Source organism: Apostichopus japonicus, chromosome 3 (genome assembly GCF_037975245.1).
Source record: "Apostichopus japonicus isolate 1M-3 chromosome 3, ASM3797524v1, whole genome shotgun sequence".
Taxonomy (NCBI): Eukaryota; Metazoa; Echinodermata; class Holothuroidea; order Aspidochirotida; family Stichopodidae; genus Apostichopus; species Apostichopus japonicus.
Window position 1 is genome coordinate 4,474,771 of NC_092563.1, and position 144,179 is coordinate 4,618,949.

A 144,179-nucleotide genomic window follows, 5' to 3' on the forward strand; every position below is an offset into this window, starting at 1 on the left:
AAATAGTCGATTAAAAAAATCTTTTCCCCTTAAAATTAAACAAAAATCCAAAATAACAAATTTATATTTCAACACGAAAGGTCAAAATTTCAAGCTAATACATCTTCTCGAATTTTTTCATACAGCGTCTAAAATTGTGACATGAACAGTTAACATTTCGAGGTGCGAGTAGCACGTAGAATAATTGAGAAAAAGATAGAAATATTGTTACAAAAATCCAAAACTATAGAAGAGCGATTCGAAATTTTTATATTAAAATTCAATTATGAGAAAAAAAGTATTAATTATGAAGAAAAGGTTGAAATTTTTCGTCGCGAGAATGTTTTTTATAAACCTTAGTTAACGAATTATGTATATTTTGAGTATATAGAGCCTAGAGGTCAATTGTTTATTTATATATATATATATATATATATATATATATATATATATATATATATATATATATACCATGTCTATTTCAACATAAACTGTTCGTTTTTCTGTATGTTGTAAGCGCATCGATTTTGGATGTGAGGTATTGGTTTGTCATTTTGCCTTCAGTAACAAATACGAATTTGTTTTATCATCAAATTGTGTTTAAATGTCTTCACATGTTATTGATTTGAAATATATATTTTTAATTTCGGTGGGACAGTTGGTTGATTTAGAAAGTCATTAAATAGTTTACTATATCTGATATCGAATTATGTATTTCTTTTAGTGTTAATGGCTGCCTTCTTTAGAACAAGTGCCCTTAAAATCACTGACCTTCCAGCATAGACGTTTGAGAGCCACGAGAGACTTCCTAGTAATCTTGCATGCACTGTTTTTTCAACCAAACAAATATGTTCTGTTGATAATCTTTATGCACGCCTCTGACTGTCCGAGATATTTACATATAGTTGTATGCACCCGCAGCGCGAAATTCAGTAAGATTGACGGATTTACATCGGCCCTTCGCACCAAAAACGGAAAAGATGTGAATCATGAACAATGTATCCCTTGCGCAATGATGTCGATTTGAGTTTAATTATTAAAAAACTTGGTAAGAAATAGTTATTTTATCCTCACGTCTTCTCATTAATAAAGGGAAAGTGGAATCAATAGCCTAACGTCTTTAGCCTGGCTTTGGACAAGTTATAATTCAACATAAGTACCTGTTTCGCGATTCTGTTCGATGCCGGTTTAATACTAATACTGCAATGCATTAGCCTACCCAACAGTTCGTCCGACAGTTACTTATTTTAACATTTAGGTTAGCGCCTAAATGCGATGAATTGGCTTTTATCATTAGGCCTATTACAGTCACCTTACTGGAATAGTCTACATGTTTTGAAGATAAGGCGAATGGCAGGCACTACTAGTATAGTCAGTATTGCGAAGTTCGCCATACTGCGAAGTTCGGGCACCCTAAGAAATACACGATTTTCACCATGAAAACCTACAGGAAGAGCCAAATTTCACCAAAAAGTACGAAGCTACAGTTATTTTCTCTCCAAAATGACCCGTGTGCAAGAAATTACTTACATATTTGTCAATAAAATGACGAAGATCTATGAAGTCTGTTATAATTACTGAAAGAGCAACAGCGCCACCAATTTTTACCAGCGCCACACTGTAGGTTGCGTGTCCGAACTTCGCAATACTCTAGCAAGAAATACCAGTTCCACAATCACGAAGAATTTTCTTGGAAAACAACGTGAAAACAGTTTGCAGGAAAGAAAGTTTGGCCGTGTATCGTACTAAAACACAATTCTCCCACCATATGAAGTATATTTTCTGGTGATTTAGACCAGAAGATTTAGTTTTGGGGTGTTTTAAGTCTTAAGTGGCCGAACTTCGAAGTCACCATCCTACTAGGTAGCCTAGGCTATAGGCCTAGGGCCTAGTATAGGTAGGCTGCCTAGTTAATGTTATGCCTAGTCAGTTACCTGACCTTTAAGAAATCCACACTTCCACAACCCTTCAAAGCAACAAAACACTTGGCACTTTTAGCAAGGTTTAGATCAACCATAATTCACGATAGCCAACAGTATAGTACTGAGAAGCGACTCTCCTAAATTTTGAGGTGCCATTGCAAGCCGCCATATCTGTAGTGTACTATGTACTATAACTACAATAACGTTTTACCTCTCCCAACAATCCCTTACTTTCCACATGGATATAACAGTTTAATTATAATAATACTATTTGTAACAGTTTGTCATAGACCCATGTTCTTATTTCCCAGAAATAATATGACACATTTTCTTTGTCCAGCTGCCAGGTGAATGTCTTAGGTCAGTGTTTTCTTATTCATGAATTATTTCTTAATTTGCCAGACAAATAGGTGCAACCCTACCACATGAAGGAACATAGTTTAATTAATAGCATAAATACAGTAATTTACCTCTGAGATTTACTAATTCTCATTATTGATACAATATATGTAGTTCACAAGAAAGATGTTATACTTGTCTTAAACAAAATTATGACATGAATAACAAGAAAGGAGAAAAAAAGAAGAATATGGGAGATATTTCTTCATTTGTTTTAATAAAGTTTTACAAATGAAAGAGCTCTTATATTAATATCTAGCACATAAATAGTCACTGGATAATTTTATAAGTTTACACTGAAGGACTTGCGTGTGTCATACAATGCTCCTTGCAATATAACGTTCCAATAATGTTCTACAATTATGTTTTACAAATTTATGGGTATAGGGAGAGTGCTAATATAAAAAAGCTAGACCTCCAGAAATGCACACCATTTTCTGCTTGTAAGAAACTGAAATTGTGGTTTAATGTTAACCTGTCATGTGATTAGAGTGGGGCCCTTTTTTTTTCTTTTCACATCTCCCATAATTTGTACTGAATAAAGAAATTGCAGGAAATGAAAGCATGTACCTTTCTTTAAATTTGTAGCTGACACTTGTTCACGTTGAGGCAATCTCTCCTTCTGTATAGAACTAACCTGTGAATCTAAGCAACCTGGCCATATACCTGGACATTCTATCATGCAAGAATCCAATGCGTTATGTTTTTCTTTATTTATTTAAAGGTCACGATGTTGAAGAGATTAGAGTCAGGACTTTAAAGAATTTGCTGAGCAAACTGGAACTGAAGTTATTATATGAAGAAGATGTTATTCAAGAACAGTCTTTGCTGATAAGACTGTTGGAATGGTTTAACTTCCCATCATGCTCTATGCAGACAGAAGTATTACAACTTATAAAGACATTGAGCAAGGTACGGGATCAGGGATGGGTATTCTACATTCTAACTGGATCACTGATTTATATCAATTTTATTTTAATAATGGTGATACAATTAGCATTAGCAGGGATGTGCTCAAGAATATTTGAGTGCCAGGTGGATTTGTGCGGTAGTGTGATCCAAGTCCAGGGGGAGGGGTCTAGGGGTTAGGGGTATACCCCTTCCTTGTGGAAAATTTTGCAAACGAAGTATACATGCTAAAGGTAACAAATGGTGCTATTTATTTGTGCCAAGTATTCACCCATATTTTGGTAATGGTAAAATTTGTTAAATTAATCATCAGAAAGAGTGCTGGGCGGAAATGTTTCAAATACTGTTTGTGCTGGGTGGCATTCAAAGGAAACTGCCAGGCGCAGCCGCCTGATGTCACCGTCTGGTGTGAGCACATCCCTGCATTGGAATTAACCTACCTCCATTACTGACCTTGAAACTGTATATAAGTTTTGCACAGTGATTTGGCCAGCTCTGATTTTTGACATGTTCATGCTTTTTGCAATTTGTAGGGTTGTGTTAACTGTTTAAAACATATTTTGAAGCTAGCAACCATTACTCATGAAACATCAGCTTGTAGTGGGTAGTAGTGATATGCTAACCCCGATCATGGATATTTACAGGTTTATATTTGAACTTTTGGAATGACCAGATACTTCTTTACTTCTGTTCTATAAAATTTGACATAAAGAGCAACACCACAGAACTACACATTTTTGTAATAATAGATAAATATTGATCTAATTACAATACGGATGGTAAGGGTAAAGAGACAAATGGGTTTTCATTGACAGTATTGGTATATTTAACAGAGCCAAGTTTTAGCTCAGCTATAAAGAGAATAAATAGATACTTTTTGTATGTTTTAAGAATAAGATAAAACATTAAAGCTCTACCTCTCTTTTCATCTATAGCATGCTTCTGCCAGTGAGTTATTTGTTCGCATCGGGGCAGTTGAATTTCTCTCTGAGTTGAGACAAGACCTTGACCCTCACATTCAGAACGAAGTTGACGATATCTTGGAGAATCTGTTTAAGCTTCCTGAATCTGACAAACCGTCTAAGGAAGTGACAATCAGAAGATTCAGTGAAGAATGCCACTACTATCCAAAAACAACAGAATTGTCAGGTATTACATGCTTATGTATCCTAAGGGTGACAGGCCTGACAAGGGCGGGGAGGAGGGTAGGAGGGAGGGGGGGAAGCTAGGGGTTTACAACCATGGGGTTTTCAAAGGTGCTGGGAATCATGGAATGAAGAGTAATGTATTTTAAGTTTCATAATATATATTTGCAAAGAAAAATAAAGACCCTAATTTTTTTTCTTCTCAGATTCTTCACCCGGTGTGATACAAGACCCTATATTTGATTCTCCACTGAGCTACTTCTCTCCAGAAGCCAAACATGGACCTTCTTTCCAAGAACAAACTCAAGGTCTCTCTATATGTAAGTTCAGCAATTTGAAAGAAAAAAGAAATGAAATTCCTTTTGTAATTTCCATCAGAATATTTCCTACATTTGACTACAGGAATACTTTTTCTATTAAGAGAGCAATATGCACTGAATTTGGGATCTCTTTCCTCATAGGAATATTTTTTTTATTTGACTGAGCAATTAAACATTTGCCTGATTCTTTGGAATTGTGAAACTACTAGCTAACTTACTATCATTGAGTGAATGTAGCTTGGAGGATGTCTAATTAAAATTCTACTTTCATTTGTTTGTTGATCCATCCATCCATTGATCCATCCATTCATTCATTGATTGATTCATCCATCCATCCATCCATCCATCCATCCATCCATCCATCCATCCATCCATCCATCCATCCATCCATCCATCCATCCATCCATCCATCCATCCATGAATTAATTAATTAATTAATGCATCCATGAATTAATTAATTCATTAATGCATCCATTCATACATTGATTCATCTAGTCATCCATTTATTCACTTATCCATGAATCTATCCATTCATTCATTTATCTATATATCCATTCATTTATCTATCTAATCCATTCATTTATCTATCTATCCGTGTATTCATTTGTCTATATCCATACATTCATCTATCCATCCATGCATTCATCTATCTATCCATCCATTCATTTTCTCGCTCCATTCATTCATTTGCCCACAGTATGGTTACTGTGTACAGTCTTTACAAGTCAAATAGAGTATGTCACAGCGGTATGTGAACAAGAAAATAAAGGCACAAACAAGTAGTCGAGTTTAATGCAGAGTATATTGTATCTTCCTTGGCTGGATGTATGCTACTAAATACAAATGGTGAAAGTTGCATCTTATATACTCTTTTACAATGGATTACAAGAGGATGGGACAGGATGTTACTCTGTCTACATAAACAGTGGTTAAGCTAGTGTGAAGCTAACCACACATCCTGCTGAAGATTACATAATAAAAGGTGCACAAACAGGTGTAGGGTTTTGGTTGTAGAAAGTTACACTGGAGGTAGAAAGTTACACTGGAGGTTACAGTGTGGATGATCTCCTGTGATAACAGTAAAATGCTCTCTGTTATAATTGCCTCTCCCTTAAAAAGTTTGGTCCCCAAATGTCACAGCGGTATGTGAACAAGAAAATAAAGGCACAAACAAGTAGTCGAGTTTAATGCAGAGTATATTGTATCTTCCTTGGCTGGATGTATGCTACTAAATACAAATGGTGAAAGTTGCATCTTATATACTCTTTTACAATGGATTACAAGAGGATGGGACAGGATGTTACTCTGTCTACATAAACAGTGGTTAAGCTAGTGTGAAGCTAACCACACATCCTGCTGAAGATTACATAATAAAAGGTGCACAAACAGGTGTAGGGTTTTGGTTGTAGAAAGTTACACTGGAGGTAGAAAGTTACACTGGAGGTTACAGTGTGGATGATCTCCTGTGATAACAGTAAAATGCTCTCTGTTATAAGTACAACAGTAAAGTGTTAAGATACAAGCCTGGTTACAATCTTTAAAAATGGTGTAAAAAGAAACCTTAAGGGGCTCATTTAGTTGAGTGCTCCCAAAATAACTAACTACTGCAGAGTGAAAAATTGCCCTCAGTTCTAGGAGTCTGCTTTGGACAACAAGCAAGGAGCATAATGCAAAATGGCTGCTTTTAAGTAGCTTTATTCCTTGATGATCTATGCGATGGTTTCTTCCTTTTTATTAACTAGCACTTGGAGGAATGAGGGGTGTCCTGTTTTCAACATTTCCCTGGCTGATGCTGACACCTACAGATAAACATGTATTGTCATCTACAAATAAGTGAGTTTCCTGTTTTGCTTCTATATTCCTGTCATGAGAACGATACAAGTAAAGCCGGGCCCCGCACCACCAGACTGAAATACTTCTCAGCTTGATCGTTGTGACCTAGTTTATCAATGGTTGGGGGAAGATGCAGGGCCTGTACAATTGAACCCTGCACACTGACAGATAAATGAAGTTTCAAATATTTGACTTTTCCTCAGTTAGAAAGTTGTAAATTTTATTGCCAAAAAAAAAATTGTTTAACCAAATTTGAAGCCTTTTTCCCTTTTTCATTAGTTGTGGTGTAACTTTGATGGACTTTAAATTACAGATTAGGTTTTCAGGTATCTTATCTGTCCTTTAATTATCAGCTATTGGACCATCAGATTTTAGCTGATTTTTGCTCAAACTACAGCTTTCAAATTGACATCAGTTGAATTGGGTACCTCAGTAGTTGAAGCAGCCAGTTGCAAGTCCTTGTTTTCCAATTCCCATTGAGTCCTCTCAAGTATTAACTAATGTAAAGTTCTGGACGACCACAAGGAAGTATGTCATCTTGCTGATTAATTCAGCTGATACAATAAACTTTACCCCTATTAAGAATGATTCATGTATCCAAGTTGGCTAGATATAGTTCCCTCTCCTTTTGAAGCTGCACAGGCCTAGATATAATTGCTGATGCATATTTTCTCATTGTTTCTTATTTCCTCATCAACGTCACTCTCCATCTGTAGTTCTCTGTGCAGCTCTCGCCAGGATGTGGTGAAAACTTCCTGCGACTTCTTATGTGATGTAGTTCTACAAGATTTCCCAGCTGAAATATTCCTACAGAGGCCTCATATTATCAAAGCAAGTCTCTCCATATATTGTGTTATACTAAAATTTTAAGTATTTCTTCATCATAATTATATCCATGGTTTAACCTTTCATCTAAAGAAATGTGGTCATGCTTAGGTATTTGCATTGCAGGAATGAGGCCGCCAAAAAAAAATATCATATTTCTGAGAAGAAGAATGAAATAGAAAATGGTCATGACTGAAATGGTATATGACCCCTCATTCAATCATATTTGACCCCCCTCCTACAACGTACATGAACCCCTCCTACAATTGTAGATAATAATAATAATAATACACAGTTCTTATAAAGCGCAAATACACACTTAAGTCTCAGTGCGCTGATTATTATTAACCCCTGGTCATTGGTAACTTGTCACACCCACACACCAAAGTGTGCACAATTCAATCAATCTCTCCTGGGGCACCACAGTGCACCACAACCACGTGTCCCCCGGGAGACTTCCCATAGGGTGCAGCCACAAACCGGCGCACGCAACTATATTTACAAGTTACCTCGCAAGTCTCCATATATACACCTGGGTGAAGAGAGGCAATGGAGATAAAGTGCTTTGCCCAATGACACAATGCAATGATCTGGCCAGGGCTCGAACCTGTAATCCTTAGATCACAAGTCCACTGCCTTAACCACTTGACCACAACGCCCTCAAGAGATGATCCCCTTCCTATGATCTTATATGACCCCCTCCTAGGATCGTACTGAATGTGTTTATGGGTATCATGTAAGGGTTGGAGTAGTTGGATGTCTTTAAGAATTGTTTATCCTTGAAATTGTTGGTTTCTAATAACATGTTTTGTGATTCCCACTCTTCATTCACAAAAGTAATAGTAAAAGTCAAGTTATAATAAAATATAAGAGGAAACAGATATATCTGATATGAAGTCAAGTTATATTGATCCCCTTACATGACAATCACTCAATAGCGGAGCACTTCCCAGTGGGGAGGGGGTGGGGGTGAGGTCGGGTGGAAACCACAAGGAACGAATAGTAGTCATTATCACAATCTTGCATGAAAACCTAATTTATAGCAGAAATATGCCTCAGAATGCACCATTTTGTGTAAAAAATTTGTTCTGAGGGAGGACCACCAGACTCCTCTACATGGGGCATGGCTTCAGTGACCCCAGGACCACACTCCCCTCCTCCTTAAAACCCTGGATCCACCCTCTGAGTTGTGGAGACTTCACCTGGCCTAACAATTTATGACACACAACATGTGCATCTGGAATGGAGAATTGGCTTATCCTTATCGAGATTTTTTTCTTTCTCTTTAGATTTTATATCTTACTCTTATGTTTTCTGTTTTATCTTGTCACAGTCACTCTTGTCAATTTTAGCTTTAAGACCTCCACAACTAGAAGACCAATCATTGATCTTGAAAGCTATCAGTTGTCTGAGTGACCTTTGTCGTTACCTCTGCGAACGATATCACTTCTACCACGACCCTGACCTCTACTGCCCAAAGCAAGGTAAACTTAAGTAGATAAGATTATTATATGACTGCTAAAGGTCATTGTACTTTAAGGCAGCTGGTTGTTTCAATTACATAGTCATAATTCCACTCATGAACAACATCCACTGAAATATTTGAGCAATATCCTGTATAAAATCTGCAAAGTTTTCGGAAACAGTGGTCTAAACAAGTGTTCTGGCAATCTGTTTCACCAGCGACCTAGAAAGTGAACATTGCTTGTAAAGCCTCACCCACCTTGATTGAAATCGAGAGGAAAAAAATATAGTTGATTATATAGCTTTTATAGACATGTATTTCATTTACTATAATTAGTGTGTGATAAAGGTTTCATTTAATTAATGAAATGAAAATAAATAATTTAGTAATTGTTATGATCTTGTCTAAAGTCCTCAAAACCCACCAATATTTTGTGTGCTTCAACTTTGGGTTCAACCCACATTTTTCTGTCAGTGAAGTGCTTGTAAGAATCCTTACATGTTAAAAAAACAATTTTTTTTAGGAAACATTATTTTACTCCTTTTAATCTGACAGAGTTTGGAGTTTCTCAGACACAGTCAAATGCCTCCTCCAGTCAAGGTCTTCCATCTCAGTCAACCAGCCAATCAAATCTCAGCTCCAATTCAAGGCCTTCCGTGATTGGTCATCAGGGACCCAGAGTAGGTGGCGATGGAAAGGATTGGGACTCTCCGAGTTTAGAGTAATATTATTATCGCTTTTTTTTTATGTCAACCAATGTATCGATGATATTTCATATTTTGATGAAAAACCTCCCACCATATATAAGTATCTCTTACTTCAAATTTGAAACACTTATTTACTTTTTATGTAAACTGCATGGTGTTGTTGATATTCCTGGCTGTATACATATTAAAAAAAAAATTGCGATAAAAGTGAAAATGAATTCAATTCATATTAAGTAATCTGTAGAAGTAAATGGAATACTGCCTGGAAAATTTATAAATAATGGAAAAAAGAGTGACTAAATTCATGGCTAGAATGGGATTGAAAGCAGTGACATTTGGGTTACAAGCCCATGAATTTTCTCTGCTCTCTTTCCATAATTTCATTTCATTCTGTATTTGTTCGAGTTTTCCCAGGGTCAGGGAATAAATTTCCCCTGTATAGTATTTTGAAGCATCATTTAATAATATTTTTTTTCCCTTCGATCACTGCTTCCGTCTTCATCTGAATTCTCATCTTTCCTCAGTTCTCCATCAGCGCATTCAGAGGCAGAGAGCGAGGACCCTGTTAGTCTCCAGTTCTCTCAAGTCACTCTTCCCCAGTTCTGTGTGGACGTCTTACAGAGAACTCTCTCCATTTATCAGGACTTTACCGGTCTTGATGTCTCGTCCAGAGCTCTCCCTCTCGTCTGGCGGGTCGTTCGTTTGATTAAGTTGTCCATTTCATCGGAGATCTGGAGCGAAACTGGTTTATCTGGTAGAGCGTTGGTGAGTTAAATAAGTCACCTCGTCAGTAAAGGAATTTATCGCTGATGTTTCATAGTCTTTCCTATAAAAGTTTTACTCTTACATCATTTTTCAGGACCTGTTTGTTTATTTTAATCTTTTCTTTTTCTGAAATCTAGAAAACATTGGTCCTTTAACTTCAAGTAACGACCATGGCACCCGAGTAGAGTTTGCAATACCATTGGTGGTTCCTGATAACTTTCTCATGCCATGACCACATAAATCATATGATTTTTGCTTTTTGTCTATTGTACGGTTGTGGTAGGATTTGGCTGAACCGGTTTTGGTGCTGGAATATAGTCGTCTCACCAATTTCGTCAATGAGCCGGTGTTGTTCAACTAATCATTTCTAAATTATAAAAAAAGTGATATTGCATTTTATTAACCTGAACTGAAGGTGGTTGTCTATGACCTTGGTATTCAAACAATTTGTTTTTGCTTAGTGTCCCCAAGTTTCACCTTCATCAGCTTGTCAAACCTCCAGTGGCAGATTTTGTTGCCTAGGGAACCGGTTTAAGACGAGCCCCTTTTACAATTTTTATATGATTAAGGTTATTGGGTTGCAAAAATGGTGATATATTCTGCAGCTATGGAAATAATTTATGGTCAAGATTTTTGCCACCACAAATATCGGCAATTACTTTGTCTTCCAAATTTTTTTGACGAACCTGCACAATTTTTTCATTATGACCTAAAAAGGGTTGCGACCCCTACTTTGGATACCAGGGGTCTATTAACATGGTCTTTGAAATTGAGTTGCATACCATGAAGTATCCTCATAGGCCACATTTACCAAAAGTGTAAGAAACAAGCTAATATGTATCAGTAGCGGTTTGGATAGTTTTATAAGCGGCCTTTGTGTTTAGTCCAATGATCAGCCTCCTGCCATTTCAATAGATATGGGATAATTGACAGATTAAATGTCCAAACATCATAGAGTAAATTTTCCCTCCTTCTTATGATGTATTTTTTTGTCTTAGTTTTACAAAACTAAGTTAAACGGTTGTTAATTCTCGTTAATTCTAAGAGACAACAAAGATTTCAATTCAAACTAAAATAAGTTTTTTTTTGTCTTTCAATTAATTCAGATTGAGAAATTGAATGACAGCTTGGAACTGCTGGCAAACATTTTGATTCAGTCCAATCATAACCTTCAACAAACCTCTGAAAGGTCAGAGGTCATCGAGAGGTATCTGTCTTACGTATCATTGATCGCAGTTACAGTAGAATTGACGGTCGGCATCGTTCCTCACTCTATGGTAAGTCTTAGTTTCATGTTAAATGGTTATCAGGTTTGGATAGATTTATTTATATATTCATCACCATATTGCATTTGTTCGTACGGTGATTTATTATGCTAACTATATGTGTACTGACAACAAAATATTTTGTTTTGCCTCATTTTTGCCACTGTTTTAAACTTGGAGTGGGGGTTGGGTTCCCAATTTATCCAAAACGTTTGCAGAATTAACAGAACAGTTATGAATTTGGTGCTTTCATATCTTGAGACATCGCAGTTTTGAAGCAGAAAAATTGGACTGGAATCCTTAAAGCGAACCCAAAGACAATTGAAGGAACAATTGATTTCATGATATCACACCTGTTTGCTTCAAGTTCACATTTGTTACAACCTGTCTTAACTGCATGTTATACAAAGGCATATAGAGATTGATTGCAAATTTTAACGAAGATTCCAAGAATTGTTCCTTTTTCCATAGTTCAGTTTGTTTCTTCTTCTGCAGTATCCTACTAACCATCGTAATTATATGTAGCATTCCCTCTTCCCACTTATTTCATAAAAGCTACTTTTTCCCCCCTTTTCTCTCCCCATTTCTTTAGTCGTCGTCTGTTTTACCGGAGAGTTTACTGTCCTCCTTCTACCAAATTGTTACAAATCCGTTCATATCGGAATGTTTGCCTCGTGTGAGGGCGCTGTTGTTACCCTATCTGAAGGAGGGAAACGTCCAACTTCTTAAAACTTACGAGGATTGTGAGACCGTCTGCGAAGCAACCACAAAGGCAGCCGAGTTTCTCAGATCACATCGAGAAGTAAGTCGATTGATGTGTATTTGACTGCTTCAGCATAAGACAGACTAGAATTGTCAACACTCAATATTCACGGTCACGGTCAGATTGTAATATGATTTAAGCAGATGCTAACAAACTGTTGACTGTTGGAGTCAAGTGATTCTTGATACGAGTGACCTAGTTGTTGACATGATGGGACCCTAGTTAACATGATGGGCTATTTTTAAAAATTTTGCTGAAAAACTGTTCAATACTGCAGTCAGTTGGTGCCTGGTCCCAGTAACTGAAGTGTAGACCCTCGGTATTCAAATCTGGTTTGCTTGGTGACATTAATTTTGCACCTTGATCATGTGGTGACCCTCAAGTGAAGAATGTTGTAGCCTAGGAAAGAGGCCTATAAGGTGGAGGAATTCCCCTCACATTTGAGAGATTAAGAATCTTCAGTTGCAAAAACTGGTGTCATACTGTGTAACTACTGAAATAAAGAAATTGCAAGTTTCTTCCATGAATATCTGCAATGGTATTCTTTCCCTTTGGAAGTTTTGGCAAACCTCTAAAAAAAACATTATTGGCCATGGTTCGCAAGCCCCAGTTTGGATACCAGGCGTGTAGACCACACTCTTTGAAACTTTATTCATCTTAGTTAATGCTCATACACTTCACATCTATGTATGTTTAACAAATGATCATTCTTTATATTCATGACTTTATACCTTTCACACAAATTTTTCAATATTGTTGGTGACATTTCATACCCAGTACCAGTGACTAAGGTATAGACACCTGTTATGCAAATTATATTGTCATCATTTTCATCATTCTGTTATAACCAAATTCTGAAACACCAAACTGCTGTGCAAATTGTAAACATTTAATAACTTCCTGCAATTTCTGTTTTTTTTTTCTCCAAAGGGTGGTGACATCACCAAACTTCTTTCTCTTGGGGAGCTCTCCCTGCCTGCATTGATGTTCCCTGAAACACTTCCAGTCGTCGAAAAATTTGTGTTGCTCTGTTCGACGAGGTAAGTTTTAATACTTTTTTACTTTATCTTTCATTTCATCTTTGCTCTCTGTACAATCTTTCAATCATTTCTTACTTTGCTCTGTTCATTTTTATTTATCGATGAAACAGTTTTATTTCATGTTTGTAGTGTTATTGCAGTTATGTATTACTCAAAATACTATTGGCTAAAGTTTCTTTCTCCTCGTTTCAGAGATGCAGACTTGAACCAACCTGAACAGACTGAAAAACTACTCTTAAAGTTTCTTCTAAATCCTTCAACAGCTCAGCACGCCCTGAACTCATGTCGATCAATCGTTGAGGTAAAGACAAAGATTTGCATGAAATTTACAAAATGTTACATTTCAAATTCATTACTCATCAACATTGGAGATATTCTGACCAAGAGGTTTAATGCTAGGTTTTGAGACAAACGACAAACCAAAATATAACGTTATTCTATCTTAGATGAGCTCTTATCATCTAGGAGATAGCCGATGGACTACTGATCTATGTTCTAATGAATATACATTTAGACTGACCAATCATAGCTCTGCATTTGTTTGTCTGTATATATTGTGATGTAAACATTGACCAGTTGAATTCTCCCCATTCAAAATTGATGACAACTGAGTTTGATTGACTCTATTGATTGATATGTTTGTTCATCTTTATTCAAACTTTTCTCTAATCTCCGTCTGGTACATGATTAACTGTGTTTATTTGCTAATATAACATTTTAACGTTTCTCTAGGAATCTCTGAATGTTTCCCAAGCCAAGGATCCAAGCTGCAAGGCCAGTCATAACGTCAGGTTCTTGCTTCATCCATCTATTCTGAAGTCTTTAGCCGAACAGCTTTCTGGTCACAATGACACGGTATGCTATCTCCTTGGTTAATGTACTGATTCTTATACCTCATCAGTGTCCCCCCCCCCTCTCCAACCCCTAAATTGCAGGGTACAGAAATTGCTAGTAGATATCAAAACTGCTTTTCTGCTTGATCTTATTTGCATATAAGAATTGGGGGGGGGGGGGTGGGCTGCAGTCAATATTGACATTATTACTGTTGAGTGAAAATACTAACCATTAATGGTCACTGTTGTGGATGGGAAGAAACACCTCATATACCTTGGAGAGAATAATTTTTATCAAAAATAGAATCTATTTTATTTTTGTTTTAAGTTAATTATTTAGTTGTTATAAAATTGAAATTGAAACTTTTTATCAGATGAAAGAGGCTGCCCTTAGTATTCTGTTGCATCTACTGACTGGGAAGTTGTTAATGGTGACGGATGTCTGGAACCAATTCATCACCACATGTGGTCCCAGTCTGGCCCTCATTCAGGTAAGACTACAAACGTATACCTGCACGGTTATTTCAAGTTCAAATGCTTAAAGGGATACTCTGGTGGTATTTGTTAACAATGTAAAATTTATATGAAAAGAGAAAAATATTCCACACTGCTAGTTGAAAACCCCATTGCAATATCTTATCCCTAACTGCAAATGTAGTTGATTGAATTTAACCTATTTTGACTGTCTAAACCTTCAACTACTCCAGTAAGTTGGGTCTGTGATGTCATCTGGGTAAATGCTCTTTGAAAGCTTTACTTTAATAATAGGCTATTATAATCTTCTTCTTGATCTTCTTGATGTATTCTTGAAACCTGATACATTTTGGGATTATTGCTAAGCTGTAAAAGTTCTCTGTATTTAGAAATTTCATCAAACTACAACTGTTTTGTAGAAAAATTCTTTATTTTCCTCTATGTAGATGAATGATTGAAATATTATAATGAAAAACAAAGACATTTTTAGCTGATTTGCCCTGATGACATCATTCATTCTGCTCTTGCCAGATGCATTTACACAAAAAAGCACAAAACTTGACAAATTTATGATTTTGCAAAATACAAAATGACATCAGGATAAGGTTTGTCCTAAGATTCAGAAAGAACTTGGTCAGCAATTTTACTAAGCGATCAACTTCAGCCACCAGATAATCCTTTTAAAGCAGTTTTTTGTATTTTCTAAATTAATTCACAAAGGTATCCTGTAAGATATTTAGATGAATGACTGTTAATAAGGATGTCATAAATTGTTACAGTCAATCTCAGAAATTTGGTTGCCTAGCGATGTGTTCATGTAATGCTAAGAAAATTACTAAACACTTTCACTTTTTTCCTTTACAATTTGGACTTTTATATTTGGTCATTATAAGTCGGTATTAATCATTTTCCTAAAGATGGCGGATACTGAAAAAACATAAAATAGTTAAGAGGAAGCATCGATCACACATTGTCGTTTTATGTTTCTGTGAATGAGATGTCATCGTACATTGTCAATAATGTGTCCTTGTAAGAAGAGTACATAATGGTTAGGAGTAACAAACTCTTACTTACAATGTCTCTCTCTCTCATCTAAAGGCGCAAGCTTACAGAGATATTACCTTACAACATGCAGTGAGGGCGCTGTTGATTGATGATATCCGTCAAGAAACGAAGAGTCTTACGCACCTACAGCATTTGAGAGTGTCGTTAAGATTTCTCCTCATGAAGGACAGCAGGTAAGCAAATAGACAAATCTGTCATTATAAGCCAGTACTCTACCAAACTGTGAGATTGCTAAATCTATTGACAACATGAAAGATTCACCATTCATTTTTTTCCCCTTCCCCTTCTTGAGGCAAAGTCGATAAAGTATAACACATATATCAATTGCTATAAAGTCACTTCACATCAGGATAGCATAAAGTTCAACAACCAGAGATTTAGCTTGTGTCAGATATTTATGACCAATTTGGCCTTCCACATGGCCAAGCAAAATTGATTGCGTTTGATCTGCGTCGGCGCGTTTGCAAACCAGGCGGACATTTTACCCTGTGAAGAGTAACAAAGTTAATCAGGATATATCCTTTGCACATTAAAGCAGATTACTTATTGAGGTTGCTATATGATTTCTTATACAGATCATGTTCTAATGTAATAAAAAATACGAAACAAATATGTAATATGATGCAATAAATGAGGGTGCATGCAACAAAATACACAAACATAATCCTAGTCCCAAAATAAAAAGTGGAAATATTCCTATTTCCCAAATTGAACCCACAAACCGAACAGTTTGATGCTTACAATTCTAACCTTTGATTGGTTTCTTAAACAGGGAAAGAACAGACCTGGCAAGGTTTGTAATGAAATACTTGAAGGATGAGAGAGACGGCGAGAATAAGCTTCCTCCCAGGTCACTCATGATCCCAGAACAGATCAGTATGCTCCTACTGATGGAGAAACCTCTGCCTCTGGAGGAAGATGTCGGCCGATCCGTTTTTCAGGTCAGTCAACATCTCGTCTTGAAGGTTTCTAAAGCATGTTTGAAGTCTTCCAAAGATCGTTACTGAAAGCACTGCGAGTGTTAATCTGTTGAAAAAATACCCCAGAATTAGTGGGCATATTTAAGATGTTTCCTTTTTGATTGGTTTCGTACTTATATATCACAACAGCTGTTATTTAGACAAAACAGAATAACTTAACTTTTCTTGGGCTAGTGTCTGTGTTTTCTGTATAAAGTCCCCCCCAAAAAGGTGGAATTTTCCTATTTCCCAATATAAACCAGAAAAGCCTACTAATCCTTGGTTTTTTCAATAGATTAAAATTAGGACTGGTTTCAGTAATAATCTTTCGAAAACTTCAAAGATGCATTAAAAGTGTTCAAGACAAGATGTTTCAAAGTTTCAAGAAATGTTCAAATACAAAGTCTTCATAGTCATTTGACCGGCAGAACTGGACATCAGAGTTTTATTTTGAACAATAACTCTGTCTCCATGTCAGGTCTCAGAGGGAGTTTGGTGCGGAACAAAGAATTCAGTACACATGCGTTATAGAATGTTAGTAGGTGGGCTACACAAATCCTACTTTCAAAAGCTTTGATGATTTCACTTCCTGCAAGAGAAACACTTATTTGTTTTATTCTTAAATTGGGTCAGCTGTGTCTTATTTAGGCTGGGGAGGTCTGAGGTGGGGGGGGGGTGAAGAGGAGAGGGGAGCAATAGTGCATATTGCATATTGCAATTTTTGTTAGAATTTATCTGCAATGCAATGAAGCATCCAAACATTATATTTGGGATTTAAATTCCTTTCTTTGAATAGAATCCTGTTGTATTTTTGTGTAATACTGTTTAATAATGGTTTTGATTGCCAGGTGGAGAGTCTAGTCCAGATGTTCAGTATATTCAAGTCCTCCGATACCGATGAGAGTCTAAGGAAGTCCTCAGCCGACCAGCTTGGCATTATCCTACAGGGTGAGTGCGGCTGGCTTCAACATCCGCAATGGTTGTTTTTACGAACTGTCTCTTTTCTGGTTGCATAACAATGATGAAAGATCTGTGCATGTCCATGGAGACACTGATCCAACTATTTCCTTTAGCTTGTATGTATATGTATATTAGATCCTCCTGCAAGCAGGAACTCGCGAAAAAGCCTTATTGGCTTATCAAAGCTGCAAGCTGACCGAAGTCAGTCTCTTACATTCATATTTAACGTCCATGATTATGAATTGTTAATTGTCAACAACTCTGTAACTGGACGACATACATTAATCTGGGAGTGACTCGAACCGGGGACCTTATGATTGAAAGGCACCGGCGTTAACCACTGAGTTAACAATCCACTTGTATGATTTGTATGATTTGAAAGTCATTTGATTTGAAAGTCAGTATGATTTGAAAGTCAAGAGCTTGTATGATTTGAAAGTCATTTGCCATGAACAACTCTCCGAAACAGATTAACAAAATTCTTGCTTCGTTTGGGAAATATGCTAGTTTAAATATCATAGTCATATTACCAGTAGGATATTGAACCTATTTTCTTTTCTTGTTTATGACTCATAAAGTTAACAGTGTTGATAGTGAAATCAATGCATTGGTATGAAGGAATTCAAGGAATCTAAGATGGAGTGTTCTGAATAGCCCATCTCTAAAACAGTAAACAAACAGCACAAGAAAATAAATAGCAAGATTAAAAGATTTGAGCAAACGTGGATCAATGATGTCATATTTAGACTTGCACAAGTCTCTAGTCTTGAGTGTGATGGATGATTTTTTTCCTTGGCTGTTTGGGGAAGTTTTTCATTGCAGTTATCTCTATCACATAATGAAGATTGGGTTGGGTTTTGTGTAACCGTAAAGATTTACAAGCTTGTGTCTTTAGCCTGATCCACCTTCAGTCAAACATGACATTTTTATCATTCCTCATAAAATGTTTATCCAGCGATTTTGCTTATTTCTTCTACATTTGTGTTGAGACTTTTGTAACCTAATCTAATCAGTCTACTCTCCTTGTCACAGATCGCAGCCTGCACCAAGCATTTCTATCTCAGGATGGACCGGAGATAATCTTAGAAAAGATCAATTTGTTACTTCAAAAGGTTCGTTGTCAGCAGTGAGTGAGGTTGGCAGTCATTTTCTATCAATATACTTTTCATAGTCTTGCACATTTTCACAACGTTTGCTTTCAATTTGAAAGCCAACATTGTCAATAGTTGAATACTATTAAACCCACCTACACGCTTTATAAATTGTGTGTACAATTTCTTTGTTAGTGTACTGGCTATTATTTGTCGGAGTTATGGTGTAAAATCAGTAATTATTTGGTATTTGAAGATATAGCTTAAGATGGTTGTTAACCTTTGACCTTTTTGACCTTTGTATTTAAGAACCAGCTGCATCTTACCATACACTGAGGATGTGTTTACAATCATTATTTATCGAAGCTTCCGTTAACATGTTTTATTTTCCTTGAGGAGTTTATCTTTGCCTTTAAAGTCATAGTGATTTAAAGATTTTGATTATGATATTAGAATTTATATACATGTATTTCATTTTGCTCATGTTATATGTGTTATTCCATATTGTAGTATGCATGACACCATGTGTTACACCCCTTCCAGGTGGCAGGGTAAGGTTTGTCCCTCCAATTTGGAAACTGGAGAAAGGGGGCCAAAATATTGTGTAATGTGAACTATCTATGTGGGTGTTCAGTAGTTTGATTATGCTCAGCCTTATTTCCAACCCCAAGGAGAGCCATACATGCAAAATCTGCAACCATAAACATTTTAAAACCTTGCTCTTCCTAAAACCACATCTCTTCATTTTTTTTCTCATTTGGCTCCTTTTGAAATTAGAAAAGAGACACCCAAGGTGTTCCTGAATTTCTTGGATCTTGTGGTCATATTTTGCGACTTGTTGTCCATCACAACCCTAAACTAAGGCATGAACTCTCTGGTCAGATGTCCATCTACCTGATGTTACTGAGATGTGAGTCGTTATTTTACTTTTAACGGATTCACTTCAATTTTATTGCATTATGTAAAATGTAAGCCATTTCATTACTTCAGCTCATAATTTTCACTATTTATGTATCTACTTAGGTCGATTTATAACAACTATGTTAATTTTTTGTGTGGGGTTGAAAAGGGAGGGTGCACATCCCCCTACCTCCTCCCCCACGTGGGTGATATAATCGTGTCATGGTTCAAATGAACTTCCTTCACTTTTTCACTCATTTTCCATACCCTTCTATAATTGAAACATGGAAGTTATCTGTTTGATATTGCTCACATTTATGCTTCTTAGCTTGACTATTTGCACTGCTAACTACTATTCCTGTTTTAAAGGAGATACAAGCCCAATGACCAAATAATCCTGTTTTTGTCTCCTTACAGTACTGCTGCATATTAAATTAATTGCTACATCTATTTTAAAACAATTCCTTACATTTCTTTTATTCTTTCCTGTTCTGATTCATCATCTTATTTTAGTACCGACCATTTTGTTTTCGTTTTTGATTAACTACATCATTTTGAACTTCATTTTTTTGATAGATTTTTGGTCAATTATTTTCCACTCATATGTGGCTTCCATCGTTTTTGATGTTGGGTCTGTTGGTTTTACATGTTAGTTTACTTTGATTTGATTTTCTCTGCCATCTCAGGTGGTTTGTTATGTCAACGAGATGACAAAGCCAGACGTGACTTTTGTCATCTTCTCAGCCTGCTCTTGTTTGATGAGATTGCTGGAGTCATGTTATCAGACGACGGAGGATCAGAAGATAAGTTCTGTTTACCTGTCTCAGTTAAAACTGGGTGAGTATGATGTTAAAGTTTTAAAACATGAAATATAGAAATATATAATAGATGACGACAAGAAATGAAAGCAATTCAAATCATTAACATTTATGACATGATTGTATTTCAGTTTTCCTTATCCACTAATTATTAATAATAATTATTATACTAATAATTCAATAATGATGATAATTCATGGTACATGACAAGAAATTGGTAGAAACCAAATGTTTTTACAAGTAGCTAGTCCCCCCCCCCCCCTCTTCCTCCTGGAAGGATGAAGACAATATCAAATTAAATCTACAATTGAACATTTTATGTAATAATAATTTTCTGAATTTAGATTGAGATAACTGAGGTAGCAGTTTTCCATCTTTCAAATTTTTATTTAATAAAACTATTCTAGTAGTGGACCCTGTTTTTTATGAACAGACAAATGAAACATTGGGTGATTCATTACAAAGAAAGAAATACTTTGAAAGCATCACCAGTGTACAAAGAGTTATTAAAGTTTATAAGACAGGTATATTTGTTTATCTATATTTCATTAGTCAGGCATGTTGCTATGATTATCACAGGGAATGTATTTCCTAATTTCCACAAGTTTTCCGTGCACTCTCAGGATTAAGTCATGGAATTGTATGCCGATAGATAAAAAAACAAATTTTATACTTCAAAGTAATTATTTGAAAACCTAATATACATAATTGTCAGCTCAACATAAAAGGAGGAAGGGAAAAGATGTGGGCATGACAGAAATTCCACTGTTACTCAGGAATTGTAACTCATCTGTGATCAGTGGCTGTATACCTTCCTATAAATTTGAAATGATTGCTTTTGTTCTGTGTTTATCTCTCTTTATATGTTAAATCTTCATTTCTTTGTGTTATTCCTTCTCCATCTCTCCACAGGTATCAACTTCCGTTCTCTGTTCCTACATGGAGGAGGCTCGATGGATCGTCACCTCGTTACCCACAGCTACCCCAAGATGATCCGTTGGCCCTCCAGGCTGTTAAGGTATCCTGGGCCCTAGGGGTCCATCAGGGATGTGATAAGTTCACCAAGGGCCTGATGGCTGGCCTCGAGATGGACATGAGGTAGATATTCCATAGCTGGTTTAATTGTCTATAAGACAAGGCTTTGCAATTAAATACTATTCCGTTCCTTAATTGTTCTAGGAATGATAATTATATATTTGGTTTTCATGATGTTTGTAAGCTTGTTTATTTAATAGTAAGTTCCCTTTTTGTTTTAATGTGTGTTTAACTCATCAAGAAGACTATTATGATTGTGTTAATATTGATGTGAACTGTCAGACTGTTATTTAAAAGAAAGAAAAAAGTGACAAAAGTGCATTACTTTGTGACTGATGCCGGTGGAACACAATGACATTCTTTGTTACCCTAGTCATTGTTATCTATTGTTCTCTACTATATGGAATATTCTATTTCAGTCCTGAGCTATTTTTGTCTGAAAACGAGAAGCTCCTTCTGTTATACTCACCCCAGTCTTTTGTCGAAATCAGTGAATACATCATTGCAACTTTTCCTTACACAATAAATCATAGTTATCTATTTTTCTTTTAATATATTGAATATTCATATTCTATTTCAGTCCTGAGCTTGGTTTGTCTGAAACCGAGAAGGTCCTTCTGTTATACTCGCACCGATCATCAGCTGTGAAATTAACTCTTAGAGGGATTAGAACAGCTACCTCCCATTATGGAGTAAAACAGTCTCTATGGCAGCTTGCTCATTGGTTGTCTATGGAAGGGTTCACTCTTAATAGGGAAGAAGAAGAAGTCGTTTGCAAAAATGTATGTGAAACTCTGGTGCAAGAAGATTTACTCGGAATACTTCAGAGGTAATTGCTGACAATTATATTTCTCTACTTTTCTATAAGTTTATTTTCTCAAGTTGAAAACATTTTTTTTTTAAACTAATTTAAAAACTTTAGCAACAGATTGGTTGACTACAGGTTTTTAAAACTCTTAAGGTCATTGGTTGAATCTTGTTTTAGACAAAATTCCTTTTCTCATTTCAAATCTTGTTTATAAATTTCAGCTTTCCATGATTCGCTTCATATTTTTTGATCCTAGACTGTATGAGGTTGGTCCTACAGTATTCAAACATCATTAAATTCTCCGTCTCTTCTAAGATTCTTTGAGGTGACTCCAGCCAATCCAGATGACGAGGTGCTCTTACGGGAGATCTTTCACTTTCTAACGGTTTTCTTGGATTGCTGTCCAGACTCCAATCCGACCGATCACTTCATCAATAAACTGAAAGCTCATATGCAGGATAAAACTCCCCTGCTGGAGCTCCTCGGCCAATCTGCCGAAGTCAAACCCCTGATAGAGGGCAGCGCAGAACCTGACAAAAAGAACAGAAAATCTGGCCTTTTGAAACAGGTCTTAGAGTTTGTGTCGGTTTTTGTTCAGAACCTTGAGCAGTCCTATGAAGCCTGGTATGTCTGTCTATCTATTTATCAATTATTTTTGGAATTCACTTAACATGTCAATAATCTTGTTTACTTGGCAGAGTAATTTTGTATAAGTATAGAGATTGTACCCTTAAACACATAGTTTATCAACAATTCTGCCAGGGGATGATGGGGTGGGTTAGTTGGGGATTTGGATGCATTACTTCAACAAATAGAGATAAGGGACTCAAGCTAAGAAGTATTTCTTAAACAATTCAAATTTTGACGTAATAAATTAAAAAATAAAACTGTTTCACATGTCTCTATGCATATATAATTGCCTGCTTTAGGTATATATTTCTTAATGTCTCACAGAACTTTACGATAGGATGGAGGGGGGGGGTGGACAGAGTGACCAGCTGGACCCACCCACTATTCATTATTGTGTCTAAGCTAATGAGCCATTCTCTGTGGTTTCTGTATGAGATTTGACTGATAATGTTATTTTCCCCTGTACAGGATGTCCAGTGGTCAGTTCATTGGCAGTTCTCTGGTCAGCAAGCTTCTTCACGGGTTGCACCTCGCTGACGAGTTTCATTACTACGACCTGCCCTCACTGGAAGCAACTTTAAGATGTCTGATGCACATCACAGCCAGGTCAGAAAATTTGTCAAATAATCTCAGAACTACTCATCAGCCTTCTTGAGGTGGAGCATAATGTCTGTTATACTTGTTGTGTACCCACCTCTCCTCACCCCCCCTCCCCCTTACCCACCCCTGTTGGTTTTCCTTCCATCGTCAGCATAGTCAGCAATTATCTTTTATAGTTCAGACATATTTTTCGATGATAAAGTTTAGTTGACTGTGTCAGGGCTGCAAGGAAACCACTGTCTATATTCAAATCATCAAACTTTTTGAAATTTTAAAGATTTTTATTTCTCTTTCCATGCAATGCTATCAGATGTAACCATCAATTATATGGCTCCATACATGTATAAACCATACTTTATTTGAAAAGATGTTCTTTTTATTTTTACCTCCTAGGTCAGGATGGAGTCTGGATTGGTCGGAAGGGGACAGTTACACTCTGTGCCAGCAAATGTTACGTTCACTTCTTGAGGTACAAGTTATTTTCTTTGCGTGCAGTGTAAACTGGGAGAGAGTTTTTCTCTGTTTAAGAGTGAACGAAATTACGCTGATGTTCTTAATCTTTATCAAAGCCCTTCAAGGTTGCAAATCAAGCTATTGTGATTCCGTCCAAGTTGTATCAAATTTTGCAAAAATTGTAATCGTTGCAAAGATTAATAAGACATTCATTCTGATAAAATGTTACGTAAACAGTTGACTCCAAAGCCTGCACTTGCAGACTATCAGATTCTGAAGAATAAATCAAGTCTAACCCAAGTCTGATAGTTTCAACTTGAAATTATCATTGATAATTATTAAATCATTTTTTAATAAACTCTGTTGTTTAAACATTTCTTTCATGAACCTATAGAAATGTTAATTATTGTGCTTTTCATGCGTTGTGTACTATGAAATCCTTTACTCAATATAATTTATTCAAGATTACCCGGTCGTTTATTTGCTGTTTATTAGTTCTTGGTTTATATAATAGTTTCCCTTCTCCCTTTGTTTCATTTAGGTTGTGTCTGCCTTTCATATCGGCCGAGGGGGTATTGCCATTTCATTCATGGGTAAAGGAGTGACCAGAAATGCATCCATTTGTCTGCTACATCTATCTCACGAGATGAGTATCAGAGCGCCTGATAAGGTACGTATAAATGAAATTTTCTTTGGACGATATTTTAAACAATTATGAATTTATATCTAGCTTCAGCTGGAACTAGTCAAGTCCAGGTGATAAGTCAGAGTTTAAATTTTCACCATAAAAATTTGAGGCATATTGGTTTTGAGTATCATAACATAGTGGAATTCTAGAGTTTCCTGTGTACGGACAATTGTATTTGTCGTTTAGCATTTTGATCGCTTGGTATCGATGTTATCTACGCTATCAGAGTTAACTTTTATCCAGATGTTTTGAGATTTGTCTAAAAATAAAGTATGATATTAAGTTCCTTATTAGTATTAAACTTACCATAAGATTCTATGAAATATTTAATTAATTAGTTACCAAGGACAGGCATGTTGAAAAAGTATTAATTTAGTCTGCAGATTACATCAGATCTGAAAATATGACATATCGCAAATGGTAATGGAAGAAACAGATATTATTATTATTATTTTTATAATTATTATTATTAGTATTATTCAATTCATCTTTCATATAGCATTGATATTTCTAAAGTTATGAAATGAGGAGAAAATACACAATTTAATGGCCGTATGGAAGAGTTCAATGTCGAAATGTCCAACCAAAGGCAAACAGTTTGTGTGCTTGCCATCTCTACCTCTCCTTCATGGTTTTGAAGATATTTGCTCTTGACTTATTAAACTTCCTACGAAATCAAACTTTTTGAGCCGTGAGATCATTTTTTCCTTAAGAGAAAGCCCCGGCAAAGGCTTGACTAATGAAAACAACACTACTGTGTTTCACTCCACCAGAACTGGCCAATAGAATGGGCTCATGAAATTCCTGGATCGACTTCTCCGGGCCTTCAGTGGCTCGTACCGTTGTGGTCTTACAGAGATCCAGAGGTGAGATGTTTTATGAAGTATTATTAAATATTGTTGCTGGATTTGATCAAGAATTACGGCAATTTTACCCACAAAATACCAAAATAGGTCAATAATTGACCAAATGTAAACACCAGGATCCCAGCTATTTTACATCCCGAGATTGTTGTTAAATTAATACTGATCAAGCACTACTACAGTACACAACCTCATTTCCCCAAACTGAAACCTTGGCAATACAGACTGGGATTTTCCTAGAATAACCATAAGCTGGATATTGTTATTATGTCTAACCCACATATTATATACCCTTCCTATGATAATGGATGGTTAACCTGCACAATGACTGGTTTGGTTGTTACTGACTGCACATTAATTAAACGTTAGTAAACAAAAGCAGTACACACACAGTTTTATCAAAACTTGGAAAACAAATCAGTATCACCATGTGAAAGGAAGGAAGGAAGGTTACTGTAAGATTCCATCAGAACATTGTTTACTTACTATTCCCCCCCCCCTCCCCCCTCACTTCCTGGCATGCGACCAACAGTAATAGTTTGGCGAGGCATGTCTAAATCATGACCCTTGTTTTCGGAAAGCACGGCTGCAGAAGAAGGAGTGAGAATTAATTTTACAAAGAGGAATATAACATGGTATTAAAAAATTGTTTTTGCTTTGCTTTCGTTAAGGTGAGAGCTTCTGGTCTAGGGATTGCAGTCAATCTGGCCTCAACGATTCAGGGCTGTTTGTACCTCTCCAGATGTCATGAGGACCTACCAGGGACCCTCTGGACCACCATACTGGCTATTGTTACCGATCATTCTGAGTGCAGCGTAGTCAGGAAGCAGGTAATTCCTAACAAGTATGATTGCAAAATGAAACATGAACAGAAATTCTATCCGGGAAATGGGGAACGCTGTCTTATAGGTTCTAATGTACCATTTACAGAGTCCCAGAATCAATGTACAAGATCGTGTGAAGGCGGTTACAAGCATGTGAACACCCCAGGTGAAATTGTCTACAGATAAACTGGGTGGTTGACTCAAGAGTTCTCTTTTGCGAAAGACAAAACATGTAGTTATCAGCTGATGGTAACCCCCATGATACTGCTGGTAATTCCATCTTGATGGTGCTAAAGCGCATAGCAACAGCTTGTCAAGCTTCACGGAAGTAGGTAGGATTAGAGTTCCTTTCTCTATAAAGGAACTCTAGGTAGGATCATGTGACAGTGCCCTCTATTGATTTTATTCATGGTTGGGCAGCCTTTGCTACTCTTGGACAGTTTTAGTCTTAATGTTTTCAAGATTAATTCTGACAACATAATTATAACTGTAGAAGATTTCTCCAAACTCAACCACAAAAAATCAGTTCTAACTGGATTAAAACGATTGTTATAACCACATATGTCAATTGACCTAGTGGTTGTAGAATCGTGCAAATTTGAGCACATATTATCAATGAAGACGTTGACGATATTCCTACATTGGGGGGGGGGGGAATATCATGCGGTTGTTGGCAGTATTCTGTTTGATTTTATTGTTTTATCTTCAGGCTGTCAATTTATTAATACACCTTCTAAGTCATCCACTGAGCGGTTCTACGGAAGAAAAACCACCCTCAGAGGATGACTGGGTGGGACCAAGACTCGTCAATCAAGAAACTCAGGTAGGTGTCGATAACATGTCGGTAATATCCAGCTGTCAAGTTTATTAAAACATCTATTTAAGTCTTCCAGTGAGCAATTCTTAGGAAAGCCCCCACTCAGAGGATGAGTGTTAGGGGCCCAGACTCATCAATAATACTCAGGTTTCGTGCTTGCAGGTTATCACCCATATTTGTGTGAGGTGAAATTCCGGAAGATATGTACAATGCATTGCCTTCCACAAGGACTGCCGTAAAGACATAACTTCCAACCACCTATTATTTTTACAATTTGTTACATTACATCATGTTTGAGTTGCTGGAATATTTACTCCAGTGATATTACTGTAATCACAAGAGATGCAGATATGTGAATATGAGTGTAAAGATGGTCATTGGGTCTTCTATTTATTGTGTAACTGTTTCTGTTTTTGTGGTTTTCTTTTGAGAGATGAGGAATTTTCTATAGCAATTTTTAATATCATGGGCTTTCAAATGTCCTTCATATGTAGCACTTACTGTTGGCTCTTTTATACTGTAATTTTTTGTGTGCAATCTGAACTCTTTAATTTTTTTTGCTCACTAATCTAGGATTACTATATTTCTGTTTGCAGAAAGGGGAATGATTTTTTATGGCCAAGTGGAGAGGTCTAAGTTCAAAGGTTTCCCTCCTCTACCGTTGTGTGACCAAAAAAAATGATTTGTGAAGGTTTCTTAAATGAAAACGGTACCAGATTTGAAGCTTCAATGCTCCATCTCAATGTAATGTCACAATGATGTAGGAGTCTGTTACTATGAATAATATGCCTTTCTGTACTCAAATTGGAGTAGTTTATAGATGGCCAAGTCACTATCAAGAAAAGTTTATCCAATGTATTTATTACAACTATGTGGGAACAAAACTAAAAATCCGGATTTTTTAAAAACTTTTTGTAAGCCATCCCGGATCTTCCATGTGTAAGATAGGAAAAGAGGACATATCCGGTTACTATACCAGTTCCGGTTCCAGTGTGTACCGGTTCCAGTGTTTTCCGGTACCAGTGTGTACAGGTTCCAGTGTGTACTAGTGTGCACTGGTTCCAGTGTGTACCAGTACCAGTGTGTTCATGACGTAAGATCTATTAATGTATTTACCGACAGGTCTCGGTATCCGGGAAGGCAGCCCTTCTTGCTCTGCTCAACTACTTCCATTTAGTCCCCAACGTCATCACCATTCTGTCGTACTTTTACCCACAATGCACCATCCAACCTGTCAGCGTGGTAGACAATTCATCTACTGGTTCCACACGCTCCACTAGCGGTCCATCTACGGCCACTACACCAGGTAGGTCATCAATATTAACTTCTTGAAGACAGGATTCAAACAGCAGTGTCGTAATGATTCATGACTATTTTAAATCACTATCTTCAAAAGAGAAGTGACACAAACAGTGCTCGTTAAAAGTTTTTGCCCCATGGAGGAGATAATGATGGGACTTGAGGACTCAGAAAACTTAAGGGAGGGCTGAAGTAAACATCGAAGTAAAGTTTCATTTTGCAAAAAGTAGACCAGACGATGTACAATAGTTGTGTATAGCAGTGGGAAAGTGAATAGTTGGCAATAACTAATATTTCCAAGTAGTGCTTTACCCCTAACCAATGGCTCGCTCTTCCATAGTTCCATCTGGTGGCGAGTCATGAGCTTCAGGTGGTATTGCAAAACAAGGATTGATTCACAGACGTAAACGCCAGAATTAACTCATTTTAGTATCACTCTTTCCTATATTTTTATTTTTTAATAGGGTGGTATTAATATTCAGAACATATTCATAAACGTGCAGAACAAAGAATATCACATATTGAGGACACTAGAAACAAAGAAATACATATCTAAATATAGATAAACAAAGACAAAGGATACAAACTGACAAATTAAAGCAATGAATAAAAGAAGTTGCCAAAGTAAAGATAGCCTCTTAAATTTCACTGTGAGCCTAGTTTCGACAAAAGTAAGGGAAAGTTTCAAACCTACCAGATACTGCAGCAGTGATTTGGCAGTAGATGTGTACCCGTGTTTAATGTTTGAATAAGATACTTAAGAGAGAAATTTAAATGTAATTTAAATTATTCCTTCTTCCTCTAAATATCACAGACAATCTCACCTCTGGACAGATCGGTCAGCGATCGGATGGTTACCAGGTGAGTGAGTACACTGGTGTTTAAAGGGAATATAATTAAAAAACTGGACATTATACAGCAGACCAGTGCTTTTAAATACCAAAAGATTTGTTGAGTTTTCCGTGTTTAATAAGAGGAAAAGGTTTTGAATCATAGGTAAGGTACCGCGGTTACTTGTTCCGTTGACCTATACAAACTGAATTTATCACTTTCCTAGGTTGCTAAGAGCATAGATGTATGTTATCTACTGACATGTTTTACCCACCATGTGATAGCTAATAGTTTGGACAATATCATCCGCTTTCAATATAATTTATTCATGGTGACTGTTTGGATTTGAGCCACGAGAGGTCCAAAACAATTTAGCATAATTTTTTCCAACCCATATGCCAGCTCTCATTTCGGAGTCTATGTGATGTTATGTCACAAACAAGAAAATTCTATGCACCTTTCAATCTTCCTGGTTTATAAAACATCAGAAGTTTATTTCACCCTCTTCGATGTACGACCATCGAAACTAATGACGATTGCTGAAAGCATCCCGAAAAGAGTCACCTCGGTAGGCCCCTTCAGGGTTTTTTCCTGATGGTTTTCAGAGAGGCAGGGTTTATTCCTGTTGGTTTTCAGAGAGGCAGGGTTTTTTCCTGATGGTTTTCAGAGAGGCAGGGTTTTTTCCTGATGGTTTTCAGATAGGCAGGGTTTTTTCCTGATGGTTTTCAGAGAGGCAGGGTTTTTTTCCTGATGGTTTTCAGAGAGGCAGGGTTTATTCCTGATGGTATTCAGAGAGGCAGGGTATTTTCCTGATGGTTTTCAGAGAGGCAGGGTTGTTTTCCTGATGGTATTCAGAGAGGCAGGGTATTTTCCTGATGGTTTTCAGAGAGGCAGGGTTTTTTCCTGATGGTTTTCAGAGAGAGGCAGTTTCTTTTCTTAAACTTTCTTTGATATTCTCTTGTCTCAGGTTATCAGTCCAGTCCTCAGCGAGCAATCCTCGACAGTACCTCTGATCGCTGCTTCGTTTCAGAACGGTTGGTCATTTCTTGATTTAAGTTTCTATAAAATATCTAGTAGGTTTGTTTTTAGGCTTCCCTTCTATGTTGACAGGGGAGACAGAAAATTAAAAGGTATTTTGATTAACTTTGTACAATAGGATGTGAAGTGTTGCTCTGCTATATTATGTTATGTTGTGTTATGTATGTTATATTATGTAATGGTGTGTTATGTTGTGTTGTGTTATGTTATATTAAGATATATGTATATGTCAACTGGGGAGACCATTAATCAAGGCAACCTTGCAGATAGTTTGAAATATATCAATCGTACTATAAATACATGATTTTATGATATGTCTTGATACATAGTATCTTTGGCTATGTTATGCTATATTATTATATATGTTATGATCTGCTATTACATTTTATGCTATTTAATGCTATGTTATTTTTATGTTAAGGTAGTTTATGTAGTGCTACTTTATGTCATGTCAAGTCATTTTATATTACGTTATGAAACTGACCAACGGTGTTGATATGATCATAATAAGCGCTAACATGTCCCAATAAGCGCTAACATTGTCCCGGTACTTCTATGATTTTTATGATATTATTTCAGAGGATGGACCGCAGCCCAGCACGTTATCTTCGGAGGGAACAATCGTGGCACCGAGGACAGAGAGGGCACCCTCTTCTGTAGGATACCTGAGTGTTGTTACTCCTTGTCTGGTGGCATCAGTCTGCTCGTTACTGAATCAATTGACCGTCCTCTTACCAGACAACAGCATCCTCTCAAACGGAAAATCTGAAATCATTAAGCTCATTACTGGGTATGATCTGCTGATGTATACTTTTATGTTGTTTTGGAAGTCTTTAATAACGTTGACAATTGACATGATAGATTATTTAATAACATTTATTGTGTGATGTTATTTATGACATGTGGTGGACTGTTTAGACGATTACAATTACTTGGGTAACATTGATAGAAGGGTATTACACTGACCAAATTTATCGCGGTATAATTCGTAGGGGGACCGCTAACAGAGGTTAAGGCTGATAAAGGACTACACTGTAAAGAGGGCCATACGTACGAGGTACAACAACTCTTAAGGGTAACACTTTACACAGGACCACCTGATAGGGTAAATTTACAGTATGATACTGATAGAAATTAAGCCTCATTGGGTTTAACACTAATAGAGCAGAATACTATTACATAGAGCCAGCCGTGCTTGTAAAACGTTTACGTTTATCCTGTTTGAGGGTAAGCATGAGAGAGGACCACCATTGTAAAGGTAATTGTTGTCTGTGAATATTGTCCTGACTCACGAAAAAGAGTGTTAAACACTGATTGAGTATAAGTTAAAAAGGTATGGATACAAATTTTGGTTGACTGAAGTCTGATTAAAATATTTACTCACATGTAAATGTCACTCTTTCTTTTTTCCTGCCTATTTTCTTTTACATTTTTAGTTTTGTACCTGCTTAGGTGTTTCAACATCTTCCTAACTGCTGTCGTAATCTTGGTGTGTTTTGGGGGGCTTTGTTCCTTTTTTCAGTATTCTTGATCCAAACAAAGCTCAGAGTCTGTCACTTGCTACTACTGCACTCCCATCATCATCGTCATCATCATCATCATCATCATCATCGTTAGCCGCAATCCAGTACCTCAGGATGTGTAGCAGGGGGCTAGACCTCGCAATCATCTGGCTGGACAAAGACACAGATGTTACTAAACTACTTAGCAGAACTTTTCAACTTCTACATATCAAATTTGAAAAAGTCAAAGGTAAACTTTTTATTTTTATTTAGTGACATTTTGAAAGACAGTTTTATCGAGTGTTTGGTGCCAAGTCCGATGATAGCTTCATATTTTACAGACAGAAGGTTTTAAGTGATTTAAAATAGACTTTCTATGAGTGGCTGATATGATCTGAATTTGACTCTTGTTCAAGAGACGTTTGTATAAAAAGAAAGCCATTTTTTCTCATTTTATACCTCTTCTGAGGTCTGATAGTCAGCTATATAAAAAATATAGAAAAAGGGACTAAATGTTTAAAAGAATGGCAGGTCAGAAAGAACTTTGTGCCTGGAGATGTAAGAAGGTAAAAGAACACCAAGGCTTGATGAAGGGTGGGGGACCTTGTGAAACTGTTACTGAGAAGAAACTTTATTAATAAGGTGTTTTATTTGAAAGCAAATGCTTTCTACCAAGCATAAAGGACACAATAATAGAGGAGGGGGACCGGGGGGGGGTTTGTTGTCCTTATAACTGTTACAGAGATGCCAACCAGTACGATTTTTCGTATTTAGTACTATAAAACAAGTGAAATACGATAATACGATATTGCTTCTTGAAAATATGATTTTTCATCTTTCAAATTTTTATTTTTTATTTTTTTATTTTTTTTAAAGGAAGCGGAATCGCATAGAAACATGTACAAGTAACCCCCCAAACCCCGACAAACACGTTGAACAAGGAGCCTACACGGGCGGGAAATATGCAGAATCGGCAGCTTTACAATTTTCTCATTAAATGTTCATGAAAAAGCAAACATTTTACTTGCCCGTTCTTACCAGTAAAACATTTTTCTGACATTTTACTGGCCCGGGGACAACGGGTCAGTGGTAGTGTCGAGTTTGCGTGAAAATCTTATTTTTCTCTCCAAAATCTGATTTTTTAGGATATTCAGTCTGTTTTTTTTGTGTCAAAAGGTTGGCATCTCTGCTGTTATGAAAATACTAGCAATCTTTGCCAGCAGATAGTTACCATCGTTGGCATTGTAGATAACACATCTGCAGGTAGATTATTTCCAAACTTGCCATTTAGGGAAAGTACAATATCGTTGCAGAAGCAGTATAAAAAGAGAACTTAATAAAACTGAGTTTTCAAGATTTTATTATTATCATTATTATTATGGAAACATTTTGTAAAAATAAATAGTGTTACACCATGAGTATTGTCTAGAGTCTTTTGAATGAGGATGGCTTCACATTTTTATCCTCCTTCTGTTTATTTCTATCTGTTTTTTTTGTTTTAAATAAAAAATCTTTTTTTTTCCTTCCTTCCTTTAAAGACCAAGGTGTCAAGACGAACTTGCATCGTTTAATTGAGACCTGTTTCAACTTCTTGACTGTCTGTATCCAGAGAGGAAAAGAAGAGGAGGTTTTGGAGATCTCCAGGCTCCATATGACTCATATCACCGGTAAGAACTATTGATATGGTCCCCCCTTTGTTTCTCCCCCACCAGAGTACTTGGGGAGGGGGAGTGGTCTGCTGCTCCAACAAAGAAATTTCCTTTCTTCCTTCTAGAGCTTTTTCAGTAATGCAATTTTATCAAAATTTGAACATTTAACTTGAAAATGTTTTGTGTAACGTCTAAGGGTATCTTGAAGAAGTGGTCAGTGTTGTCAGTTAAACAGTACCCCAAAACCAGGCTTTACAAAGTCTGATTTGCACTCCCCCCCCCCCATGGTCACCAAGCTGTTATGTTGGGTGTGAGCTGGCTAAGTTGCGAAAAATGAAAACAAAACAATCTGAAAACTTTGATCTGCAAAACATGTTTCCTGTGTTATCTGACAGTAAATTTCCTCCCTGGCAGGACAGGATTTGTTTTCCCATGTTTTGTTACATTAATATATATGTGTGTTGTCAATTTGCCATTACCTGTAGTAAAATGTTGCATCTTCTTCTCCAAGACGTAAGGCTCAGAGTATCTTCATTTGTATAGACAGACAAATACCACCCTCCTACCCCCACCCCCTACACCCACTTCTTTTGCTTAACACCAAGTTTATCTAGATGGTCCATCAATTTATATGTCCATTTTTATTGAATAATTCATGGAATGCTCTGCCACAGTATTGTGAATTTTAATTTAGATAATTTTTAATTTTAATTTTAAGTGTTTGATAACAAAGACACTTAGCCAAACAGGGCCGTTCCCTATCATCTCCTCATCTCCCCTTTGAATTTTGCATTTTGCATATTTTTATTTTTCAGCTACGATGGCGTATCTTCTGAAGTTTTCTGTACCTTGTTCATCTCGACTATCATCGTTTACATATCTGGCTCATCTCCTCGCAGTGGATAAAGCAAATGAGCCGTCCGGTCCTATAACGGAGGTGCTAGAAGCAAAACAGGAAGGTAAAGCATTTGTAATAATGACATTTACATTTCCAGATGGAGTGTAATGCAGTGACAATTACAAAGCACCCTATAAATATTCAAGCCATAGTACTCTCACACAGGCCTATAAGATAGGGGTCAGGGGTTACAGTCTCTGGTCGCTGGTCAACATGGGCACCCAGAGTAATAAAGGATGAAGAATAATGTATTCATATATTTTCCATAATATAATTTAGGAAAAAGTAAAATCTTCAGAAAAGGGTCCTGCTTAAAAAATTGTCCCGGGGCCCAATCTGGCCCAGGATGCTTCCTGCTCGTACACAGCCATTTTCATACAATACCCTTGTAATTGATGAAAGAGTTGGACGCACTACTTAACAATCACCATGACAACAAAAACACTAATAGTATTTATAGTGATATCTTATCATTTAGTAACTATTTAAGATTGTGCAGATTTGTAAATATTAGCTTGGTTTCTTCATTTTATAGTTGAGTGGAGGAAACACCTCTATCAATTTCCTTGACTGAAATTTTGTCATCCATGTGGATATAAAATAATAACTATGATTAATTTTAAATTTTTTGCAGTCATTTTCACTTCAAAACATCTTTCAAAGCAAACTTGTTTTTCTCTTAAAAAAATACACTCGAAATTTATATTATCTTTTTTATCATATGTGTATTGTTTCTTTCATGGTTAACTTCAAAGTACATTGTTGCTTGATGTGCTCTACCTTTGTGGCTAACTTCACATTTCACCTTTGCCTTGTAAAATGTTCAATTCTGTTGTTATTCTTTTCCAAAAGATGGTAAAACGCAAGGCGCTGTCCTTTGCGATCTGCTGTTGTCATCATACGATGGAACGGCACCACCGTGCTTGGACCACGTTCAACATGAGAGGACTGCGTTGGTGGCAGCATTTAAAAATCTATCAGCCGTTAGCAAGTCCGCAAAGCAGACTGCTCTCGAAGGTATTATTTTCACTCATTAGACGAAGCGATTTGTCTATTAAGATTAGCAACATATAATAAATGAAAATACAATCTGTTTCCTTTTTGGTGTTCGGGAGGGGGAGGTGTGGGAGGGGGGGGGCGGTGTGGCAGTTTGTGTCTTGTTTTAGTGGCGTCATTATTCTTCAAGCCTACCAAAGTTTATTCGATTTTCCTTCTGTGTTGAGAATTTCACTTCATTCTTTCAAAATCATTTCTGTTTTTATCAGAGCATTGTTAGGAGCTACATTAAAAGTATCTTTTCTATGTCTAGGCACTTTTGTTTTTTCTTAAGGATTTTGTCTCTGTGAAATACAGATATTGTCAAACTATGTGGGTGTAAATGTGACCAGCTGTGTCCCTTCTCCTTCTCCCCCCCCCCCCCATTACCATCACCACTTCATCTGTCCTTTCACACCTCTTTTTTCAAGGTCATTTTTCCTGTGTCTTTTCTTCCAAAGGGTTTTCTTAATTCCAGGAGTGTAAACTTCTTTCCTGATACCATTATATTACAGCTGGTTTTGTGGAGACACTGATCGTAAATATTCCTTCATTCCATGTGTGTAAACATCTTTCCTGATACTTTTATATTTCAGCTGGCTTTGTGGAGACACTGATCGAAGAGATGAAAAGATGTCACGCCAAGCTGGCAGCCGAGAACCTTCTGCCCGTAAAGAAGAGAAATAAGAAAAAGGTATCATTGAAATCAAATGGAAACATTCAAATTTTTGCATTTTACTACAGAATTCACTGATAATGGAATGAAAAAGGGGAAGCTAAAAGGTTATTTTAAGTAACAAAAACCCTAGTGGAAACTCAAATATAGTGAAAATGAGGTGGAGGAAGCTTGAATAAAAAACTCAAAGCTATATGTCATAAGTCAAGGCACCTAAATGTAGAGTCAAATTACAGACAGTGATGTAAGAACAAGCCATGTCCATCCCATTGACCACACACTTATCCCTCCTCCACCCATCCCACCTATCACCCCCTCACACCCATAACCTGTGCACTAAAAAGAATTTGCTGGTAAATTCATTGACATTGGATAATTTTTTTTCATAAGGATTGACGAAATTGAGCAAATTGTGTCGGCCAAGTTTAACCGCCCCTCCCCACAACACCCCTCCAACACACACACACACACACACACACAAAGAAACAGGACAGTGGGCTTGTGGGTAATCCTCATCTTAGGACATTCACTTGGAGTGTTTAAGAGATAGAGGGTTAACCTCGTAAATGAAAATTTTCACCCTTGATTTCATACAAACAATATTTGTTCTCACAGTCGCCTTACTTTCTCGGTAATTATTTAACACTTTACGTAAAAGTATCGAATAATTTCAGTTTTTTCCTTGCTTCTTTTAATCTGTTTATTTTTTCTGCAGGAAGGTAGCCTATTGAAGCAGATCAATACGTGTGTAGTGATCTTACAGAACCTGATGTTTAATAATCAAGATATGAAGGTACGTTGTGAACAATGACCAAAAAAAACATTAACCCTTTGTCAATAGATACTAAGACGTAGAGACATGATCGTGATTTCCCCAATTATGGAACTGGTTTTTTTTTCCATCAATGGCCCCTGTGGAATTGTCTCTCTGTGACAGATGGAATCCTTTGAAATCTTCACCATTTCAGGTGTAGACCCTCCAGCCCACCCTCCCCCTCCCCTTCATGTGGGACCTAGCCTTTCTTGAATGGTGGACCGTTATTTGTACTTTAAGTTATGGACCCCCTGTGAGACCTCCTCAGTTAATGTAGCTGGTTCCCTGTAGAACATTTCTCATATAATAGACCTTCACAGTTCTGTCACTATATGAATGGTAGACCCCTGTAGAAGATATTGTCTATATGGGACACCCCTTTGGACCTTGGACTTAATGAGTGAAGGGCCCCTGTGGGGAAGATTTCTTCTATTATGGAGCCTAGACGTCCAGTGTCCTATAGATCCTTGAGTCATTACAGGCCTTTACTGTTTTATTGATGAATTCCTGCCATGTGGTACATTCTTTGGTTCTTGAATGTTCCTAGAAGTGGATCTCTGTTTGATTACATTAATGTAATGTCTTCATTTGCAGGTGGCAGTGAAGCAAGCTGGCTTTGCTCAAGTTCTCTTCAAACTCTGGGCTTGGATCCAGTCAACGAAATCCTTACAGGCTTCGGTCCTATCGGCTCTGACGGTGTACACCTCTCATTGTATCACAGGTACATATTTATCAAAGTTAGATTAAAGGCATCTTTGGGAAATAACAGGTGCAGAATTGGTGTGGGAGAGGAAGGGGTTAGAACAGAAAGGTGGGGGGCGGGGGGGGCGGGGGGGGCGGGGAAAATCAATGAAGGGTTATTTTATTACATGTCACCCAGGTAAACAGAGCAAGCCTAATATTCTGTTAAAGGTCATAAATAATGGCCCAAACTGCATGGGTTGAAAGCATCTGCTTGCTCCTTGTTCAAATTGTCTCCTTTAACCATTTTTGGGGTTCTTTTAAGACATCAACTCATTAATTCTTAAAGGAGTATTCCAGTGGCTGAATTTGGTTGCTTAATAACAAAATTGCTGGAATTAAAAAGAATAAATAAAAAAAACTTATCCACGGAGAAGTAAATAATTCCACAAAAAAATATGGCACTTGATGAAATTTTGGCTTACATTGACAGCTCAAAACAAATGTACCAGGTTTCAGAGATAGCTCAAAATGAAGATTAGAACGGGAAATTTAAAGCACTCAAAGAACATCTACCCTTATGCCATCACCGACAACCCACTGTGGTCCACTTCCTAGAGAGAGTAAGATAGGGGGGGGGGGTGGGTTTAGCCAAGTCAAGAATCAGTTTACATTCAATCAACTATATCTGGAGTTTAGGGGTGAGATATCGAATAACACAGTGGAGCATTTGCCTTTATTTTATTTTCTCTTCAAGATAAAAATGTTAAATTTGTCTGCCAGCAGTAGATCCTTCTTAACGGCCACAGATCAGTAAATTTTATCACATTTCTCAGTATTAAACAATGGAATAATTATGCAAACCTCCAGACGATGTCTTTCTAGATTCAGGTTCGAGGAGATTTGTTTATTTTTGCAGCTTGCATCTCTTTGACCCGTTCTTCGTCGGGCCAGACCACCGGGATTATCCTGAACTACTTAATCAAATCAGCGGCCCGAAATCCTCCGGATCAAAAAGTGTTTCGGGTGATAACGAACTGCCTCTGGTGTGATGAAAGCAGAAATATCGTTTGGAAGGTGAGAAACCATTTTGATTTCTCATTTTCTGAGTCTCTTTTCATGACTCCTAGAAGATCAATTCCAAGTGATTATTTTGGGATAAATCTGATTGGCTGGATAAGTCCTTTATTATCTGATAATAAACCTCGGATTGAGCTTGTGACGTTTCTTGAGAAATTGCCCGAGGGCGGAGAAAGTCGATAGTGCCAATATTTTTTTTAATAATGAAAAAAGTAGAAACTTGGAAAGGTAATGCAGCCTCTCTGAATATGTAACACCGTTGGCACAATCTGTATGTATGGTTGTCAGTAGCCTGCAAAAAGGGGGGTGGTGGGGGGGGAGTGGAGCACCCCAATCCCCCTCCCTTAAAATGCAGTATGACATTCAACAAACCCACAGTTACATAAAGCATTGTTTTGCCCTACAACAGCCCATCCATATAGGTTCATCCCCAAACAAAATCAGTCAGGAAATTTTGGAAATTGGACACCCCTACCCCCCCTGCCCCTCAACATTTGAAGTCATGTGTACGTCACTGGTGGTTGTTATTCTAACCACACATTAAGTTCTTTAAAGAGGTCAGCTGTTAATCTTCATGAATCCTATGAATTTTTTTTCTCATTTTTTTTTCTCATTTCTTTTCCAGAGTGGATTCCTTTCGAATCTTGGGAAGTTTCAATCTCTGTCGTTTAAGTCGAGTAAATCCCAGCAGTTAATCCATTCAGCGATTCTCTGGCTCAAACTTTTGGCAGTATTCACGTTTTCATCTGATGGTCAACAGATGGCCATGAAGGTCAAAGGTCAGTTGAATATGTCTTTGTAGTCAGCAAGAGAAAACGTAATCGCACAATTTGTATCAAATGTTATCTTTATTCTGTTATAAAGAAATTTTTAATAAGCATTATGGTTTCTTTGAATTACTAAGGCTTCAAAACTGTGAACCGAAATTTTCTGATGAAGTATTAAAAACAAGAATGTTTGTTTTGGTAAGCAGTTTTTCTTTCTTTATTTTAATTTAGATATTCTGGAACTATTAATTGAGTTCAGCAAGTGGCCTCAAAATGAAATTAGTCACCTGGCAATCCTCGTGATCCATAATCTCTGTTTCCTTGGAGCAAACAAGAACAAAATGCTTTCAAACGGTAGGTGTAAAAATTGTTAGACAGATTATTTTTCCCTAAAATCTACAGTAACTTTTATGTTTAATTAAGTCAAATTTAAACGTTGTCCTGGTTTCAAGTTGTTGATGACTGTTCAACTCTGGATAAACTCAGTTTTTTTAGCAGGCATTTGAGACACTTGAGCATTTGCCAAACCTTGAGAGCACTTGAATGTTTTTCTGGGAAAAGTATGTGGACTTTAAGTGATCTTTTCTCACTGAAGTGTTTAAGAAAACATATTCCAGGTTGCAAATATAGGAAAAATGTGTTTCTTGATTGAGAAATAGTATCTGAGGTAAGTCACAAGGGTGAATTTATTTCTCGGTAAAGTGTCATTGTTCTTCTTCTGGTGGGGGGGGGGGGTGGGGCCACACGTCACTTTGTGCATGTTAGTTTAGCAGCATCCGATCCTCGGTCACAAAGTATAAATCATCCTGCCAGTAAATTAAACTCTTTTACCTCCCATCATGCAACACCTCGATGCAGTCATCAAAATATAACATTATATAGTGACGCAGGTTAAAAGTTGGGTAAAATACACGCTTAGCATTCGGGATCGTCCCGTTTTTGCAAAGAAGATGTATCCTCACAACGGCAGGTTCGATTATCCCGATTTTCTAAAGATCTTTGCGTCATTCAAAAGTATCACCTTTTTTTTACGATACGCAAACCAAGACATACATATGTTTGTCTCCTCATTATACCTGACTGTTCGGAAAACTGGATATAATCGTTTTCAAGACATAAGATATGATGGTTGCATATTAGTTTCACACACTTGGTGAGATAAGCTATGTTTGCTCCGTTAAAATCCAACGATTCTCCTTTGCTCTTCGTTCCAGACCAGTCAACAAGACGCAGGCATAGCTCTGTTATTTTCTTCTTTTCGTAGCATTTTAACAAAAGAACAAGAATCATTATTATTACTGTGATCTTTTCAATTTTTGCCTTTTGTTATTAGAAGCTTTACTTCCCGTCCTACTTGCAAAGTTTGACAATGGGGATTTGAGGGAACAATTCCTCGTCACCAGCGCCTTATGGAGTGCCGTTCACGGCAATAGGAAGGTTCGTAACTTTGTTTTAATCCCTCTCAGTGTTAATCCCTCTTAGTGCTTTTAAGATCACCTGGAAATTTCCTTTTTTTCATTGTTTTCCGAAATGACGAATGCTTGGCGACAGTATCGTATCGAAGTTTGTATTTTGAATCACATTTATTCAAGTCAAGTCGGGAAGTATGACAGCATTTGTTACAAGTAGCACGGTGTCTGACGTCGGAGGATTTCAAAAGAAACTCAGGCAATCATGGGTTCTCCCTTCGCAAGAGGATAAAATGAAAAGCGTGAATCCATAGAAACGAGCAAAGACAAAAACTAAAAACGACAAGAGAAAGAGCAAACACAAAAGATAAAACGATTAAAAGAGAAGAGTGGAGACTGTGAGCTGTAGATTGTTATTAATTAACAGATGCATCAGGGTTTTCTTGGAAAGAACATTAATTCATTTTGACACTAAATGTGTAGTGACAGACAATTTTTCAAGCATTTCAACAGAGGGCGCTATCACATTGCTCCTACAAGAGCCTTACCTCTATATACCACTCCGGGTACTTATGCGCATAATCTGTACTGTTTACAAACTTTCCCTTCAGTTAGTTTCTTCTGAGCAATAGATTTAAATAACAATCTGGGGGGGGGGGTAAAATAATTGATAGTACTTTCATAGATTTGTTAGGTCCCCCGCTGCATCACCTCCTAAAATGCCTCATTATGTCACTGGTGGGCATCCCCACGTTATACTATTAATTTCCAGCAGGTTACTTCTGTCCCTTACCCTCTTCCCCCCCCCCCCCCAATACTCAACACTTTTGTCCTGCTTCCACCGCCTTAGTCTTAACCAAAATCCACTGGACAACTTTCTTCATCCAAAGTCTGAAATGTAATACTGACAAAAACAGGCGCATAGCTTTGACGTGAAATATGTAAAAAAAGTTGATATGACCAACCAAAAACTAGAATAAAACAGATAATTTGTTTTTATGTTTGCTGTTCTGAACTGTTTTTCCTGGTAACTGTAAATCTTCTCATGCTCAGAAGGAAATCATGTTCCACATATACTACGTGGTACATTCACTTAACCAACAGGCAAAAGTCATGTAATAATGGTGGACTCTGGGCTGAGTACAGGCTTGATGAGAGGGGTGGGGGGGTTGTTACAGCCATGTGACATCCAAGTGATGTAACTGTAATTATAATCTTGGGTTTCTTGGATAACGAAAGCAGGTCATAAGCATGAATATTAGCAACATTGATTGCATATGATGAACAGAAGTTTAGGTATAGCAAACACAAGAATCATTAGGGTTAATTAACCAGACCCCCCCCCCTTCCCAATCACGGATCTAATTTATACAGGAAGATTGACAATCAAACTTGGAATCCAGTAGCAAAACTCTCCAAAGCATTCTAAAACTAAGATAATTTGCATATTTTCTGATTGGCAATTTGCATGTGATTAATAGTAACATGCAAATATTGTCTGGGGCCCCAAGATGGTCAGAATCGAATGGAATTGTTATTTGCAGCCTACTTAACCTTCATTTGGCACATTTTTACCAATAGATTTGGTAACATGATAGTAAATTGGCTACCACACTCAAACACCACACAAATCAATAGAGAAAGAAACAAGAATCGTAGAAAGAGTTAAGATCATTTGACTGGATTGACCTTTGAACCAACAACTTCAAACAGAACAGATCAAAGCGGCTGTACCAACTGAGCGTATGCCTTTGTTGTTGTTGTTGGGTTTTTTTGTTCTTTATCTTTTCTTTTCTTTAATTACTCTTTACTTATACTAATATTTTATTGCCAAATGACATGTGATAAACTTGAAAAGCAAACAAAAGTCTTGAACAATTATTTCATTCACTCGTCGTCGTGTTTACATATTTCTTGAAAGTCTGTATTTTATATAAAACTTCATAACAAGTAAGAAACTGGTTTTTAATATGTCTAAATTCCAAAGTCAACATTTCACAAAGACGAAAAAAAGGTTAAAAACATAATAGGAAGTGTACAATCGGATGTATTTCCTTCTGTCACTAAAAGTTGTTGATGCAGTGGTTGGGGTAAGACCGTGGCTAACGAGGTAAGCATATTCCATAACAAGTTCATGTTTCCTGTGATCAGGTAAACCTGTCCATCTGCGTAATAGATACTTGCATACGTGCTATACATCAACCTACATTGAAGGATCTGGAATGGGCTTTAACCTTGGGACAGATTAGAAGCAAATTCAACTGCTGTTTATCAATCAACTTTATATCATCCATTTATTGTGAATGAACTGCAAACGGGTAGCTTTATTGTATGAAGCTTTTGCAGTGCAATAAATATATTTCAACTCGTAGGTAACTCCAAACTCCTTGACTCCAACCACACGCTCCCCCCCCAACCCCTAGGTAACCCCAAACCCCTTGACTCCATTCAACATGACCCTAGGTTACCCCAATTACACATCCCCTCCCTCGACCCCAACACCTTAACTTCAACCACGCACACCCTGAACAGATTAGAAGCAAATTCAACTGCTGTTTATCAATCAACTTTATATCCTCCATTTATTGTGAATGAACTGCAAACGGGTAGCTTTATTGTATGAAGCTTTTGCAGTGCAATAAATATATTTCAACTCGTAGGTAACTCCAAACTCCTTGACTCCAACCACACGCTCCCCCCCAACCCCTAGGTAACCCCAAACCCCTTGACTCCATTCAACATGACCCTAGGTTACCCCAATTACACATCCCCTCCCTCGACCCCAACACCTTAACTTCAACCACGCACACCCTGAACCCTATGTAACCCCAACAACACACCTACTCCCTCAACCCCCATGTAATCCAAACTCCTTAACCCCACCTGACTTCCTCCCCCATCCATCTATTCCCTCCCCCATCCATCTACTCCCTCCACCATCCATCTACTCCCTCCCCCATCCATCTACTCCCTCCACCATCCATCTACTCCCTCCCCCATCCATCTTCTCCCTCCCACATCCACTTACTCCCTCCCCCATCCATCTACTCCCTCCCCCATCCATCTACTCCCTCCACCATCCATCTACTCCCTCCCCCATCCATCTACTCCCTCCACCATCCATCTACTCCCTCCCCCATCCATCTTCTCCGTACCACATCCATCTACTCCCTCCCCCATCCATCTACTTACTCCCCCTTCCATCTATTCCCTACCCCATCCATCTACTCCTTCCCCATCCATCTACTCCCTCACCCATCCATCTTCTCTCTCACCCATCCATCTACTCCCTCCCCCATCCATCTACTCCCTCCCCCATCCATCTACTCCCTCCCCCATCCATCTACTCCCTCCCCCATCCATCTTCTCCCTCCCACATCCATCTACTCCCTCCCCCATCCATCTACTCCCTCCCCCATCCATCTACTCCCTCCACCATCCATCTACTCCCTCCCCCATCCATCTACTCCCTCCACCATCCATCTACTCCCTCCCCCATCCATCTTCTCCCTACCACATCCATCTACTCCCTCCACCATCTATCTACTCCCTCCCCCATCCATCTACTCGGTCCACCATCCATCTACTCCCTCCCCCACCCATCTACTCCCTCACCCATCCATCTACTCCCTCCCCCATCCATCTACTCCCTCCCCCATCCATCTACCCCATCCATCTACTTACTCCCCCTTCCATCTATTCCCTACCCCATCCATCTACTCCTTCCCCATCCATCAACTCCCTCACCCATCCATCTTCTCTCTCACCCATCCATCTACTCCCTCCCCCATCCATCTACTCCCTCCCCCATCCATCTACTCCCTCCCCCATCCATCTTCTCCCTCCCACATCCATCTACTCCCTCCCCCATCCATCTACTCCCTCCCCCATCCATCTACTCCCTCCACCATCCATCTACTCCCTCCCCCATCCATCTACTCCCTACCCCATCCATCTACTCCTTCCCCATCCATCTACTCCCTCCACCATCCATCTACTCCCTCCCCATACATCTACTCCCTTCCCCATCCATCTACTCCCTCCCCATCCATGTACTCCCTCCCCCATCCATCTACTCCCTCCCCCATCCATCTACCCATCCATCTTCTCCCTCCCCCATCCATCTACTCCCTACCCCATCCATCTACTCCATCCCCCATCCATCTACTCCCTCCCCCATCCATCTACTCCCTCCACCATCCATCTACTCCCTCCCCCATCCATCTACTCCCTCCCCCATCCATCTACTCCCTCCCCCATCCATCTACTCCCTCCACCATCCATCTACTCCCTCCCCCATCCATCTACTCCCTCCACCATCCATCTACTCCCTCCCCCATCCATCTTCTCCCTACCACATCCATCTACTCCCTCCACCATCTATCTACTCCCTCCCCCATCCATCTACTCCCTCCACCATCCATCTACTCCCTCCCCCACCCATCTACTCCCTCACCCATCCATCTACTCCCTCCCCCATCCATCTACTCCCTCCCCCATCCATCTTCTCCCTACCACATCCATCTACTCCCTCCACCATCTATCTACTCCCTCCCCCATCCATCTACTCCCTCACCCATCCATCTACTCCCTGCCCCATCCATCTACTCCCTCCCCCATCCATCTACCCCATCCATCTACTTACTCCCCCTTCCATCTATTCCCTACCCCATCCATCTACTCATTCCCCATCCATCTACTCCCTCACCCATCCATCTTCTCTCTCACCCATCCATCTACTCCCTCCCCCATCCATCTACTCCCTCCCCCATCCATCTACTCCCTCCCCCATCCATCTACTCCCTCCCCCATCCATCTTCTCCCTCCCACATCCATCTACTCCCTCCCCCATCCATCTACTCCCTCCCCCATCCATCTACTCCCTCCACCATCCATCTACTCCCTCCCCCATCCATCTACTCCCTCCACCATCCATCTACTCCCTCCCCCATCCATCTTCTCCCTACCACATCCATCTACTCCCTCCACCATCTATCTACTCCCTCCCCCATCCATCTACTCGGTCCACCATCCATCTACTCCCTCCCCCACCCATCTACTCCCTCACCCATCCATCTACTCCCTCCCCCATCCATCTACTCCCTCACCCATCCATCTACTCCCTCCCCCATCCATCTACTCCCTCCCCCATCCATCTACTCCCTCCACCATCCATCTACTCCCTCCCCCATCCATCTACTCCCTACCCCATCCATCTACTCCTTCCCCATCCATCTACTCCCTCCACCATCCATCTACTCCCTCCCCATACATCTACTCCCTTCCCCATCCATCTACTCCCTCCCCATCCATGTACTCCCTCCCCCATCCATCTACTCCCTCCCCCATCCATCTACCCATCCATCTTCTCCCTCCCCCATCCATCTACTCCCTACCCCATCCATCTACTCCATCCCCCATCCATCTACTCCCTCCCCCATCCATCTACTCCCTCCACCATCCATCTACTCCCTCCCCCATCCATCTACTCCCTCCCCCATCCATCTACTCCCTCCCCCATCCATCTACTCCCTCCACCATCCATCTACTCCCTCCCCCATCCATCTACTCCCTCCACCATCCATCTACTCCCTCCCCCATCCATCTTCTCCCTACCACATCCATCTACTCCCTCCACCATCTATCTACTCCCTCCCCCATCCATCTACTCCCTCCACCATCCATCTACTCCCTCCCCCACCCATCTACTCCCTCACCCATCCATCTACTCCCTCCCCCATCCATCTACTCCCTCCCCCATCCATCTTCTCCCTACCACATCCATCTACTCCCTCCACCATCATCCATCTACTCCCTCCCCCACCCATCTACTCCCTCACCCATCCATCTACTCCCTGCCCCATCCATCTACTCCCTCCCCCATCCATCTACCCCATCCATCTACTTACTCCCCCTTCCATCTATTCCCTACCCCATCCATCTACTCCTTCCCCATCCATCTACTCCCTCACCCATCCATCTTCTCTCTCACCCATCCATCTACTCCCTCCCCCATCCATCTACTCCCTCCCCCATCCATCTACTCCCTCCCCCATCCATCTACTCCCTCCCCCATCCATCTTCTCCCTCCCACATCCATCTACTCCCTCCCCCATCCATCTACTCCCTCCCCCATCCATCTACTCCCTCCACCATCCATCTACTCCCTCCCCCATCCATCTACTCCCTCCACCATCCATCTACTCCCTCCCCCATCCATCTTCTCCCTACCACATCCATCTACTCCCTCCACCATCTATCTACTCCCTCCCCCATCCATCTACTCGGTCCACCATCCATCTACTCCCTCCCCCACCCATCTACTCCCTCACCCATCCATCTACTCCCTCCCCCATCCATCTACTCCCTCCCCCATCCATCTACCCCATCCATCTACTTACTCCCCCTTCCATCTATTCCCTACCCCATCCATCTACTCCTTCCCCATCCATCTACTCCCTCACCCATCCATCTTCTCTCTCACCCATCCATCTACTCCCTCCCCCATCCATCTACTCCCTCCCCCATCCATCTACTCCCTCCCCCATCCATCTTCTCCCTCCCACATCCATCTACTCCCTCCCCCATCCATCTACTCCCTCCCCCATCCATCTACTCCCTCCACCATCCATCTACTCCCTCCCCCATCCATCTACTCCCTACCCCATCCATCTACTCCTTCCCCATCCATCTACTCCCTCCACCATCCATCTACTCCCTCCCCATACATCTACTCCCTTCCCCATCCATCTACTCCCTCCCCATCCATGTACTCCCTCCCCCATCCATCTACTCCCTCCCCCATCCATCTACCCATCCATCTTCTCCCTCCCCCATCCATCTACTCCCTACCCCATCCATCTACTCCATCCCCCATCCATCTACTCCCTCCCCCATCCATCTACTCCCTCCACCATCCATCTACTCCCTCCCCCATCCATCTACTCCCTCCCCCATCCATCTACTCCCTCCCCCATCCATCTACTCCCTCCACCATCCATCTACTCCCTCCCCCATCCATCTACTCCCTCCACCATCCATCTACTCCCTCCCCCATCCATCTTGTCCCTACCACATCCATCTACTCCCTCCACCATCTATCTACTCCCTCCCCCATCCATCTACTCCCTCCACCATCCATCTACTCCCTCCCCCACCCATCTACTCCCTCACCCATCCATCTACTCCCTCCCCCATCCATCTACTCCCTCCCCCATCCATCTTCTCCCTACCACATCCATCTACTCCCTCCACCATCTATCTACTCCCTCCCCCATCCATCTACTCGGTCCACCATCCATCTACTCCCTCCCCCACCCATCTACTCCCTCACCCATCCATCTACTCCCTCCCCCATCCATCTACTCCCTCCCCCATCCATCTACCCCATCCATCTACTTACTCCCCCTTCCATCTATTCCCTACCCCATCCATCTACTCCTTCCCCATCCATCTACTCCCTCACCCATCCATCTTCTCTCTCACCCATCCATCTACTCCCTCCCCCATCCATCTACTCCCTCCCCCATCCATCTTCTCCCTCCCACATCCATCTACTCCCCCATCCATCTACTCCCTCCCCCATCCATCTACTCCCTCCACCATCCATCTACTCCCTCCCCCATCCATCTACTCCCTACCCCATCCATCTACTCCTTCCCCATCCATCTACTCCCTCCACCATCCATCTACTCCCTCCCCCATCCATCTACTCCCTTCCCCATCCATCTACTCCCTCCCCATCCATGTACTCCCTCCCCCATCCATCTACTCCCTCCCCCATCCATCTACCCATCCATCTTCTCCCTCCCCCATCCATCTACTCCCTACCCCATCCATCTACTCCATCCCCCATCCATCTACTCCCTCCCCCATCCATCTACTCCCTCCACCATCCATCTACTCCCTCCCCCATCCATCTACTCCCTCCCCCATCCATCTACTCCCTCCCCCATCCATCTTCTCCCTCCCACATCCATCTACTCCCTCCCCCATTCATCTACTCCCTCCCCCATCCATCTACTCCCTCCACCATCCATCTACTCCCTCCCCCATCCATCTACTCCCTCCACCATCCATCTACTCCCTCCCCCATCCATCTTCTCCCTACCACATCCATTTACTCCCTCCACCATCTATCTACTCCCTCCCCCATCCATCTACTCCCTCCCCCATCCATCTACTCCCTCCACCATCCATCTACTCCCTCCCCCACCCATCTACTCCCTCACCCATCCATCTACTCCCTCCCCCATCCATCTACTCCCTCCCCCATCCATCTTCTCCCTACCACATCCATCTACTCCCTCCACCATCTATCTACTCCCTCCCCCATCCATCTACTCGGTCCACCATCCATCTACTCCCTCCCCCACCCATCTACTCCCTCACCCATCCATCTACTCCCTCCCCCATCCATCTACTCCCTCCCCCATCCATCTACCCCATCCATCTACTTACTCCCCCTTCCATCTATTCCCTACCCCATCCATCTACTCCTTCCCCATCCATCTACTCCCTCACCCATCCATCTTCTCTCTCACCCATCCATCTACTCCCTCCCCCATCCATTTACTCCCCCCCCATCCATCTACTCCCTCCCCCATCCATCTTCTCCCTCCCACATCCATCTACTCCCTCCCCCATCCATCTACTCCCTCCCCCATCCATCTACTCCCTCCACCATCCATCTACTCCCTCCCCCATCCATCTACTCCCTACCCCATCCATCTACTCCTTCCCCATCCATCTACTCCCTCCACCATCCATCTACTCCCTCCCCCATCCATCTACTCCCTTCCCCATCCATCTACTCCCTCCCCATCCATGTACTCCCTCCCCCATCCATCTACTCCCTCCCCCATCCATCTACCCATCCATCTTCTCCCTCCCCCATCCATCTACTCCCTACCCCATCCATCTACTCCATCCCCCATCCATCTACTCCCTCCCCCATCCATCTACTCCCTCCACCATCCATCTACTCCCTCCCCCATCCATCTACTCCCTCCACATCCATCTACTCCCTCCCCCATCCATCTTCTCCCTCCCACATCCATCTACTCCCTCCCCCATCCATCTACTCCCTCCCCCATCCATCTACTCCCTCCACCATCCATCTACTCCCTCCACCATCCATCTACTCCCTCCACCATCCATCTACTCCCTCCCCCATCCATCTTCTCCCTACCACATCCATCTACTCCCTCCACCATCTATCTACTCCCTCCCCCATCCATCTACTCCCTCCACCATCCATCTACTCCCTCCCCCACCCATCTACTCCCTCACCCATCCATCTACTCCCTCCCCCATCCATCTACTCCCTCCCCCATCCATCTTCTCCCTACCACATCCATCTACTCCCTCCACCATCTATCTACTCCCTCCCCCATCCATGTACTCGGTCCACCATCCATCTACTCCCTCCCCCACCCATCTGCTCCCTCACCCACCCATCTACTCCCTCCCCCGTCCATCTACTCCCTCCCCCATCCATCTACCCCATCCATCTACTCCATCCCCCATCCATCTACTCCCTCCCCCATCCATCTACTCCTTCCACCATCCATCTACTCCCTCCCCCATCCATCTACTCCCTCCCCCATCCATCTACTCCCTCCCCCATCCATCTTCTCCCTCCCACATCCATCTACTCCCTCCCCCATCCATCTACTCCCTCCCCCATCCATCTACTCCCTCCACCATCCATCTACACCCTCCCCCACCCATCTACTCCCTCACCCATTCATCAACCCCCACCCCATCCATCTACTCCCTCCCCACCCATCTATTCCATCCCCCATCCATCTACTCCCTCCCCCATCCATCTGCTCCCTCCTACATCCATCTACCCCCACCCCATCCATCTACTCCCTCCCCACCCATCTATTCCATCCCCCATCCATCTACTCCCTCCCCCATCCATCTACCCCCTCCCCACCCATCTATTCCCTCCCCCATCCATCTACTCCCTCCCCCATCCATCTACTCCCTCCCCACCCATCTATTCCCTCCCCCATCCATCTACTCCCACCTTGCGTCTTCTCACCTTCTTGGTCTTCTTCAACCATAATTTAAAAGGTTCATTGGCTCTGTGGTGATCATGAATTCTCAACCGTATCGTGAAATTTAAACCGTATCGTTAAGTCTGTTCGATGTTCTTCTCGGAGGGTAGTCGCCTACTCGTGATCTACTGCTGAAAGATCGTACATAAGGCGATAGCTGCGTAGATAAATGATGATGATTAGCTACATTGAGTTCCAGGTACCTGTGACGTCAGTGTTGGTAATGCCATACAGGCATATTCACGATATCGATAGAGCTGTGACCTAATTTTGAAAGTAGAGAAAGCTGGTTTTCAATAAACAAACTGTCATTTAATGCAGTCACATGTCAGTTATTGTATAATGTAAAACATTCACACTGTCAGGATAGGATTCCCACTGATGTATTGTAGTTTGTAAATGGAGGATAAAGGCGGGAACGAATGCAAAAATAGAACGGACGGACGGACGAATAATGAATAATTTAATTGGGTGGTGAAATTTCTACATTTAAGTCTCAAAACTTGTTAGTACAGCAAGCAATTATAACGAATCGATATCTTGTGCAGTGTGTGATATTCAATAAGCATTCGTGTAAACAAATTGTTAATGACTTCACAAATGACGTTATAATTAATAATTCAATCAGACGTTTACCATTGGTTTACATTCTTGTCTGTTTTTACTTTGTTAATACTTCGTGTTGTTTACCAAAAAGGCAGATTTTTTAAAAGTTTATTTCGATAAATTGATTGGTGCTGTTTAACATTTAAATCCTATAGCAGTGAATTTCATTTGCTTGACTTTGTGAAGTTTCATCTGAAAGAATGAAAAAGACGTCGGAAATGTTGAGGTTTTAATGTTATAATTGCAGTCTTCCATTTGTAGCAACAGTGTGGAAAAATTGTTGACGAAATGCCTAAAACCGCTTGAAGCGAAGAATCCGACGTTTTGGGTTGGAGGGGGGGAGGCGAAATTTAATGGTCTGACCTTGAAGTTCGTAGAATAATCAAACATCATTGAAAACAACATGTTAGTCTGAACCACTAAAAAGTTCACCTATGGCACCATTGAAAGGTCGAGTGACGTCAGAGGGCTGTATTATGTGCATGTTCGATATACTATGGACAGTTTCACAAATACGATTCATTCTAGGATTTGGTTTGAACATTTAACTGGTATTATGAAGACTTGTGCGCTAACCACTCCCTCTACCCTCTCCTATTCCCATGCGCTCCTTCACACCCCCCCCCCCCCCCCAACAAATAGATCTTTCTCTTCATAAGTTGTACCGATAGCAATCTAACGATAAAACATCCCAAAATGTCTCCACCGGTAAACCGTCCCCAAATGTTAAAAAAAACACGGCATCTTGTCTTTAGCCGTCCCAAGATTGAGCCATATGACCCTTACAAAAATCCATTTCGTGGTATCACCATAGCAACGCTACATTGAATGATTGACTCGTAAGACGACCGTACTTGTTATATGATCAACTTTTTCCAATGCATCACCAATGTGGTGTAACCTCGCATGATAAACTTACTATAGTAATCAATTCGAAGTGATATAAACGAGAACTATATACCATCGGAATGAGACCGGATATCCCCCCTCTCAACCCCATCTAACCCTCCCCCCCCCCCCAATCCTCTCTCTCTATTGTAATTATGGTAAGTGCTGAAGTGTTTAACCTCGGCTCAGAGAGAACGAAACTCTCTAAAGTGGAGATTTTACTTTCATTCTTCAAGAGAAGACCAATTAGTCGAGATGGTGTTATTACACGATAAAAACCTTAGGTGTGTGATTGAAGACATGTTCTATAGAAAATCACTGCTTCAGAAATAACAACTTTACCGATTGACTGAAACGAATTAAGGACAAACTGGTTATCATCATCATTAACATCACCATCAATAATTTAATGGCGTCTTTAAAACTCTTTGTTGGTCGTAAATTGACTGCGATTTATGTAAGGCTACGACAGATGGGACGTTTGAAATACTTGTACGTTTGAAATAGAAACAAGTATAAGCACACGGAAACTATACACGCGGTGCAATATAATGTCAATCTAACCCGGAAGACGAAACAAGACTATATTTATATATATATATATATATATATATATATATATATATATATATATATATATATATATATATATATATATATATATATATATATAACACAATGAGTGCACTTATCTTGCTGTTCATAAAATACGAATAAGAATTCGTGAATAGTCAGGCATTTTTTTCAATGTACACACTAAGACAGACTTAGTCCGATATATATTACATACACATCAGACTCTGAATTAACAAGTCTGGTTTATACCATATACAAATCAGATGCCGAATATAAAAATCCGATTTATGTTACATACAAATCAGACTCAGAAAACACAAGTCTGGTTTATACCATATACAAATCAGATGCCGAATACACAAATCCGATTTATATTACATACAAACCAGTCTCAGAATAAACAAGCCTGATTTATACCATATACAAACCAGACTTAGAATATACAAGTCCAAATTACGATACACATGTATCAGTCTCAGAATAAACAAGCATATGCAAATCAAACTCCGAATATACATGTCCGATTTATAAGTCATACACATCAGTCTCAGAATAAAACAAGTCTGGTTTATACCATATACAAACCAGACTGAGAGTTTATAAACAAGTCTGATTTATACCATATACAAATCAGATGCCGAATATACAAGTCCGATTTATATGTCATACACATCAGTCTCAGAATAAGCACGTCTGGTTTATACCATATGCTAAAAAAAAGTAGTCCGATTCGATTTGTATTACATACAAACCAGACTCATAGTTTATATACAAGTCTGATTTATACTGTATACAGAATTAGATTCAGTATAGCCTCTAGCCTACATGTATTAACAGTCTATGTTGTACAAAGCACACACAAACCCCATTTCACAAGAAGTACCATATCCACGGATGATTCCTATCCATTCCATTCAGTCTGTATAGGTCAAGGTAATCTCGCACCTGGTTAAATTATGGACAGGACAAGTCTAATTGCTGTATCACGCATACACTTCCAACTTAACAATTCCATAACGTTTGCAAGTAAAACCGTGCACCTGTATCCCAAATACAACAGGAAAATGTCTTTAATGTCAGTAATAAACATTTGTTTCTTTCTCGTTTTCTAAATTGGTTTCTAAATCGATTCTTTATCTTTCTGTGATAGGATGTGGTTTCGTTTTAAGTTTTTTTCTTCCATGAGCCTTGAATTAACAAAGCATGTTGGCAGGAACAACAGGAACAGCCTCGTGACATTGAACGAAAACCAAAAAAAACATAAAAATAGTGAAGTTTTTGCTTATAAGCAGTGGATGTTATGATGGAAGCGTTACAGAGAATTTTGACTTAGTTTGAAGTAATTAGCCGTTCCTGTCGATGATATCTTGAACGTGACTCGGAATTAATTAGTTATTTGTAAACACTCATACAGCAGCCCTCACCACTTACTTATACTCGCTCATCCATGTCGTTTTGTGATGCCTTTAGGGCCCAGACCACCACCACCACCATCTCGGAGAGGTTGTTATTCTCCCAACCGGTTAAAGAGATGAGGCCCACGGCTGTATATTCACTTATAGACTGTCAATACACATGGTGCACGCTATAGTAGACCGTGGCCGAAAGAGTTCATCGTTTGGCTAAATTGAGCGGTTGCCCGATTTTGGCAAAGAGGAGCCCGTGCATGCTATAGAAGCAGTTTCTAGCAATGACGCTTTCCAATCATAATATTACATAACAATTTTTTTTATTTTTTAACGTTGCACTTGAAGAAAACGCAAATAGAAAGATTTGAAATAAACATTTGGACGGGAAAAAACCGCATCGCATCGCAAACACTCGAACCTCTGGGCTACGGTAATTTTCAGGGATTCTCTTCCGGAGGTCGAGTGTGTTTTTGTGCATAGTTGGAAGTATCTTCGTAAAAGGATATTTGTCTTTGTATAAACTTTTCAAACAATTCTAAACGATTTGTGTATACAATTTAAAGCAATATTATAATTGCCTGGAAATTGCAAATGTGTCTAGAAGTTTTAATACTCAAGTATACTGTTCTTGCAAACACAGAACTGTTCGCAGAGCACAACGTCAGTGAAATCCTAGAACCTCTTTGCCGGATGCAAATAATAACGTACATTTAGACAAATGTTTTTTTCTTCTTTTTTGTTGTTGTATAGCTTCAATAAAAAATAATTGGTTTCAAGAATTTTCCTTAGACGAGATGACAAGTGTGCCTCATTTGAAACATTCGATATCACTGCAATTTAATGGTAAAATACTCATGAGATTTGGCTGGGATTTTCCCCACTTTTTTCCCCCGACTGTCCGTCCATTTCTAGTTAGGTTTTCATGAACAAGATATGAATGATCCTTATTTTGGATGCCATTTCTTGTGCGTAGAATATAACTGTAAAACAGTGAATGTAAGGTTCATCGTTTCGATCTACAATGCTGCTATACCGTGTTATAAATCCATTTGGATTCTTCGATAATTTCTTTAATAATTTCTTTAATAAACAAAACAACACCAACAGCAACAAATTAAACATGAAGTGTATTCTTCAGCGTTTAATTCTTAAAGTTTACACACACACACACACATATATATATATATATATATACAGTATATATATATATATATATATACAGTATATATATATATATATATATATATATATACACACACACACACACATATATATATATGTATATATATATATATATATACATACATACATATATATATATATATATATATATATATATATATATGTTATTTAATATTGCATGATGGATTGGAATATCTGATTTAGTAATCCGTTACCCATTTATCTGTATATAGTCTGATCTTCCTTTTGGACTTCAGCTTTTCAGTGCCAAACATTATACTTGATCATACATAGAGATCTTCATCGTTGTCGCCTATATCTGTTGAAGTGGAACTCCGAAAAACCAATATTTTAGTTTTATCTCAACAAGCTAATATTAAGGTTACTGTTGTAGTGGCTACTTGAGAATGGTTAACATTTAGCTTCACCAGAGTAGATACTTCTCCGCACTCCACTACTAATATACAACCACAAGTTAATATCTCGCTGGTTGTCTTCGGCATCGTCGATACGGGGGGCGGGGGATGTTAATATCCTCTCAAGATCTCATCCATTCCGCTAAAAGGTTTCTGTTTAATCGCGGTAAAGCATACCTAGAGGTGCCACATAATATTACTTTTGGCCTCTCATTCTGGGCTTTTGTTTTTCGGTAGTTTTTTTTTTATATGTGTTTTTATTTTATTGCAGGTCAAATCCAAATTGAAAGCTCACAATTTACAAGTTCGAAGCCGCGAGAAACTGGTCAATGTAAAGAGAAATATACAGAAACCTATTTCTGACCAAGGAGAAAGAGATTTGATGGTTAAACATGAGAGTGTGCTGACCTGCCTGCTACGACTCTTGGATGACTGAGAGAGAGAGGGAGAGAGAGAGGGGGGTATGACTATTATGATGAAGAAAACAAGAAAAAAGAGAGAGCGAGAGAGAGGATGATTGGTTAAAGCGATATATACGAACACACACACACACACGCACGCACGCATATATATATATATATATATATATATATATATGAAAATCGTAATGAGTTGGAAAATCAAGAACAGTGAAAAAACTTTCAGCCTCCACCGGGATTCGAACCACATATATATATATATATATATATATATATATATATATATAAAGCCTATATATACCGGTTTCGAACCTCTGGACATACAATCAGCGTCCATAGCCTAGTGGTTAGGGTGTCAGCGTACAGAGCGGAGGCCCGGGTTCGAATCCCGGTGGAGGCTGGACATTTTTTCACTATCTTGATTTTCCAACTCATTACGATTTTCAATTTTATATATATATACGGTATATATATATATATATATATATATATATACGGTATATATATATATATATATATATATATATATATATATATATATATATATGCGTGTGTGTATACTGTGTATATGATTTGACCTGTTTTCTCTGTAAATTTCTGTTTTGTTGGATGACTGAAACGCCCGGGATGACAGGAGGGGGAGGTGGTTCCGATAACAGGATATGCATGATATTTTAGTTAAACGGATATCAATCTGCTCCTTATTTTTTTTTTTTTTTGAGGGGGAGGGGGGGGGGGTTTGGAAGAGTGAAAGATGTGCGTGTATGTTTGACCCAGGCAAAGAGAAGGATAATTTGAACGAGATTTGGATGTATCGTATACCTGTCTTCTATGCAGTCATTAGGAACTAGACTACATGAGTATCTGTTTGGTTCCGTGTAAAGTACAACGATTCCATTCATTGTTTCATACCTGCATCCCGCTGTGGTTATTGGAAGACTTAAATGAGGAATGGTTTAATTTGGTTTAATGCGCGGTATAAAAGTTGACTTCGTTAAAGCGATATGGGTCTGTCATCGGCGGATTAATAGAGGACTTAGAATTTTTTTTTATCAAATATATTTATGTTAATAACAAAGAGGGCGACCTCAATAAAGCGATGTCCTTGCCTTCAGTATCAGAAGATCAGGGAGTATATGAACACAGAAGCGATTACGTAATTAAAACGATAACGAGCAGCAGGAAGGGAGTAACCAACTAGAGAAATATCGGAAGTAGGACCTTGAGGAGAACTACTAGGGCCAAGGGTAAAAATAAGAGGGAGACCTGGATGGGCAAATAAACGCCCATGTTGTTGTTCAATGGTCCCTGTCGATTCGGGTGGGGGGGGGGGGGAGATGTGGTGGTACCGCTTCTAAACTCGGTTACTCGCGAGCAAAGTTAAACAAAAGGGTTCAGAACCCATCCAGATCTCTCCCCACCCTTCCAACCCCCGAGCAAATCCCTAATGTCGTCATCTAACTCGAAGCTTTCGATATGCATATTCATAACATCAAATATTGGCTAATCTGTTTACCTCTGGGGAAAAAAAGTGAAAAGAAAAATAAACATTTCCAGACTTTCGCAGAATACCAAGAGACGATATCACTGTATTTGGGAATCTTTAAAACACTCCTCAAAATATTGGACTGAACAATTTTCAGCTTGTAAACGGATGCAATTTATGCTGGAATATCCGGGTTATACTTTAAACTCTTTAAATGATTTCTTTGAAACTGATGACGTGAGAAGGCACACATTTGTTCAGTTTGCCCAGAGAACTGATTTCTTTTCAATAAGCCATTAAAGTATCGAATTCCAAATGCTAACAAATCTGTGGTCTTTGTGTGCAGTCACGTTTTTACGGGGAACCGTTTTGTATACAGCAAGGTTTTGGGAGACCCTGTTAGTGTTGTATGAAACCCTATCGTGGCATCAAAACTCCTCTATGTATTCGGGGAAATACAAAACGGAGGATCTGCACGTATTGATGTGTTTCTTCTTTAATTTCCTTCTAAAGGAAATTTACATGTTTTAACAGGTCTTTCAATAGAAACTTCTTTCGAGTTCTTACTCTTAAGAGATATTCCACATGTTGAAGAATGAAACATATCAACAATGTTTATTGTGCCCTAATATTTCGGGTTGCAAGATAGTGAAGGGTGAAAACGTTTGGGTATTATGTATGTCGCAAATATTTATATATTTTTTTTTATATATTTTTTTGCTTGGACTAAACTGAATCCACACTTTAATTAATACGCGCAAAGGTAACTAGAAGATTTAAAAAAAAACGCTGTATTTGAGGCTGTTTTAATGTGTGGTTTTGTTGGTGTTGTGTTTGACGGTGGTGATTGTGTGGTGTTCATGGTGCACTGTGAATGGTGTTGTTCAAGTTGTGTTTGACGGGAGTGGTGCATGTATGGTGTTTAATGTTGTATTTCGTGTTACTGAAAGTATGACGTCAGTTTTGTATTTGACTGTGTCCGTCGGTATATGGTGTTGCCAGTGATGTGTATAACAGTATACATTATACGTGTGGTGCGTGGTAATTCAAGCCGCAAATTTCATCAGAATGTACATGTAAATAGTCGTGTCGTGCTAGTAAGTGTTTCATTCACCAAATTGTAAATAAAATGTTCTCCTCGTGAAAATTGAATGAGTTTCAATATGAATCATTCCCTGACATAGCCTATACTTCAAATGTTGTTTCTTTTCTTTATAAGTATTTGAATGACTGACACAAAGACAATTTGAAATATAGATGAGGCGTTTTCGTAATATTCATCAAGTGGGTTATATTGTAGACAAACAGATACACACACATAGTTATGATAATTATAATAATAATAATAATTATGATAATAATAATAATAGTAAGAACAATAATAGTCAATTAGTAACATCACTGTCTTTTATGATATGTATTACAGCACAACTTGACACAAAACTAACGACATCAATCCCCCCTCCCCCTAGTTCCTACTATCCCTCCTTGCCGCTCCTCCCTGTCCTTCCTGACACCCCCCCCTCCCCATTCACCTCCCCTATTATCGCATTGTCCTCGCGTACTTGTAAACATACAGATATGAGAGCGTCGAGCGAAATTCCAAGTAACAGATCCATAATGCTCAGTTGTTGTTTTTTGGCAATACAGAAACTTCGTCGATGTTACTATTCCATCCCAACTTGTCTGCTATAGTTAGACGATGGTTACTCCCTGAACTCTTTGTTAACGCGATACAATCTACACATGCGTATAGCGAGTGCTGGGGCTACATGGTAGCTAAGAAAAAAAGTCTCGATAAATAAGATACCCGCTCTGTATTGCTGCATGTGCTCGAACTTAAAAATGCATTCAAGCTACGTAACATGACATTACCATCGTGTTATTTAACATACACGTCGACCGCGTGTTCATATCTATCATAATTGTGTACTTTAACATTATCATAGTAAGTTGTGGTCTTTTTGGCGTTCCATATTACATGTGTAAAACGTGTCATTGTAATGTTTACATGGTGACAATCGTCAGGGGAGTTGTGTGTGGGGTGGGGTGGGGGGGGTGGGGAGTGTATTTGTACAATAAACATCAATTGTTTTTTTTTCCTGCCCTTGATCTATCTTTGCTGATTTTTCAAGTGCAATCGTTTGAACTGAACACATTTTGGGTATATACCATATAGAGGTCTGCATCCAGCACACACACACAGTGTATATAGGGTGTGTTTGTGCGGACCGGGAGGGGGAGGTGGAAGCTATTTGAGGGATGCTGTTCTGCTTCACCGTACAAGTCATACACATACGTCTGCAATAGTAGACATCTCTTAATGCCTTTCGTTACATAGCAATGCAATGGACATCCACGGATGACCATGACACATTCTGCGTCCGGTGGATACTTAAACTCTTAGGTAATATACCTGATTCTAATTCTCCATTTCTAACTCAACGCAAATATCGTCCAACTTCCATCTTTAGATTCGCACGATTAAGTCCCCCCCCCCTCCCCACCCATTATATTTTTAACATATTTTCTTTGTATATGAAATACGTATAATTGAATACACATAAATAAGATGAAGTATATACAAACACATCATATATATATATTTACATTTTCATGTGGCTAACACATATAACATCTACATATATTTGTAAATATATACTGTACATAATTTGTGAGGGAACTTGTTTTTCAATGAGGCGTTTCCGGTCAGTCCTGTACGTTGAATTAATGGCCGTTGTTAGAGGTTGCTTCCATTGGTCGGACAAAAATCGCAAGACACTGGACAGAAATTACGAGCAAAGTCTGGATTAGTCCTACAGAAGGACTTAGACCAACGACAATGGACGAATGCGTCTTCACAAGGCTCTGATGGAATTGAGAGGGGGAAAAATACAGGAGTTTATATAATATCTATGAATTAATAAAGATCAACACACCATATGTAAATATAAATATATACATATATATATATATATATATATATATATATAAATGAAAATCGTAATGAGTTGGAAATCAAGAACAGTGAAAAAACTTCCAGCCTCCACCGGGATTCGAACCCGGGCCTCCCGCTCTGTACGGGGACACCCTAACCACTAGGCTATGGACGCTGATTGTATGTCCAGAGGTTCGAAACCGGTAAGGAAGGTCGTAAGTCCACTGTAGGCGTTTGTCACCTGTATCGAACAATACTAGTTCTGTTTTTGGTGACATATTTTGCCTTGCTCTAGAGATCAAACATGATGCTAGCCAACTCGAAAATCATTTGTGATTCCTAAAGCCGGATCTCGAAAGAGGTACTTTGAACAGACTATATATAAATATATATATATATATATATACCGTATATATATAAAATTGAAAATCGTAATGAGTTGGAAAATCAAGATAGTGAAAAAACGTCCAGCCTCCACCGGGATTCGAACCCGGGCCTCCGCTCTGTACGCTGACACCCTAACCACTAGGCTATGGACGCTGATTGTATGTCCAGAGGTTCGAAACCGGTATATATATATATATATATATATATATATATATATATATATATATATATATATACCGTATATATATATATATATACCGTATATATATATTCCGTATATATATATATATTCCGTATATATATATATATTTTTATATAGATATATATAGATTTTTATATAGATATCTATATATATCTATATTTATATGTAATATATAATATAATATAAATATAAATAGATATATATAAATATAGTTGTATATTATATATAATATATATATATATATTATATAATACATATAGATATATAAATATTGTTGTATATATTAGGTATACTGGGAATAATACATACCATCCGGTTTCATTGTGTCCGTTGCTATATCTGAAAAATGAACAAGAACAAGTGAATTGTCTTTTCAATGACATTCAAACTGACGCCACTGCAGAAGGAACATAGTAATATGAGTAAGATTATCCTGAATTTCTTCCACGATTACTAGAGACGAATTGAAAAGGGAAAAAAACGCAGGATAAATTTCATTGTGATAAGAGGAAAAAGTACGAAAGCATTAGACACCAAGAAAGCTATCAAATATCATGAAATGTCCTGCAAACAGATGTTAGGTTTTTTTAATATATAGAGACTTCATTTAATTGTTGTTCACAAAACTTTGTCTTAATAGTTTAGGTTTTTTCTCTTTCTATTCCGGAGAAGTCGGTCGGAAATTACAAAATAACGATTTGGGGAAAACAATGTAATTCGATATTACCCTTTCGGGTATTAACCTTTTACTTTACAAAGAAAGGGCACTTAGATGACGTCATAGACGTTTATTATTACACGTTAATCTCAACAGTTTTTAAAAGCGAAGTTTGATTTTGAAAAGTGCTCTCGTTTGAACCATGTTTCCTGTAATTAAGCGCTAAAACAGCAGCTTGGGGGAATAAGATGCATTTGTTTATGGTTAGCAATCGAAATATTAAGTGAGAGAAAAGACGGAGAAAGCTTAATGGTTTTCTTAACTAGACAAACAAGGAAACTCGATCTGTTTTCGAAGAAAATAACTTTCCTTTCATAAGCCCACAATTAATAGCATATTAGGGATATTGAATAGTAATTATGATGAGTTTCCCCTCGGAATAAACAAAAGGGTTTGTATAACCTGCCGAGTTTGGGGGAATAATTTGGCTGTTTTATAGTAACTGATGATGTGATATAGGTAATAGTTTTGTACGGTATTAAGTGATATGTAGGGCCGAAAAAAATGATTCAGCGATGATTACTTGTTTTTACTTCATAATATATTTTTAGCGACTTTTCCAGCTTTTCTATATATATATATATATATATATATATATATATATATATATATATATATATATATATATATATATATATATATATAGCATAGGATTAATTGTTTTATTTTAAACACGGGACCATATAAAAGTCAAATGTAGTTGAAAATAACTTTGGACGGAATCTTCACATTTTCTTTTCTCTTGGTGATTTGATTATGTAATAGGTGAGTGCTAGCCCTATAGGCTTATCTAGATATTCTGGTCTGCTTCAATCAGATTGTAAAACCTATAAGCCAATATATATTATCAAAAATTGCATAAATATTTTGATCAGATAGGTTCTAACAATTGGTATAGTTTCAGATTTTGTTTCCTGGAGCGCCAAAATAGACAATTTATGCACCGCTTAAAAAATGAGCTTATAGTATAACAGTACGACAACCTCGATACGTGGCGTAACCATGTGTTTGTTTTGAACAATGTGTACGTCTTACCAATTCCATTTACAAAGCTACATGACGTTATAAACCACTGACAGACATATTATGACCTCCCCCACCCCTCCACACCCCATACTTATAATGTACTGACTACAGAATGAAGCAAAACAATAGCATCACGTGATGGCGGCACTCAAATTCATTGACCAATTTACCCTGCTCGTCGGCAACTTAGTGTCACTTGTTTCAACACGTTTTGAGTACAAAACCTAATTCTTACAGCTATGAATATCTTAGAAATAATTGTTCTCAAAGCAAAAGAAAAAAGACTTGCTCAAAATGTTCTGTAACATATACAAGCTTGCAACCATTTCAGCATATCTATAGCAACTTGTGGTATAACTATATATATAGACCCTTCCAGCATTTTCAATATTTTCAAGGTCGCGGTGTTGTAGTTTACCCTTTTAGCCATTATCCCTCAATAATTCACCACTTGTTTCGAGATTCGAGATTACTTCCGTTTCTTTTTTTGTTTTACTTTGTGCATTTTCTAATCCCCAGCGGTACCGGTCGACCTTTTATCTCAGATAGATTATTAGATCAAAACACTTTTAAACCGCGAATACGTTTATATATACAAAACTCATAAGTTTTGAGAATGGAGACCGGAGTCTTTCAAGCAGTGTTTTTTAATTAACTCGTCGATATTAGCAACTTATACAGGGACTTCAACACCGAGGGGGGGGGGGGCGGGTTGAACATTATTATGACTCCATCACCCCCCCCCCCACCACCTCATTTCTCAAGCCTGTGTCGGGGTCACTACCACAACTCCCTGGTATAACGTGTTATGATTCACAACATTTTGTCGCCCGAAATACATAGCAGTGTTGATCACAGGCAAAGAACAAATCACAAAGCTTAAAACATCAAATTAGGTATTCGTTATTTAAGCAGTCCAGCTAATGAACTACAGTAATGAGATTTTAATAATTAAGTACATCATCATAATCGTAATCAAAAGAAACGCAAAAAAATCATTTGAGTACAAATCTGTTATCAATTTTATATTGAAAAACAGTAGGACTTTATTCTCGGTTTTGAACTATGTTCTTTGAATTCATTATGTATTCACTGCGCATGGCAAATATGTTTTACTGCAGCATTCCAATGTCGTTTTCGATCCAAATTTCAAGAAAAACAAAACGAAATCTTGCGACACATGGATCAAACTTACGTCAGAGATTACACCACAACCTGTTTGTCTGTCTGTCTGTATGTCTGTCTGTTTGTCTGTCTGTTTGGGCGATTAAAATGATTATGTTTTTTGTGTGTGTGACAGAGAGTTATGAAACCTAATTGAGAGGGGTTCATGAGGGGCTACACTACAGGCCCGGGCTCGGGGTCATATAGTGGGGCCTGAAAAAATTAACTACTGAGTATACCGGGTAAACTTTTGCATAAAACAGTGTCATATACTTGGAAAAGGAAAACTGAAGAGTGAGCAATGGAACCCATGCAGTGATATAATTGCCTGCATGCCTCTCTACGCCTTCTGAGCGGCTCATACTTACCACATAATCCACACATAGCCTTGCAGTGTTGAAGTACATATGGGTGGTCGTTATCGCACCAGTTAATATACCATCCATTGTAACATAGTTGGTGAGAATTTCCACAATTATCTGCGACAACAAAAAAAAAACAGCAGAAATATGAAACTTTACGACACATACAAAATAACAGCAAAAACAACAACAATAGCATCAAACGTTTTACAGATTATTTTGTATTTGTATACTTATATAATGATGGAATTGTGTTTTGGAAGAGAAATGCGAAATGAATACAGGACTTTAAATGTCAAGGTAAAATCGTGACGTATCAAACCAAGTGACATTTGATCTTAACAGGACTTCCTGGTATTTCTTTTCCCCCTGTTATAAACGACAAAGTGGTTTGCTAAATTGAGCTTGACGATAAAGATCATAAATATATGGAATCTTGACATTATAATTGTTGCCAAGTCACACACAAAACATAAACAATATTTTTAAAAAAATGTTGCGTCGATGTCAAATATGACTCTCAAGCGCCAAATAAGTTGAAGTTTGACAAACGCCAAATAAGTTGAAGTTTGGGCGAAGACATTTGAGAAACAAATTTGATACGGATTTGACAGAAATTATACACTATACCTGAGCAAGTATCACCCATCCATCCCTGATGGCAGTTACATGTACAATCTTGTGTGTTGAGATCGCCATGTTCACACTGAAGATTGCAGACTATAAGGAAAAGAAAAAGGTTAACTCGTCAAGGTTATCAACATAAGTATAATATACGGTACTATTTTAAATCAAAAGTATTGAAGTATTGACGCGTGTCATGCACCTGAACAGTTGCTAAGGAGACTCGGCATACCGTATGCAAATTCATATGCAAGGTTTTGTTAGGCTAAAGGTTAGGATGGTACATAACCTATGATTTACCTGCACAGTGGCTACCAGTCCATGGATCTTCACAGTCACATCTGCACGTTTCAGGATCTTTCGTTCCGCCATTTGCACAAGGTGGTCCACCACATTCTGTTAGTCGGAATTCAATGATGGTTTAGTGCAGTGTTAGCCACATTTCAATTATCATGTCATCATAAGACAAACTCTGACGTCACAAATGAGTTATGAAAATCGGTAGATCAATAAACGAGTCAAACAAGTTGATAGTGTTTACCGTGGCTGCTTTTGACATTCTCCCATGCATAGCAACACTGTAACGTTGACCTGGACGGGGGTGTTGGGGGAGGGGGGTGGTGTTAGTTCTCGATCTTCATATAATATGTGTAAATTATGCAACTAACATGTAGAGGTAATGAAGACATTTAATTTACATATCCGACATATTTATTTATTGGCTTTAGTGAGCTATAAAACATAGTCTTCCCATCACTTTTACACATCAGAAACATTGACGGAATTTATTTTTTATTAATAATAAAACTAAAATACTTTCAAACAAACGAATCATAGACCTATATGTTGTTAGTGCCGAATTCTGGAAAAGACCGCTTTTACTCACTATTGCAACAGCATAAGCATTTGCACACTATAGGTTTCTTTTTTCTTTCTTATAAACAATGAACTCCTTGCGAGTGAATTTTCCAGAGGTCAAAGACTGTTGAAAATCTGCTGTCAGTTTCTGATACATCGTAATGGTCATTTGAAGTTCTAGCATGCATGTTGGAGGTTACACCATAGTGCATTTCATTGCGTTTTAAAACTTTTAGTGGGTTCGCTGAAGAATTGTAGACCTACGGAAGTCGATACGTACCACATACTCCACATAGAGCAGGACAATAATCCTCTACTGGGTTGTCATCATCATACTTAAAGCACCATTTCCTAGGCCAGCCGTTGCCACAGAATGGGTGGGTGTTGTTGCACACGGCTATTTAGTGGTAAATAAAAACGATATATGTTATTAATGTACAAAAACACGACACACGTTTGATAGTTATTCTATATAAGTTTGTATAATGGATAATCAATTCGCAGCATGAGTTTTGCAACTTGGACCGCATCGGTAAAATCTGCATTACAATGCTTATACCGTTCTACAGATGGGTGGGGTTGTACGGTGTGGGTTAGGGGACGCCAGACGCAAATTCAATGTTTTCACTGGAATTGTAGCACAGATCCGGTACCTGAGTCCAATTAGATACATGGTCGGAAATCAAATCAACCAAACACATTTTATTTCGTACGTCAATTATAGGTCAGAAAAATAATGACTTACTGGTGCATTGTGGGCCAGTCCAGCCAACGTCACACTCGCAGCGACAGGTCTCGGTGTTAAGTGTACCACCGTTGTAACACTGAAGTGCACATACTGCATATGAAGTAAGATGGTAAGAAAGATAAAGAAGTGTGAATCGCTGCACGCAAACCAACAATAGGGCAAAACAATAACGTGACGTAACAAACAGTTCAACTGCTGAGGTGCCATATGTGTAAATATGCTACCTTGTAGCAAACAGCCTGCAATATTAGTCTGTCTTTCGAAGCAGAGTATGCTATAAGATCGAAGCCTCAAGCGATCCAATTTTGTACACATATGCCAAATTTACTTTTCAATTGCGTAAACGTCCACCGTTCTTTTTGGTGTTTTCTCCTCTAAGCTATCCATATACCGCGGGGTATACCTTTTAAACACAGGCTGTAAACCAGGTTGTACATGACCCCTACTAGGGCCATGTTCTAAATATATATATTATCGTGACAGTGATGTTAACTACCGCTTCAGTTTTCTAAAAGTCAGTGGTGTACTTGTGTAATTAATTCATGAAATAAAATATCGAACCACCTGCGGACCATGTGTCCGTTATTTGACTACTGCTGGGGGATATAACTATCCACGGCATTGCAGATATCGTTGCCGATTTACGTAGCAACCGTACCAAAAAAACAAAAAAAATATGGAACGAAAGGACTTACCACAAGATGGCGAAGAAAGGTCACAGTCACCTGAGGAACAATTAAATTAATCGATGATGTTAGAAAAAAAATTGAGAGCACCACAAAAGAAAGGGGCAATAAAATATTAGTCCCATATGCTATGATCTATTTTTACCCTTTACCTATACATTGGATCTGATTTCTGTTCAGCATGTACGTATTTTCCCCCTTCATAGCCGATATCAAAATTCAGCTTTTAATCGACCTACGTGGACCTCTGACGTAGATCGAAGATCAGAGAAAGATTCCAACGACTGAATGACATATGCTATAAACTTAGCCGTTTACGTCAATACGGGAATAACATCTGCTTGTAAATACGAATGGAGCTACTAAGGTATAAGATGAAGGTTATAACTTTACCGTAAATTCATGAACTCGGTGGATATCGCCATGCAGAACAAACCCAAAAAAAGTGGGGGGTGGGAAATCGCTTTTATAAAATAGATTAGAAAGCAAATCGCCGTTGAGGAGTAACTCTAAGAATCACAGACCGAAAACAAACCTTGCAAATTAATTTCCTTTCATAGCTCATGCATGCATGCCATCATTTGTAAAATTCACTTAATTATATTTCTTGAATTGAGATATTCCCCCGGGATGTATCTTTGTTTATTTCATATACCAGTAATCAGTGGCACTGTGGTGGGGGCGTTTGGATAAGGTGAGTGGGTAGAAGTCAATCAATAAATTTGCGTTGATAGCTAATTAACTAGCAGACTTGTACGATATTATGAATTTGTTTCCCCATCTGCGCCCGAAGGAAAATTGGCAAATTGTTTCCATCAACTCAACATGGACACTTTTGAATGTACGCATTTGTATGCCGCGTATGCCACGTTTGACGTGTAACGTGTAAGTGAAAAACTGTTATAAGGACATCTTAAACCGAATCTTTTACTCGTTAAAACGCGGTCGATCGGTTTCAAATGCATGTCCACAGATTGCTTGGAAAATCGTTTAAGCGAGCAAAGGTTCATACTACATTGGTCTGATGCATATTCCAGGGAGTTATTCCCCGGCATGAAGCAAGTGTTGATCTAGACCGATCTTAGGAGGGAAATGTTCTGTTTATTTTGTCCTAAAACAATATCTAAGCTAAACCAAACTATGGGTTCACGACACCAAAACTAGGTCGCCAAGCATTTACGGTGGTTCGCAAGCCAGGTAGTTAGCGGAAAACAAACAATTGATGATTTGTAAACAATGTTGCCGATGGAATTCTAACGATGAACTCCTCTGATATCACGCATTGATTTGTTTTCCAAGTTTCGATCAACTGTTCGTGTTGTTGCTGATTTACTAACTTTCTGTAAAAGTGCAAGCAATTGCAAATCAAATCCGTCAATGTGAAATCAAACGCAATCAAATCCATCGTCCAGTTTAATCACCCATCACCAGAGAGTATATATCGGCGGGTGGTTGTATAGGCCCTTGGGAGTTCATAGTATATACGCAACGATATAACCTATACGGTATAATCACACCATGGGACGGTGACTGAAGGGAAAAGTTTGGGAAGCGGGGCTAGCGGGGCTATGACGTACGAATCGAGACAAATAATCTTTTTCTTCTTCTTTTACATATATATTATTTACAATATATTATTTCAACTGCAAGAGAGGTGGGGCTATAAACATATGCTTAAACTACATGATCTTTATCATTTTTCGTTAACCCGGTAACAATAACCTTTAGAAAATGTAAGTGCATAATGTTCTCATGCAGCTTATCAATTGCTGATTATTTCTTATTTTATATCTGACATTGCCTTTTATTAACCATATTTTTGCCATTATCATGCATATTCATGATGTAATAACATCTCGGCTAAATCCCGCAAATCGATCATATTAACTGCGATCAACAGATGGAAATAACTCACTACAGAGGCCCTCTTCGCATTTGCCAGACCAAGACGAGCATCCAGTACATGGAGCTCCAAACTTAAAGGGAATTTCCCCTGCGAAGTTGCCTCTGTAAAAGATTGAAAGAAAAATGTACATAACTTAGGTTGCGTATAGTTGCTTTCAGTAGCAATATCGTTGTTCGGAGGAGATCCAAGAGCTTTCGATCCGTCAACAGACAGACCAGGATCGAGCAGCACAGAAAACGATCCATCAACAAACTGATCATGATCCATCAACACAGAAAACAAACCATCAACAGACTGATCATGATCTATCAACACCCCAGAGATCGGTCCGTCAACAGACGAATCGCGCCACATGAACACACAAATCACCATCCATCAACAGATTGACCATGCTCCATCAACACAGAAAACGATCCATCAACAGACTGATCATGATCCATCAACATAGAAAAAAAAAACCATCAACAGACTGATCATGATCTATCAACACCCCAGAGATCGATCCGTCAACAGACGAATCGCGCCACATGAACACACAGATCACCATCCATCAACATATTGACCATGCTCCATCAACACAGAAAACGATCCATCAACAGACGAACTTCACGATCCGTCAACAGACGGTTCGCGCCCCCATCAACAGAGCGAGCACCATACATCAACACTGTTTTGGTTATAATAATAGTATTTTTTGAGCTGAGCAATATGTTTATCTTTTGTTACCATTCTTCCCCTTTAAGTTATTTGCACATGTAGGCCTACAAAGGAAACTTTCTTTGTTGCCAGACTAAATGCAACAATTACAGCCCACGAAATTAACGCCCCCAGAATATTGATGCCTATCTCTATACAGTCAATCCAGGGACTCACAAATAAAAGTAGGTTGGGCTACCCAGCATTCATTCAATGTAAAATATATATAAGTTATATAAAAGTACAAGTAGACCTACATTCGACAAAAAGACGGTTAAAATACAGTGAACTTGTTGTTGTTCCTTTCGTCGAGTCCTATTATCACTACTACTACTAGCCTATTGTATAACGTTGCATAACGTTTTACCATGTTCTATCTTGTACAGCCTATAGTTATACCCCGCGTTCTTTAACTGTTTGTGGTATCGTTTTAACCTTTCTAATTCACCTTAAAGGTTGCTATACAATACGTTCTTCATGACACATATATTGTTTTAATAATATTCGCCGTTAACTTTTCTTGAACTCGGTTTTTCTTTTTCTTCTTCTTCTTTCGTGGGAGTAAGAAGCATGCGACGGTATTAAAATCAAGTGGAGTCAAGACTATACTTTGCTTTGATATAGTGAACAGTAAAAACTGAATGTTTTTGAGTGCCATTTGAGTCACTCTCGGTAGGGATGTAGGACTACATATATATTAATAGCACATTCACAGTACACTCTCGACTCACGCGTTCTTCATGAGAAGTCTGTGGACCCTTTCACAAGTCCGATCCCTTAATTTTTATACGAGGGCCAGAGAGCAAAAAAATGAATAATCAGATGCTTCAGAGACTTACCCTGGGCCGTAGTTGCAGACCAAATAAACGGCGTTCTTTATCTTACGATCTCGGCTGGGATCGTAAAGATTTTTACAAAAGTTAGCTTCACATCCGACATACTTTGTATTGGCCCAGACTAGCTGATGGAAGGAAACGGAAAAAAATGATAATAATGGCACCATCTATCGCAGGCTATATGAATAGTAGATAGGTATAAATATACAATTTATCCCCTCCCCTTGACCTCCCCCATCCTGAACCCCGACCCCACCCACAAAAACGTGACGACCTTGTATAGACGAATCAATAAATGGTTCAATTTAGATTCTGTCGGCTTCTCTGGATGTGTCAAAATAAGCGTCTCGGAGAATGTATAATTAAATGATGCCGCCGGTTGGGATTTGTTTCTAATGCTAAATCCACTATATATTGTCCTCCCCATATCAAGCTTTAAAGCACTGGTACTGACAGTACGAACAGTTCCTTACCTTTAACCTGATTCTAATGCTAAAACCACTCTATGCTGTCCTCACATACCAAGCTTCAAAGCACTTGTACTGACAGTATAAACAGTTCTCATCAGATAGAAGCAAGCATTCATACTGCTCATACCGCCAGTATACAAGTGCTTTAAAAGCGGGACGTAAAATGTACACTATCATGACGACAACAACAATAGCAAAAGAAAGCTGTCCCAGCTGCAGGTGTTTGTTTGTTTCTTTGCTATACCCATAATGACCCCCCCCCCTGCTGACCCGAGATTGTACCCCTCCCAAGCCCCACCCCTCCCTGCTCTCTCTCTCTTTTCAGGCTTGCATGTTTTGACTGTTTATATTTGATCAATGTGTCTTACCTGTGTGTAATGACCGCAAGGCTTCCCACGGGTGCAATTACCGGTGACAATGTCATAGTCCAACAACTCCTTATACCACAGACGTGTCAGGTAGAAGGGTGTGAACTGTCGACCGATTCCGTAAGCGAGGTTTTGCCCAACGTGTGTATACGTTGTCAAGTCTGCCACTTGTCCGTGCTCCCATCGACATTTCTTTGCATATCTGCGGGCCATCTTCTCTAAGTTTTCATCCCATTCCTGTAGACAAATGAAATAGATGATATATTTTAGCTATTGTTTTCCGTTATTTTTCACCTCCCTGTGACACGCGCCCTTACAGCCTCCTCCCCCCCCCCCCATGTACCAGATAAAAGAAGCAACAATGTAGGCATAAGTTAAAATCACGTTGCAAATAAGAATAGGGTTGATAGGAGTATGATGCTGATCGCAACACTCATAAATACGCAAATTGATATAGTACAAGTTATATCGTGATGCAGTGTTCGCCTTTGGGGGGGGGGGGGTATCAACACCCCACCCTCTCCTAACCTCCTCGTTATCACCCACAATACAATATTTTCAACCGAGGCATGCTAGGATACATTTAATGCCCCTACGCAGTGGTTACGACGGGTGCCTAAGCACTACATTCCACATTTCCAAAGGCCACATTTACATTCCTGGATGAGAGAATGGTCTTTCATTGCTGAGGGCGACGTTCATAGTTGTAACTGCGGCAAACAGTCAAATTCCACACAAAACATGCTGATATATGGTCGCAAAATATACAACAATTTTCTAATCAACCTTATTCATCCAAAATTGATATTTCCTTCCCTCCCCCCCCCACCCACTTCCGGAATGTGTTCATTAAAAAACGTATTCCCATCTTCATTAAACGCACCATCCCTCAAAGCATCTGAATCTAGCGAGGGATGAAGACAAGTCCTCATTATTCCTGGAAGATTCCAACGATTCCAGAATTTCGTTAAGTATCAAAATGATGCTACATTGACAAGTGCTGTAAGAGTGGGGGGGGGGGGGGTATACAGCTTCATTCGTGATTATCAGGCCAATACAAATGCCTAAATAAATCATGACCATGTATACGCAGGACGAAAGTTCACCTTCCAGTCACATATATCTCTGAGAGAAACGACATTTTATCTGAATTTATAAAGAAACATTCTAGCTACCTCAATCGACACCAACTTTACATTATTTGTGCCCCCCCCCCGCTCCCCCCCCCCCCTCGATGATGTTCTCATCATAGTCTTAACGTTTTCAACTACAATCAAGCTGGGAGAAATATTACAGACTTTTCAACCAGCCTGGAGATCACAATAATTCAACCAATCGCAAAGTTAAGTATAGCTGTCGAGTTACATTATACGTATATCGCTTTCACTCCAACGTGACAATCTTATATACTGAAGTATCATCATGTTACAACATAGTTTTCATGTTCAGAAATTACACTGACGAAATTTGATTAAACTTCGAATTGTTGTCATAAATCTCGCCTAAGTTTCTGAACAATTTTTTTCTTTTTTTACAAAGTAGGCCTGTTCTGAGTGGCTACTATTTATTTCAAGGCCTGCCAAGATAAAATAACATCTCTACACGTTAATGAACAGATGAAAATTGAGAAGTAGCATTTTCACTGTATTTTTATTGTGTTTTATGATTCGTGATTTGATACATTTTCTCTATTCACGGTTTGTCTATATATCTATAGACCGGAACCTATGCAATACGGATACTCAATTAACAGCGTCTCCATGCATAAATCAAATTTAAAACACTTAGTCTAGCCTCTTAAATTGTGATGGCAGTGAGAATGGGTGTCAGTGATGGTTGATGGTACTGATTACATATATCATACACTCGGCAGACTTGTATATAGCACCATGTACAACAGTATATATGCAGCTATATATATATATATATATATATATATATATATACATATATATACCATTATCAGAGTACAAATAGAAATTACCATCAGTATGAACAAGAGTATGATTATACGAACAAGAGTATGAATACAGGTCTCAGTATGAATTCGAGTAATTAATCTTCCTATATTGGATTTCTTAGATGTCTCTATCGTACGAGTGCAATTCTTGCTTCGATCATTTGTTCGAGTGTGATAGGCTATACATGGGGATGTGATAGGCCCAGATTTGCACGGGGAATCAGTTACATGAAAGCTACAGAGAATACATTAGAGAGTTAAACATGTAATACCCAATTAAAGCGTTGCGAATCGAATTTCATAATAATACACAGTGGCGTAGGAAGTTACTTTTGAGTGGGGGGGGGGGGGCTGAAGACTGATGGCCGGCCTGGGGGAGGGGTCTAATGGGAGGGGGTGTCCCCCTCCCCTTTGGATTTTTTTGCATTTCCAGGTGGCCTCAGATGCAATTTGGTGCAATATAGCACACTTCAACACCCACTCCATTTTGTAAACTTAATTTTGTATTTTCACCTGGCCTTAGATGCAATTTGGTGCTCCAAATGAGATTTTTTTTCTCATTTGGAAATGAAAAAGGGTTTTTTTGACTTGCGAAGTGGGGGGGCGGAATGATACTTCCGCCCCTCCACATTTTTCACTGGGGGGCTGGCGCCCCCCCCCCCCCAGCCCCGGTTCCTACGCCCTTGATAATACAGTTATATCAGTGGTGGGATGAATGGTCTATAATAAACAAACTGCACTTTTGGTGTTGATGTTAAGTGAAACCAGCGTGACTACAACACTATATAAACCACAGACCAAATACGCTGTATATATGCTGGCTCATTTCCAGGTACAGAAGCTCATCTCTCCATGGTATATGTATGGGCGAATGTACAAACATCATATATAGGCTATACATATTAAGAGAAAGACCTTTCCAACCACGCTGTATATGTATATTGCATCGCGGTGACTGAAAATGATATCTCTTTCCCAGAGAAAAGCGGTATTAACAACCGCCTCACAAACCGACCTCAGATTTCACCTTTGACATTCTACCTACCACTAACGATTGTTATACCTGTGTTATAACTGAATCAATTGCTATATCACTCAGATCGGATGGAATTTTGAATACGATGTTTATTACAGCCCCTCTAACTGATACACGCTGTAAAACAAAATAAACATCTGAGAAGAAATATGTAACTTCAAATACTTTTGAAATTGAGGAGAACATTTTTTTTACAGTTATTGTTATTGTTATTATTATGATTAAAGTAGTGTATGCGAATTTGTATGTGCAGATATGCATATAGTGTACTCTGTACGTATTTTACGTATTTCTTTAGTTTTAATTGTGTTCTGTTTCTTATTTATTTTATTGTTATTATTTTTTAACGACGTTTTCATTGGAGTGGAAGGTTTGAACAGAACTAATAAGTCCGTGTTGTAAGGAAAGCCACAACGGTCTACTCGGATGTATGAATGGAACGTTTCAAATATGTAAAAGACGTCAAACTTCATCAATATATTGAGCTAAAGCATACTTCACATTTTATTGGCGTCGATCAATGTTGTGATAAAACAATTTCACTTTGTAATTACGATGGCATAGCGAAGATCATGTTGTAACATCCATGGACATGAAGAAAAATCATTACCATAATATTCGCAGTAACGTCACATTATGACGACATCCGTGTGCATGACGTCATTGTGACACGGTGGTGGTTCCTCTGCTTAAAAACTCTTGAGTCTGAGTATGCATATATATGTATAAGTGTATGTATGTGTGTGTGTATGTATGTATGTATATAAACCATTGTACTGCGTTCCCGTGTATTGATCGGCGTAAAATTGACGGTGCTTGCCGCGGTAAAAAATTAGCACAGTTATTTTGACGTGCAAATATGCTGCAGTATATTAATATATTGATGACGTGGGAGAATATCAGTTAACATAAATTAATAGTAATGGGCCATCTCTTCCTTTGCTTATCTATAAAATATATGTATCACGGTCTCTACATAGTTGTTAAATAGTGTGACACACAAGCATATATATATATATACGAACAGACATAAGAACCCGTTAAGAACACTATTCCTCTGGTGGTAACAGTAGAAGTTGGAGTTTTCGGCATGAGAGATATTCTTGTGTTGCCGACCTATGGAAGGAAACTTCTTCTAAGGCTGAAGTGTCTCTTTGCTAGGCTTGGGCCTCAGGTTTGCTCATGCCCTCTCCTTTCCTAGTGTCAGGGGGGGGGGGGCAAGACTGATCGAGCCGTGCTCCTGCAGGTTAGCAACACCATTTTCAAACAATTGTTTTGCTAACCTTCCCCTTCCCCATTAAAAGACTTAAAAAGAGTCCACCGGTTAAGGCTAAAGTGAGGAATGACGTTATATAAGATCCGATGTGATTGGTCAATGCATGGAGGTAAAACAGTTTTACCTCTATGGTCAATGTAGTGAGTCCTTGACTTATATATATATATACATCTGAATATATACTTTATATTTCTGGGGAGGTTACAACCATTAGTCACCTAAATTTGTGGTCGATGTAATTATCTGGCCAAGCACTATCTGTGATTTTAGTCTACAATGGAAACCTTTTTAAGAATATAAGATAATAAGTAGTTGTCCAAACTGATGCCTTATCAACGCAAACGACCCTATTGTGTCCTTTGTTGTTGTCTGACAGCGTAAATACAGAGGTCGAACAAGAAAGTGACATCTGAGTTATCCTGCAGCTTACAAATTTACAGCCATACCGCTGATTCAAGTAAAGATAATACACTATCCAAGGTCGCTTGTTTTCAACTTACAGACCAAGTATACAAGTACTGAACTGATGTGTTGAACTTAACGGTAGGCTATACATGTAGGCCTGACAATGAAAAACAAAAAACTGTATCTTCTAAAGCCAATCGAAAAAAATGGAGATGTTATCTACATTCTTGATTTGAAAAACAGAACGACTGGATATTTGTACCCTTTAGAGAAGATTTTCAATTAAGTAGCCTACAAATAGTGTCCTTCGGTTAACATAAACACTTGGATTTGTTATACTTCCACGGACTTTTCGTGTCCTCAATCAACTATAGCTCACGTATATACAAACCTACATACGATGCTATCAGTGTAACTTCTATCAGTTACAGATCTTAAAACAATTTAATGGCTAGTTTGATGTGAAGTGATAAAACCTTAAGCAAATCGATCAAACAGTAGGTTGAAAGCTTTCTCACTGATTACAAAATGCAACCCATCTGCCCTAATCATATTTTGCTTTCGATCGCACCTTTGACCCCTCTCCATTATTGTAAATGACTATTCGGTAATATGCAATGCCCCCGTGCAGTTGTTAAGCAATTCAATGACAACTGTATATATCGCTCTGCATGGCAGCGTAACGCTTTGCCCGTTAACAGTTTAAAACGCACTCACTCTTCTTTTTTCCCCCTTCTGTGTTGAAGTGGATGCAAATATTTTCCAGCTGTAATACAGTGCTTTGATCGTATTTTTACAAGGCTTGGTATGTTGGGCGATATGTTTCGTTCCCGAGTAAAGGGACTTTTATTTTGAGAGGGGAACTCGGTTAGCCGAGGCTAATCTTCCCCGAGACCATCTTAAATATAATTGTTATAAAACATATATAAAACAAACAAACGTGTAAATGCAATAATATTTTTGAATGTAAGAACTAACATGTAACAGGAAATACACCCCCCGCAGCCTTTGGTTCTAAACTTGCGATCTTCCCGACTTTGAGTAGTGCTAGCATATATAGTTCGAGGGAGACGTCGTGGGTGGGGTGGGGGGGGGGGGTGCGGGAGCTGGGGGTATAGTTCGATGGTCGGACTGGGGAGTACAACAAAATCATATCATATAGAAAAGACCTCCCGCGCCTCCCTCCCCCTCATTCCCTTGTGACTCTCCGGTGATAATATTGAGCAGATATATAGTGATATAAGTTAATACTCATAGGCGGCGAAAACATATCGTTCCCGGAATAAAGTATTGTATATGGAGCCTTTCATGTATGGAGCCGAACTATATATATTTTGACATTATATTTAATTTATTTCATTTCATTTATATGTTTGTTCACGACAATATACAATATAGCCTTACATAATATAGTGTTTTTAGTTTACACGTTGCTCCATATTTTAAGCTATAGGAAATAAATGTATCTATAGCCTTTTACCGTCTTATGAAATGCTGAGCTCAAACTATTGTGATAATATAAATGATATAATTAATCTTGATTTACTTACAAGTTTCTCCATATTTGAAGCTGGGATTGGCGTATCGCTCCGGAATCTGTTATGTAGCCCTAACATGGTGTCTTTATGGGCGGGTTTCAGAGGTACATATGCCTTCATGTAAAGCTTGTTCTTTTTAGTCTTGTTCTGTGGAAATAAAAAGCCAAACATTTTTAATACAGTAACAATGACATGTTTCATGCCATGTAAGTGAGTGCATATAGTTCAGGCAATATATGTGAACAAGGGGATGCAACTACGTACACTTCAGGTGAGGTAAGGGGCCGGGGGGGGGGCTAACGTCAAGAGGGGCTCAGCCCCAGGTCCCACTCCCCTTACACACAGACAGAATATTACCCAAAAAAATCCTATAGTACATGACTAAATATAATATATGTGCGGTACAACGTAAACAGTTCAAAATTCTTCAAGACTTTTTATAATAGTTGCAAAATATGGCACAATTCGTACACCAAACATTCTCACAAGGGACAGGGAAGTTAAAGTTATAGCTAGAGACCGTACTGATTTGAGACGGTCTCTTGGAGTGGTCCACAAAGGCTATTAGGACTTTTGAAACAGATCTATATAAAACTGAATGGAATTCAAAAACCATTTACAGGAATGATGAAAGATTTGCTGAATTTAGTGTTGTGGTCGTGTACGGAACAGCGGCTGGGATGGAAAACTTCTCTGGGCGACAAATCGAACGGCATCCAATTATATCGCTATTTACCTGCGAAGCCTGTTATTCTTTACTAAAAAAAGATGTTTTCGGAGGGTAAAATATCATCGATTCAGACTGATTTTTTGGGGGGTGTGTGGGTGGGGTGGGCTGGTAGTGGGATTAATATGCCCGGCCTACACAGATGCTGTAGTATAACATATTGTTTGTTAAAGATAGCGACTAAACAAAAATTTGCGCCATGTTTTACCTATTGTGTTATCTATATAGCTGATGTATCTATGTTTCTACAGAGGACGCTTTTAATCTCTCAATATAGCTTCCGGTATTACGCTACATCCTTTGTGTAATTAAAAATTTGTTCGGAATCCTTGGAAAACATCTGCTCTCAAGCCGCTTACGCTGACATTTTTCATTTATTATTATGATTAGTTTTGGTCTCCTTTTATTACCTTCGTCTTTTCGCTTTCAGTTTATCAACACATGCACTTGCAACGGTTTATACTCGTCCTTTAATTGTATAGTTTTATTGATATTTTGTCTTTTTCTTCATTTATTTAGTTCTTTTTTTTTTGGATAAGAACGTCCGTCACTCTTTTACCAACGTGAAGATGCAGCGTACTTAACGATTTGTTTAGTTGCAATGTGAAGCCATGCATCTAAAACTTCTTATTATACGCGGTATAAAAATATATAAACCACCGATAACATGTCATCAACACATTACAGTATTCTGACGCGAAGAGTTGCTTTCATGTTTATTAACACATAAAACCGTTCAAGGAGTCAACCTGCAGGATTGGCTGCTTTCAAACGGTCAAAGGTCATTTCTGCTGGGAGCATTTGAAACATATGTGATTCAGTATATATGTGTGTGCCCGTCATTCTTTGATATACTATAAAAAATATATATATAAAAAATTCTTCCTGTCTCAATCATGCACCTTTTACTATACGTAAGTCTTTCGACAATTGACGGTTGTAGTTTATTTTCACAAGGAGAAGTCCTCACGAAATAAATTCGACCCAGAGAATACATAGTAAGTAGGCCCATACCACTGCGACGGTTATCTTAATAACGGATCAGGTCTACGTGTCAGGTATAGCCTATAGGTAGTAACACTGCATTATTTATTCATAATGAAAGGGTAAAAACGGGTCACGAATGAGATGCGAGCGGGGCTTTCATATACCAGACATGTAGTAAAGCCTAGCTATAATGGCACTGTACATGTGGAAAACGCCTCATATAAGAGGTAGGCTTAAAGAGCAGTTTAGTGAGCAAAGGAGCCAATTAGAATCGCAACTGCTATCTCGACGCTACAGTTTGGAGGAAAGCAGTGAATAATATTGGAGGTGTGCTCCCATCGTAAGTCGCTATATACGAGAGTTAAACAAAACGAGCTTATGAATAGTCTAAAAAATATATGCATACAAATGCCCAAATATTTTGTTGTAATATCTACGACGTAAACTATTGATGATTAATCTAAATATATAGCTAATTCTTAGATTGGTTAAGGAAGTCACAATTCTTGGTAAGGCAATGCCCTCTTTCCAAAAAAAAAGTGTTTACCTCGAATGCATCAACAAAAACCCTTTTCAGTAAGTTCTCTTCTTTCTAAATACGTTACAAAGTACTATGCGGTTGTGGTTTTGACGTAAATAAGGAAACATTTTCAGCAATTATTGGAACTAAGTTCAGCAACCATTTAACCTTTTAATTTCTATTGAAGTAATTACCAGTTACTCCCGGTTGTATATATACCACATTTAACGTATCGATAACGAAAATATCAAACAAGCATATAAAGTCGTCGAAATTTCCATTCAATGGGTTTCGACGTGTGCTTGAAGGGCAAAATAATGCAAGGGTTGTAAATGATTGCTGCTTGAATTTACTGTCAATCGTTTATGCTGATCTAACGTATAACCTTTATATAGAGACGTGTTTATTCTAGCCATTCTGTATTGCTGTTGTGTTACACCTTGTGTTGTCTATGGTAAAATTTCGTCTAAAAGCAAGACTGTTCAATCGTTCAACAGGAAGCTATGAGATCAAAGAACGTCGATTATAAATACAAATCGAATTGAATAAGCAGAAACACTTCTTAAGGTCAAGCTTGCTTTGTTCAAATTCTTCTCATAGTTTGTTGTCAAGGTTAGTTATTCCGGTAAGCATGATTTTTCCCCCTTCTGTCTTTAATTTAAGCCATATCTCGGGTTATTTGTTTGCCAAATTTTTTATGCTATATCTTGATATTATAGATTCCCAAAGCTGAAATCTTTTGTGGGCGTCATGATTTGAATCTATAACTGCATCAATAACTTACTTGACTTTACTTTAGTTTCGTTCATGTTTCTACTTCGCATCGAACCCATAATGACGTATATGTAAATTAGATGAAGTAACGACTGATGACGTCATTCTGTATTAGCCTTTTTTGTTTTAGTTTACGTCATCTTTGCTCGCCAGTTGCTCGGGGTCGGATTCACGTTACATAATCAAATATCGTTATAGACTCATTCAGATAATTACCACATAGATCTGACGAAGATGAAATATATATATATATATAGGCACAAGTTTATTGATAATGTACGTCTTCTTTCTATTCTCCTCCCACTTCCATATTTTCTTTAAATATTTTTATTGAAGCCAAAAAAAAAAAAAAAACGGCACACGACTATGTAACACAATTTTCACTGCATCACTGCACATTTACCAAAACGGCGTTATCTGAATATACACATCATTCATTGTGCTACCACCTTCGGTATATCACACAACACTTCCCCTCTTCAACATGCCATGAATTTTATTCCTGACGTTAAAGGGAACCCTTTGAACCCCATTAGCTCTCATTCCCCCCCCCCCCCTTCCCTTATCCGTTTCCACCTGGCAGCGGTTATTGCTATAAGCGCATTGAATAGGGAATTGGGTCATATATGTACAAGTGGCCATGTTATACGTAAGCATTGCATAATATTACAATAAACAATGTAGCAATATAAATTCACAAAATATGGTGAGACTCAATAGGTCACCAGCAGGTGTCCAACTTATGTCAAGATTTTGTTAGTATTAAATGCAGTCCTTCTCTTTCTTTCTTTTTTTCCCCCTTTTTTTAAAATATCTTTCAATTACTTTCATCTCTCTTGGGAAAAACTGCATGTTCCTCAGCTGGTTTGGGGTGAAAGCGCTCTAAGACGTCACACGGGGTTGGAAACTCTCTGACATACCTTGATCATATGTCGTTTAAAGAGGTACCCGCAGACTAATAAAATAAAATTAAAAAAATATTCAGAAAGATATAAAACAGTGACGATTTGATTTATTTCTTCCCTAATAAAACCATGGCAGTTTTCTCACCTCTGTTTACATATATGTGTTTGTTTTTTCCCGTAACCTTTGACCTATACTAGCACGTTAGATGATCCAGGTCATGATTATGAATCACTTGCGCGAGATCACTTTTACCTTCATTGTTTCTTAAAAATTTATAACAGCGATGAGTTAGGAGACATGTGGAAGGGATTTGCTTTAATACGAAGTGCGGAGACGCTCTTCACTGCCAGCTTTATCCCCAGCGAAGAAATTACAAGGGCAAATATAAATCCTCAAATGTAACTTAATCCGCACACAACAGAATACACTGTTCAATTGAGAATTTTCTACGCTGTCAAAATATATGAAAATTTCCATTTACTCTTTTGAATACTTAAATGTACATAAACATAGTGACAATATGATATACAAGTCTGTACCGTAGACAGGGCCACGATGATATAATGCACAATATACTGAATTCGCTTTAGAACAGCGGTCTGCAATAAACTCGACTCAGGAACTTCCATGTAGCGTTAGCGTTAGCCAGGACCCCACCAGACACCACGTTCTTTGGAATCGTTGCTCGTCTGGGTAAATATCGCGGCCCACCGAAAAGGTTTAGAGATCCACTTTTGTGTCGCACCTAATACTTTGCGAACCACATACGATGTCTAATCGAATAATGTTTTTATTTTTATTTATTTATTTTTTTTTTTTCGAGTGGGGTGGAGATCGACTGCAGGGAGTACAATGGTCTAAATTTTAGATTAGTTCAGGGTATTTGGGTAACTAGCTGCAGTGCACCTGGCTTTGACCTTGGTCATAGCGGTTAGTGCACAATTTGTATTGTCATTGTGTTTGTCATTGTGTTCTCATGAACTAACCACACTTGATATGGTGTGGTACGGATTTAGCAGCTAATATGCATACCTGTACATGTGATAACGTTGTGCTACCAAACAATAAATCGCCTCTTTGTCTTTCTAAGAACAGAGGGTGCAGCCGAACACCCTGCAGCTGAGTGGCGATACCCTATAATCAGATCCCAAAAATATATATACTCAGATCTGCTCGAAAATACTTCATTAAGATATATGGAGATAATATATTCGTAACTTATGTGTATCGGTAAAAGATCAACAACACTGATGATATGCCAGGTGACATCTTTAAAATGGCAGTAAATTTACTTTGGTCCCAGGCTGCAAGGGGGATGGGTGCGGGGACTTTGGCTACTGGTAGTTTTCAGTCATGGTACATAGTCAATGTACAGAGCATGCCCCCCCCCCCCCCCGTAGTCAGTAAGTTCCTGTTTGGAACTTACAAATATATATATTACTTGGAACTTATAATATATATATATATATATATATATATTATATTTACCATAAAGGAATCGTCCTGCCACGTATTTACTGCATATAAGGATCAGAATTTTTTTACGTTGGGTATTCCTACCCACGTGAGTCAGAGCTCGGGACTATTATCTATATGTTTCCAATTACCCGGATTTGGTGTTTTAAAAGGGTTCGCGAGCAACCACTGTGTGCTCGATCAAGAGAATCCATCCGGGCCACAATTTATTTGTCCGTGTGTTCGCTGTATTTGTATAACGATTGATACAGAGTTGGTTTTGTTCACTCATATAGCTTCGAAGTTCAATGCATCACCAATTGTATGCGTGAACAGCTGACTACACAACATTTCAAATCAAACCAGCCACGCAGGCCAATGGCCCACAGTTTTACTGTTGCCACCTGAAGCTACGCACGTTTTGATTCACGTGAGCGACGCGATACAAAAACCGCGTCCTTTGGGGTATTATTATAATTAAATTGGTTTTACTTCATCATTATACCTTCAGGCAGTCACACTGTCACAGTATGATAGAACACTATCATATTGTGATAGCATCGACACACAAGTCATGATACTGTGATACACCCAGAGATACTAAGTCATCCTTATACACTGCGACACCATGATGCCATCGACACGCCGTGACGCCCCATGAAGTTCTCGATACACGTTGATACTATGGTCTATGTTGGCACTGTGCTGACATTGATGAACTGTTAAAGTATGGTGTCATCGATCAACATGGCCACCATAATGACATCGATACAGTAAGGTACTATATCATATCACATATTATGTGATCAACTAGCTATAGTATACACTATGATGCTAACGACGCACATGGGAAACAACGATGACATCGGTACACGAGGCACTGTGATGTCATCGACACTGATGTAGATATACTGAGGCTCTATGAAGATAGATTCAGTTTAGTTGGACACTTTGGAACAAGCGAACTGTACAACAAACATTGTATCATAGCATGACACTATGATTGTATACAGGGATACACTGGGACACTGCGAGTTCATTGATAAATTATAATCATGATGGTGTCTGTACACGAACACACTATGATGACACAGGTCACACTGAGACGTTTTAATAGCACCAGACGACGCACTCTCCGGCAAACCAATCACGCTACTATTACCATATGACGATGGGGAGGTTCCAGATTTAATGAGAGACTGTGATGCCATTGATACACTGTGATATCATGGATACACTGTGATATCATGGATAGACTGTGATTTCTGTACACTGTACATACACTGTGCAAATAGACTTTTGCACAGCAAATATGCTAGTTGACTCATACTATACGCCCCCCTTCCCCTGCCAATTCAGTTTTAAATATGACCCATACTCCGCCCCCTCCCCTCCCAATCCAATTTTGTATATGAATCAAAAGAGTTAAGCGATACACAACTTGAACATACATTGTAATTTACCGTATAGTAAGATTGAAATATTTCTTTATGAAGGTTAAGTCGGAATTTGACTATGATATTATTGTTTACTATAGTCTACAGTGTAAATTGAAAGCTAGTATCGTAATTCTGGTACTCTCGCGATACTATAAGTAAAGCGTATTATGCTGTATTGTATATAAAGTCACTATAGGTATGACAGTATACAAGTTTGACGAAGAGAGTTAGAAAGATATATCTAAAACCAAAACAAACAAACATTTAGTAAAAAAGAAGAAAAAAAAGAAATTTGTGATTGGGAAGATTTCTGAAGCCGATATAGTTGACAGAAGAAGGATGACAAAGGGGGCTTGAACAATAGCTATTGTGTTGGTTCCACTGAAGTAAATGATGTTCAGTCAACCGAGCATATATACGTATGCTGAGTAAAAACGTTGATGTGAATACAACACAAAAGGCAAGTTTTAAAGTGGGGTTACGAGTATATTATAATCTTCGTATGCGACAGGTGCAGAACAATATCCGTTCACTGCATGATGGAGTGAAGTAGCCTATACTATATTAAAGAAAAACATTACTATTAAACAGTGTGGTTCCCGAAAACACGACTCCTTAACTCACTACAATTTCAATATATAGGTATTATAAAAGCATGAGTTCTATTGTCCGAGAACAGAAGGAGAACAAACACCGTTAATCGAATTTGGGGGGGGGGGGGGGGGACTAGAAAAATAAGTTAATTCATTTCATCATTGTTAGCAGGGAATGAGAAGTATTTAATTAATTATTCAGCCCTACCTTAGTTTTCTTTCTGTTGACATATTTTGAAATAGAGCCCGCCCTCGCAGCCGCGAGAGTCCTACCGAGATCGAAGAAATCCTCGTTCCCTGCCTCGTCACTGCTGGACTCCAAACGGATTACACTGTTGTACACCGAATTAGAAGAACTGTCCCCATCTTCCGCCGCTGACTGTATTGAATTTGACGTCGTCTCCTGCCCCTCTTCATCAGTTATGTTGACAATATCTAACCACCAGGGGTACAAGGAGTTCCATACTGGGTAGATCTCGCTCAATGGCCCTTCGTCATCTATAAAATCGTTTTCCTTCGTAAATTCACGGATTCTTTGTCCAGGTTCCACTGATTCCAAAGCAGTCTCAATATTTCTCTTTTGAATATTCTCCCTAATTTTCCGGTTACTACATTGCACAGGACGTTGATAAATGAAGAGAGTTAACACGATTAAAAGAAACTTCGGCCAATTTAACTCCATCATGATGATGACAATATTACTATAGTACCAAGTATAGTAGGCAATACCTATACCTACTGTCAATAACAACGGCTCAGAATCACAATCTTCTCTGAATGAAATGTTCCCATTTTTTGAAATTAAACCATTTAAAAGAACAAGTCTGCTCCCCTCACTATATATATATACTGATCACCGCCAAACAGGAAAAGAATGAAAGAAAGACGATGAGGCCACTTCACTAATGAAGAAAACGTAATTGATTAATTTCCAGGAAGATTTCACTCGGCCAGATCAAACGTCTGCGATTGTTTCCATTATTTCTAACGTTCGGCTTGTTCTGATAAAATGTGGACTCCCTCACGAGTGAAGTTCAAACTACTAACTGACGATTTGCCTTCGTTTACTCGATTGTGTCGAATAAATGACTGGTGGCGTAGTTTTCATTCTGTTTGGTAGTAGGAACATTCTAGCATTTTTAAGATGTTCCGTTGTTCCGGTGTAGTGATTTTCAAGCACAAAACTTCCGATTTCAGAAAGAAAGATAAATTGCACGTCATTTTTCTTAAATAAATGTATCTTCTTGTGTCTTTATTAAGCCAATAGTACCCTCCTTATCACCCCATCATCCCCATCCCGCCTGTGAACTCTGTGTTCAGTGAAAGCTTTCAGCTGAGCTATGCGATTGTTCGAATCTGTTAAAATTCTGTCACATTTTGCTAAAGTGTTTGATTGACTGCTATTTCGTCATTTTTCATTCGATTTGGCTGAAATTTCATGAGTGGTTTGTGTGAGGTAAGTTTCATGTATGCGACTTTATTTTGTAAATAGAGCGTCAGTTGTCCAAATCTGCTGAAATATTGTATGTATTACAATTGAATGGTGATGAACCAAACTTGTTCAGGAAAAATATTGTTGTCGTCATGTGCGGGCCCAAAACAGGGCCTTCTGTAAGTTTTCAGTAATGATGACATGTAGGCCACAGATCATATATGCAAATGATCATAAATTTTTTTTCCTACTTGTTAGTATTGACACCAGTATCCGGTTTTGGTGTGAATAGCAAAATGTCCTATATCTTAATTTTCCCATCATTTTGGGAATAATTCCACCCGTGGGAAACTTGATCAAGTCAAATATTGACTTGTTATTCAGGCTTCGAACGAATTCGATGTCACTCTCTGTTAAAAATACTGCTTGGCATATTTGCAATTTGAACTTTTCCACAGTTTGTGTGTGGAATACGACACGTGAGAATGACCTATATTGTTGGAGCCGATTCCGATTTATGCTTGTTAACGTTTCTCCGTGGTACATCGATTATAAACGAGTTGCAGGTCGTAGTCTATTATTGTCTGGGTGCAATCTTCGTGAGCAGTTTTCGGTCAGCACAATTCAAACGTGACATCCCCAACATTTATGCAACTTTAGCAGAGGAATATACTTTTCTTACTACGTTTTTCGTTCTAATTTTGCATGAATGAAAACTACGAAGTGCATATACTGTTGGTTCTTCGCTTTTGTAATGGGGCATAGTTAATCCCTAGTAGTAATTACAACGATCTATTGCATAAAAAAAATTTGTGACAGTATAGATTCGATGACAATCCAAACCTATGAACTCATGATGGCGTGTGTGAGCTGGGACTTAATTGCTAGCAACTCTCTGGTGTGCCATGTTTTGGTGAGTGTGTGTGAGCGCTGCCTTCTTGTAACACCCAGATCTCTAAAAGTGTATCGTTGACAACCCTAATACTTGGATCTAGGTTGCCCATATTATATAGGGACTTTATTGATTTTATTGGAGGTCAAAAGTCATCTGAAGTCAACAGGATAAAACAGTGAAAACCTTGTACCTACCTTATCTCAAGAACGGAAATATGTAGGTTACCCATTCTGAGTTGGACAGACCCCTTGACATTAGTTAAGGCCAAAGTCATTTGACGTCAACTGGCTAGTAAATGTGAAACGTTGGAACCACCATGGATAAGGAAATGTAACATTGACGTATCTCCTACTCCAAGGAGAATGAAGTGTCATTTTGAGTATAAATGTGTTATTTTTTGTGAAGGTCAAAATTCATCAAGGGTCAACAGTATCTGCTACAAAACTCCTATCAACAAACTTTTTGGTCATACCTTACAAGAATAACATTGCTCAAACCCTGTTACGATGACGTCATCCATCAAACCTCAATACAGCAATGCATTCTGGTTTAAAGATATATACTACAAAGGCAGTTCTGCATTTTATATATTCAAGAACACAATTTAGCGGTAATAATAGCCTTTTGACTTTTCAAATTTATTTCAAACTTTTGTCAATGTTTATTTGAATAAAACTAAAAAATACATTTAGCTATAAAAATATGAATTAAAATAATGTTAACAAGTGTCTTACGTTGTAGCAAACTTTGTCTGCTAAGAACAAGCATAAGGCAAGGGGGAAAATGAGATGGGAGGAAAGGAAATGACACCGTTAATCCGCATATGTCTTATAGTTTTCGCACAAGCAATATAGATAAACTCCTCAGAAATATTGCTAGTCAAAACCAACCTCTCAATCAGAAGCTTAGCTGAGCTTCTACAGCGTTGCTGTTCTTGTATTTTTTTGGTTACCGGTAGAGTCTTTTTATTCTATATTCATCTAATCACCTGTTTAAAGGCGATATCGCTCGTAGACTTTTTTTAGAGGGCGCTGGCATTTTCGAGGTTTCAGCGAGGTTTAATGGGACCCCGAAAACTCACGTGACCTCGGTGGCAAATTTAGATCAGTGAATAGCACAGGCAAGCGTATGCGTAACAAGCCCGTACCCATGCACACATAATGTTATAACACAGCATTTCAGATTATTGTGCTGTTTACCGCAAAGGATTTTCGTACGCGATAGTTTGTTGTTTGTGTGCCTTTTGAGTAAAGAATACTGTACGATTTTCGTACAAATACATTCGATTAGACTAGAGTATAGTGACAATCATGGAAAAGGGATCAGGGCAAGGAGAATCGGGCGAAAGAAAACGACCTTATCCTGGAACGAGCGTAGGTTCAAGTGGAGGAAAGCCATTGTTGCATGGACCTGACAAAAACAGCAGTGCAAAGGAACAACAGCGACGAAGAGATGCCACGAAGATCTATCTTCTACGTTCCTACGTAAACTGGCAAATGGAGAAAGAGCTCTACAAACATGTCCACGATTTGACTTCTGTTAGCAACGCAGATTTCGCAGAACATTTGCTTCAGGATCACACAAAAAGGTACTGATTTGCTAAGCTAGGCTAAAACTGTATAGGGTAATACTAGTACATAGTAGTACTACAGGGTATTGTCCTAGGTACAGTAACTGTCAGTATTGCGAAGTTCGGACACCCCTAAGAAATACACAGTTTCACCATGATAACCTACAAGCGAAAGCCAATATCACTAAAAACTAGGAAGCTACAGTTATTTCCTCTCCAAAATGACCCGTGCGCAAGTATGTACGTACATATCTGTCAATAAAATGAAGATAGTTTTTGGGGTATTTTAAGGCTTAGGTGTTCGAACTTTGCAGTGTCTATGCTATTGTATTTGTAACATACATGATTTGATGAGCCTAGGCTTTGTAACTAGGCCTATCATTCATTATTTTTCCAATGGACCTAGCGTATGCTAACCTTATCATACTTATCCTAGCACAAAATAGCAGTAAGTTGTATTACTGAGTCATCATCATCACTGTTTGTGAATGCTTGTCATGAGGATACTGTATAGGCCGTGGCTATTCTTACGACTACTAGTCGTAACAATTATTTATAAACTATTCTTATGACAAAGGCAAATTCAAGTGCAGTAGAGTAAATAAAGCAACTGCGCATGTAGTAGGGGTAACCCTAAACATAACCCTAAACCTCAATCCTAACCCTAACCGGAAGTTATTGTTACTCCTCGTCATAAAATTAGTACTCCTAATCATAAAAATAGCAACTGCCCATGCGTAGTCGGAAATTATTCTTACAACTAGTCGTAAGAATAGCCACTTTGTACTGTATACAGTAAAAAATTAAAATATCCTTCCTAAAGAAGACTGACAGGGACTGGGGGTCTTTAGTTTCACTCCTCATTTATGCCATGGAAAGCTGGGCCTTCTCATCACCAAAAAGTAAACTGTTTTTTTGCCTCAACAAATTGATGGAAATATATTTTCTAACCACTAGGCCTAAGTGATCTGTTCATCCCCACCCCTCCAGGTTCTAAATTGTTATCAGCTGTCCTTGTTTGAGGAATAATTCTTGTGAATGAGCATTTGAAAGAAAAGCCTCACCTATGCCCAGTCATAATTAACTAGGCATATAACATAGGACTAAGGCCTATAGTATTAGTAATAAGTATCTGAATTTAGTGTTCATAGTAACTGTATTCCCTAATTTTGTAATATACACCAGTGAGGAAGGCCTACTGTGCTGTACAAGTACAACCACATGAACCTGCAATTTTTCCTATAAAAATAATGCATCTACTATACATAAATAATTTAGAATCACTACTAACAGATTCACATGTTTTCACACCGCTGCGTATTCAACGAGACCTTATGTTTTTCTAAGGTCAGCCACAGCCAGCATATATGCAATCAAGTTTTAATGGTTCATGTGGGCAACAGGGTGTTATACTGTTATCTACTGACTGTCTGTCCAATATTCCAGCAATCATGTGTACATTTCTGTGTTTGGGATTTTTGAAGGAACCCAACTGCTATGCAAGAAATTAGGTAAATTAGCCTCACAAATTGAGGGACCATATTAGTACATATAGCTATACCTTTATAAACCTTTATATAGCCATGCCTGGAGGTAAGAAAGTACCAGTTTTTTTTGTGTAGGCCTGATGCTCATACTTTATGATGCTGTGCTAAGTTATCATATTTTTTATATATAGTCAGTACTATGCTTTTTTTTGTTCAGCTTCTTGTGAATGATCTGATGTTTAGTGTTCAAAAATTATAATATCTATTAAATTTGGTGGCCGAAACTATCTCTTGTGGAGAGTAATCTAGCGTTAAATATATGGTAGTCTGAAATCAAGCTATTCATGTAAACAGGAATTTTTCACAATGGTGTCATGGAGTAAGCTAGCATCTCAATTCTCACTCATGAAACCAACTGCTCACATAAACAGGAAGTTTACACAGTAGGTAAATAATGAGTGTACATCAAACTTTGATCAAAAGACTGGACATCTTTTAGCGATATGAAACCAATCAGTTCACTAAGACAGGAAGTTTACCTAGTAAATTTTACATTGACATGTGAGCTCAAGTTGTTGGGCAAGCAGTTGGGCAACACAAAATTATCCTTTCAATTCTTGAAAGGTACCGCGGTTTATGGATATGTTGAAGAAGAGTATGAAAGAATATCTCATCCTTATCTGGGTTTAAATCAATGTGGGTTAACAATATGTTATTATTGAAATCTGCCTAAGTGTTTGTTTGTTACTTTTCTCTTTCATATTTTTTCTTGGTTAGGTATGATAAAAACATGTATGTTTGTAATGATTTGGTCATTACCAGATTCATTACGCATACAATTAAGCTTGGGGTGTACAGTAAAATTACTATTTCAGTTATATGATTTACAGACAATTTTTTTTGTTTCATTGTATAGGTTTCAAATGCATCTTTTCCTGAAAGATGCTGAAAGTCAAACAGAGGCATTCTCAGCGGCTGTCACCACAGAAAGATCAGTTGACACTCAGAAAGGAGAAGGTAAATTTATATGTTTATCCTTGCATGAATTACAGACTGGAAGAGCAGTGCTAATCTTATCTGATCTGGTGTGATCAGAAAAATAATACAATTTCATTCTCATTAAATTCCAAAAGAAAAGAAAAAGATGGTAGCATATTGCTCATCCACTAAAAAGCATACATGTGTATGAGAATTTATAAAAGTAAGTGGGCCTGATATTATCAGGATCTTCTTTAGAGGCAAACTGACTAGTAACAGTAAATTAAAGAGACACAATAGAGCCTGGAACAGAGAGGACATGGTGAACACAAAGAAAGAAGTTAATGGTGTATTGAACAAAAGGAGTCAGTGAAAGCAGAGGTATTTAGATAAACTGTGGAGTACAAAGCGAGGATTAAGTAAGGAGAGAGGGCAAATAAACTATAGCAGAATACAGAGATGGAGCAGGATAAAGTTAGTCATGTCCTTCCTGTATATTGAGCCCATTCAGTTGAATGGTGCTAGGGCACTCCGTCCACTCTCTCTATCTCTGCTGTGGTGTACTGTGTCTGAGATGGTTAGTCTACGAAGTTAGTTACCTGTTGGGACATGTCTTTAATGGTATGATTGGGGAGCTGAAAGTGTTCCCCTACTGGAGTCTCCATTTTCATGGTATTGACTTGTGACTAGAACTGCTTCTTGAGGGTGGTCTTGGTTTCACCAACATACTTGTAACTTCAATGTCCTCTAAACTCAATGACACCATTTAAATTGAAATATCAGTTTCCAGTGCTGCATAAGTGTGATAAGTTCTAAACAAAAGGTACTGTATATTTTTAGTCACAGCCATAGAAGCTATAGCAGGATACTTGCAATCTAGTAACTATTGTTTTATGTAATCTCTACAGATACTCCTGATCCAGTTACTTCAACACCTCTCAAGAAGCCATCTGCCAATGTTCTGTCCAATGTCACCAGTAGGATTAGATATGGAGCAGCATGGGAGAGAAACCTCAGACTATACGAATACACATTTACATGATCCTGAACAAAAGAGATCATACATATGGCAGGGGCAAGCACTTTTCCCAGACTTTTGTTGACAGGTTGTGCGACATTCACAAACGTTGGATTAGCAGCTAATGATACATCTGCATCACCAGATTGAGATAAATTGCTTTCGTCCATTTTGTTCGATAGTAGCTATGACTGTAAATCAGGAGCTTGGCCACCCTCTAAGTCAAGGTGGGCAAGGTTGGGGAAATTCAATCAAGGAGTAACAAGCAGAGAATGGCCAGCTTTATATTATTGTATATAGGCCTACACGCACAGTGTGTATAAATATCTGTATCGGTTTATTTATACTGGTGTTCATTTCCGTTGCCAGGAGGGGATATGATTTGAACGTGGGGGAGGGTGTGGGGGGGTGGGGAGGGGGTCCCATTTGAAGTGTCCAAACGATGCTAATCTTTACATCTATCTTCTTGAATCACATGTACCCCTATCGACACGATCAATCAGTCCTGTCTCTCACCTCCTCTCATGCACTGGTGTATTTATTTCCTGGCAAGATAACAGTTAGGCATAGTAAGGGTCAGAGGTCATCACAACTTAAAGAGTTGTGCGAGTCCCTGTGGTCTCTTACATCCTGGTAGCAGTAGAGAGAAGAAGCCTAATAGATCAGAAACCATAACCATCTTCTGTTGTGTCTTATTTTCCAGCATCCTTGAAACATTATATCTTTCCCCTTTGATTTGTTGATGTCATAAAGCTGTATTTATGTTGTGCATTATTTAATTCCAGTATTTAGATTGTATATTCTTCTTGTGTATTTGACAGTATCCCAGTGATCTCCATTTTTCTGCTCTTGGTTTTTTTTTCTCTGTACTTTCATATCATATCTATCTCTACCCCTAGCCTCCATCTCCACATTTTCTTTACTTTCTTCCTCCATCCCTTCATCTGTCTTTCACTCTTTCTTTTTTGACCTCTTTCCTCCCCTCTGTTTACCCTGTATGTTTTAGTTTGCCAACTCCCCCCCCCCCCCCCCGCATCTCACCCCCAAAAAAGTTCACAAGGTTGACAAGTCTCCCCGTGCTAGTCCCAAGCTATACACCCTTGTTGTGGTGACCATTCAATATACTTGCGGATCAAATGGAAAGCCCCACCCCCACCCCTTATTCCCAGTGTAATGAATCGGCAAATGGAAGATTATTCGGAGTTGTTCCTGATGGTTCAATGATCTTATAGTCAGGCATAGGCCTATATGGTTCTCTTTGTCCTTCATTGCCGTCGAAGTTTGAAATGAATTAATCATGCTAGGAACTTCCGGGCAATGTTTAATTTTCTGTGGCAAGAAAAAAAGCTTGCCCCAGTCTCTCCTGGTTGACTATATAGAGCCTATATGGTCACACAATAGTATAGATAAGTATGATCCATGCAGACAGCTAGTATATATTTTTTTTAATTCAATCCAATTTCAGTTAAAGTTTCGAGTTGTAATTCGAGTCAGTCGAGATGAGGTGCCCCATGGTGGAGCTGGGTAACCCACCCCAACCCCGTTGCCGACTTTTTGGCATTTCGTTGGGAGCTGTTCGGAACAAGAAGCAGGAGAGTCAATTCTGGGAGTACAGTACGCTGGAAAGCAATACACTGACGTGATTTAGGAAAAAAAGTTTTTTGCTTTGACGGCCGATGCTCAGCGAGACACTTTTCAATGGAAATAACTATTAGTTTATTGTTCATGTACTTATACCCTTTTTGCCAATCCTTTCTAAAGAGGGTGGAGCCGCCCCTTATGGCAACGTATTTTCCTTCCCTTTTCCGTTCAAGTTTCGTTATTTTTTAATTCGGGTCAAGGGGTGCAAGGACAGGGTTTACGTGCACCGGTTAGGAGGACGGGGTGCAGCTAGGGCAAGTGCTCTGTGATCGCCTAAAGGGCCCGTTGCCAGGAGTCCAAAAATAATTAAATATACATATTTATCTATATATGGTATATGACATAAAATGCTTTGTCTTACCCTCCTGATATATAACTAAAATTTATATATAAAATACAATGTAAGCTGTGACTCTGTTTATGTATAATTAATACCAATATTGGCTGAAATACCAATTGTTCACACATGACGGACTTGACTTTACGTTTGATACCCAATTTTGTAATCACTTCAGTCGTATTTTTCACTCATTCGCGTTTGTCTTTTTGTGACACCAGTCAGCGTAAATCAGACATAAAGTTCATAACTATAGTTTTTTGAGCTGTTTCTTGACGTCGACTGCTCACCATGTAGGCCTAAAAGAGTAAAAGCAGGGAGCTGCTAGAGCCTAGAGTAGCAGCGCCCTGGTCGAACTATTACGCCTGATGCAAAGCTCGACCGTAACCTATACTGTACAGCCCATTAGTTGTGAAAAGTTCTGAACGTAAAACAAAGCACAGAGTTTTGTATCACACAACACACACGAAAACGCGGCGTAATACCGCATACTACTGACCAGGGAGTTGTTCCATAACAACTCCCTGTACTGCCACAGACAAGAAACTATGCAGGAATTTCGCCAAGGCCACCGTTCAAGTAACCGAACCCGTTTATTGCTTACTAGCCGTAAATACTGGATTGCTGAGAAATTACGAGACAACAGCGACGAACCGGTAGAGGGTAGTATTGATATTATTTTTGAATCGGGTGGTGTGAAGGACAGAATTTACGAGGAAATTACGAGCGATCCCACCTTCCCACGCAACAATATACTTGTCAAAACTGTTAGCACACTAAGCTATGCTACTTTTGGATATTGGTAATGCTTATACAGTTGAGGTCAGTTCAGCAAGTTGATGTGCTCTCTGTCATAAATTATTTACTTTTGCAGTGGTTGACACTTGCTTTTCACTCATTTGTCACAGTTGTATGCAATCTACGAGTATAGCAATTACCACTGTTGACTAATTGACAGCGCTGACTGTGACGCAATCTTTTTTGTGGGATCCATTTTATGTAGATGACGTAATGTTTGTTATGTCAGCTGATCATCAGCCGTGATTTCATTTGCTGATGAACTTAGAGAGGTCATCGGTACATAACAATGCACCTCTCAGAACAGTTTATGAGTACGTACGACGTGATTGCAGAACAAGTACTAATAGTAATAGCTTATCAGGAGAACTTCTGCAATTGAACAAAGCTTTCTTACCACAAACGGCTATTTTGACTGAAAACAAGATTTCAAGACATCGTTGAAGATATTCGAGATAAATTCAAAAGTCAAAGAAAGGTCTTTCTTGTTGCCTAAGTGTTCTTACTTGGGGTGGAGTAAGTATGCTGAACTATTTTTGTTCGTAGCCTAGACTTAGTGAGGTCAGGTAAGCCGGTGCTATAGACTCGCCTAACGTTACGCCTAGCCCATAGTCGACATACGAAGACAAGCGATGAAGCAAATAATCTATATGCTTTGCATGTTTAGGCTGAATAAAGAGCAGAGCGTGACATTAAACGCATTGCACTTTGGTTCTATCTTGACATATCATCTTACAGCTCTTCATTAGAAACTGAATTTAGCAAATAGCCTATACTATGAAATGTACAATGCCAATGCTGTTAAGTCAGGCCAATGCCTAGCCCAACATAGTACTTGACATGCCAAGGGTAAAAATATGAAAATTAATCTTTGAGTTTAATATGATTGCTGGTATAGACCTTAAGGCTCTTGGTTCACTAATACGTGGTTTTGTTGCAGTAAAAATTTCTGTTACAAAGAGTTACAACTTTATCATAACTGTGCAAGACGATGACTTTCAGATATTGCCATACTTTTACAACCTTCCAGATTTTTACAACCTTTGTGTCAAGGAACACAGGTTTGTGGGTTAAGGCGTTTTTTTTCTAAAATACTTTGTCTTCTTTGAAAAGAGGAACATCATTTTATTGAAATGATATATGTAGGCTTGTAATTAGGGGTTAACTTATAAAAGGGTAAAAAGGTCGTAGTTTGTGCTTATTGAATGAGATTCCCCAGATTTATCAACCTTCAAATGTTTATATCTTGGAAAAGAATGGAGCTTATCGTAAATATTTCAATATAATTTCAATGAGATTATTGCACATAATAAGTGTACTGAATATTGGGCAAATTGGCTAGGTGTCCATAGACCTTTAACTATAGTGTATCAACTTCATGATGACGAACATTCAACATTTCCCGCTTTATATCCATTTTATTACTCACAGTAATTTTTACACAAGAGAGAACTTGAAACAAAAATGTGTCCTGTATATGTTTGAATATAGGTTAACTTCGACATGCTATTCACGTGCCAAAAATGCAACTTTAAGAGATGAACAATTTGCAACAAGTTTTCCTTGTTAGGTAAAATGATGGAAATGATGCTATGTAGCTTTAACAGTCATGAGTCTTTGCTCTAAGTAACAACCATTTGCAATAATCTTCATCTGTAAGACCTAACCTTTGCTTTAAACTTTCAGTGGAATTACAAATTTCTAATGAAAATTACATTGATCAAAACTTTGAAATAATTTGGGAGACTGGGACCATTCAGTTTCGAGTGTTTAAAGTTATAACCTCATTGGCCATCAACGTATAGGTTCAATTGAATATCCGAATACTGAAATTATCACATACTGATTATCAGTGTAGTGACACACGTGTGTAATTAAAACCCATTTTTGCAGAGGTGGTTTGTAACCACAATGCATACATGTGTACGTACATTATAAATTATGCACGTCTTAGCAGCCAAGCAGGGACTCGCTGCCATCAATCATGTGTACTGTTCAGTGTACAGTAGCAGTAGAAATATCTAACGTGGCTTGCAATCTGTCAGTGAAATGATGGCGACTTGCAAGACACCATAATTTATGCCTTTGTGATTGTGTCATTTGGGAAATATCACCATTCCATAGGTTTCTTTCATGTTCTACTTTGGGTATCATCTTCCAATTTCTCCTTCCAAACATAGTAACAACTGTGGTGAAGTACAGTAATAGTGTCCCGTAATTGTTTCTCTCTAGAGTTGTCAAGTGATCGATAGGGTTTTTGTATTTCAGATGTTATGGAAATTTGAGATGTCAGCGACTACTTCAATATTTGAAGGTGGTTACAAAACTGACAGCGAAGTCTGTAGTAGAGCTCATGTGTGGGTATATGGTGTATATTCAAATGATTTGCCATGCTTGAGTGGAATGAGGGTTGATTTTGAATATCTTATTGTTTGAGACTATATATATGTTAATGATCTTTTTGGGTTGTGTAACCTTTGAAGCACATGTATTAAAGCAGCATTTTGCGTCCTTTTCTATGATTTTTCTCAACCTCACTGATTCCACTTTGCCATAACGACATACATAACTAGCTAATCTATTCATATTTTACTTCAAATGGTGGCATAAAAGTCGAAAAATTTGCAACTTTCAACTTTGTTGTTCTCCAAGATATTTTCCGTTGGGAACCCAATAAACCTCGCCCATAATATGAATATTTAAACACTACGAACGTCATTGACAAATACGTAATATAACACCACGCTTGTTTGTGTACAGTCTATATGGCAGTTGTACCAGGGAGTTGCATAACAACTCCCTGGTTCATGTGGTTGTACCAACGCAAAGTCTTGAATCTATTTTTAGCAATGGGCAATAACTAAACCTGCATCTCTGATTGGTTGCATTCAAACTAGTGGGTTTGGCGGAATTGTATGCGATTAATTTTAACTGTGGAATTTGTCGAGGACACTCTTCTCATTATCGACATTAAATCGTTAATTACTCGCTTATTAACGCTCTTGGCAGGGTGAAACTTGGATGGTATCTTAGTTTGCTGTTTTATGGTTGATACATGTAAAAAAATCGATGCACATGATAAAAAGGTGGAAAAAAGTGACCCAACGCAAAATGCTGCTTTAATGAGAGGGATTTTAAAGGTACAGTATGGTACTGTACAAAATGTTCATATCATAAAAAAGAAAAAAATGATATTTTAGCAGGTCAAATTTTTTTCTTTTCTTGTTGTAACAACGCATATTAGTGCCGATTCTTAATATTAACAAACAGTGCTTTATAGAAGATGAATATTGGATCGAAATAAAAGTAAATTGTACCTTTTACATTGTAGCTTAATTGATTACTCACGTTAAATGTTGTTGTCTTTTTATTTGTAACAGATTTACTAACTGGTGACCGACCGGGGAACATCTTGGTGTCGCTGAACGATGAAGTGGGATTTCAAGGTTCAGCACTCTGAAGGTGTGTTTTGCAAATTACTTTTACAAAAATCACAGTTTATAATTTGATCATCGTAATGATTTGTCGCAAAAGGCAAAAATTACTAAATGTGGGTTGTTTGTAGGTTTAGGACTCTCTTGTTTCATAGCTCCCAACTTTCCTGACACAAATGATGGTCATCATCGGGGGGGGGTAGGAAGCTTTCAAAACGTGGGGAGGGGGGCACAACATCAGAGGGGCACTCTCTCATTCCACAACCACCACTCGTTATGCTATAAACCGATACACACCGGCCATATCACCTAATTATATATGGTGTGTTAGTATGCTATAAATACTATTTATTGAGATTGTTTATTGTTAACCTTGCTACAAAAAGATATGGGATGCCATTTTGAAAATAGCATGTTCAGACTAAAAATGAATAATTTAAATAAAATATTAAAATTAGCAAAGGCTTAAGATATCCATAAGACAGTTGTAAGGGGCACATTTGATTTGCCATTAGGGCACATTTACTACTTTGGAAAAAAGTGGGGGGCACTTGCCCCCCCCGGGCTCCTACCCCCCTGGTCATCATACAAGTATATCTACAAAATGGGACAGTGGTGTAAAGGGGAGGGGGAGTGCCCCCTTCCCCCTGTGAAGAAAAAGTGGAATTTTGAGAAACCCATGCATGCATATTGATGAATGGACAGGCTTAATGTAAAATTCTTATGATGGCGATATCTCTTCAACCGTATGTCCGCTTTTGTTTATACGGGGTATGGTCATGTCACTTGATGATAGGTATCTGGTCATATAAACAAGAAATTCATTCTCATTATTCAAGCGTGGCTAGAGTTATCACAGTGAAAAGCTTGTTAACCTGATATCTCAAGACAAACAACATTAATCAATGTCATTCTGGGTAGGTGCCCCATGATGTGCTCTCAGACTGACAAGGTTTTGGTGATTTCTACCAGATGACATGAAGCTATCAAATATTTCACAATCTCATTTAAAATAATCGTGGTAGAGCTCTATGTCTGTTAACACATCTTAAAGGGATTTGCATTAGGAATTGGCAAAAAAAATTTATACTGTAAAATCCTTACCAGTGAATTATATGGTTGATGCTTTTTGTCAACATGATAACTGATTCCTGTTACCTTCGTTATATGTTGCTGCATTAATCAATAGATAATCCTCTTCATTTTGGTGTGCGCAAGTTCATGTATGAATATGTTTAGGCATCGTAACCACTAAACGTTTTCATTTCCTGGTTTAACCCGTCTAGAGCACCGACTTGCAGAGTCGTCCAAGATCAGAGCCAAATATCCAGAACGAATCCCGGTGATCGTTGAGAAAGCTCCAAGGACATCAATTCCAAATATTGATAAGAAAAAGTTCCTGGTACCTGCAGATATCACCGTAGCGCAGTTTATGTGGATCGTTAGAAAACGGATAAAACTTCCGTCAGAAAAGGCCATCTTCTTATTCATAGGAAAAATGTTACCCCAAACCACGTAAGTGTTTTTTTATTCGTTTCTTTCATTGTTTTGTGTTTCTTTCAAAACATGGTTTTAATTTACCAATTTTAACGATCCATTTTTTTTCTCTCATTAAATTACCAGTAATGTGTTTTTGTAACGTTTGTTACAATACCTCTTGAAGTTAAGTTTGTCTTATTCGGTTAAGTGCTAGGAAGTTGTGCTGGGTATAATTGAGCTAAATGCTCTATGCAAAAATGGGGAGATTGCAACACAGTTGGAAGGATGAAGGAGCAGTCGTTTTTATCCATTTAGTATTTTGTATGAGTTAACCTTAGAGCCTTCAAAACTACTACTCAAAATTTGGACAGTAAATGATCCCTGTAATGTAATATCCACATTTTTTGTAAGAGGTTTTAAGTTGCCACACAGTTAGAAAGATGAAGGAGCAGTTTTTTTTTATCCATTTAGTAGTTTGTATGAGTTAACCCTAGAGCCATCAAAACTGCTACTCAAAATTTGGACAGTAAATGTTGCCTGTAGCATAATATCCACATTTTTTGTAAGAGGGTTTAAGTTTATGCACAGTGAACATACTATGTCTCTGTGTAGAATACCTAGCTGTATTACACTGTCATACTGCAATACATGCGATCCTCTTTAATACATACTTTTCTCAGAATTATTCAGAACTCTTTCTTTGGATGATGTAGTGCACTGTACTAGTAGTAACGAGTAGTACTTAAAGTAGTGAGTGTAGAAGTAGTGGTGTAGTAGTAGTGAGTGTAGTAGTAGTAGTGAGTGTAGTAGTGAGTAGTAGTGTAGTAGTAGTAGTAGTGAGTAGTAGTAGTAGTAGTGAGTGTAGTAGTGAGTAGTAGTGTAGTAGCAGTAGTAGTAGTGAGTAGTAGTAGTGAGTAGTAGTGTAGTAGCAGTAGTAGTAGTAGTAGTAGTAGGAGTAGTAGTAGTAGTAGTGAGTGTAGTAGTGAGTAGTAGTGTAGTAGCAGTAGTAGTAGTGAGTAGTAGTAGTGAGTAGTAGTGTAGTAGCAGTAGTAGTAGCAGTAGTAGTAGTGAGTAGTAGTAGTGAGTAGTAGTGTAGTAGCAGTAGTAGTAGTGAGTAGTAGTAGTGAGTAGTAGTGTAGTAGCAGTAGTAGTAGTAGTAGTGAGTAGTAGTAGTGAGTAGTAGTGTAGTAGCAGTAGTAGTAGCAGTAGTAGTAGTGAGTAGTACTGTAGTAGTGTAGTAGCAGTAGTAGCAGTAGTAGTAGTAGTAGTAGTGAGTGTAGTAGTGAGTAGTAGTGTAGTAGCAGTAGTAGTAGTAGTAGTAGTAGTGAGTAGTAGTAGTGAGTAGTAGTGTAGTAGCAGTAGTAGTAGCAGTAGTAGTAGTGAGTAGTACTGTAGTAGTGTAGTAGCAGTAGTAGCAGTAGTAGTAGTAGTGAGTGTAGTAGTGAGTAGTAGTGTAGTAGCAGTAGTAGTAGTGAGTAGTAGTAGTGAGTAGTAGTGTAGTAGCAGTAGTAGTGAGTAGTAGTAGTGAGTAGTAGTAGTGAGTAGTAGTGTAGTAGCAGTAGTAGTAGTGAGTAGTAGTAGTGAGTAGTAGTGTAGTAGCAGTAGTAGTAGTAGTAGTGAGTAGTAGTAGTGAGTAGTAGTGTAGTAGCAGTAGTAGTAGCAGTAGTAGTAGTGAGTAGTACTGTAGTAGTGTAGTAGCAGTAGTAGCAGTAGTAGTAGTAGTAGTAGTGAGTGTAGTAGTGAGTAGTAGTGTAGTAGCAGTAGTAGTAGTAGTAGTAGTAGTGAGTAGTAGTAGTGAGTAGTAGTGTAGTAGCAGTAGTAGTAGCAGTAGTAGTAGTGAGTAGTACTGTAGTAGTGTAGTAGCAGTAGTAGCAGTAGTAGTAGTAGTGAGTGTAGTAGTGAGTAGTAGTGTAGTAGCAGTAGTAGTAGTGAGTAGTAGTAGTGAGTAGTAGTGTAGTAGCAGTAGTAGTGAGTAGTAGTAGTGAGTAGTAGTAGTGAGTAGTAGTGTAGTAGCAGTAGTAGTAGCAGTAGTAGTAGTGAGTAGTAGTAGTGAGTAGTAGTGTAGTGGCAGTAGTAGTAGTAGTAGTAGTAGTGAGTGTAGTAGTGAGTAGTAGTGTAGTAGCAGTAGTAGTAGTGAGTAGTAGTAGTGAGTAGTAGTGTATTAGCAGTAGTAGTAGTAGTAGTAGTAGTGAGTAGTAGTAGTGAGTAGTAGTGTAGTAGCAGTAGTAGTAGCAGTAGTAGTAGTGAGTAGTAGTAGTAGTGTAGCAGTAGTAGTAGTAGTAGTGAGTGTAGTAGTGAGTAGTAGTAGTAATAGTGAGTGTAGTAGTTAGTAGTAGTGTAGTAGTAGTAGTAGTAGTAGTAGTGAGTGTAGTAGTTAGTAGTAGTGTAGTAGTAGTAGTGAGTAGTAGTGTAGTAGTAGTAGTAGTGTAGTAGTAGTATTAGTAGTAGAGTAGTAGTAGTGAGTAGTACTTAATCCATGTGTCTGTATTCCATCGTCGATGGTTTGCTTTCACTGACCTTTCTCTCATCTTTTTTCGACTTCGCAGTGCTACGATGGGACAGATTTACCAAGAACACAGGGATTCCGATGGATTTTTGTACATTGCTTACAGCGGGGAAAGCACTTTTGGCTGAAATCCAGTGAATTTTTTCTAGCCATTCGGTGAGGGCTTTTTGTTACATCCATTAGCGTACGTAGTGAAACCCTCCTGCTTGCCGTGTGTGAACACGGCTCAAATCGCTGTACTATTGTGTGCCATAAATGATCAAAGTGTTGCCATGGAATCCCTTCTGTGGTACAGTGTTGCATCCATTATTGAAGGCAGCAGTTGAAGTTCTCAAATTTATTTTACACGTGGATGGGTGCCAAGTTTATTAATGATTATGTGAAGCAATTTTCAGACACAAGTATGATAAATGACTGACTATATTCAACAAGTCGATTACTGTCGGATGAATTGGGGGAAAAATTTAAATATCATTTATTTTTTGCTACAAAAATTGAAGATTGATGTCTTATTTAGCAAGGAAATGGCTTTATAGAGATCGCCACCAACTAAGTGCTGGATATCTAAATCTAAGTTGGTATAATCCAGGACTTCAGGTTGCTGGTTTGAACCCTATTTCCACCAAAAAAAATTCTTTGCTCTTTTTTCATATGATTTATTATTTCTCAGATCAGCTTTAATATTTTTATCAATAATTTTTTTGTTTTAAATGTTATGATTTTTTTCTTCAAAGATTCAGATTTTGTTGAATAGAACTTTGACTGGTAACTTGTAAAAAACATGTAACAAATGTTCAATAAACTGATCAATGTAAAATGATAAGGTACACACATCATGTTTGGTGTGAGTACATATGAGTTCATTATGATGCAAATCAAATTAAATGCAGAGGTGATCATATAAAAAAGTTTCGAGTAGGGAGCGAAGTATGTTTACTGAAAAATGGCTAAATTGCCAAAGATTTTTGAAGAATGTTTTCTTCAAAATAATGAATTACCATCACTTTTCCATTCATCAAATTAACTGAAAATTTTAAGTTGTTTTTGTGATGAACATTTATGCAAGCAATTAAAAATTGCAAAATATTAAAAAAAAAAAAGAGGGAATAATCTGATTTACAAAAATCTTATTCTAATAACTGACAATATAGCTGATTATATGTAACATATAGTTACATTGACAGGCTAATCCCCTCCTTACCCCAGGAAGTGGATCTCAGTGGGTGCCCTGTGATGTGATCATGGTCAATCTTCAAAAGTGTGATGCAATGATTACATCACTCACATGCTGTTGCCAGATGCAAAAATTAACAAATTCGAACAATTCCACATCTTTGCTACACAAAATGCTGTCAGGATGGGAGGCCCCTCCCCCTCCCATCCTGACAGCATTTTGGGGGAGGAGATTTGACCTACTGTAAGATTGCAGAAATTGTCCCTCAAAGTAAAATGTTCTTGCGGTGACTGGAATATTCCTTTTAGTGAAGCATTTGTCATATATTCAGGTGGATGCAACTAATCGAGATGTGTGCTACGATATTATTAAGGAGCAATCCCTTTCATTGTGTTACTTTCATGAACTAAGTTGTATTAAATTGGTTATAACAAAAAAATCTGCCAAACTTTATAAGTTATTCTTCTAAAACTTTGTTAAAAGAAAATGTTTTGGATCCAGATGTATTCAAAATTTACTTCACGTCACTGTAGAAATTAATTAATTATATGTCGATCGCCTCAAACTTAAATTTACACAGGGTTGTTAGAAATATGATCTCAACATTGATTTGATAATTTATATGAATTTAACCCTTGAGTGGGAATGAACAAAGCCAAAGGTAATATTACTGTATGTAATGAACCCAATAGCATCTAGGATAACAGGTAAAGAGAGAATGAACATAGGTAATACTACTATATGTGTTAAATTTCAGTTGACTTACAGCATTAAGATTTCAGGTAATGAGTGAATGAACATAGGTAATACTACTATATGTACTGAATTCAGTTAACACACAGCATTAAGGTAACAGGTAATGAGAGAATGAACATAGGTAATACTACTATATGTGTTAAATTTCAGTTGACTCACAGCATTAAGATTTCAGGTAATGAGTGAATGAACATAGGTAATACTACTATATGTATTAAATTTCAGTTGACACACAGCATTAAGGTAACAGGTAATGAGAGAATGAACATAGGTAATACTACTATATGTATTAATTTCAGTTGACACACAGCATTAAGGTAATAGGTAAAAAGAATAAACATAGGTAATACTACTATATGTATTAATTTCAGTTGACACACAGCATTAAGGTAACAGGTAACAAGAGAATGAACATAAGTAATACTACTGTATGTATTGAATTCAGTTGGCACACAGTATGTTTGGTGACAGGAATCAAGGGTATGAAGATGTATGTAATGAACCCAGTTGACACTTAGCAACAACGTAACAGGAAACAAGGGCATAAACATTGCTAATGGAACTGTGTTCCTTGAACCTATTGACACATACCATCAGGGAAACAGTTTAACATTAAAATGCTACGAGTCCCCATAGGTGGTAGGAGTTAGGAGCAATAGTGTCAATACATTACACTGTTAATACATAATGATAAGAAATTGTATATTGGATACGTTACGTTACATTAATACATTACGTTAATGCATACACCAATGCACACAAACATACATGCACCCACCCACCCAAACATACATACACACACGTTCATTAAGAGAGTGTTAATACATTACGTTATGAATTTCTATTACAGAAGTATACCGAAATAAATAATCCATTATCCTTATAGGGTCTGTATGACATCAGCCAATATTTAATACATTACAACTGCAGACAACAACTTAAGTGTAATCAAACATGTTATTGCTTTGCCATAAACCATGGTATGAGTCCATTGGATGATATACAATAATGTCAAAATTTACATATTTTTACAGTTGTTTCACAGGATTTAGGGGAATGATCTGTTACGAGTTGTTTGTTGTGATACTATTAATTCAACAATGTCAAAGTGGGCATCGCTCTTTCCAAAACAAAATTGAGGCAATGCCCTGGTATCAAAGTAATCATATTATAACTTTGAGATAATGTACTTGTGGATATGCTTGTAAAATTTAACCACTAGAAGAAGTAGACCCTTACTCATAGCTCATTAGGTTCATTTGGTTTTATTCAATTTTTTTTTGTAAAACTTGTAGAACCACTGTATAGTTACTATTCAGCTTTTTCACAAAAAAGTTTCACAATGGTTGCTTCATTGCATTATGATATTTTTCTTCTTTTTTATGATCATTGATAATATAAGAGGTGTTTTTTGCTACTTTCCAAAAACACTGCCCCACCTCACAGTTTCCCACTCTGCTTCCCCCGCATTTAGTATGCAGAACATTTTTCCCAGTTCAGTTTTATGAAACCTTAACTAACTTTGTCACACTTCAATATCTCCCACATGAAAGATATATCAGTATAATTGTTTTGCTGAAAGATACAGCGTATTGATTAGCTTTCACATATGGCTGTGTAAATATCTTATAATATATGTGTCCATTCTAGGAGTCATGTGAGTCACATTGTATGGAATATCTTAAATATCAATTACAGGTGCACATATCATAATGTATGAGTTAAACTTGACTGTATTCAGGTTGGTAGCTATGGATCAATCTAACTAGGGTTGCAGCAATAGAAATGAGCCGTTTGCCCCTGACTGTCCTTGACACTGGGCCTCCTAGGGCCTGGGGCCACGGATTTTACAGTGACCTGGTTTATGCCACTTACTGTCCTTTACACTGGTCCTTCTTGGGCCAGGGGCCCTGTATTTTACACTGATCTAGTTTATGCCACTGACTGTATGTCAGTTTCATGATCTACATTAAATAACATCTCACTCATGTCAAGGACATTTGCTAGTTTGTGTTCTACCTTTCTCAGTTTTTGTTTGTCTCACTGTAGGATATTTTTTATTTATATTGAACAAGAAAAGTGTAAAATCTAAAGTACAGTTATAATTGTGATGCAAGACCCCCAGCTATTTGTAAGTCAACAGAACCCAAGTCAGGTTACAGGAGGGTACTCACCTGACATTACCCAATATTCTGCTTTATCTTGAAGTTTGATAATATTTTACTTTTTTTTTGTGGCTACTGATTATTCTCGTTTACATGATGTAAAGAAAAATTGAAGTTAACATATTTTTTATTTTGTTAAGTTTGTATTTCTTTATATGATAGTGATGTAGTCTAGCAATATGTTATGTAAATATTTTGTTTTCTCAGAAATACAGAAACAGGATCGAAGAAGAGATGATTTTTGTTACATGTCAATGTTGTATATTTAAAACTTTTATCATATCCTGCAATATACTTTGAAGGAATAAAATCGAAGATAAATATTCATAACAATTGTCGCTCTTCATTCAAATGTTTCAATTTTCCAATAATCTTACAAATCAAGTGCTCAATAAAGAACAAGTGACTATAACATCGCTGCATCCCTCCGGCCCCACCTATACCAAACGATCCCATACGTTGCCCCCCCCCCCCCACCTCCACATGTACACAATGACCCTCGGATGACCAATACCAACATCATACAGAACGCACCCCTGCAGAACACAGCAAACTTCCGCCTAGATAATCGTCATCTGGTTTCATCGCAACAACCAGAGCAATTCAATTTATACCAATATGGTATACTAACTAATACAACAGTCATGCAAGTGTTTGAAAATAAGCAACCAGATTACCAGAGCCGTCTATATACGGCTCTGTAACGAACTAGTGTTCCTTTATAGAGGCACTCTTATAACGAACATCGTCACATGGCTTCCCATAATATTACCTATAGCTAAAAAGTCTGGAAGCATTTCCAAAGAACTTCACTCTACGTTCACATGCTGAAAGAAAACCCAATCAGATAATTACATGCACACTTCCAGAGGCGTTACTAAGGGTGTGTGATGCTGAACTTTTAACCGACAGAAAACATAAATGTTTTTCTCGTCAAAACGTACGAACTTGAATTTACCTGCCTGGATTCATCATCGTCCAAATGATACTCTATGCTATCGACATCTGGGGGAATTTTCCCGATAAACACAAGATTCAAGCGACCGACAACTGGTGTCCTGATCCAATTTCACCACCTATTATATTTTCGAAAACTACCAGCAAAAGAGTTCATCGAACAATTTCAGACGTTTGCGAGTATGCAATGCTTTATTGATAGATTTCCTGACGATTTTTTTTTGTATACATGAAAGTAATTTAAATCTCTGTGATGGAAGCGATGCCTGCATCCTCACATTTATCTTTAAATGATTTCCCAAGAGGATCAAGCCTCTCATAGTTTAGTTAAAGTTGTTTACAGAACTGATCGAGTATGACCTTATAGCAAATATTGAAGTTGGGTGAAATCGCCTTTCGTAATATAAATGAAGGCGTGTAGAACCAATCCATCTTTGATATATCAGTTACTTTGTTTAGAACGTTTCCGGTAGATCAAAAAAGAAGAAAAAAGAACCAGTTCAGGTTAAATATATGACGTCACATGAAACATATTTCAGACACGTCAAATTTCATAACAGTGTTCTTCTTGTAGTATAGAAAACGAAATGACAGTTATAACTGGTAATTTTGCTGTGCGATGATTTTTTCGTAGAATTTTCAATGTAATAGTTGTAATTAATTAAAGGGATGTTCCGGCATTGCTTGAAGCTGATTGATTTACAAAATCGTTGAAGATTTCCTGTATCTTGACTTTAGGTAAATGGTTCAAACCAATATCCTCATAGCAATTCGTATGGTTTAAATGTACTCAGTTAAGTGTTACAATGTCTGCCAACGGGATATTCCTTTGAGTAACAAACCACAATATACTGTAATTTACATCCGCTCGCGGAAATGCCATTATCGAAAAAAGAGACCTAAAAGTGCAGTAATTGTTTCGGCATGTTTTCAGTCATTATCATTTGTAATTTGTTAACCTCTATGTGAAGGAGTATAAATCAATGTACAAATGTTGTAAGGGGTCAGTTCGGGGTCCCCGGAAAATAATTCAATTTTATCAATCGGAAAAGGTTGGGTAGTAGGCCTATATCGCAAAACCGGGATCACCATTAACATAGAAGTAAACACAACCATCTTATTTGTGTTGCATGAAGGATCTTGTAACCCATGACGAGCACATGCAGTGCCTGAAATAATGCACTTACATTTGCTGGATGTAAACGTTTCACTCATGCCAGTCTAGCCTATAATCTGTTTTTAATAATTTTGTTGATGCTTTCATGGTTTAAATAACGAGAATTGTCACCGTACATTCATTAGTTACAGTTATTGAATAATTGCTTTGATATTTAGGCAACTGTGCAAATTCCATTTCTGTCACACATAACCAACTGTCACAAACTACAAATATATGCCTGTTGTACAAATATATGCCTGTTGTATTAATGTTAATAATACGATTTATTCAATTCTTTGTTGTGGTTGTTAATCATCAGCATCATCAAATTGATCACATGTACATCAGTAACGTTAGTTGTTCTTATTTATCGATTGGTTGTGTTGTGTAAGTATTTCCCCTTTAGAAACTTCATCATTGAAATTGTGTACCTGCAACAACTTTCTTGTTTCTCCACACTACTGTTCTTATGGAAACTTTACTATTCAACGGACCAGCAACTTATATTGCAAAATTTAAAGTATAAAGTAAAGTTTTTTTGTCAGCTTCAAAATAAAGAGGGTGAGCATTTAGAGTTCTTAGCTACATTGGTCCTATTCAGGGACGTATAGCTAAGGTCTGATGATTTTTTTTTTTTTGGGGGGGGGGGGTTGTAGTGGCTGAAAATCCAACTGAATGGGTTTGAAGCCAGAAAATTCCGACTGCTGCCTTGTACCCCCCCCCCACCCGCGCTACTCGTTAACGATAAGGTCAGTGTCAGTGCACCCCATCTTTCGCGACTGCCCTACTGTTCCGAACTTTTTTTCGATACATTTGTACCCACTGGCACTCACTTCACAAACTTATTAGCCCCACCCCCCAACCGATTATTTTTGTGAAAATTTGGGCAATATGCTGATAACTTTTCGGGTACCTACTGAAAGAAAGATAATTTGCAATGTGTTTTTCAATGGTTAAACTTATATTATTATTACCATTAATATTTTAACGACTTCCCCAATGGTAACCAACTTGGAAAGGTAAAAACACGGAAAATGATTGCACGGTTATTGACATGTGTTGTAAAATCCGATGCATGCCTATGATATGCACATTAACAAACTTTGGTTATGTTTTTCGGGCAAGTCGTTACAGCTTTGTATGCTGGAGCATAAGAATCGCGAGATACATTTTCTCAAAGTGGCAAGGAAAACGTGGTAAATATGACTGATTAAAGGTCAATTTTGACCGAAATTTTCAATTTTAGGTCATTCACAATCACATGAATATATGAATAGGCCTAGGTAAATTAGAGTGCGACAGTCGGAAATTCCGACTGCCGCACTCCAATTTTCCAACTACCGTCAGTTTTACCAAGTTTGGGGTGAGACACCCCACATCCCCTCTAGCGACGTCCCTGGTCCTATTGAGAACTTGACTATGTTCCTTATCTACCCTAATGGGTAAGTCCTATGTGGAATGAAGGAAATATGACAACCGCTGTTTTAGCTTTGTGACACCGCATTCACCAGTGGCTGGAAAGTATGAAGTTGAAGTTAACGGCTGTTTCGCAATGCAACCCACTCTCCGTTGAGTTACTTCGTTGTATATTCCCTAATGACTGTTATCGTTTTAACTGCAGACAAAACATAAATATTTAGCAAGCCGTCAAAATATTTATATTTTTATCAATTTAATTAATTTAAAGTTTCAAGTGACTATTTGGTGAAACTCAATTGAATGTCTGACATATCTATGATCGCCTGTTTGAGCCAGGTGGCTAACTAACTTCACAATATATCAGACGGCGACTTCTACAGCAATCACGTAGCCTAAAAAGTACAAGTTCACATGCGATGTTACCCCCAGGAAACTTGTTTCCTGTTAATTAAGGAAGGTCGTTGTGGACAATCGACAGTTATTCGCAATATCATTACAGGTTAGCATATTCATTATATATGTGTACTGTGAGCCTAGTTGGTAGTTGTGTCGTTATCATCCAGGTTGTTCAACAGAAGACACCCGATACTGGAACGGCGATAGCCTAAACGTAACCAATGGCAATAATTCAGTCCTAGCCTTGCAAGACCTAGGCTATGTCAAGGCCCGATACATTACAGCACAATTAACTTTTAGTTACACTATATATAAAGGCCGTGGCTATTCTTACGACGAGTCGTAACAATTATTTATAAACTATTCTTACGACAAAGGCAAATTCAAGTGCAGTAAAGTAAATAAAGCAACTGCGCATGTAGTAGGGGTAACCCTAACCCTAAACATAACCCTAAACCTCAATCCTAACCCTTACCCTAACCCTAACCGCAAATTATTGTTACTCCTCGTCGTAAAAATAGTACTCCTGGTCATGAAAATAGCAACTGCGCATGCGTAGTCGGAAATTATTCTTACAACTAGTCGTAAGAATAGCCACTTTGATATATAAACATTGCCATAAGTTACGAAAGTGTACGTTAAGCCTGAAGTTAGTATGTAAACAGCAAATTCATGGAATAGCTGCTAAGGTATGTTCACACAACAAGTTAAACCAAGAACTGCTTGTGATTGAATTGACATGGCCTTGGCATGGACCTGCCTATAAATAATATAACAACTTAAATTTGAGTGTGAATTGGCCTTTTTCAGCACAAACTTACAGTTTGAACAATGTAACATAGGCCTAGTTAATCCTCATAATTTATTTCATAAGGAAGAGATGTAAGAAGATAATAATACAAGTATCATTAATTCTGAGTCAATATAACCAGGGTTGCCATGCTTGATGCTTCCCTAATGTCTATCGCAGCCATATCAACTTAAAGCATAATTTTGGGCTCTGTTTTTAATCCCACCCATTCCTGCTTCCGGTTTCCCCTCAACGAATGAAGAGAGATTGAACCTCAGTACCTGACCACTTTCTGACATACTGAGGGAGTCACCCCATTGATCAACACTGTAGTGCTGCTATTGTGAACATACTGTAGTTGTTTCAAAACCATTGAAAGAACAAAAGAATCAACAATTTTTAATTCGCAAATTGGAAATACCAATCCATGGAAGACTCCCATTACACCTTACAACAGGGCACCAACAATTTTGAATGGTCGTGTCTATTGGCACGTGCACTTGCCAATAACAACCGTTATTGCTACGTTGACGTACCAATAAGCATCGATATTCGCACGAACATGCTCGTGCTTATGGACAGTGACTTTGCACACGAAGGAGTACCAATAAGGATTGTTATTCGCACGAACGTGTTTGTGGGTATAAGTAGACATGTAGTGATTAGAAAAGCACTGCCAATAAATATTTATATTCGCACGAACGTGTTCGTACTGAGTAGGCGGGGAAGGTAAACCATGGCCCCAACCACAGTACGTGTTGGGTATGCACGGTCGATTTGCCCCGTGGCCCCCCCCCCCCCCTCAAGATTTTGGTGGATGAAAATTTGCTGATTCTCAAAAAATGGTTATCTTTTTCAAAATCAATAGCCAAATCTGTAAAATATGTGAGAAATCAAATAAAGAGGAATCCTTTATTACAAAAATTGAAAAAGTATCCGCAGATATCCACACAGATATGAACATAACCCTGGAAATCCCCATAGTTATCAAATTCCTGTTCCATTGTCATGCACTGCAGTGTTATTGTCCATCGATGTCCTGTTCATCCCTCCCGGCCAGCACATATCAGGACAGTTCATTGGTTACATCAACCACAAGCGCTGATTTGTCAAGTTACATGTGTGCGAATAGTCAATGTTATTCGCACGATTACATTCGTGCGAATAGCCACAACGATTTTGAATAGGTCAAGATAATATGGTGCCTGTGGTTAGAATTTGAACCAGGAATCTAACGATTGTGATGTTGACACTCTAAGCGCTTCACCACTCCTTTTCGCCTTGTAGATGACTTCGCAAGTTGGTTTTCAACATTTTTTGGCCCAAATTCTTTGTTACATTAGTATCAAACTTGTGTAAAATGCAAATTAGAAAAGTTGTCATGAGCTATATATTGTTAGGAAATTTTGGGATCAAATAACATAGAAAAATTGATAAACTGCAACTGAAATAAGCTGTTTCAGACGATCAGCCAAACAAATTTTAAGCAAAGATTGACCAGTAAAAAATTTTGTAGTGTATACGTTACTTGGCTGAATTCAGTCATGTGCACACTTTTTTTTCTTTTACATTTTTGTTTTGTTGTGAAATCCGATAGAATGCTCCTAATCCTTTGCTTTAATTAATGTTGTTTGTCCCTCTGATTTTTCATTCAATAGCACAGCATTTGAGAGATGACAATACAATAGCATCAATGACAATTGCAATCTAATTAAATTTTTATCGATCATTTAGAGTACCTTCTTTTCTTTCTGTTTTCATTAGTTTCTCTGAGAAGTTCATGATGGCATCTTTTGGTTCCATTATTAACGTCGTGGTGATTGGCTGCTTTTGTGCTTATTTCCTTCAAGTCGGTTTTACCATGTATGAGATGTTTAACCCAAAGCAGTGTGATGACAAGAAAAATTGTCTTGGCCCTGCAATATCAGTGGAGGAACAAGTTATGGTATGTATAGCACAAAGTATTTTCAAAATGATTTCAAAAACAATTTATAAGGACTGTTAACATTCTTGCTATGGTCCATGTAGCTAAGTTGTAAAGTTGCGGTCACAGCACTGTCGGAGTGTTGGGTCATATTGCCATCTCAATATCTCTCAGTGTATTGATTGCAGATAATGTTTAATGCTTGTTTATCTGATGAAAGCCCAGATCTCAGAAATGTAGCCAATTGGGAGTGGGCTATGATATGACCATGAAAAATGTTCTTTAAAGCTGTACTGTATACATGCCTTGTACAACATTGTTGCTGATTTGTCTTTGGAATACAATTATTAGTGGCTACTTAATATCTGTTAATACTCTGTAGTTCAAGCTTCATCAAAATGCAAATTGTAAGAGGTTGAAAACATGACGATGTCCTTCACTGTTGAGGAATCAACAAGTTTCATAAGACTTGAATAATAACTCATATCTTTTTAGTAAAACATGCTGCAGTATTTGCAATGCTAATGTGGCTCTCTCTTGTTGATATGGGAAACATTCAGACACAAAAGCAAGACTTCAGTATTGTGCTGTATTGTTGTTTTAAAGGCACAACAGATGTATCAAGTCTAAGAAGAGTTTGTTTGATCATGAAAACAGCCTAGACCTATCACACTTTCACAGTAGAGGTACCTAGCCTAGCCTACTTCACATATATAGACATGTCAGTCTTTTCCATTAACTGCTTAGCTAATGCTGTGCAAATCGGGGCCACTTTAGCAACAAGTACATGACTTATCTCACAGGACCAAGAAATAGCAAAAAACTTGGTCCATTTGTACCATGGAGTATATGGTTATGAATGGGTCACTGGGCTACAGCCATCCACCGTTAGAATACATACCACGGACAGTCTACGGCTATCAACAGTGACTGACGTCTTGTCTCCTTTTACCACGGAATTTATTATTATGAAAACAACCAACTACCCAAGTCTGCTTGTACCCTGCTGGATGATATGGTCACTGACTAATTTAGTCAGATATTTGACATACCGTTGACAATGTGGTCATGAGAGGTGACTTAGTATCATATAGTCAACTGTTACATGTAAATGGTTGCAGAAAAGTCACTGAATATACTGTACAATATTGGAACCACACTACTTATCCAGCAGTTTGAAGCAAGGACTGTTATATTTTGAATTTGCAAGTGGTCATTTCTACTATTGATATTGTTTGTTTTTGATAGGTGAGACTTTATACAGCTGTAAAACCGGGAAAGAGAAAACAAAAGGACTTAGATTTGCTGTTAGAGGATACCATCAGTATACAAGATGGCAAAACATGGTAAGTGGTTAGGATACTAGCCTAACATGATCTAACTTTGTTAACCAAAAATTTGTAATATGATCTAACTATATATGTATAACAATTACCCGTACACCCATCGGTCTAACAATTTTTGTTGTATAATGGAAATGACGAACAAGTCAAGGAAAGTTTGGCTAGAATGGTTACCCATGATGAACAATCCTAACACATGATCCATATAACTGCTCATTATCTTCAACAAATATTATTGGGCTGTTCTCTGAAAGGTTGTAAACTAGCTGTTCTGTGTTGTAATTAAGGAAAATGCCATTAAGAAATTTTTAAGCACTCACTTTTTTTTTTTTAGTAAATGGCAAAAATTGTGGATTTTTATGCCATAGAATTTCATGGGACTTGTGATTAAATAAGAATGCAGAATCCACTTGCAAGATATATCACAGAAGACATATGTATGTATACAAACAAATCCTTTGGTTTGGGTTACTAACTTACAAGTTTCACCTTTTACCTTTTTTTAACTACAAAGGGACTTTAACGTGTCACTGCCGAAAAAGACAATGGAGAATGGAACATTGCATATGACAGTGATGGTAACGAAGGTTGGGGAAAGTCCATGGAGCGGTAAAGGAATGTCCTTAAAGGAGACCTCGGTTACCAAGTACGCACCGCCACGTGAAGAAGAAATAAACCTGCTGAGAATGACTAATGAGGTAGGACAATTAGCAGAGAGGTATATAATTTACCTGAGCAATAATGGTTATCTTGCCATATTTAACTGTATAGAAAACTAACCAGATAAGGACAAAACAAACATATTGTGGTATTAATAGTGAGGTTGGTCCATGACAGTTGGGTATAGAAGTTCAGCTGGGTAGTAATTGTAATCTAACCATGTTTAACCTATATATAGAAAACCATTAAACAAACGGTTTCGCACCCTGGAACTTGTATTTGTGAGGTCACTGGCTCAAATCCTGTTCTAGCCAGTGATGAATCCTGTATGCAACAGCTTGTTTCTTGGAAGTTGAGATATCATGACAATATCTTCCTTCGCTTGAACCAAAATTGCTTTCACTATAAAGATATCTGTTACGAATAAATAAATTCCCAGTGTAGATCCAATGTTGTTACATAACTGTAATTCTGTCCGTCAGAATTGGATGGTTCTACATTTTGCGTTCTTTTTTTTCTTTCAGACCAAAAGTAAAAGGAATGAAAGTACCCCTGAGGCACATTGGAGACCAAAGATTGAATTCAGTTTGATGAGTCATAATTTCGTTTTTGATAAAACACAGATTCCCAGAGAAATCTTTCCACATTTGAGGTGAGTTAATGACTTGGTCTTTCCATGACGTTCTTTCAACTACTACAAAATATTTCTGTATGAGAAACAGAAATCAGGAAATCTGGAAATAAAACAACCAAAAATCAGGGTCACTCTGCCAATTGGGAGTTGATTGCGTCAATAGGGAGCTATTATTGTTGGAATAAATGGCTGCCAAGTTGTTTATGTAAACAGATGTCAGAAATGGCAGATCCAGGTGCTCTTGGAAGAGGAGTCTAGGAAGACAGATATCAGTAGATAAACGTAATCACTACTTTTAGAGCCAGGAGTTACCCAGTAAGAGGTACCATGATATGCCATGCGATTTATTCGGAGTTCTGACTGACATAGCAAAGAAATTAGTAACATAGAGTTCCAGAAAACGAAGAGCTGAAGAATAGAGTTGATTTTAGTACAGAACTTGTATTCCTGAGGGAACTGGTTTCAATTCTGTTATAGATACTTGCCCATCATCTTGGCAAAAATCCTTGGAATATTTTTGTCCTTTTTCAACCCTGGAGTCAATCGTGTACTAATATTGTCTTTCTCATTAATTCATTCGACGGTTTTTCAATTTTCAGGATTAACGATCAGAATCGATATTTACCAATCCTATTTGTGAATGAACTCATCTACAGAGGAAAAGATTTATTGGTGAGTGATCTAGGATATCTGTATGATTTTTTCTTATTTCTTAATTCATCACTTGTTTGGTCTTAACAAAAATTCCATTAATTACTTAATCCAGTTGATCTTTGCTTCATGGCATCTATCTGAAAAATACTCATCTTTTTTTATCTTTTTTCGTGCAGCCAATAAATACTTCGGCCCCAGTGTTACCATTACATATTGAATATAAGCCAATATCAGTCGGTAAACTGAGGTTGTTTACGACTTTAGGAGAGTCCATGAAGATGATGGTGAATCTTGGTAAGTAGACTGCTGTAACTTTGAAAAGATGGTACCTTCAATTGGGTAAGCAATTAAATATGCTAAGGGACTCTCCTTAGAAATTTCTCTGGATATTCCCCATATCTGAAAAGCTGCTTGAATTTAGAAGGTCTCCGAATAAGTTCTGGCCACATCATTTCGTTGATGTGATCAAACTTTGTAAAATATTTTAACCATGATTATCTACATTAAATCAACTTGAACTTTTTTCATCTTTTTTTCATCTCAAAGCTTCCACCTCCCTCCACCCTCAGCAATGAAATGATTATATAGGAATCACCACAGGACTTAATATGTCAGTTGGTAGAGCTTAGGGTTTATTTATCCTGAGGTCAGTGGTTCCATTCCTGTTCTAGCCAAAACAAAATGTATCTTTGCTCCCCTCAAAATTCTGTTTAGGAATAATTAAAAAAAAGGAAATGTAAAAAAAAATTTTTTTTTTACAAAGATCCGAAATTTATATGCTGTCAGGATTTTGTTAATTGTGAATCAAAAAGTGAGTTCTTCTTTAACTTTTCTTTCTGAAACTTTCTCTTTCTTGTTTATGTTCTTCTGCAGGATTCACCGAGAAGGATACCGATGAAGTGCTGTCTATTTTCTTAGATATCAATCTGTATCTCTTAGCTCTGACTATCGTTGTGTCTATGTTCCATGTAAGTTTAGTCATATGTTCACCTAGGTCCATCTTTTATATGCAACCAATTTGATACATTCATTCATTCAGTCAATCAATTAATCAATCCAAAACATTTATAGTTGATTCAAATTGTAGTAATTACTCTTTCATGCCCATGGCTCATTTCAATTTTATTTTTTTCAAGCTGAGTTTTTTCATGTAAGTTATAAAAGTCATATCCCTTCACACCTTTTCCACATCCCCCTTTCTCCTCCTCCCTTCACCTCCTCCACCCCTCCCCCTTTCCCTTCCATCCCCTGCCCTTGATAAATGTCACATGTTATTATGGACAGTGATAATTATTAAGGTTTACTTCTCTCAAGGAAGATGAGTAGAGTGCTTGCATCTATTGCCAAACAAACTCTCTCATTTCTTCAAAATGAATAAAAATTTTCCTGTGGTTTTTTTTCTTTTTCATAAGAAGCCTTCTGAGTCACTTTCAACATTTGATTGTTACTTCATCTTGAAATACTTTCTATTCCTTACAGATGCTCTTCGACTTTCTGGCCTTCAAAAACGACATTCATTATTGGAGAAATCGGAAAAACATGATAGGACTCTCAACCAGAACAGGTATAACCGACATTGGTACTCTGCCCGTGTGTTTGTAAATAATTTTAAGTTTTACTCAACTTCCGACAGTGCACATAGTGAACATTTTATACTACAACAGTGAGGGGCCGAGGGGGGGGGGACATGAAGGCCCTTGGATCCCTCTCATGAAATGTTCTTGGCATGTACAGCTGACTTGGATAAATGATATATATTCCTTACCAGAGACATCTTGGCTTTCATGTTCATTAATAGAATAACAAAGAGCAAAACTTATTGGAGTGCTTTCATCTCCTCTTCACTGTGTACTACAGCACAACTTTACCTAAAATCTCCAACAATTTAAATGTAATCTAAATACACAATACTTGTATCTGCCATCTACAAGCCTTGTAAATTGTATTTTATTAGCATTGTACCTGCCCCTGCAGCCTAAACCCATGTTAATTAATAAACAGAAATAATTTGACTACGTTTTGGCGATATTTATGTTCCTTCTATTCCAGTATTATGGAGGGCAGTGAGTCAGATGATTATTTTCCTTTACCTCTGGGATGAAAAGGCGAGCCTTCTCGTTTTGGTACCATGTGGAATCGGAACGATAATAGAGGTATGTTTAACATTTTTGTTACTTTTAACCATAAATTGATGAAATTTTACTTAATATAATCTGAGCAATCAAGGATGACAATCAATGTCAATAACAACAACAACAAACATTTTGGTATCCTGAGAATTTCTGCAGCTAAATGATACTTCTTTCTCCCCCTGGCTTACATGCAGAATAGATGTTATTTCAAATCAATTCTTTGAAATTAAACATACTGTAGCATATGGAGTTTTAAATAACATAGGTCAGATGTATACAGTATTAGAGGGAAACTTCAACTTGTTGTTGTCTTAAAAATGATCACCTGAATACATATATTTACATAAATTAACAAAAATTAACATAAATTAACAAAACGACATAAATTTAATAATCGCAGCTTGAGTTTAACAGTTTTATTCGTTTGGCCCTCAGAAGAAAAGTTGAACTCTTACTCTTAATACTAACATGGTTTGATTCTTTATTTATCCCATAATATTTTCATCGTTGTATAATAACTCATTTTCAGATGTGGAAGGTGAAGAGGGCATTTAAGACTGAGATTTCTTTCACGGGATGGAGGCCTGTCATTTCGTTCGGTTCTAAACTGGACTCTGAGAAGGCGACGGATGAGTTTGATTCTCAAGCTATGAGATATTTATCGTACATCCTGTATCCGTTGTGTATAGCCGGAGCCGTCTATTCTCTACTCTATGTTTCATATAAAAGGTATTGATCTCTCTGTTGTTTATTACTGTATGTAGGTGCCTCTGCTGTCATAAACCAATCAATGAAACTTCCTACTCACGTGGCAACAATATATTTTTGCCTTTTCAGATTGGATGATATTTTACGATATGTAAATCATTTGCCACAAAGAAAAACATAATTCTACAAAAAGTTGCATATTTTATGGAATTATATTACAGAGAACATTCACAGCTAAACATTTATTCCAAATATGTATTCAAAGTTCACGGATAAATCAATATAAATGTCATATTCTTTTAGAGCTTGTGAACAATATTTGCTATGATGATATCACAGACCATCTACTTGAACCCATTACCAGGAGTAAGAGAGACATGGGGGCCAGAAGGTGTCAAATTGAACATAAAGTGACAAGGTTATGAAATCGACTATCAGGCGAAAAAATTCCAGTCATCTAAGGCCTATAGTAGTGTAATGACATGATAATTGTACCTATTGGTGTAGTTAAATATTCACACAGGTAACATAAAAAATAGTGATTATTATTACAAGTGGCTTTAAGAACAACCAAAATGAATAACAAGTTTATATGTGTTAGTCCCATGGATGTTAATTGTGCAGGCTGTTTGTCCACATAAGGTGAATCAATTTGTATTTCTTTATTATTTTTTTAAAATATATCTTAGCAGTAGAAGAAGCAGTGAAGATGGAAGTTGGAACCAGTCCAATGAGTTTCTTCCTACATTTGCTTTATGATACCCAACTTTTACTATACATTTAAAAAAAAAATGTTTTCTTTATTTTATTTTTCAAGCTGGTACTCCTGGATAATCCATTGTCTCGTTAATGGGGTCTATGCATTTGGCTTTCTTCTAATGATGCCACAGTTATTTGTAAATTACAAGGTCAGTTTGATTCTTTCTGTGTCGTTTAATCGTAGTTCTGTTATAATGAAGTGATTGCCTTTGTTCTAAGTTTGCTAAAATTGAAAAGATTTTTGTTTTTAATATTGGAAGATTCTGCAGTTTATGAAGAATTTTGTGACATGAAATATTTTGTTTGGTTGTCCCTCGGACCACCAGGTCTGACTTTTCGATTGTCCAACTTAGCTGATTTGCTTTTAATACAAACACAACAGCGTGTATTATTGAGTACAGTACATCAGGGAACACCTTGGTGTCCATATCCTGGGTAGCAGCCCTGAGGGTTTGTGAATTTCAGATAAAATATTCCCTACAGTAAGTATTGTCCACTACAATCAAATTGTTTTCAAGTTTACTTTCCATAGCAATCAACCATATCTGTCTTATTTACAGCTTAAATCAGTTGCCCATCTACCATGGAGAGCCTTCACATACAAGGTGAGAGAATTAACAATATTTTACTTGATTGACGACATGAGATTGACAAGAATACCCTCCTCTGTAGATGTAGGATGATCTAAACTTTGCAACCCTTAACTTTATTCTTTAATTTACTTGGACAATGTCATGTCTAGACCAAAAATTCTGCAATAGGTTTCCTTTCATAGGTATAATGAATAAAGAAACAGATTGCACATATCTGTCAGCCAACCGTATCTGTTACTTTATGATAATTTCTCATCGCTGTTGTTCAATATTCATATTTATTTATATTTTCCCTTCTTTCTTTAGGCATTCAATACCTTCATTGATGACATGTTTGCTTTTATAATCACCATGCCAACATCTCATCGACTAGCTTGTTTCCGAGATGACTTTGTATTTCTCATATTTCTTTACCAAAAGTGGTGAGTTTTTGTCTTCTTTTATTATTTATAGGAAATAGTGAAATGACCTTTGGCTAAAATGTCTTAGATAACTACCTATCTGGTCAAAAAACAAACATTCCAATATGTGCATTACATGTTATTTATTGTAATATTTAAATTGTCTATGTTGCTGATGAAATGTTCCAGGTTAAATGGAATCGTTAATTCCTTCTTCATTATCCTTAAAAAAAAAAATTAAAAAAAAATCTAGGATGTTTGTCCTAGTTTTATAATTTATGATCTTATTTTTGAGTATTTTGGAATTTTGATGGCAGTGCCTACCAAATGCAACATTAAAACTGGCTAAAAGCAATCACATTACTTTGAATTTCCAACTTTAAATCTACAAATGTTATTTCTTGTCGTTGCTTTTGAGTGTTATGATTGTACATAAATTTCGATTTGGTGTTTTACTTTTTCGGTTAAATACGACTTTTATTGTCCTGTTTATTGTCCTGTCTCATATTCCTACAGGCTTTATCCAGTGGATAAAACCAGAGTTAACGAATACGGAGTCTCTTATGATGATGATGATGATGATGATGAGAAAGAGGATAAAGAGCACAGAGATTAAACTGCAAGATATGCAAGATAAGAGATCATTGTACCACTGACTTGCTTTTACTACAACTTCTTCATGTAAAAGAGAGAAAGCGATAGAGGGAGCTGTTCCCTTAGCGTATATACCGGACCCGCAACAGTGACTTTGAAAATAAGAGGGATGGGTGCTTATCGACAGTTTGTGATGATTTGGTATCAGGCTTTGTAGTTCCTCTTGGGATCTTAGGGAGGGTGAAGTGATAACATTTTTACATCACACAGCACATCATTTTTGTCAATCATAAACCTTAATTCTAAAAGTAAAATATGCATGAATCATGTTTCAATGGACATTCATCCAAAATGCTTTCATCTTTGCTCGATTTTACTGGTCAGGATGACACAGTGACATCAATATTCTTAAATCTACTACTAAAGACCAACCGCTTTTGTACTGCATTGGGGTGGGGGGGGGGTGGTTGAGATGTTTAGTCATCTAAGTGGGTATTAGGGGAGGGCATTCCCATCCCCCTTTGAACAATTTTGATAAAATGGAAGGTTCTTATAAATGCTAACTGGTGCTATATTTTGCACTTTTTAGAAACAATGTTGAAAATATTTTAGCGGTTAGATACCCAGATGTGTTTATATGTATAGGTACTGTACACTAGGAATTTTCGTACTGTTTGCCAGTGAAATATAAAAGTTGCCCCCCCCCACTTCCCAGACATGATTGCTCCCCTGTTAAAGACTAATTTGAGGAGGTATGAATCAGTTTAGATTGCGTAGCTCATAAGGTAAAGTACAGTTATAATAAGTTACAATATGTTTGTGTGCAATATTTTTGTTTGGTTCAATAATTTGTATTAATTTCATGAATTTTAATTAAACTATAAGTAGACCGAGGTAGTATCGTGCAGACTAAAGAATTTTTGTTTGAGAACTGAAATGAGTAGCATTCTGGGGAAAAAAAGCTTGTGTGAGAAAACAGACCTCTATCTGGTACGTTTGTCTGTTTCATGAAGTAGAAGATGAGGGCAGTATCTACTGCTTATTTTCCTGAGAGGGAGAAATATTTTGAGGAGAGGGGGTGGGGGTGGTGAGGTCAGATGAGGGACTTGCTGTTTATTGGACAGGATAGTAAGGATGTATTTACAAGGCTGTCTACATTCACCAGGTTGCTTTAAAAGGAATTAATTTAATGCTTTCACATCAGCACCATTTAAAGAAAGTTCTCATTCAACCCACTGAACAACTGAATGTTGTAATTTTTAATATTTTGTATCCAAACTTTTTGTATGGTATTGTATTGTACCATCAACCGGGTCATACAGGTAATCTGATTCAAGTTTGAAACCACCATTGATTCTATTCAACTGTACGTTGCAAAGCTAAATGAATTTAACATCCAGAATAGAATATTGGATATGAACATAGTTTTGTAATACTCAGCCTGTTGTTTCTTTTTTTATTTTTATTTCTTTTATTCTATCTGATGTAATTATTAGCTGCTAATGCAAAATATGAAGACAAGTAACAGGAGTACACAGTACAGTTAAAACAAAACAAGAAAATTATGATTTTTTTTAGATTTATTTCATAACTTCAAAGAAAACAAACTGTTCGGATCTCCATGCCCAGCAATAAAGACACACATCATCCTCCTATCACTGAGGATGTCACATAAGGTCTTCAAACTCTAGCTATTTTTGAGTTTCCAAAAGATTCATTTCATATTAATAGATGCAATGAAGTGCACAAACTGTGTGAATGATTTCTTTCTTGGCTCAAAATGTAACAGTTTTGGATGATAATAATTTTTAAAGAGTTATGAACAGTTCAGTCTGAGTTATATACGCAAAGTAGGGAAGGTTAGAAACATCTGATGTGTAGCACCAAGTTTTAAGTTTCGGAAAAATTTCAGCATGCTTTGTCAAGATATTTAAAGCATAAATATGTGACGTTAATTCGACAGATTAACCGATTGTACGTTCAATCCCATCTCTTGATCAGGAACAGTTTCAACACAAAACTAACCAGCTGCTTTATAATGGCATTTCAGTTCTGACATTGATTGATAATGATTCCACCACACATCAGACTTATTTCTTACTAGCTGTTATTATTGGAATCTCTGGTGCAGCAACTCTGTCATAGAGAATATGTCATGATTATCAGCGAATCATAAAAAAAACGATTGGAGACGTTTGACCAGCTGTATGAACACACACATTCACTGTGGCATATTCCACAACCACTTTCTTCTTATCATACGCACCCCAGCCTGTCCTGCTACCTCGACCAAATCTATTCCACTAGCTCCACCCACTGCCTCGGCCATATCTATCCCACTACTTCAACCGTATCCATGAACCTCTCTCATTGTCTCACATCTGGCATATATCACTAACTCAACCTTCTATACAACTGTTCTTAAAACTTTACATTCACTGTAGCAGTTTCATTACCTCACGTGCATCCAATACTACACACACAAAACAACGCTAAGCATACTGCTGGCTTCTGGACGTAACTATCCAATAAATTAACATAGTAACAAAATGAAGTTTGTCAGTATGCATGACGTTATCATAAGTACAAATGATCCTAACAAATAGAAAAATCTAACTCGCAAACTTCAATTCGTAGCTAATTGCAGCAATCTCAATGTACATGTATAAAAAGGAGTCCCAAGATGAAATACACTGTGAGAGGTGCTGGCTGTATTGATACATCCTTCCTATTTTGCTTCGTCCCAATCAAAACCCTTTCTATCTATATTATTCTGCTCTCATACCTACAGTACGTAGGTGTGGAACTATGGGCATAGAGAATCTTAAATACACAGCAACGAAAAATTACTTCAGAAATTGAAAAGGGAGGTTTACACTCCCCAAGTCTATGATGCGGATTGATGCCCTTACTCCTTTTAGACAAAACTTCTGTTCCAAGCCCCAGGAGTTCAAGGTGATGCCCATCATTTGTTCCAGCGATGCAGTCATTCTGTTTGCGGGAGAGGCAAACATTCAGTAGTCATCCTCATCGTCTGAATCGAGTACTCTTCTTCTCTCGTACTGCAGAAAGATGAAGATGAAAACTTGATATGTCAATATTTCTGACAGAGGAGAGCAGGAGTAGTATAATCATTTTCCTAGAGTTGCTGCCAGCATTCTACCAACCTGTTCAATCTCAATAAACTTAAGACACATCTAGCTTTTGTTAAGACTCTACAGAAAGGTGGGGCTGCTTGCCCATAAATGCTTCTATCTCTCTAATAAGAAATTAATATAAAATGATTCCCCAGTAAAGAGTACACAGTTGCACATCATGGTGTGGAGAGGTCACTTAGAGCCACCCAAACCTTTCATGGCTTTTCATTTTACTTTTTCATTCGGCTAATTCAATTAGTTTGATCAATTGGTTTGATCAAGGTTTGGTTAAAGGCATCGCCCCAAACCGCGTGCCGCGCTCTGAAAAAGTAAACTTTCTGTTGCTTGCAAGTGAAGTTTTCTTGTTGTCGCTACAAAATGCAGACAGTAATGAAACATGATACCTTGTTATCTTTTATCTAGACCTGATATGTCCATCATTGCTATGTACACTGTGTTGTGGGCATTGACTGTAGCTGTATGTATTGACTGTACACTAGTGTCTAATTACCGACGGTAACAAGCTGTGTGTGTATTTTCTGGGATCGATGGTGGTGTCTAACACTTCTGTTACACCTCATTCGAAACTAGGTCAGATTACCGGCATGAGACGTTTCTTTGTGCGTGAGTCTTCACACCCTCTAAAGGCATTGCTCCGACGTGTTTAGCGGTCTGCAGGCTGTATGTTTAGGGTTTTGAAGACCTTGCCCACTGCAGTGTTATTACTTTCTCACTTATCAGTGTAATCAAACTACACATTGATGTCCACCTCATTGACTCTATACTTTTCTCCATGTAATGATCAATACTCTACCTTAAGTTTGGTGGTTTTCTTGGTTTGTTGAGAGACACTCTCTAACATACTCTTCAGCTGATCCTCACCAATCTATTTAGAAAGTGATAAAGAGAGTACCAATGGTTAAACAGGGGATATTGCAAATATTCATGGCCAAGATATGAATGTTTTCCCTTCATTTTTTTATATTTTTTATGACACTTTGTGAATGCATCTGGCAACAACAGAGTAAATGATATCATCCTGGCAACTGAGTCAAAACTTGTGTTTTATGTTTTATCCAAAAAATATTTTCAATTTTTTCTTCATAATATTTAAATCCTCTATCCACAGAGGGAAATGATATTTCCACAAATAGAACTATTAAGGAAATTCAACAAAAGGAGTAAATAGCCAACTGCAAACATTCTTTCTGGACCTAGGATAATTTGACTGTTTTTTTATAAAATGTAAAAAGGAATGCAAAAACGTTTTCCAATCGAATCATTCAATACATACCATACCATTTAAGTGCTTATATAATTTTTATCTACAGTGTAATTACCCTGCCAGGTAGTTGTCCTGTGGTCGCCATATTGCACAACATACTCTCCACCATCTTTGCCTTTTCAGGTTTCACCAGGGCTATACTGTTCACTATATAGAATAAAAACATTTACAATTAAGCAGATGTTCTTCTTTGTCAACTGTCTTGTGTATGTACTATGGAAAGTTAATTACCACGGATCAGAGTATCTACAATGAAATCAAATCAATGTCAATTTCTCAAAGAGTAATATCACAAAATTTGTTGATTCCAAAGGACTTCCATGGGGAAAAATTTCTTTTTCATTTACACAGCAAAAAGTACAAAGATTTGAGTAACATGGCAAAGTTCTTGGCATATTAAAAGTAAACTCAACAGTGAGGTCTTCTAGAATGGCATAACAAACATAAAGCTATAAAAATTGGAATCTAAAGTGACAGCCATGTTAATTTCAACAGGACTGTTGTCAAAGGAGTTGCCAGTCAACTAAATTTCTTATTAAATCGCACCTTTCTCTGGGTTTGTCCCAAGGATTGAGTCAAACCTCGCATAACTTGTGCTGGTTTTTGGCCTAACTTTAAAAGAAAATTCACCTTGTCTACATAACAAGCAATCTATCATCAAATCAAAACCAGTTTAGCACTGTAACAGAAATTACTTAACAGCAACCGACCAAAGTAGGGAATCAATTTATGGCCTCTACTTACGTCTTGCTCTGGCTGACTGGTCTAACACCTGAGCTAATATTGAATTCATCATTTCTTCTCTCCTGGCATTTAAGAGAAAAGAAAATGTTAGCAGCTGTCATTAGTATCAGCTGAAAGCTGACAATGTCAGAAAAAGTAGCCACCAATTTGTTTCATACATTGCTTTATTACACAGCAGACAGAGAATTGGTACTCATTACATTACCATCATTTGATGCCTCCAGCAGCAACTATACACTGAGTTATTCTGCACTGTTAGGCTGTTTGAGAGTTTTACAAGTTATTCCTTCCTTAGCTACAGTATTCCTTTTAGCAATTTTATCCTTGCAACTTTATAAGAAGCTTTGAAAACACCTTGTTCAATTTGAAAAGTGTAGAATATAAATAGTGCCATAAATATGGAGACATAATTCAAATAAATAAATAATTCTACACATGGAACAATAATAAACAAGATGTATGTTATCTTAGTACTTGTATATATATATGGTACCTTTGTGCCTCTTGTTGCTGTTTCTGCTGTTTATCCATTCCTCCACCCATCTGAAAAATGAATGGAAAATATTACACTGGTCAGTGAAATTTCTAACATTGTAAACTCAGTAGCAAATAATGCAAACTTGTCTTTTTAGTATGTGGAAAAGATTTAGGGGTGTGCTGAATAGGTTGTAGTTATGGTGTGCAATATTTTGTTGTTGTTAAACATTCCTTTTTTGGGGTAAATGTACATGAAGGAGGGTCAAGTTAAGTGTTTGCAGATTGTCTGTCAAGTTTCGACTCACAAGTGCATCAAAAATGTAAACTGTGCCTCAGTGCCCTAACCATGTCAAAACATGGTGACTTGTGTGCAATGACTTAATGTTAATGGTGGCAGCAGTGATAGCAACAAGCTGGGGATCACATACTGTCATATAGAAACTCTCTGAGTCTGAAACAAACCAATATGTGTCCCCTTTTTTCAATATCATCAGCACTTCTGTGCTTACTGTTTAGTACTAATATAAGTAACAGTAATACAGTGCTTAATTTAAGCCTAGCCAAGTGCATGCCTTGTTAACTGTAGACAATACTACTATTAATAGGCCTATACTACTGCTACTTGCTAGGCTGTAGTATAATACACAGTTTAAACTAAATTTTTATATGTAGCCTATATAGGTTTTACTTCACTAACCTCCTGCTGGAGTTCGGCCATCCGCTTTGCCCTTATAGCTTCCAGATCGTCGTCCATTTTGGATAAACTTGAAGTAAAACTGTATATAGAAACTCAATGAATAGATGAGCGCCAAATGTTACAAACTTTACCAGTTAGATTGTGTAGCCAAGTCCAACCCAGTACGTTAAAACCATAGAAATTGATAAGATTCATTTGTTGGTTCTAGCAAGTTACTTTAGAAAATCTTACCAATACAATTATAACTACCGTTTTTTTTTCAATTCTTCCGTCTAGCGCATGCACCACGCTGTTAGTGTTACCGTAAAATTAACTGGAGAAAGTAGAGAAGCAGGCTAACTCTAAGCCAATATCATTAAATTCCAGTGGTCTACACGATATTTTTCTCAAGAAGGTATTCAACCTTTAATATGTTTCACATTATCGCAACTGTCATCTGTAGTGCATTCCTTGCAAACGCGCTTAGGTCTAGGTTACATTGTCATTAGGTACAGTAAAGGACGGAATTTTCTCGCATATCTGCTACCTGTTAGTTTGTGTACCACTTATTGACTTAAAAAGTGAAAACTCAACACAGAAAGGGAAGATAACACTAGATGTATAGAAGCAATGCAGTTCAGTCGTGAAAATACCGTGTATACAATTCTATCAGATCATAAGCCTTGAATAAATGTTACAGTAGTTTTTTACCACAGCATCAACTGGCAGTGGTCCCTAATTTGTTGTGAAGAGTGCTCTTTTCTTTCTTTTGACATATTACAGTAAAGCCCACAATCCAATCATTGGAAAAAGAGGTACCCAGACATCATTATGCAAATCTCTCTGTTTTAGTCCAAACATTTTTCTTTGTTTAATCTATAGTGAGAAGAGAAGCGGCTGTCATCATGGCCACTGCACAATTGAGTGAGGGAGAAAAAACTTTTATAATTCATGGCATCATGGTAAGTTTGTATGGTTTGTATTGGTCCACAGGTTTGTAGCCTAAATGAACCACAGAAAGGTAACTGGGCATTTAAAACAAAAATCTTTGCTGTTTTGTGTAACTGTTAATGCTTTTATTCTTACAATGATGAACTAAAACAGCAATTCAAGTGCTTAGTGCTTTAAAGTGAATGAAAAGTTGATGTCAGCCAACAAAGGACAAAAAAAAAATAATGATTCTGCTCAATTGTCTTAGTACCATTTAAAGTAATATTTATAATTAATGATAACATCCAATAATGATGCTGACTATTTTTTTGAATTTCAGGAAGATGTTAGGACGGATGGTAGATCTTGTGAAGAATATAGGCAGGTTGAGGTCGAATGTGGAGTTGTCTCAAATACCAGTGGGTCCTCTCGCCTGCGTCTCTTAAATACAGAAGTCATCGTAGGAGTAAAAGCCGAAATGGGAGATCCTTCACCCAGCCATCCGAATGAAGGACGACTAGAATTTATGGTGGATTTTTCAGCAAATGCATCGCCAGAATTTGAAGGAAGAGGAGGGGATGATTTATCCGTTGAGATGTCCACAAGATTTGCTGAAGTCTTTCGGACTCAGTCAGTTTTAGACTTGGTGTCATTGGGTATTATTGACGGGCAATGTTGTTGGATCCTATATGTAGATATCGTTGTATTGGAATGTGGAGGTAACCTTCTGGATGCAATGTCTTTGGCAGTAAAAGCTGCTTTAGCAAATACCAGGTGAGTTCCTCTACAACCACTGTCAGCAAACTAAGGGTAGAGACTCAATGTTTGGATCACAAAGGATTTTTCAACTAGTTTTTTATGCACTTATCTTACTTCAAATTTTCTTTATATACTACTGAACCTGGTGGCCCTGTGTGCTTAGGATTGCATTTTCGCTTCTTCAAGCCAAGATCAATGAACTTGTAGCAAGGAAGCAGAGCCAACCATCACAGTAGTAACCATATTCCTGTGGCATTGAAATGACAAATTTGTTAATTGGGGGAAGGGGAGGGAGAGAGGCAGAGAGTAGAGAGGGTTACAGCCATATACCAAAAGTGTTGGTCTAAAAAGATTGCAGACCGACTGTGCTGCAGCTCTTTAGGAAAGCATTTGCCATTATTCATCAGCAAGGTATCACCTATGTGAAGCACCCTAGATTCTAAATGGAGACCAACAATTGCTTGCATGATTTCAAGTCATGAAAGTGTTTCATGAATCTTTGAAATGATAAAGTCAGCTATTTCGCTGTGTTCTTTTTTCAAACAGAATCCCTAAGGTCACCGTTTTAAAGGACTCAGAGGGCGGTGAAGACATTGAAGTATCCGATGATCCAGATGGTTACAGCACATTGAATATTGACATGGTACCATTGTTTGTGACATTAAGTAAGGTAAGATCCTTCCTTCAATAAGGTTCCTCTACATTTTATATGGATATGAATAGCTTGGTTACACTGAGGTCCTGTAATACTGATTTCACATCTTATTTATTTATTAGATAAAAATATGAATAATTCAGTTACTGTACACTGAGGTCTTGTAATACTGATTTCACATCTTGTTTATTCATTAGATAAAGATATGAATAATTCAGTTAATGTACACTGAGGTTCCGTCATACTGATTTCACATCTTGTTTTCTTCATAAGATAAAGATATGAATAATTCAGTAACTTACTGTACACTGAGGTCCTGTAATACTGACTTCACATCATGTTTATTCATTAGATAAAGATATGAATAATTCAGTTACTGTACTCCGAGGTTCTGTAAATACTGATTTCACAACATGTTTATTAATTAGATTGGTCAAAGGCATGTGGTCGATGCAACGCTAGAGGAGGAATGCTGTTGCAGTGCGTCTCTGGTAACAAGTGTCGACAGTTCTGGAAAGTTCACCGGAGTTGTCAAAAAAGGGACAAGTAGCCTGTCGAACGAGAGCCTCCATGAGATGCTACAGGCAAGTTTTCAAGATAATTACCTTCCCTAGGTTTTTTCATTCTTTATCCTTTGTGTAATAATTCTGTCAGCTTGATTCCAATCTTTCCATATATTATCAGTCACTTGAAAAGGGTTTGCATTTTCAACGAAAGAAGATAGGTGGACAATTTCATGAAGTGTATTTAGTGCCAGACTTTCAAATTCAGTTAAGAAAATTATAAATGTATGCTGCTAATTGAACAGCATAACTTTTCCTTTTGTACTTTTGTGTATAGAGAAGAGTAATAAATTAAGACTTTCTCCATGGTGATATGCCCAAGTTTGGTATTTTTAAGTCTGTACAAGAACCCGAAGGGAGTGTCAATCTACATGAAACTAAACTTTATACCTTGACTGCCGTACTGTAAGCAGCTCATGTTTTTTAGTTTGCATGTTTTACTTGATATCATTTGTCATTTGTCCTGATTATCATACAATTCCAACCAATTGGCTCCCACTCTTATCGCAGAAAAGCTTCATCTGTGTAAATATTAAACTTACATCTGGCTTCTAAATCATTCTCTCCAATTTTCCTTCCTAGGAATATTACAGTATTTAAAATCCTTGTCAATGATCTCTCGTTTGTTCCTTTGTAGGCAGCTAAAAAGGTAGGCATACAGTTACATCATAGCCTGAATGAGGTTCTGAAGGAAGTTGGGTCAAATACCTCTGGAAGAGGGTTCTTGGTCGGTTGACCATCTCTTCTTGACCCTACCCGTGTAACAGGTCAGGTCAAGGTCAAGGTGGCCCTGATGATGAATCCAGCCGTGGTCGATGAAAACTGGTGGATCTGATAGTCATAGGTGCTTAATGTTGTGGTCATCACAGCGTCAGTGCCGATCATCATTGTAGATCCTGGTGTCCATGCCGAGATTCAGCTGTAGTTCCTAATTGCCATGCACATACGTTGTTGAGAAGGTTTGAAGAGAAGTCAAGAGTTTTAGCCCATGATAACCTAAAGAGAACTGTAGTAGCAGTGGTTTTCCTTCTGTTCATGATCATTTAAAGTCTCATACCTCTGCACAGAAGAAGCTCTGAAGGAACATTTTTTGCATAAGGGAACATCTTTTAAATCAAATTAATATTCATTAATTTAATGTTTATGGTTAATCTGTTTGCTTAAATATCCTTGTGATAGCTGAATGTATGAAACAGTGGAACTAGCATGAAACCACTAAAACTCTACTATCAACAAACTTAAATTACACACATTTTGTGAAATTTCTCTTTCATTTGGAACTATTTCACCATATTACATTTACATAAACTGGAATGGTAGTAATTTATATAAATAAAGGAAGGGCTGATTTTTTTCAAGTTTTGTCGAGAGGTATCTTAAGAGAACTTATGACTTATATCTATGATTGATATTACATAGCTGGATCACAGTGGTGAGAAGTTTCTGCCAGATGCACTCACTAGCCCACTAAGTGGATCACAGTAATTAATTGTGTCAAATATTAATGAATATTAATTTTAAAGAACATCCATCAAGCAAATGTTTTTGTATTTCTTTGCTCTTTAAATCTGCTTTGTTAACATCATTTCATCGTTTCAAAATAACAATCATGAATTTGTCATAAACTTTCACTGGGTTCCAACTACATCAGGTTAAAATATTATCTTTGTGGTCATCACAGCTGTTGTATGTTCTGATGTCCTGGACATATGTCCAGCATATGCTGCCAACAAGATATACCATTACAGAATGTTATAGACTACATTGTATTTTTGGAATGTCATTTTTATCTATTTAAAGTCCAGTATGCTACTTGCTATATTATGTGATGGAATTACATCCCTGAGTTTTTACAAGTTGGCAGGTATCTCATAGTACTGAAGATTCATTTTATACTACTTCAGATGTGGCTAACCAATTTCATGAACTTGTCAAACTTATCAAAAGTTTCACCAATATTGGATTGTTTGGTTGTAAGATTAACTGTATTGTTTTGTATTTTGTTCTTTAAAAGGTCTTGTCTTGTCCTGGTGATTAATGTGGTTAAGAAGTTTAAGGGAAACATGAAGGTGCAAAATGTCATTTGTTCAATACTCAGTAATTCAAAGTTGTTTAAGCAAAACTGTCCTTTACCACAAATAAAAGTAAATGGTAGAAACAAATTGAATCCTTGTGTTTTCTTTCTTTCTTTTTGTTGGTGTATTTTTAATCATTTAATGAAAACGAAATGAAAATGAAGAAGAGTGTGACCATATCAAAGATTGATACCTGTCTTGTCTCTTTAGTTTGGTGATTTTGCTACAACAATTTTTCCGCTTTGACCAACTTCAATGTTAGACCAACATTCATCTTGGGAATCAACTTAATCTTAGAGCAATGAAATTCTGAACTTAAAAGATTAAATTATGTGAGCAAAATAGTTTTGCAACAGTGTATGCTTTGGTTAAATTAGTGATAGTTCATGAAAAACTTGATTGGTCTAACTTAACTCCATACTTTATTCTGCCCGCCGAAAACTGGTCAGGGTACGTTCGAAGTTCGTGGTGCCATGGACGTAATATGATTGTTGTTCAATGCATAACATTTGGCATTCAGGAGTATGGATGCCACTGAAATATGTCGCGCGTGCTTTAACTGCTATTACCAATTACCAAAACATGGTAAACCACAGGAGGGACGAGAGTGGACACTTCTGGCAGGATTCGTTCTCGAAAGTAGGTTTCCATCACCAATGCAGTCTCGAATCTTGACCTTACAAGTGAAATGTAAACATGGGTTTTGTTTAAACGTGGGGACCAGTTTCACGAACTGAAGAAGCATGTGAACGTGTGCCCAGAAGTGTGGGGGTGGGTAGGGGGGTTGAGGGTCGGGGAAGCTTGAGGGTCGGGGAAGCTTGAGGGTCGGGGAAGCTTGAGGGTCGGGGAAGCTTGAGGGTCGGGGAAGCTTGAGGGTCGGGGAAGGGAGTAAGAAGAGGGAATATCATGGAATTATACATGTCTTGCGATAAAATAAAGAGTTGCCGGTGATTACAGTTCCTGGACTTCGGCTACATCAAATTTGATCATATACTACTCTGCCTAGCACTACAGCAGTAGCACCTCACGGTATATTTGCTGATTTGCATTGCACTTACAGTCCTGAGTCTATATGCATATTGATAGGAATCGTGAATAGTTATTGAGGTTGATCTTGAATCTGCCGGAAATGTATGCTTATGGAATTGTGTATATCTTTTAGAAAGTTAAAACTAATTCACCAGGCAATAAAAGGCTTTGATTCTTCCTGGACATGTTATTACTAGTTAGATATATAGACAATTAGATTCAGTACCATACAAATCTTTATTGTTTTTGATACATCTTTGCAGGCGATGGCAGCTACACAGTAGTATCTTTAGCTACAGGCACCAAATGCATAGGGAAGAAAAATATGGATCCCAAAGGTAGGTGTGACAGGACTATTTAATGAAGGAACTTGGAAGTTAGACCAACCTGTACAGTATCTGCTTCCATAGAACTTACAACAGTGAGGCTGTGACATTTTTGTAATTAGTTGTTCACATGCTTCAAATGATCCAAATCAAGTGAGCGAAATTCCAGGGACGACCTTGAAGAAATCACTGCTACCTCTCTCCCTCCTTCCAACCCTCTGCCAGATAAAATGAAACCTGAGCATCAAGCACTAAGCAACTCCCCCATCCCTCCCCCACCCCAAAAAAGAAAGAAGACAATGTGAATTTGAAAATTAATCAAAAATTATTTTGGGCAGCATGCCTTAGGGCTTCTTTGCATATTGCCAAGCTTGTTTATAAGACTAATTGGTCATCAGATTGTTAGTAAGGGGTGAACTGATTTCTTTGAACTTAGTTTTGTAAAGATCCAACATGAAGACTAGAAACATTTTATCCAGCATTGCAGGCCTTAAACCAAGCTCAGGATGGTTGCTCTAATGTTCAAGGCCATGTTGACTATAATGCCTTCTTTTTTGTTTCTTAGGGGAGACCCTTAATGACAGTCATGCAGAAGTTTTAGCAAGAAGAGGATTTCTAAGGTACTGTGACATCCAATGATCAAAGTAACATTTGGATATTTGGTAAAATTTTACTTTAAAGGCATTGAACACTTGCCCCAAACCGTGTGCTGCCATCTGAAAAAGTTAACTTTATGTTACTTGCAAGTGATGTTTTAATTATGTTGCTACAAAATGCAGCCAGTAATGAAATGTGATACCTTGTTATCTTTAACTGGACCTGAGATGTCCATCGCTGTATCGTTTATACACTGTGCTGTGGGTAATGAACGCAGCTGTATGTAAGTAGACTGTACACTAGTGTCTAATTACCGACGGTAGCAAGCTGTGTGTGTATTTTCTGGGATCGATGGTGGTGTCTAACACTTCTGTTACACCTCATTCGAAACTTGGTCAGGAATTATCTCTTTCCTCTTTGAAGGTATTTGTATGACCAACTGGTGCTTGCCTATTCTAACCAAACCAGTATTTTCCATCTACAAAGTCAATCAAGATGTTGCCAACTCAAGGATAACATCAAGTTCCATTTCTTCTGTAGTCATACACCATGTAAGTACATGCTACTTTTCTTTGGATTTGGTACATACTCTTTTCTTATCCTGTGGCTCTCACCATGTATTATTGTACTCTGTATGCTTCTTCTCAGGCTCAATGTGCAATAGGGATCAATTAAGATCAATACCATGTCTGAAATATGAAAATGGTAAATTTACTTTGTAACCACTTATTTATTATAGAATTATCCAGTGGCTCACCATCATGTTGCACTGTGATAGTTACAGTGGAGGGTGCGGGGGGGGGGGGGTTAGTTTGAGAGACAGCTGTTTTATGGTCCAAGATGACCAGATATTGAGCAGAAATATCATGAGCCCTGTCAGGTTGCCCAAAGAGAAATCTCTTTTGAGTTCAGAGATAAAGCCTTAGATTCTTCATTTGACCAGTTTTGTACATGTCAAGTGATTTCTAGTGATACATGTTTCATACAGGTACAGTAAAAGTGTAGAAATATTTTCTCAGGACTTTTGATTCTCTTCTGAATAAGGTGGTGATGCATCAATCTTTCCAAAGAAGATATCAACAGGAGATACCCAGCCAGATGGGAAAGAGTCACCGAACCCGGAACAACGTAAAGGCTGTGATCAGAAGATGCAGAAAAGAGACGGAGAATTGTCAAGGAGCAGACCAGCCAAGAGAGTCTGTGTATCTGAAGTTACCGAACAGAGCGTGTCTGTACCGTTACATAATAGAATCAACAAGGAAGAAAGAACAGAAATAGACACAGGGGACACTTATAGAACGAGGGGTGAACATGACACGACAGAAACAATAGAATCAAACAATGCTGATCAACAAACAATAGAATCAAACAACGCTGATCGGCAAACAATAGAATCAAACAACACTGATCGGCAAACAATAGAATCAAACAATGCTGATCGACAAACAATAGAATCAAACAACACTGATCGGCAAACAATAGAATCAAACAATGCTGATCGAGAAACAATAGAATCAAACAATGCTGATCGACAAACAATAGAATCAAACAATGCTGATCGAGAAACAACCTGCACAAGCAATCAAACATGTATTAAGGAAGATATTTATCGGACAGGAGCCAAGTGCGTGTCTGGCGAAGAGCAAGATTTGCTGCTGGCTGGGTCGGACTATCATGTGACTGGTGTACTACGTACAAAACCAGGCAGGGGAGACCCATCTCTTTCTATGTCTTGTAGCGATAAATTAATGCGCTGGACGGCCCTCGGTTGTCAAGGAGCTCTGCTTTCTCATTTTTTACCTGAACCTATAAGACTTTCATCCATTGTTGTTGCAAAGTAAGTTGACTGCTGAGCGATAGAGCCTTGTGTGTTATGATTTCAAGATCCAAAGAAAAAAATTAAGGAAAATAAGGGAAGCAGGCTATTTATTTCTTTGTTGGTTGTTTGCTTCCGTTTCTTGTTGTTTTCTTCAGAATTTAAGTGTTGTTAAGAGATTTTAAGTGTTGTACTCTACTATAAAAGGTTCTTGTTAGCTGCATTGCAAAACATAATCACTGTGTCTGAATTGGCTAAATACAGTATTTTTCTCCTCCAAATTAGTAAAATACCATACCCTCACAGCAAAAAAGGGATAAGATTGTACATGTGATGGTTTATAGCAATAGTGACAAATAGAGTAGAACTCAATTGATTGACCTTGGTATATTCACAACAGTTCATATGAATTTTCTGTAAGACACGGTATAATGATCACAGACTCATCAGTTAATGTTTGACGGAGGGAGGGGGGAGGTGGGAATGGGGGAGTGGAGGGGAGGGGAGTTGGAGGGCAGCCAAGAGTTGGGCCCAACTATATACGGATGAATATCAGTTAGTGACAGAGGTCCTGTGTTGTTTATTGTGTACTAATAAAACCTTTATCCAAAGGTAGTACTTATTTTTCAAAATTATTTCATGGTATCAGGATTTTGTGAAGATCTCTTTTATCAATTATGTAATATATTTTACCCTTTTTTTAAATTTACAGCTGCCCTTACAACCAAGCTGCAATGGAGAGGGCTGTGACTGGCAGACTGACTAGTATGTCAATGCTGCCACCAATCTATCCATCTATATACAATACCCAACTTTGCTTTAAATATTCCAAACATGAAGTAACAAAGAGGCACGATGTGAGCAAAGGCAAGCTGACACCTTGTGGTTCAGGTATAAACTGTTGTATAAGCCCCCAATGAAATCTAATCCTGATCAAATTTATGTGGAGAATGCAGCCTTTTTTTTATTACTTCTTTTTCTTATTTAGAAATATGTAACGATGATACAAATGTTTTAGACTACATGGTAATAAAGAACACTAATAATTACAAAAATGATTTAATAGAAATTATGGAAAAAAGTTTGGTGTATGGTTTCACTGGGTTCAAAGAGGGCCAGTGACAGGGCCATTTTATGAAGGAGAGGTGCATTACCCCATTTGTACCATTTTGAGAATTGTACCATCTTCTTTTGTTCATTGCCTCTGTTTGTGATAAGAATTCTTGTGATGGGGAGAAAAAGTCTTTGGTCATCAAGCTTTCCATTGTAACTCTCGACTTAACCAACCTTTAAAAAAGAATGACACTTCAGACATATTGTTTTATGTCATAGGAACTATTACTGTAGTATGTGGATTGTATGAATGGTATTTATTCTTCGGAATGATTTTTACTAATCCATGCATTTCTTGATTTATAATTATATGCCAACCATTTGACTATATTGCATCATAAGCAACCATAATAGCAATGACAAATGTTATTAGAATAAAGTAAAACTTTTGTAGCTGAATTATGTCATAAAGTCAGAGTTCTTAACAGACACCCAGATGCTATTTTAATGTATATGCTATTACTTGTCATATGTCATCGTGGAAACCTCCTAGTTATAGAATAGCGTGCAGTTTAATTTATGTCTTTAAGTTTCATTAAAATTTTACAGCGATTGTCTGGAGTTTAGTGTCACGTGACAGCATGGAAGTGTCCGTCAACGGCAAGAGGCTTGGAGTGACGGCTAAGAACTGGAATAAATCTACGTCTAGGTAATAAAGACACTTCTTCCACTCTTTTACACCAGCCCCACTGCTCAAATGCATACCAAGGAATCTTCTATATCCAACTTCAAATTAGGAAGGTGCAATTTCCACTTCTAAAGCCTGTCGCACACTGTGCGCATTATCCCGACAAGACTCAATTTGATCTTGGGTACATGGAAAATCTTTAACCTACCTGAGACATTTATTGTTCACTGGTTTAGCTTTTAGTTGAATCTATTACTGTCTTTCCTTGGTGCATTCATTCTATATACGTTGAACATTGGAGGGGAACAGTGACCGTGAGGAGTGAGGGAGGGGGGGTGACTACTTTTTCACTTCAGTACATATACTCCTTCATATTGCAGATGCCACATAAGCAGTGCCTCTCTATTCAGCAGCTTCAAGGCCCTGGTGGACTCCATCCCAGTTGAAGAGCGCCCTCATACATTATTGTAAGTTCATTTAAAAATAAATATTGGGGGGGGGGGCAAGATTTTCTGTGGTAGGATAATTTATTACAGTACTTCATATGGTAAAAATACACCCTTTTATCTAAAGGGTAGTTCACAAAAAACTTATGTCGAGATTTGAGTTTTAATTTGAATTTAGGGTATGCTTGTAATTAATTCCTCTATGATTTACTTCACAAAATAACTTTGACACAAAAACCAATTCCTGTCAAAGGTTGTAGATTTAGAATCAATTGAACTGCTTGAGATTCACACGTAATAACTGCATCCATAGTATTCTTATGAACTAGAATGAAAAATGTGACCATTTCTTTCTGATGAGAGTGGTATTACTTTTTACTTTTTGTACAATTTTGTTAGAGTAGCCATCTCATAAGATTGAATGAAATCATTGCTTCATTGCATTCAACACTCTGAAGACAATTATTAAGCCATCTTTAACACCATAAATTTGTGTATCCGTCATGAAAGTGAGAGTTGTTGATTCCAATCTTGGATTTTTGTAGAACTCCATCAAACAACCTTGAAGTGGATATAGACCGTAGTTGTATCACACGTTGTAACCACACATAAATAAAGCCCGTACTTTGACGTAATAATTTGAACACTCATGGTTCCCCAAAGTATTGTCTTATTTGAAGAGCTGTATGCAAATTTAATTTGAGTACTCTATCCACATTAAGTTCCTAATATGCAATCAAGGCCAGGAAGGCTTGTTATGTAATATGTAATCACCTAACTTATTAAACTGGAGGGTGGTTTCTTTAATTACTTTTGGCGAAAGTGTTTTTTCTTGGAATGGGATAATGCTGATGTAAGCAATAACTTAAAGGGATGCTGTCTGTAATAACTTGTGAATGTTGTCAGCTTCATCTACTGCATGTCGAGCAGAGACTCTTGTCAAAGGTCCTTTTTGTTATTTTTATCGACTACATGCTCGCCTCCTTATAAATGTCAATGAACTTCTGCATGACCCCTGAACCTGCCAGAATCTCTGTAGTTCTAAGGAAAATCTCATTGGCATTCCTACTTCTCAACTACATCCCTACCTCTATCATTCTTATAGTACATTTGGCATATATCATTGGAATTTGCTGCCTTTAATTGTTCTATTACACATGAGTTTTAATTGCAGGAATTTCAAATTGAATTTTACACGGGCCTTTTGTGTATAGTTAGTATCAGTGTCCATTTGTTTTTGTGAAGAACTCTAGGTCGTAGCTCTTCTAGAGTTGCATGTAGTGCGGTATAAAAGTGTTTTCATTACTATTCGTGATTGCAGATGACGTTGATACTTTTGGAAACAGAAACACATTGGAAAAGCTCCTATCCTAATCATATGTCTAGTTACATTGTCAAGATAAAACATTGAAAATTATTCATTCTATCTGTTGTAATGCAAAAGAAAACATCAGTAAAAAGTGAGGATTACCTGATTGCAAAACGTGCTGCCACTGAACAAACTTAAGTGTGCAGCTAATCTTTAGTGCCCACCAAAAATATTTCAAAAGATGGCACCTGATCTTTACAGCAACAGTTTTATATTCAGAATGTTTCCTGGCAGAAATATGCAAGTTTTTTTGGTGTCTACTGGCAAATGGTAAAATCCATTCCCATTTAGCATAAAAATAGTCTGAAATTGGAGGCCTGGGCTGTGTGAAACTGATTCAAAATTCAGGCCCAAAGCAAACCGCAGCTTTTAACGTTGTTTCCTGCAGAGACGAAAACCTACAGACTTACGACGAATACAAGAGAGCAGCTACTCGCTATCAACAAGACAGATCGGACTTCATGTCTAAATTCCCCAATTGGGTGCAGACAGCTATGGATTTTTAAGAAGTGCGATATTTGACCAATGCTATCGAAGAGATTTTTCTTTGAGTTTTGCCATTTTAGGCTTTGAAGAACTTCAAAATTTGTATGTGGGTCCAACCTGTTGAGTACAATGATCTTATTGTTCATGTTGAATGTTAAATGATCTCATTTGAAATATGGCAAGGAATCATTAAACCTTCTCTGGAATTCTGGTCAGAGAGATGTTTTTTTAGTTTTGTTTTTTAGTTCCTTTATTAAGTAACATTTGCAGAAGGAATAGTGTACCATTAAATCATCATCATAAGGAAACCAAACATGGGCCATTTTGCAGCATGTTGTGGTATCGTTGCAATACATATATGCTTACCTAACATTTAATTGATGTTTGTGTTTGGTTTTATTTCCCCTGCGATAACATGCTGGCATTTATTTTAGTGGGAAAAATGGTTTCAAATTACAACTTCTGCTCACGTTTTCAGGATAACAAATATATGTAGTTAAATGAATAATGCAGACATTGTACGTATTTTTCTGTGTGATAGTTTAAACCATGCCTAGTAAAATACAGAAAAACACAGGGAAAAAAGGACTTTGTTTTTCTTCAAATTTTTATGTATCCAAATTTACCATACATGTATTATGTCTAATAATATAAATACCACATCCTTTATAATACCATGGTTAAACAACATGAACTTTGAGCAAATTTCATTCAAAAGTATTCTCCCCGCTGTAAGCAGCGTACAAGAATCCATCGGGATCCTTGTGCTCTTGGTAAATGGCTCCCATTGTGGCCCAGCGAAGCAAAACATGGATTAAAGTCAGTGATTGCGAACCATCGACATAAATCTGAATAATAAATAAATAATCAGTTTTAGTAATCGAAAATATGTCAATTAGTCAGTTGTTCACACATACTAGGGCCTGAATTAGGAATCTAGAATGTTGTGGGTAATATTTCTTGTATGTAAGAACATTGCCTTTTCTGGTGGATATTGCAGTCGTCTTCTGATGATGTACATAAACTTTGCTACAGTTAGATCCGAGGGGACCAAAAACTTAGTCTTGTCAATCTCTGCTATGGATGACCTGGGAGCTTTCTCAACAATTACCGGGATACGGCCTGGATTCTTGGCTCTGAGGTCAGCCGATTCTGCTATTCGCTCTTTTGTGAAGGTACAAATGAATATTCATGTCATGGTTGAAGACCGTGAAACCAAAAGATCGTACAAATAAAGAGCATGGTATATGTAGCTGGTAATTTGAGGTGACTATACATGTCCTCGCTAGTAGCACTGTTAAGATACTAACACAGTAATCGATTGCAATTATGGACCTACATTCTTGAACATTGCATCCAAACTAGGAATTAATCCAGTTCTTAAAACATACATGTACGTAGGATAACCAACGTCTACCAAATTCTGACATCTCAATTTTGGAAACAAAACACGCGCAATAACAGTTTAACAGAGTGGCCTTGTTAGACGGCCAGGTCGATAACGCGGAAACGCGGAAACCGCGGAAACCGCGGAAATCGAGAAACCGGTTTCAATATCAACGGTTTCCGCGGTTTCCGCGTTATCGACCTTGCTATATAGTAAGGTCGAAAACGCGGAAACCGCGGAAACGAGAGGAATTTGTCAAGGGAGGGTGACGAAGTCTTTTGGGCGCATTTCAGCCTATATTCGCCAAAGAGGGGTGCGGGTTTAAAGCTAGTAAATGTAGGTCGAAAACGCGGAAATCGTACTTTACAATGGATGAGTTAGATTATTTTGTCAAGGGAGGGTAGTGTAGGTCGAAAACGCGGAAATTTTTTTTTTTTACAATGGCGAAACTAGATGATTTTGTCAAGAGAGGGTGAAAAAAATTTGGAGCGCATTTCAGCCAGTATGCGCCAGGAGGGGTGGGGATAGAAGATTTTGTTTCACTAAATGCCGGTCGAAAACGCGGAAATGTTTTTTTACACAATGAATGGCGAAACTAGAGAATTTGTCAAGGCGGAAGGTTAAGAGTTTTCGGCGCATTTCAGTCAATATGCGCCAGGAAGGTGAGGGGTTGTAGGCTGTTTTTTTTACTAAATGGAGGTCGAAAACGCGGAAATGTTTTTAGCAAAGGCGGAAATAGAGGAGTTTGCTAAGGGAGGGAAAAGAAGGGTTTTGGCCGGCGCATTTCAGCCAAAATGCCAGGAAGGGGGTGAGGAAGGATGTTGAGGCTTTTTCACTTAATGCAGGTCGAAAACGCGGAAAAAGTGTTTGCCAATATGCGCAAGGATGAGGTGGGGGTATGAGACTTTTTTCAGTAAGTGTAGGTCGAAAACGCGGAAATTTTTTTTCACAACATTTTTCACAACTAGATGATTTTGTTAAGACAGGGTGAAAAGGTGTTTTGGGCGCATTTTAGCAAATAGGCGCCAGAAAGGGGTGAGGTTGAAGTCTTTTCACTAAAGGCATGTCGAAAACGCGATTTTTTTTTTAACAATGACGGAAATACTCTAAATGCATGCAGGAATGTAAAGAAATGTTTTGGTCGCATTTCAGCCAACATGCGCTAAGAAGGGTTTGGGTTTGAAGCTTTTTTCACTAAATACAGGCAGAAAACTCAGTAATGTTTGTTAACGTCCATTTGGTATGCAGGGATGGTTCCAGGATTTCTCCGACACGGGAGCTAAGGTCCCCGGAAACAATTGTGTGCACGTTGTAATATTAATAAAAAAAATAAAAAATTATATATATATATATATATATATATATATATATATGTATATACTTACACATACATATATATA

General features: G+C 38.0%; 8 protein-coding genes across 15 annotated transcripts; 6 read left to right on the plus strand and 2 right to left on the minus strand.

Moving 5' to 3' along the window:
- Window positions 1-564: 564 nt before the first annotated feature.
- On the plus strand, window positions 565-56,558 carry LOC139960900 (rotatin-like). Of its 2 annotated transcripts, XM_071959584.1 has the most exons (47): window positions 565-1,027; window positions 3,025-3,212; window positions 4,145-4,358; window positions 4,561-4,674; window positions 6,417-6,507; window positions 7,224-7,338; window positions 8,666-8,816; window positions 9,353-9,518; window positions 10,029-10,269; window positions 11,376-11,546; window positions 12,127-12,336; window positions 13,228-13,337; window positions 13,530-13,638; window positions 14,070-14,192; window positions 14,545-14,661; window positions 15,743-15,882; window positions 16,482-16,650; window positions 17,517-17,616; window positions 18,661-18,740; window positions 19,497-19,629; window positions 20,306-20,456; window positions 21,350-21,535; window positions 22,053-22,301; window positions 22,596-22,904; window positions 23,379-23,516; window positions 23,904-23,979; window positions 24,505-24,633; window positions 25,425-25,517; window positions 26,186-26,344; window positions 27,048-27,161; window positions 28,278-28,461; window positions 29,269-29,315; window positions 30,253-30,319; window positions 30,903-31,113; window positions 31,846-32,075; window positions 33,364-33,492; window positions 34,290-34,433; window positions 35,225-35,389; window positions 36,004-36,101; window positions 36,799-36,876; window positions 37,492-37,618; window positions 38,498-38,655; window positions 39,284-39,437; window positions 39,657-39,779; window positions 40,759-40,862; window positions 56,250-56,420; window positions 56,482-56,531. In XM_071959584.1, exons 1-46 carry the CDS (start codon window positions 976-978, stop codon window positions 56,412-56,414), a joined length of 6,582 nt encoding a protein of 2,193 aa, XP_071815685.1. In that variant the 5' UTR covers window positions 565-975; the 3' UTR covers window positions 56,415-56,420; window positions 56,482-56,531. The 2 variants fall into 2 exon arrangements, with proteins under 2 accessions (XP_071815685.1, XP_071815674.1); XM_071959573.1 differs by having other exon boundaries at window positions 566-1,027; window positions 56,250-56,558.
- A 357-nt stretch (window positions 56,559-56,915) lies between these two features.
- On the minus strand, window positions 56,916-86,541 carry LOC139960905 (uncharacterized). Its single transcript, XM_071959596.1, has 13 exons — window positions 85,697-86,541; window positions 78,100-78,234; window positions 71,873-72,109; window positions 71,038-71,159; window positions 69,512-69,603; window positions 67,606-67,635; window positions 66,908-67,000; window positions 66,443-66,559; window positions 65,605-65,700; window positions 65,311-65,400; window positions 64,687-64,797; window positions 61,720-61,749; window positions 56,916-60,751 (listed from the first exon to the last, which is right to left on the minus strand). Exons 1-13 carry the CDS (start codon window positions 86,171-86,173, stop codon window positions 60,624-60,626), a joined length of 1,758 nt encoding a protein of 585 aa, XP_071815697.1. The 5' UTR covers window positions 86,174-86,541; the 3' UTR covers window positions 56,916-60,623.
- Window positions 86,542-88,797: 2,256 nt separating this feature from the next.
- LOC139960911 (uncharacterized) lies at window positions 88,798-93,543 on the plus strand. Its single transcript, XM_071959608.1, has 3 exons — window positions 88,798-89,403; window positions 91,789-91,889; window positions 92,759-93,543. The coding sequence occupies exons 1-3, from the start codon at window positions 89,126-89,128 to the stop codon at window positions 92,890-92,892; spliced, it is 513 nt and encodes a 170-aa protein (XP_071815709.1). The 5' UTR covers window positions 88,798-89,125; the 3' UTR covers window positions 92,893-93,543.
- Window positions 93,544-95,943: 2,400 nt separating this feature from the next.
- On the plus strand, window positions 95,944-105,023 carry LOC139960919 (gamma-aminobutyric acid receptor-associated protein-like 2). Its single transcript, XM_071959621.1, has 4 exons — window positions 95,944-96,160; window positions 99,025-99,106; window positions 100,365-100,593; window positions 103,104-105,023. The coding sequence occupies exons 2-4, from the start codon at window positions 99,073-99,075 to the stop codon at window positions 103,189-103,191; spliced, it is 351 nt and encodes a 116-aa protein (XP_071815722.1). The 5' UTR covers window positions 95,944-96,160; window positions 99,025-99,072; the 3' UTR covers window positions 103,192-105,023.
- A 6,009-nt stretch (window positions 105,024-111,032) lies between these two features.
- LOC139960958 (lipid scramblase CLPTM1L-like) lies at window positions 111,033-124,451 on the plus strand. Of its 2 annotated transcripts, none has more exons than XM_071959687.1 (15): window positions 111,033-111,192; window positions 113,644-113,824; window positions 115,052-115,149; window positions 115,661-115,844; window positions 116,331-116,458; window positions 117,040-117,112; window positions 117,271-117,388; window positions 117,968-118,062; window positions 118,574-118,658; window positions 119,144-119,247; window positions 119,756-119,955; window positions 120,752-120,842; window positions 121,254-121,298; window positions 121,593-121,708; window positions 122,204-124,451. In XM_071959687.1, the coding sequence occupies exons 2-15, from the start codon at window positions 113,660-113,662 to the stop codon at window positions 122,301-122,303; spliced, it is 1,602 nt and encodes a 533-aa protein (XP_071815788.1). In that variant the 5' UTR covers window positions 111,033-111,192; window positions 113,644-113,659; the 3' UTR covers window positions 122,304-124,451. The 2 variants fall into 2 exon arrangements, with proteins under 2 accessions (XP_071815788.1, XP_071815797.1); XM_071959696.1 differs by having other exon boundaries at window positions 111,042-111,303.
- Window positions 123,345-128,831, minus strand: LOC139960974 (programmed cell death protein 5-like). The gene is made up of 6 exons (XM_071959722.1): window positions 128,622-128,831; window positions 127,941-127,990; window positions 127,448-127,509; window positions 126,759-126,850; window positions 126,233-126,304; window positions 123,345-125,343 (listed from the first exon to the last, which is right to left on the minus strand). Exons 1-6 carry the CDS (start codon window positions 128,676-128,678, stop codon window positions 125,296-125,298), a joined length of 381 nt encoding a protein of 126 aa, XP_071815823.1. The 5' UTR covers window positions 128,679-128,831; the 3' UTR covers window positions 123,345-125,295.
- A 35-nt stretch (window positions 128,832-128,866) lies between these two features.
- On the plus strand, window positions 128,867-133,669 carry LOC139960968 (exosome complex exonuclease RRP42-like). Its single transcript, XM_071959709.1, has 6 exons — window positions 128,867-129,015; window positions 129,483-129,562; window positions 129,871-130,304; window positions 130,836-130,959; window positions 131,373-131,532; window positions 132,149-133,669. Exons 2-6 carry the CDS (start codon window positions 129,506-129,508, stop codon window positions 132,241-132,243), a joined length of 870 nt encoding a protein of 289 aa, XP_071815810.1. The 5' UTR covers window positions 128,867-129,015; window positions 129,483-129,505; the 3' UTR covers window positions 132,244-133,669.
- Window positions 133,670-134,061: 392 nt separating this feature from the next.
- LOC139960927 (tRNA-specific adenosine deaminase 1-like) lies at window positions 134,062-142,278 on the plus strand. Of its 6 annotated transcripts, none has more exons than XM_071959643.1 (9): window positions 134,062-134,221; window positions 134,875-134,949; window positions 135,503-135,557; window positions 135,958-136,085; window positions 136,579-137,371; window positions 138,063-138,241; window positions 139,013-139,112; window positions 139,472-139,558; window positions 141,295-142,272. In XM_071959643.1, exons 1-9 carry the CDS (start codon window positions 134,107-134,109, stop codon window positions 141,410-141,412), a joined length of 1,650 nt encoding a protein of 549 aa, XP_071815744.1. In that variant the 5' UTR covers window positions 134,062-134,106; the 3' UTR covers window positions 141,413-142,272. The 6 variants fall into 6 exon arrangements, with proteins under 6 accessions (XP_071815744.1, XP_071815735.1, XP_071815768.1 ...); XM_071959634.1 differs by having other exon boundaries at window positions 134,066-134,272; window positions 141,295-142,275; XM_071959653.1 differs by lacking the exon at window positions 134,062-134,221 and adding an exon at window positions 134,502-134,611 and having other exon boundaries at window positions 141,295-142,273.
- Window positions 142,279-144,179: the final 1,901 nt, after the last annotated feature.

What these genes read in the sequence shown, in the direction of transcription:
- LOC139960900 (XM_071959584.1), top strand. Translation starts at nt 976, where the DNA reads ATGTATCCCTTGCGCAATGATGTCGATTTGAGTTTAATTATTAAAAAA. An exon ending in GTTTATCTGGTAGAGCGTTG is followed by an intron (nt 10,270 to 11,375) that starts GTGAGTTAAATA and finishes CAATTAATTCAG; the next exon opens with ATTGAGAAATTGAATGACAG. An exon ending in CAAATTTGAAAAAGTCAAAG is followed by an intron (nt 32,076 to 33,363) that starts GTAAACTTTTTA and finishes CTTCCTTTAAAG; the next exon opens with ACCAAGGTGTCAAGACGAAC.
- LOC139960905 (XM_071959596.1), bottom strand. Translation starts at nt 86,173, where the DNA reads ATGATGGAGTTAAATTGGCCGAAGTTTCTTTTAATCGTGTTAACTCTC. An exon ending in CTTCAAATATGGAGAAACTT is followed by an intron (nt 72,110 to 78,099) that starts GTAAGTAAATCA and finishes ATTTGTCTACAG; the next exon opens with GAATGGGATGAAAACTTAGA. An exon ending in CCTTTCTTCGCCATCTTGTG is followed by an intron (nt 67,001 to 67,605) that starts GTAAGTCCTTTC and finishes CTTCATATGCAG; the next exon opens with TATGTGCACTTCAGTGTTAC.
- LOC139960911 (XM_071959608.1), top strand. Translation starts at nt 89,126, where the DNA reads ATGGAAAAGGGATCAGGGCAAGGAGAATCGGGCGAAAGAAAACGACCT. An exon ending in CTTCAGGATCACACAAAAAG is followed by an intron (nt 89,404 to 91,788) that starts GTACTGATTTGC and finishes TTCATTGTATAG; the next exon opens with GTTTCAAATGCATCTTTTCC. An exon ending in TGACACTCAGAAAGGAGAAG is followed by an intron (nt 91,890 to 92,758) that starts GTAAATTTATAT and finishes TAATCTCTACAG; the next exon opens with ATACTCCTGATCCAGTTACT.
- LOC139960919 (XM_071959621.1), top strand. Translation starts at nt 99,073, where the DNA reads ATGAAGTGGGATTTCAAGGTTCAGCACTCTGAAG. An exon ending in CAAGGTTCAGCACTCTGAAG is followed by an intron (nt 99,107 to 100,364) that starts GTGTGTTTTGCA and finishes TAACCCGTCTAG; the next exon opens with AGCACCGACTTGCAGAGTCG. An exon ending in AAAATGTTACCCCAAACCAC is followed by an intron (nt 100,594 to 103,103) that starts GTAAGTGTTTTT and finishes TCGACTTCGCAG; the next exon opens with TGCTACGATGGGACAGATTT.
- LOC139960958 (XM_071959687.1), top strand. Translation starts at nt 113,660, where the DNA reads ATGATGGCATCTTTTGGTTCCATTATTAACGTCGTGGTGATTGGCTGC. An exon ending in CAGTGGAGGAACAAGTTATG is followed by an intron (nt 113,825 to 115,051) that starts GTATGTATAGCA and finishes TGTTTTTGATAG; the next exon opens with GTGAGACTTTATACAGCTGT. An exon ending in ACAGAGGAAAAGATTTATTG is followed by an intron (nt 117,113 to 117,270) that starts GTGAGTGATCTA and finishes TTTTTCGTGCAG; the next exon opens with CCAATAAATACTTCGGCCCC.
- LOC139960974 (XM_071959722.1), bottom strand. Translation starts at nt 128,678, where the DNA reads ATGGACGACGATCTGGAAGCTATAAGGGCAAAGCGGATGGCCGAACTC. An exon ending in TGGCCGAACTCCAGCAGGAG is followed by an intron (nt 127,991 to 128,621) that starts GTTAGTGAAGTA and finishes TTCATTTTTCAG; the next exon opens with ATGGGTGGAGGAATGGATAA. An exon ending in CAGCAACAAGAGGCACAAAG is followed by an intron (nt 127,510 to 127,940) that starts GTACCATATATA and finishes CTTAAATGCCAG; the next exon opens with GAGAGAAGAAATGATGAATT.
- LOC139960968 (XM_071959709.1), top strand. Translation starts at nt 129,506, where the DNA reads ATGGCCACTGCACAATTGAGTGAGGGAGAAAAAACTTTTATAATTCAT. An exon ending in TTATAATTCATGGCATCATG is followed by an intron (nt 129,563 to 129,870) that starts GTAAGTTTGTAT and finishes TTTGAATTTCAG; the next exon opens with GAAGATGTTAGGACGGATGG. An exon ending in TGTTTGTGACATTAAGTAAG is followed by an intron (nt 130,960 to 131,372) that starts GTAAGATCCTTC and finishes TTTATTAATTAG; the next exon opens with ATTGGTCAAAGGCATGTGGT.
- LOC139960927 (XM_071959634.1), top strand. Translation starts at nt 134,107, where the DNA reads ATGGATGCCACTGAAATATGTCGCGCGTGCTTTAACTGCTATTACCAA. An exon ending in CTTGACCTTACAAGTGAAAT is followed by an intron (nt 134,273 to 134,874) that starts GTAAACATGGGT and finishes ACATCTTTGCAG; the next exon opens with GCGATGGCAGCTACACAGTA. An exon ending in GAGCGCCCTCATACATTATT is followed by an intron (nt 139,559 to 141,294) that starts GTAAGTTCATTT and finishes TGTTTCCTGCAG; the next exon opens with AGACGAAAACCTACAGACTT.